Consider the following 108,679-nt stretch of genomic DNA (forward strand, 5'->3'; position numbering starts at 1 on the left):
ACAGGAGGGGACTAAGCACGCACCCCTGAGGGGCCCCCGTGTTGAGGATCAGCGTGGCAGATATGTTGTTGCCTACACCTACTACCTTGGGACGGCCCGTCAGGAAGTCCACGATCCAGTTGCAGAGGGAGCTGTTAGCTTAGTCAGGGTCCTTAGCTTAGTCATGAGATTTGAGGGCACTATGGTGTTGAACTCTGAGCTGTAGTCAATGAACAGCATTCTCATGTAGGTGTTCCTTTTTGTCCATGTGGGAAAGGACAGTGTTGAGTGCAATAGAGATTGCGTCATCTGTGGATCTGTTGGGGCGGTAGGCAAATTGGAGTGGGTCTAGGGTTTCTGGGATGATGGTGTTGATGTGAGCCATGCCTAGTCTTTCAAAGCACTTCATGGCTACAGACTTCATTTAGGCAGGTAACCTTTGTGTTCTTGAGCACAGGGACTGTAGTGGTCTGCTTGAAACATGTTGGTATTACAGCCTTGGCCAGGGACCGGTTGAAAATGTCAGTGAAGACACTTGCCAGTTGGTCAGCACATGCTCGGAGTACATGTCCTGGTACTTCGTTTGACCCGGTGGCCTTGTGAATGTTGACCTGTTTAAAGGTCTTGCTCACATCGACTACGGCGAGCATGATCACACAGTTGTCCGAAACAGCTGGTGCTCTCATGCATGCTTCAGTTGTATGCGTGCTTTGAGGCAAGCACAAATCATTTAGCTCATCTCGCTTCCCATTGTAGTCCGTAATAGTTTGCAATCCCTGCCACATCCGATGAGCGCCGGAGCCGGTGGAGTAGGATTCGATCTTAGTCCTGTATTTACTCTTTGCCTGTTTCATGGTTCGTCTGAGGGCATAGCAGGATTTATAATAAGTGTCCAGGTTAGAGTCCCACTCCTTGAAAGCAGCATCTCTACCCTTTAGCTCAGTGCGGATTTGCCTGTAATCTGTGGCTTCTGGTTGGGGTATGTACGTACGGTTACTAGGGACAACATCATCAATGCACTTATTGATGAAGCCGGTGACTGATGTGGTATACTCCTCAATGCCATCGAATGAGTCTCGGAACATATTCCAGCCTGTGCTAGCAAAATGGTCCTGTAGCTTAGCATCTATGTCATCTGACCACTTCCGTATTAAACAAGTCACTGGTACTTCCTGCTTTAGTTTTTCCTTGTAAACAGGAATCAGTAGGATAGAATTATGGTGAGATTGACCAAATGGAGGGTGAGGGAGAACTTTGTGCGTGTTTCTGTGTGTGGAGTAAAGGTGGTTGAGAGTTATACATGTAACATGCTGGTAGAAATGAGGTAAAACGGATTTAAGTTGATTCCCTACATTAAAGTCCCAGGCCACTAGGAGTGCCGCCTCTGGATGAGCAATTTATTGTTTGCTTATGGCTTTATACAGCTCATTGAGTGCGGTATTAGTGCCAGAATCGGTTTGTGGGGGTAAATAGACAGTTACGAAAAATATGGATAAAAACGCTCTTGGTAAATAGTGTGGTCTACAGCTTATCATGTGATACTCTACCTCAGGCAAGCAAAACCTTAAGACTTCCTTAATATTTGATTTTGCACACAAGCTATTATTGACAAATAGACCACAGACCGCCACCCCTTGTCTTTACCGGAGGTAGTTACTCTGTCTTGCCGATGCACGGAAAACCCAGCCAACTATATACAGTGCCTTGCAAAAGTATTCGGCCCCCTTGAACTTTGCCACATTTTGCCACATTTCAGGCTTCAAACATAAAGATATAAAACTGTATTTTTTTGCGAAGGATCAACAACAAGTGGGACACAATCATGAAGTGGAACGACATTTATTGGATATTTCAAACCTTTTTAACAAATCAAATACTGAAAAATTGGGCGTGCAAAATTATTCAGCCCCCTTAAGTTAATACTTTGTAGCGCCACCTTTTGCTGCGATTACAGCTGTAAGTCGCTTGGGGTATGTCTCTATCAGTTTTGCACATCGAGAGACTGACATTTTTTCCCATTCCTCCTTGCAAAACAGCTCGAGCTCAGTGAGGTTGGATGGAGAGCATTTGTGAACAGCAGTTTTGAGTTCTTTCCACAGATTCTCGATTGGATTCAGGTCTGGACTTTGACTTGGCCATTCTAACACCTGGATATGTTTATTTTTGAACCATTCCATTGTAGATTTTGCTTTATGTTTTGGATCATTGTCTTGTTGGAAGACAAATCTCCGTCCCAGTCTCAGGTCTTTTGCAGACTCCATCAGGTTTTCTTCCAGAATGGTCCTGTATTTGGCTCCATCCATCTTCCCATCAATTTTAACCATCTTCCCTGTCCCTGCTGAAGAAAAGCAGGCCCAAACCATGATGCTGCCACCACCATGTTTGACAGTGGGTATGGTGTGTTCAGGGTGATGCGCTGTGTTGCTTTTAAGCCAAACATAACGTTTTGCATTGTTGCCAAAAAGTTCCATTTTGGTTTCATCTGACCAGAGCACCTTCTTCCACATGTTTGGTGTGTCTCCCAGGTGGCTTGTAGCAAATTTTAAACAACACTTTTTATGGATATCTTTAAGAAATAGCTTTCTTCTTGCCACTCTTCCATAAAGGCCAGATTTGTGCAATATATGACTGATTGTTGTCCTATGGACAGAGTCTCCCACCTCAGCTGTAGATCTCTGCAGTTCATCCAGAGTGATCATGGGCCTCTTGGCTGCATCTCTGATCAGTCTTCTTGTATGAGCTGAAAGTTTAGAGGGACGGCCAGGTCTTGGTAGATTTGCAGTGGTCTGATACTCCTTCCATTTCAATATTATCGCTTGCACAGTGCTCCTTGGGATGTTTAAAGCTTGGGAAATCGTTTTGTATCCAAATCCGGCTTTAAACTTCTTCACAACAGTATCTCGGACCTGCCTGGTGTGTTCCTTGTTCTTCATGATGCTCTCTGCGCTTTTAACAGACCTAATCACTATCATTATTTGGGTCTGTTCGGGTATCTCTAAATCCTTTGCGTCTGACTCGTTAAAGAAATCATCTTTGTCCAATTAGATGGTGAGTAATCGCTGTTCTGACATCCAGAAGCTCTTTTTGGTAATAAGAGACGGTGGCTGAAACATGTACAAAATAAGTTACAAACAATGTGAAGAAACACGAAATAGCTCAATTGGTAAGGAGCCCGTAAAACGGCACCCATCTCCCTCCGGCACCATTCTATTCCATGAGATGTTTTAGATGTTTCTACAACTTGATTGGAGTCCACCTGTGGCAAATTAAATTGATTGGACATTATTTTGAAATGTACACATCTGTCTATATAAGGTCCCACAGTTGACAGTGCATGGTCAGAGCAAACGCCAAGCCATGAGGTCGAAGGAATTGTTTGTAGAGTTCAGAGACAGGATTTTGTCAAGGGACAGATGTGGGGAAGGGTACCGGTCCCCAAAAACACACTGGCCTCCACATTCTTAGATGGAAAAAGTTTGGTACAACCAAGACTCTTCCTAGAGCTGGGCGCCCAGCCAAACTGAGAAATTGGTGGGGAAGAGCTGTGGTCAGGGAGGTGAACAAGAACCCTATGGTCACTCTGACAGAGCTCCAGAGTTCCTCTGTGAAGATGGGATAACCTTCCAGAAGGACAACCATCTCTGCAGAACTCCAATCAGGCCTTTATGGTACAGAAGCCACCCCTCAGTAAAAGGTACGTGACAGCCTGCTCTGAGTTTTCCAAAAAGCACCTAAAGGACTCTCAGACCATTAGGAACAAGATTCTCTGGTCTGGTGAAACCAAGATTGAACTCTTTGGCCTGAATGCCAATCATCACGTCTGGAGGAAACCAGGCATCGCTCATCACCTAGCCATTATCAATCAAATGTATTCATAAAGCCCTTTTTACGTCAGCCAATGTCACAAAGGTCTATACAGAAACCCAGCCTAAAACCCCAAACTGCAAGCAATGCAGATGTATAAGCACGGTTGCTAGGAAAAACTCCTAGGGAGGAACCAGGCTCTGAGTGGTGGCCCAGTCCTCTTCTGGCTAAGCCAGGTGGATATTATAACAGTACATGGCCAAGATGTTCAAGCGTTCATAGATTACCAGCAGGGTCAAATAATAATAATCACAGTGGTTGTAGAGGGTGCAACAGGTGAGCACCTCAGGAGTAAATGTCAGTTGTCTTTTCATAGCCGATCATTCAGAGTTCGAGACGGCAGGTGCGGTAGAGAGAGAGAGAGTCTAAAACCTTGTCCGGGACAAGGTAGCACGTCCGGTGAACAGGTCAGGGTTTCATAGCCTCAGGCAGAACAGTTGAAACTGGAGCAGCAGCACGGCCAGGTGGACTGGGGACAGCAAGGAGTCATCAGGCCAGGTAGTCCTGAGGCATGGTCCTAGGGCTCTGGTCCTCCGAGAGAAGAGAGAGAGAGAATTAGAGGAAGCATACTTAAATTCACAAAGAACACCGGATATGACAGGAGAAATGTTCCAGATGTAACAGACTGACCCTAGCCCCCGACACTTAAATTACTGTAGCATAATTACTGGAGGCTGAAACAGGAGGGGTCGGGAGACACTGTGACCCCATCCGACTATACCTCCGGACAGGACCAACCAGGCAGGATATAACCCCACCCACTTTGCCAAAGCACAGCCCCCACACCAAAGTACACTAACATCCCTACGGGGAAGCATGGTGGTGGCAGCATCATGCTGTCGGATGTTTTTCAGCGGCAGGGACTGGGAGACTTGTCAGGATTGAGGGAGAGATGAACAGAGCAAAGTACCGTGAGATTATTAATGAAAACCTGCTCCAGAGCATTCAGGACCTCAGATTGAGGCGAAGGTTCATCTTCCAACAGGACAAAGACACTAAGCACACAGCTAAGACAATGTAAGAGTGGCTTTGGGACAAGTCTCTGAATGTTCTTGAGTGGCCCAGCCAGAGCCCGGACTTGAACCTGATCAAACATCTCTGAAGAGAACTGAAAAAGCTGTGCAGCGAAGCTCCCCATCCAACCTAACAGAGCTTGAGAGAATTAACAGAAAACAATGTGAGAAACTCCCCAAATACAGGTGTGCCAAGCTTGCAGCATCATACCCAAGAACGCTCGAGGCTGTAATCGCTGCCAAAGGTGCTTCATCAAATTACTGAGTAAAGGGTCTGAATACTTATGTAAATGTGATATTTCAGTTTTATTTGTAATACATTTGCTCAAATGTATCATGATGGGGTATTGTGTGTAGATTGATGAGCGGGAAAAAACGATTTAATCAATTTTAGAATAAGGCATAACATTAAAAAAATGTGGGAAAAGTCAAGGGGTCTGAATGCTTTCTGAACGCACTGAACACACTCAATCGGATTGAGTTGCAGCTGTCAGTGAAAAGCTTCTAAGATATGTCTTTAGATAATGTGTCTTGAGTATAATTTAAAATGTTAAGAGGAAGAGGGGTGTGTGGTGAAGATATGGTGCGTCTCTATCCAGAATGCACGCACATGTAGGAAAGTGCCCATTTGGCAATTACTGTTTTCTCTGTCATTTTTTTCTTCATCAAGGAAGTCTTTTTTTAACATCCATTGCGACTCATAGTTCCTCAGTATTTGAAAAATCTTTCCAACACTTCTGGCCTCGATATTCACCATGCCTCGGTATGAAAGTGCAAAATATCATGATCTGATGAACCCATATATCAAGTGTAAATGTCTTTAAAAAAACTGTCCCGAGGTCACTGGCACATAGGCTAGTTGATAAAATGTTCCAAGTTCACTAGCAACAGCTTCTGGACACCTAGTGATGATTTGATACAATGTTGCACTTTACTAGCAATAGCTCAAGCCAAGACGGATAGAAAAGGAGGCATACAGGGGGAAGTAGAGAGATTCATTTTCTTTAGGATATTTTGTACTGTTTTTATTTGTCGGCTTTAGGCCTATGTATTTTACTTAGTTGTCGATGGAAGTTATAGGCCTACTGCTGCATTGGCTATAGGCTATCTCTGAGTTCAGTGTGTCAATGTCTCCATATGGCAGAGGCCAGTGCTCTCCCCATACTTGAATTTTTACTTCAGATTTGTATGATTAACCACGTGACAATGATTTTGAGAAATGAAAACGTTACTATTGAAATGAAAATGTTAGACAAAAATATGCATATAAAAATAATCCGAACTGGCAAGCAGATCGGTAGCTTTGGTAGGATAAATTGTAAGCTTCCCCAAACTTGAAACTCATGAGCGGCCTATGTATGGTCTTTACTATTACACCCATTTAAACCTCTTAGGGATCCCTTACAGCTAGAATCCCGTTAACGGGATCAATTGGACAACATCCGGTAAATCGCAGAGCGCGAAATTCAAAAATACTAAATTGGTAATATTAAACATTTATGACAATACAAGTGTCTTACATCATTTAAAAGCTTAACTTCTTGTTAATCCAGCTGCTTTGTCAGATTTCAAAAAGGCATTATGCCGAATGCATACCATGCGATGATCTGAGGACAGCATACAAAAGCATGAAAAACATTTTCCAACCAAACAGATGCATCACGAAAGTCAGAAATAACAATAAAATAAATCACTTACCTTTGAAGATCTTCATCTTTTTGCAATCCCAAAGGTCTCAGTCACACAGTGAATGGTTGTTTTGTTCGATAAAGTCCTTCTTTATATCCCAAATGTGTCAGTTTATTTGGCGCATTTGATTCAGAAATACACCGGTTCCAACTCGCCCAACATGCCTACAAAGGATCTAATAAGTTACCTGTAAACTTGGTTCAAACATTTCAAACAACGTTTCTAATCCAACCTCAGGTACCCTAAAATGTAAATAATCTATAAAATTTCAGATGGAATAAACTGTTTCCAATACCGGAGAAAAACAAAGAGGAGCACGCTCTCATTCACGCGCACCAAAAGACTAGAGTCCACCTGAGTGACACTTAGAAAGAATACGACTACTTCTTCATTTTTTAACAAAAAAAACATTGAACAATTTCTAAAGACTGTTGACATCTAGTGGAAGCCATAGGAACTGCAATCTGGGTCCTAATAATTATGCTTTCCCATAGAAAAGCATCGGAAAATCCAATGACCTCAACATTTTTTCCTGGATGGATTGTCCTCGGGGTTTCGCCTGCCAAATCAGTTCTGTTATACTCACAGACATTATTTTAACAGTTTTAGAAACTTTAGAGTGTTTTATATCCAATACGACCATGCATATGCATATCCTAGCTTCTGGGCCTGAGTAACAGGCAGTTTACTTTGGGCACCTCAGTCATTCAAACTTTCGAATACTGCCCCCTAGCCTTAAGAAGTTTTAAAAAGACATATGAACTTGCAAGCGCGTGCACACATAAGGAGGTCCTGTGAAAAAAAATGTCTGCTTATGGAAATCAAAGGCCAGTTCAACTGATTCATTCTAGCGCTGGCCCTGGTTGGAAATGTGGCCGATTCGAATCCAGGGCCAGCGCTGGAAAAAAATGGGTGGAATTGATCTGACAACTGCAGGGCTGTTGGCTTCCCATCCTCAAAACATCCTCCTACTGTTGCGTCCTTGAGCATGGCCCTTAAACCCCACAACATGCGTTCCATCTAGGGGCACTGCACTGCAGATTGAACCTGTGCCCATCTCAACTGGTTGAGAATGGAGCAGAAGACCCATTTTTGTTGTTCGCTGTAACTAGTGGACAGCGTTTAATTGTATGGTAAAGAAGTCAACCAGAGTTGACATGAGCCATCATTCGAACAAAGAGATGCCTCCCTGGTCACCAGTGCATATTTCCAAACTATGTTTGCATATAATGACAATACATTATAAAAACTACGCAGATATTATTTTGTCCATTATTTAATTTTTATTAAATTATATTCTTAGCCTTAACCATTTTATAATAGTAGCCTTAATTCAGAAATTTAACCATTTTTGTTCAGTGAAGAAGAAACTCTAGGGTTCTGATCAAAGAAACCTATAAAAGGATTCTAAACGCAGCAAAAAAAGAAACGTCCCCTTTTCAGGACGCTGTCTTTCAAAGATAATTCGTAAAAATCCAAGTAACTTTGCAGATCTTCATTGTAAAGGGTTTAAACACTGTTTCCCATCCTTGTTCAATGAAACATAAACAATTCATTAACATGCACGTGTGGAAGTGTCGTTAAGACACTAGCGGTTAACAGACGGTTGGCAATTAAGGTAACAGTTATGAAAACTTAGGACACTAAACAGGCCTTTCTACTGACTCTGGAAAAACACCAAAAGAAAGATGTCCAGGGTTCCTGCTCATCTGTTTGAACGTGCCTGGGGTATGCTGCAAGGAGGCATGAGGTCTGCAGATGTGGCCAGGGCAATAAATTACAATGTCTGTACTGTGAGATGCCTAAGACAGCGCTAGAGGGAGACAGGACGGACAGCTGATCGTCCTCGCAGTGGCAGACCACATGTAACAACACCTGCACAGGTACAGGATGGCAACAACAACTGCCCGAGTTACACCAGGAACGCACAATCCCTCCATCAGTACTCACACTATCCGCAATAGGCTGAGAGAGGCTGGACTGAGGGCTTGTAGGCCTGTTGTAAGGCAGGTCCTCACCAGACAACAGCGGCAACAATGTCGCCTATGGGCACAAACCCACCTTCACTGGACCAGACAGGACTGGCAGTTTTGTCTCACCAGGGGGCGATGGTCAGATTCGCGTTTATCGTCGAAGGAATGAGAGTTACACCGAAGCCTGTACTCTGGATTGGGATTGATTTGGAGGTGGAGGGTCCGTCATGGTCTGGGGCGGTGTGCCACAGCATCATCGGACTGAGCTTGTTGTCACTGCAGGCAATCTCAATGCTGTGCGTTACAGGGAAGACATCCTCCTCCCTCATGTGGTACCCTTCCTGCAAGCTCATCTTAACATGCCAGCCATACAGCTCATTCTGTGTGGGATTTCCTGCAAGACAATAATGTCAGTATTCTGCCATGGCCAGCGAAGAGCACGGATCTCAATACCATTGAGCACGTCTGGGACCAGATGGATTGGAGTGTGAGGGCTAGGGCTATTCCCCCCAGAAATGTCCGGGACGATGCAGGTGGCGTTTTGGAAAAGTGGGGTAACATCTCACAGCAAGAACTGGCAAATTATGGTGCAGTCCATGAGGAGGAGATGCACTGCAGTACTCCATGCAGCTGGTGGCCACACCAGATACTGACTGTTACTTTTGATTTGAACCCCCCCCCCCTTGATCAGGGATACATTATTCAATTTCTGTTTGTCACATGTCTGTGGAACTTGTTCAGTTCATGTCTCAGTTGTTGAATCGTGTTATGTTCATACAAAAATTTACACATGTTAGGTTTGCTGAGGACTTTTTTTTGTTGCTGAGTTTGTATAGATCTAGGGTGAAAGCAAGCAATAGAACCCTTTTTGGTTCTATACTGAACAAAAATATAACATTAACATTGAAAGTGTTGGTCCGATGTTTCATGGGCTGAAATAAAAGATCCCAAACATTTTCTATAAGCAAAAAATGCTCATTTCTGTCAAATTTGTGCATAAATTTGTTTAAATCCCTGTTAGTGAGTGTTTCTCCTTTGCCAAGATAATCCATCCACCTGAAAGATGTGGCATATCAAGAAGCTGATTAAACAGCATTATCAGTACACAGGTGCACCTTGTGCTGGGTGCAATAAAAGATCACTCAAATGTGCAGTTTTGTCACACAATACAATGCCACAGATGTGAGGGAGTTTTGAGGGAGTGTGCAATTGGCATGCTGATAGCAGGAATGTCCACCAGAGCTGTTGCCAGATAATTTAATGTTAATTTCTCTACTATAAGCCACCTCAAACTTCATTTTACAGGATTTGGCAGTATGTCTAACTGTCCGAACAACCACAGACCACATGTAACCATGCCAGCCCAGGACCTCCACGTCCAAATTCTTCACCAGTGGGATTGTCTGAGACCAACCACCCCAACACTTGATGAAACTGGGTTTGCACAACCAAAGAATTTCTGTACAAATCAGGAAAGCTAGTCATCCTCACCAGGGTCTTGCCCTGACTGCAGTTCCGAGTCTTAACTGACTTCAATGGGCAACTGCTGGAGAAGTGTGCTCTTTACGGATGAATCCCGGTTTCACCTATACCGGGGAGACAGCGTGTATTGAGTCGTCAAGGTTGTGAGATTGACCCATGGTGGCGGTGGGGTCGTTGTATGGGCAGGCATAAGCTACGGACAACAAACACAATTGCATTTTATTGATGAATGCACAGATATACTGTCACCTCATTTTTCAGAATGATAATGCACGACCCCATGTCTCAAGGATCTGTACACACTACCTGGAAGCTGAAAATGTCCCCGTTTTTCCATGGCCAACAGATGCATATCTGTATTCCCAGTCGAGTGAAATGCATAGATTAGGGCCTAATGAATGTATTTAAATTGACTGATTTCCTTATATGAACTGTAACTTCTTGGAAATTGTTGCATGTTGCGTTTATATTTTTGTTCGTATAAGGAACCTTTTTTCTAGAATGTAGTGCTAATATAAGAAAGGTTATGGTTGTTGTGTCTAGCTAAATTTGGCCACTTTGATGTAGCTATAACCTAAATGGTATTTTAATATCAGGGAAAATTGGCCTTAATTTGATTGATTTTATGTTTTGTTAGTGTGGTTATGTCGTTCAAGTTGACCTAAAATGACTATGTAGCAATGCATAGGCTTCCGTTGACCACGCTTATTTAATAAATATGAGGACAGACATTTACATTGTTTTGTGTTAGCCAAAAAGTTTCTACTTCTGTCGTTTTATTAATATACCAATAGTTTCGTAACTTGTAATCTCTTGAATGGTTGTCAATTGTCAATCATCTAACTAATTAGTGTTGCAAAATAGGCTACTACTACATGTCAAATTACCAATGGTCTGTTTGGTATTTTGAAATTGTAATTTGTATTTCCTAAAGGCTGAAAATTCACTAATTCAAACTCTTGGCAGGCAATTTCAACCATAATTATGCTATTAAAAACCTACTTCTGATAAATACATCTCGAGCTGTGTGCCTTGCACTCCCTTCTTCAACCATTCGTTATTTCTTGTTACTCTATAGTGAAAATAAGAACCTACTAACTCAGCCACCTGTGATTACACTTAGGCCTATCCTTGCCTCGTGGGGATGCGCATCGATTTGTTTCATGTAGTAAAATGCTCTTTAAACCTTTCCTTGGTGCGCTTAATAATTCAATTTTAACTCTTCACAAATTTGAGCACATGTGCTTGGTCTCTAAACACTATTGTTTCTGTCGTATTCAGAAGTGTGCCACAAAATCTGGGTGTATAATTTAATTGAACAGGGAGCTTATTGTGCACTAATTTCTCGTGTGTCGCAGACACCATCCTTTATTCAGATGGAAACCTAAAGTGCATTTGATATGATAAACTCCAAAGCGGTTAGAACCAGAATGCATTATCCATTCACATTATCGCCATAATGAAGCGAAACGCGAGATTGGACAAGAGGCTTTCTTTTTGGATTATTAAGACTGTGCACATGTCTTCGCTTGGCTATGGATCAGTGTTGGATGAATTAGTATTTAGCATTATTGTATGCATACGGTAAATTACTATGTTTACATTATTGGTGATATTGTGTTGGTTGGATTGTGTTGGATATTAGGCGGGCCGTTGGAACCCAATTTGAGTGTGCCATTTGGGTACATTCCCATAACCACTTATGTGATGTCGCAACCTTTTACAAAACGTCTATTAATGCTTTCTGTTTGCTTTAGAGCCCTCTATTTCTTTCGTTCTTTTCAAATCCTCGTCTTCACATAGCCTGTAAGAAACCTACATTTTTGTATCCTATTCTTTCTCTCTCAAATAATCAGCCGTGTGCCAAAAGTGTCCCTCTTGTTTTTACGCGTGCCAGTCACCTGCTGTCTCCCTTAGCCGCCCTCATTCTCTACCCCCGTTTAAAGAAGCTTGCCTTTCTCTTACCAATTCTTTTGACTTTCAGTAGTCTGTTTCTCTAAATAGATTCAGATTGGGTACATATTGAGTTCCCATTGTCTCTCAAGGGCTGTACTAAGCTAATTAAAGTTTATCCTACCAAATAAAAAAGCATCTCCTGGCCTCGCTCCTGTTAAATTCGCCCATCGCTTTCCAGCCAAACTCCCCCATTTTTACCCCATGGAAAAATCCTCTGTTCATCGAGTCAAATCAATTGAAAAACATTTGCAAATCTCCATTATTCGTGGATTTTTGTCTTTCTCTTTTCACAAAAGCCACAGAAGCAGCTTGCTGCTTTGTGCAACTGAGCCGCGCAGGGAAGCTATGAATTCTAAATAAATTACGCATTGGGGTACCTCTCTTTTATCTTTCGGTGTAGCCTACAGCTTTTATTTATTTTCACTTTATTGTTTGCAATAAACTTTTACACAACACTAATAAGACATCGTTTTAAATGTGTCTGTTTCTGCCTGAGTTTAGTTGCCCCTAAATATGGACTAATTCGCTGGTAAATTAATTGTATGATATCCGCGCAATCACTTATTCTATAGCATATCCAGGTTATTTTCTCTTCACAATTAAGTACATTTTGTATTAATAGTTGTATGTAGCATAAAGTTGTTTGTTTCAGTAGGTTAACTGGGTCGTGATACTGCCGCTCGCATAATCTGTGCCCATGGGAGTTTTACAAAAACACTTGTTGAAATTCAAGCGTCCAAATTAGCAATATCAAACTGGAAATGGTCTGTTGTTGCCAAAGAGAATTTGATAAATCATTAGTAACTACTCCAATGTACTCTGATAACGTTGTGTGCGTGTGCGTTTGTGTGGCTAGCTATAGTTCTCCAAAACATGCAAAACTAGACACTCCATAACATGTTTAGTTTAGTTTCCTGCTGTATGCTAACTCAAATTCGCCAAGACAACTTCATTAAATGTTGTATGAAAATGTTGTGCCAGCATATTTTTCCCTATATCTATTTAGGGATTTCATGAATGTATCTTAACTGCAGGTCCTTTTATTTCATATGTCTATACCTTCCCTTTTACATCGATGATATTACAGACCAATAATAATTGTACGAACTAAGCTACTGTTTACTGGAAATATCAAATGTAATTCTTACTGCTTATTCATAAGGTCTATTTTTATATTTCTTCAATATCCTAGATATTGTCCATCCCTCCCGGCGTATTTCTTGTTCAACTGTCTAAAATCACATTTCTTCGAGTGCAATAAATGTTAAACTGCAATAAATATAAATCAATCTCAATGTGTGCAAATCCTATTCAAAAGCGTAGAAAAAAATCCCGAGAAGAAAAATCGAGGGGGGGCCTAAAAAGCAGGTGTTGAGCAGTAATCTCTTTTCGTGCCCTGTCACTCACCTTCGTTTTCCCTTGTCACTTTGTCGCATGCAGCCTTCTCACTTCGAGCGCCTTTCTTCATTTTCATCTAAAAAAAAAAAAATCTCGTCTTGCACTTGTAAGACCCCAACCTGGTCCAGATTTCCCAACCATCCCCTTGTATTTATCCAAATAAAAGATGAGTGCATCGATGTCAAATTGCTCTCAAAACACCATGAAAGATTGATTTGCAGCACTTTCCTTTCAGCTGACATTATTGCGAAGAGAGCAGAATAGGGAACCCGCGAGCTTGGATGGAATAAAGATGTTCTCTCTGCTGGAAAAGGGGGAAAACTACCCATTTACTCCCAGTCCATCAACCCTGAAAAACAGGAAAATAAAGAGCCATGTCTATTCAAAGAGAGTCCGGTACACCTCTTAACACTGTCACAATTCTTAAGGCTTTATATTAACATTCATTAATATTTAAGGCAGGGATGGATAGCTGAATCTGCCATCGCATAAATTGCTTCTCAAATTCAGTAATGTTATTAATTGGCTTAGGGCAGGGCTGTGAAGGGAACGGTTTTGTTAAGCCTGTTTCTATTGGTGTAGACTTTCTAAAGTTCTACTTCCATGAGTGTAAAAATGACTGCAATATTCCCATTTTCACTTGTGATGCATAAACCTATTGGCTATAGGCCTACATCACTTGACATAATCTAGATCATGTAGGCCTGTAGCCTAACCTACTCATTTAGCAAGTAAACAATTTGTGACCTTATTTGAGTCACTGTAAATTATGTGGTTAGATTTGCACTGTAATCCTACATGTAGATGATGCATAGATTATTTAACTTCTTACTTGTTCCGTTTATATTTGAAAGAAATACAGGCTAATTAGCCCAAATACATAATTTCGCATGTATGTTATGACTGCTATGTGATTGTGCGTCTGCGACGCAGGTTACACTTGCTATAGGCTATAAATTCGACTATTACTGTATAGGCTAATAACAACGTGCCATGCTGAAAATGTATGTAGTGTTGTATAACCTACTATTTAATGATTCTGAACAAAGTTATGGTCCTTTACAAAAAGTAATTGTTGCCTAAGTGTAATTGGTCATATTCACAGTCAATGAGGCAAAACGTTTATTTTCTCAATAGACTAATGCTCTGAAGTAAAATCATTTTAACTCAGAATTATTCCAGTTATTATCTTGTTTTTTATGCTAAACTAAGTTTGTCTTTATTTTGCTGCCTTGGGTTTTTCCCCTGCCCGGAGCATTTTGGGGCACGCTACTGCTGCTGCAGCGCAAGACGCCGGAGGTTGGTGAGAGACTGGTGGACTGAGCTTGTTATTCCTCGGGCAAGGTGGTTGTATTTCTCACCATTAGACACCGCAGTTAACAGTCCCGTTCCCTTGACACACACCTCCCTCCCCTGCCCCCCTGAGGATTGGCCACTCAATAAAGAGCTTGGCTTTTTTCTGGTAGAACAAGGCTCCAGAACATAAGGGGAGGGTCATTAATAACTAATTAGAGGGGGTCACACCAGCAGCATATAAAGACTACCAGGACTTTGAAAAGGCGAAACATTTTAAAACTTCAGGCAGCAAAGGAGGACGTGTATTTGGCAAATAGCCTAGTCTGAAATTGTTGTGCATATAAGTATTCGTTTATTTTTATATGTGTGTGTGTTCCATTTATTCTCCATACATTAAAAAAAGGCAGATGGACATCTGAAGTTGCGCACCGACTAGCCTACTTATATTTCGCATTTTTTAGATAAACCTCACAGATTTGTGGCACCATGGGTTCCGTGTTGCCCGCTGAAGCATTGGTGCTGAAGTCTGGATTTAAGCAACAGAGTTTGTCTCTGTCTGAAATTATCACCTCGGACATTCTCCATAGTTTTCTCTATGGTAGATGGAGGAACGTGCTTGGGGAACACCTTTTGGAGGAGAAGATAAACGTCAGTCCCAAAACAGCTTTCACCGCAGAGGTCCTTGCGCAATCATTCTCAGGGGGTGAGTCAATTGGATGTTTCATTTCGAATTATGCAGGCCTTTATTATTTGTATCCTTTCAACTGTTTCCATGTCTTTGTCCACGTATAGCCTGTTTATATATTAGTATGAAGTAAGACAAAGTTACACATATTTTTTTGATATTATTGAGTTCCGTTATTTTGAATTTCCGCGGCGACTCTAAAGTGTGTTGATAATGTTTTACGTAATTCAAGTGTTGAAATGCCGTCTGTCTAGAAACAGCATATAGTATAACTGTGAACTATAAGTGATCAAATTCACATAGCCTATGGGCTTACAGAATTTTCCAGAAAACCCTTTCTAAACTTTTGTTTTAGTCCACATGCACTTTTTCCTTGAATTCCATTGATTTCCATTCCATTAAGCGTATTAACCGTTTAACGACATGATCCCACGTAGCATATTTAGGGACTCGTTTAGGATCGCGTGTAACTAACTGATGGTGACTTAAACAGGGATATTAAATTAATTTGGTTAAAGTTGTGCTTGACCAAAGAAAGTCTCCACACAGACCACGGACTTTAGAGGGAAAGAAAAACCCTTTCTTTTAAATGTCCCAGGTTTTTATCTTGCATTCAACAATCTCAGAAAAGCCTCACTCCCCGGCTTTGGCAACTATTACACGGCCAGCACTTTTCTCTTTCAGTCGACTTTAATAAAGATGGGTGTTCCTCCGTTAATATGCGGCGAAGGCTAATTCTATTGCTATTCACACCATTTCAGCCGTTTAAATCGCCTTTCCATTTTTCCCCCAGAAATTCCAGGCCCTTTTAAAGAAGTCATCATTTCATTGTTCCTACATGTGTTGCTACAAAGTTTTTAAGTGGATCATGAATGTGGAATTATAAATTTCTTTCCACTTGCAAATGCAAGCCTATAATGTGTAAGGGCCCATCACATCAAAAGCATAACAATTTGCTGCTTTCAGGTTGGAAAATGAGCTTTTAACCCTTTTCTGCTTAGGCTCAAATTAAATTTCACTGGTTTTCATACCCTAAATGATTAGGCACCCAATGAACAGTGCTTGTATAAAATTGAGTTTATAAAAGACAAAGACATTCTGTGGTATTTGTAACAATACTAACAACATTTGTTGTCAACTGGGGAAAATTGATGGCCCACAATATTCAATATCACCTTTGTGAAAGCACTGATTTCTGCTGCAAGGAGCAATTTCATAGGAAAGCATTGAGACCAGTGATGGCAATTGCAGCATAGACAACTGAAATGTTGCATGATGTTGCTACAATACAGGTATATGTTATCATGCTAAATGTCCCTCTCTGTTCCCTAGAGGTTCACAAGCTCTCCAGTCTGGTGTTGCCAAGTGAAGTGATAATAGCCCAGAGCTCCATCCCTGGCGAGGGCCTAGGAATCTTCTCCAAGACCTGGATCAAAGCTGGGACAGAGATGGGGCCTTTTACTGGCCGAGTCATCTCTCCTGAGCATGTGGATCTCTTCAAGAACAACAACCTCATGTGGGAGGTAAGCAAAGGTGGAGTGTGCATGCATGTTGCAGAAAAGACACTGGTAGGTCATGTACAGGCTTACTACACCCCAATGCTAGTCATTTAATAATTGTTTGACACATACAACCAGATACACATGAAAATAATAAATAGGATAGGATCAGGTTATTGCTTGTATGGATATAGATAGACACTCCATTGTTTTTGTGTGTTCCCTTAGGTGTTCAATGAGGATGGTACTGTGCGCTACTTCATTGATGCTAGTCAGGAGGATCACCGCAGCTGGATGACCTATATCAAATGTGCCCGCAACGAGCAGGAGCAGAACCTGGAAGTTGTGCAGATTGGCAGCAGTATCTTCTACAAAGCTATGGAGGTGAGTTTGACCCACAGAACTAGAATGAGTAGAACGTGGATCCTCGTTCAAGTCAATGATTCCTCTCTATGAGATTCAATTTCTATGGCTAGACCCCCTAGAACAGCGTTATTTCATTACATTGTTATTATTATCATGGCTACTCACATTATTACATCAATATGCACTACATTCTACTTCTACATGATATTGTACTAATAATAAAACAAATGTTATACTAATACTATATTCACAAGAAGTTGTCTTACAGACTCAAATGAGCTGGGCTCTTTGTGTGTTTATGATTCTTAGTAAATTAGTCAGTCAGTCCATCAGTCAATCAATCAATTAGGCAGTTATTGCTTATGATGTATTGTTGTGTTGTTTCTGATGTTATTGTTATTCCATAAAATTCATGTATTTTGTATGTCAACCCTCCGCAGACCATTCCCCCCGACCAGGAGCTGCTAGTGTGGTATGGAAACTCACATAACACATTCCTGGGGATACCTGGAGTTCCAGGAATAGAGGATGACCAGCAGAAAAAGAGCAAAACCGGTGAGTCTTTAGTCGGAAACGACTTGGGCCAAAACATGCAGATTGGTCTTTCACTATCACTTTCTGAAATAGGCTGCCAAAGTTTAGATGTATTTATTTCATGTACAACATCGAGATGAGTCTGACTCTATTCTCTCTCTCTCTCTCCTAGATGAGTTTCATATTTGCGACGGCTCCACCTCCTCGTCCTCTGCCCTGCCTACCACCGCTAGCCGGATGCGCTGTGTCATCTGCCACCGGGGCTTCAACTCTCGCAGCAACCTGCGTTCCCACATGCGCATCCACACCCTGGACAAGCCCTTTGTATGTCGCTTTTGCAATCGGCGCTTCAGCCAGTCGTCCACCCTGCGCAACCACGTGCGCCTGCACACTGGCGAGCGGCCATACAAGTGCCACGTGTGCCAGAGTGCCTACTCTCAGTTGGCAGGACTGCGGGCACACCAGAAGAGCGCCAGACACCGGCCCGGTGGTGCTGGGGGAGTGGTGGTGGGCCTCCACCAGGCACACTCCCCCCCACCCCCCCAGATGACTACGGTGCCCCACCCAGCCTCTCTGGTGCACCACATCCCCACCATGGTCCTGTGAAGGAAAGCCTTGTACATTCATTCCAATAGGCACATCCCCTCGACAGTGATGATCGTACTGCAAAATGTGATGCTTTTCTACAAGTCTGCACTTCCTTGCACATATTTGATGTAAATTAACTGGCTGTAGTGGTGTCACTGTTAGAGCTACTGGCAAATGGACTTTCTGATCACATATAATAGTTTGGCCCTCACAATTTCTTTTTTACAATGCACTATGTAGGACGAAGGTGATCTGGGTACTGGAATTCTGTTAACTTACTGTCAAAAATGTAACTAGACCTGATGTTGTCACTGTGACCGTTCTTGTGAGATTAAGTTTAATCTCTGTGTATTAATCAACTGTGGATGTCCACAGTTGATTAATATATATATATATATATATATAGATATATATTTGGGTCCATAATATACAGTACTGTATGTAGTGTATTGATTGGTCATGCCAGGTACCGTCATACTGATAACATATAGAAATCCATTTATTTTATAGATATTTAAAAAATCTATAGGTCATGTTCTGAATGGTTTAACATTTTGAAGTTATTGGAAGTTATTTTTCACTCTTACCAGTGCATGGGACAATATTGGGATGTTCTTGTACATCTTTAGAGGTACTGTATCTGGGAGGCAAATGTAGTTCACTTTTGTTTGCATGCAGTTTTTTATTTATTTTTTTGAAAAAAAATGCTATTTGTTTATTTCCACCTGAATGATGTAGCCCAGGCTGACAGTCAAATTGATTTGTACAAACAAGATCTGGGTTTGGGAGTACATTCACATGTTCATAACATTGATTAACTCATATTTTTGACTATTGTAACAAGAATTGTATAATTTGCCACCGTAATGGATGAAAGATAATTTGAACTGGTCACTTAACAGGATTTTCCAGACTCTCCCAATAACCATTAGCTTTGTTGTGTCCCAGTCAGGGAATAGAATGATTCATGACATGTAAAAACACTATATAAGATGTAAATATAATCCTAAAATGTACTCTATTTCCAGAATTATTGAACAGTCACTTTATCTCTACATGTACAGTATGTATAACTTAAATTACAAAGCGGGGTGCAGTGTATTACCTATACTATGTTTGCATATATAAATTACTTTGTATTTTCACCTAGTACTCCAAATAAATCATTGTAACCTTCCTTGTCTTCTGGTAATTGTCCCATGATTATAACTGTTTATATCATACAATCTCTCAATATATAATTTAACTGTACCATATACTGTATGTCTAAATTCAGTTTCCCTTAGTGAGTTAATCCATTGATAAGCCAAATTGCGTGAAGTAAACGTGGTTTCCAGTAACCTCCTTATCGACTTGCATCACAGAGCCAACAGAATTGCTCTTGTGAAATAATGCTGTGAAAACAGAGCTTAAGCAAACTCACCTTTGTGACTAGAAATGGTTGGAAAATCTGAGCTTGGATGACCACAGTTGATGATTAACTGAAAACAAGCATACTGCAAAAACTCCTTAGTGGGCTGGATAAAAACATCAGCGGTTGGGTTTGCAGAGTCAGTCAGTCTCATCGGCAGTGGAAGATGAAACTCTTACTGCTTCTTTGTGTTTTTCATCGCTGCTGTTTGGCAGGTGCTCAGGAAAAGACGTAAGTGGTTGCATTTATGACAATCCTGGCAATTGTCCTTTATTTTTTAAATGTAGACTTGTTTGGATTAGTAAGTATAGTAACTAGCTTTGTCTGAGCCAGAATGGCCCATAGGGCAGGAGCGTATCTCCGTTTCTGTAACATGAGGCAGCTTAATGTACAAGTACATCCCCTGAACAGGACACTAGTGTGTCACAGTGACATTTTCTATAACCCTGTTTTTCCCATATAACTCCTAAGGTACCTGATCACTGCTCCTAAACTCCTCCGACTGGATGCTTCTGAGAAAGTGGTGATTCAGCTGTTTGGCTATACCCAAGAAGCCAATGTCCATGTTTACTTGAAAAGCTCTATGGACGCATCCCATATAACATACGCTGATCAGTTTGTGACCCTCAACACTCAGAATGGCTTCCTGGAGGCTGCCACATTGAGGGTCAGACTAAGCTCCAACGAGTGAAAGAGATAGTCATGTTTCCTTTTGAAGGACAGGGTAGTATTCACAAAGTCCCTCGGAGTAGGAGTGCTGATCTAAGAACAGTTTAGCCTTTTCTAATAAAAAAAAGAAGACATGAGGGACCTGGTCTTGGATCACCATTCCTTCTCTGAGATATTTTACAAATACAGGCCCAAGTGTCTATATCTGTGTAAAACAGGAAAAACGTAGTAATACAAAGATCATGGAGATTTGAAATGTTTGTTATGTTGGTTATGAAATGTATGTGGTTATGAATTTGCATGAGTTTTTTGTCTCACATCTTTCTTTGCAATAGGGCATACCAGGTTTGTATGAATTTTATTTGAGATATTTGTTCTTAGTAAGGATTTTTTAAATCAATATATTAACTCTCCACAGATTTTCCCTAGTACGTTCCTTAAGGATGCCACTCATGCATACCTTGAAGTTATAGTTCCAGAACAGTTTGCGCAGCACGTGAAGATACCAGTCTCTCGTAAAAATGGCTTCCTCTTCATTCAGACTGACAAAGGCATTTATACCCCAGAACAATCAGGTGAGGATGATAACAGCATTGTGCGCGTGTATTGGTGCGTATGTGCATGTGTGTTTGAACGTATCCATTGCTAGTTGTATGCCATTGTGAGAAGTGGATACACATACCCCTTCTAATGCTAAGCATGATCCAACAGTGAAAGTGCGAGCATTCTCTCTCAATGAAGATCTGCAGCCAGCCCTTCGACCTGTAACTCTAACTTTCAGGGTGAGTGTATCACAAATCAATGAGATTACAACCTTTATTTACCCACATAAAAAGACAGCCAAAAGTTAGTCATTATTATTTCAACCATCTAAAAGCACCATATTCCAATGGAAAAACATGTTTGATTTTTGGTTTAGGTGTCACCCACACTAAAAGCACAGCAAAGTTTAAATGGGAATAGTGTCAGATATTTAGTTTATTTATACAACAGATTGTGTTATCACTGTGCTTTATCTAATAGCGGAACCAAATGACCTGGATTGCAGTTGAGATTACATTAAATGTATATGTTGCAATTGATCAATGTCGTTCGACAATCTGCACAGATTATTAAAGAAACTGTGAAGATTTCCACGGAACTGCGACAACCTATGCATGCTATCTTGAACATGCATTCTTTACATCCGTGGTCCTCAACTGGTTTTGCCTCGGGACCCAAATTGAACCAGGTGGTCTCAGTCAAGACCCAATATTCGCAGTGCGAAAAATAATCGCCAAAATACAATCTGGAAAACTATTTTTAATGCTATATTGATAGTAAATGTTGCAACTATATGATATGAGAACAACATTCCCATTCATTGTCAATAATAACATTTTGCCCATATTCTTGATGAAACATTTGAATAAACTCACTAGTTTGAGACCACAAAATCAACCAAAATAGTGCTACTAACCAAAATAGCTCTAGATTGAAAATACTGTGACTGAAGAAAAACATTCCTTAGATTAAATTATTAAAAAATGTAAATTCATTATCATTTATACACATTCTCTACCTGGTTTATGTCGTCTAAATTCAGACTGGAGTATTTTGCATTAGTATACTTTTTTTTTACCCAGACACAAATATGTTTAGCTAAAGTAGCAAATATGTTTGTTTGGTTACCAAGGCAACTACTGTAGCTATCTAGCAAACGTGCCAGCCAAAATAATGCACACTGTGGAAAGACACATTCGTTCATTATTTTCTGTAGAATTTATAGCCCCTTGTTGATTATCCCTTACTTCTACAACCGGTGAGTTTTATCCTGAAAGCTGATTGGTTAAAACCGCATTCCAGCCGGTGTCTTTTCCAAAAGTTACCACCAGCTACATCTATGATGTTAAAATGCCTATTTACTCTGTTCCATCTGACTGGCAATCCACTGTCTCATCAACCCAGCCAGGCACTTTATACACTTGATCTCCACTATAAAAAGCATCTAGACATTATCTCACATTTAGTTTTTAACAGCGGAGATTTGAATAAACCTTGTCTGTCTCCGACATTCGCAACATTGTTTCAATATTCAAATTCGATCTGCTGTCCCATAGTAATGAATGTGTCGGGAGTCGGAACGAGACAGAATGGCAGGCAGCGTTTCTCAATCAGTCGAAATCATTAATCAATTGGCATCATTTTTATGGATATAGACAAAGAAATGTAAATAGAAAAAAGGTGAAATTAAGTGCAGCTAGTTTGCAGTCTTTCCAGCTTCAGTTTGAAATGATTGTGTTAGCTAGCTAGCTAGCTCCTCTGATCAAGTGACCTGACGAGAGAGGCACATTCTATATGCCAGGCGAAATCGCGCCTCGTTATCTCATTGTTATGGTTGTATCCAAATAAATGTCTCTAGAAAACAGTTAAAACAAATGCAAATGCAGCTACTTTGCTGTTATTCTGGCTAAATTTGGTGTAGTTGGCTGACTAGCTAGCAAGCAAGGGATAAGACTGTTGCCAGCCAGTATGGCAATGGAACATTTAGAACGAACGACTGGGTCGTGTCCATAGATACAGAACAAAAAGACTGTAAGACTGGGTCGCGTCTCTAGCAACCGAACCGATAGAACGAACGACCAGCCGGCTTGGGTAGCAACCTTAGATTTGTTTCGGGATTATATTTTGTGGAAGGATGAAATAGTATGAATAAATTCATCCAAATAACGTTCCACCACGTAGTTCATTTTTTCCATAGAACGCATAGTCCCTCATTGATTATCCCTTACATATGTTAAAGAATATGACTAAATGCAACTTTAAATGGAATTTAACCTGTTAAACTTTGAGTACTGGTTCCGTAGAGTTTGAGTGCTACCCACTCCCACTTTCCAAAGCTACAGTACTTGTCTTTTGGAGTTTTTTTGAATATATATTTTGTATTTATTTAACTAGGCAAGTCATTTATGAACAAATACTTATTTACAATGACGGCCTACACCGGCCAAACCCTGACGACGCTGGGCCAATTGTGCGCCGCCGTATGGGACTCCCAATCACGCCCGGTTGTGATACAGCCTGGATCGAGCTCAAATCTTACCGAATCCAACATATCAATTATGAATTTGTAGACATAATGGAATTAACTCCAGACTAAGTCAGTGGCACAGATGGAACTATCCAACCAGCCGATACTCTCCTTAAAATGTAGATAATTGGTGGCGTTGTTAAACTAAACAATTCAATATCACTAAATATCCTTACATTTGAAATCAACCAGAGCTTAACTCCCTAGGCCTATTCTATTGTCTATTTTTAGTTGAATTCTGGGTTGAATTGAAACAATAGCTGTTGATGACTTTGCAAATTCTATATAGACCTAAATAGCATAATTGAGGATATATGAGCGATAAAGTATGGTCACATTTAATTTGCTCAGTTAAACCTACTCTTTGGAATGACATGGCACTTTGTCATTTGGGTGAACGGTCCCTTTACGAAGCACCTTCAATACCAGTGATCCAGTTAAGCTAAGTTATTTCTGAGTCCTGGACGACAGTACTTCTAGGACTCAGGAAGGCAGTAGCGATGCACTTAGTCATACACTTAGCCATACACTACATTGATATGGGTCTTTTTTTTGTCTGGCAATGTATAGGACCCAGAGTTACAGAAGGTGGAAATTGTAGACATGACAGATGTCAATGGAATCCCATCAATGCAAAATCCTTTCAAAATCCCTCTAAAACCTAAGTAAGTGGTATCTACAACACAACATTTGACATCACACTGTTAGTCATGATTCAGCATGATAATATCAGTTGTATGTATCATTAATGACAGTACATACGGTGTGGTCCATGTCATAGGTTAGGTATCTGGATAATTGAAGCTTCTTACACAGATGAGTTCACCACAAAAAACAAAGCTGAATTTGAAGTCAAAGAATACGGTAACTCTACAAGAAACATTGATTGTGATTGATGATTGAATTGTACTTAAAACATTGTTTTATTATACCTCCCACAAAGTTACATTTATTTAGACACTTTTGAGTCTAACTTTTGAGTTTAACTGTGCTTTCTTTATTATTAGTATTACCCAGTCTATCCATCCACATGCAGCCACAGGCTAACTACATCAGTTTCGGTACTTTTGAAGCTTTTAAGATCAAGATATCCGCCAGGTGGGTTTAAGAACAGAAAAGTTATGTTTTTTTAAACTGAAACGTATCTCAATCCAACAATATTCAGTCTGGGGCCTCCTGGGTGGCGCAGTGGTTAAGGGCACTGTACTGCAGTGCCAGCTGTGCCACCAGAGACCCTGGGTTTGCACCCAGGCTCTGTCGCAACCGGCCGTGACCGGGAGGTCCGTGAGGCGATGCACAATTGGCCTAGCGTCGTCCAGGTTAGTGAGGGCTTGGCCGGTAGGGATATCCTTGTCTCATTGCGCACCAAGGACTCCTGTGGCGGGCTGGGTGCAGTGCACGCTAACCAAGGTTGCCAGGTGCACGGTGTTTCCTCTGACACATTGGTGCGGCTGGCTTCCGGGTTGGATGCATGCTGTGTTAAGAAGCAATGCGGCTTGGTTTGGTTGTGTATCGGAGGACGCACGACTTTCAACCTTCGTCTCTCCTGAGCCCGTACGAGAGTTGTAGCAATGAGACAAGATAGTAGCTACTAAACAATTGGTTACCACAAAAAAGGGGTACATTTAAAAAAGAAAAAAAATATTCAGTCTGCCTGATCATTTTGTCTAGTTAAATATAGATTTTTTTTTTTACCTTTATTTAACTAGGCAAAATGATCGGACAGACTGAATATTGTTGGATTGAGATACGTTATACATTTATATATATATATATATATATATATATATATATATATATATATATAAATCTCTCTCTCTCTATATATATATATATATATATATATATATATATATATATATATATATATACACTGTTCAAAATAATAAAGGGAACACTAAAATAACACATCCTAGATCTGAATGAATGGAATATTCTTATTAAATACTTTTTTCTTTACATAGTTGAATGTGCTGACAACAAAATCACACAAAAATGATCAATGGAAATCAAATGTATGAACCCATGGAGGTCTGGATTTGGAGTCACACTCAAAATTAAAGTGGAAAACCACACTACAGGCTGATCCAACTTTGATGTAATGTCCTTAAAACAAGTCAAAATGAGGCTCAGTAGTGTGTGTGGCCTCCACGTGCCTGTATGACCTCCCTTCCATGCCTGGGCATGCTCCTGATGAGATGGCGGATGGTCTCCTGAGGGATCTCCTCCCAGACCTGGACTAAAGCATCCGCCAACTCCTGGACAGTCTGTGGTGTAACGTGGCGTTGGTGGATGGATGTGCTCAATTGGATTCAGGTCTGGGGAACGGGCGGGCCAGTCCATAGCATCAATGCCTTCTTCTTGCATGAACTGCTGACACACATGAGGTCTAGCATTGTCTTGCATTAGGAGGAACCCAGGGCCAACCGCACCAGCATATGGTCTCACAAGGGGTCTGAGGATCTCATCTCGGTACCTAATGGCAGTCAGGCTACCTCTGGCGAGCACATGGAGGGCTGTGCGGCCCCCCAAAGAAATGCCACCCCACACCATGACTGACCCACCGCCAGACCGGTCATGCTGGAGGATGTTGCAGGCAGCAGAACATTCTCCACGGCGTCTCCAGACTGTCACGTCTGTCACATGTGCACAGTGTGAACCTGATTTCATCTGTGAAGATCACAGGGCGCCAGAATTTGCCAATCTTGGTGTTCTCTGGCAAATGAGAAACATCCTGCACGGTGTTGGGCTGTAAGCACAACCCCCACCTGTGGACATCGGGCCCTCATTCCACCCTCATGTAGTCTGTTTCTGACCGTTTGAGCAGATACATGCACATTTGTGGCCTGCTGGAGGTCATTTTGCAGGGCTCTGGCAGTGTTCCTCCTGCTCCTCCTTGCACAAAGGCGGAGGTAGCGGTCCTGCTGCTGGGTTGTTGCCCTCCTACGGCCTCCTCCATGTCTCCTGATGTACTGGCCTGTCTCCTGGTAGCGCCTCCATGCTCTGGACACTACGCTGACAGACACAGCAAACCTTCTTGTCACAGCTCGCATTGATGTGCCATCCTGGATGAGCTGCACTACCTGAGCCACTTGTTTGGGTTGTAGACTCCGTCTCATGCTACCACTAGAGTGAAAGCACCGCCAGCATTCAAAAGTGACCAAAACATCAGCCAGGAAGTATAGGAACTGAGAAGTGATCTGTGGTCCCCACCTGCAGAACCACTCCTTTATTGGGGGTGTCTTGCTAATTGCCTATAATTTCCACCTGTTGTCTATTTCATTTGCACAACAGCTTGTGAAATGTATTGTCAATCAGTGTTGCTTCCTAAGTGGACAGTTTGACTTCACAGAAGTGTGAGGCGCCGACAGAGCCTCGCTTCGCGTTCCTAGGAAACTATGCAGTTTTTTGTTTTTTTACGTGTTATTTCTTACATTAGTACCCCAGGTCATCTTAGGTTTCATTACATACAGTCGAGAAGAACTACTGTATATAAGATCAGCGTCAACTCACCATCAGTACGACCAAGAATATGTTTTTCGCGACGCGGATCCTGTGTTCTGCCTTACAAACAGGACAACGGAATGGATCGCATGCAGCGACCCAAAAAAAAAACGACTCCGAAAAAGAGGGAAACGAGGCGGTCTTCCGTTCAGACTACGGAGACGGGCACATCGTGCCCCACTTCCTAGCATTCTTCTTGCCAATGTCCAGTCTCTTGACAACAAGGTTGATGAAATCCGAGCAAGGGTAGCATTCCAGAGGGACATCAGAGACTGTAACGTTCTGTGCTTCACGGAAACATGGCTCACTGGAGAGACGCTATCCGAAGCGGTGCAGCCAACGGGTTTCTCCACGCATCGTGCCGACAGAAACAAACACCTTTCTGGTAAGAAGAGGGGTGGGGGTGTATGCCTTATGGCTAACGAGGCATGGTGCGATGAAAGAAACATACAGGAACTCAAATCCTTCTGTTCACGTGATTTAGAATTCCTCACAATCAAATGTAGACCGCATTATCTACCAAGAGAATTCTCTTCGATTATAATCACAGCCGTATATATCCCCCCCAAGCAGACACATCGATGGCTCTGAACGAACTTTATTTAACTCTTTGCAAACTGGAAACCATTTATCCGGAGGCTGCATTCATTGTTGCTGGGGATTTTAACAAGGCTAATCTGAAAACAAAACTCCCTAAATTTTATCAGCATATCGATTGCGCAACCAGGGGCGGAAAAACCTTGGATCACTGTTACTCTAACTTCCGCGACGCATATAAGGCCCTGCCCCGCCCCCTTTTCGGAAAAGCTGACCACGACTCCATTTTGTTGATACCTGCCTACAGACAAAAACTAAAAAAAGAAGCTCCCACGCTGAGGTCTGTCCAACGCTGGTCCGACCAAGCTGACTCCACACTCCAAGACTGCTTCCATCACGTGGACTGGGACATGTTTCGTATTGCGTCAGATAACAACATTGACGAATACGCTGATTCGGTGTGCGAGTTCATTAGAACGTGCGTTGAAGATGTCGTTCCCATAGCAACGATTAAAACATTCCCTAACCAGAAACCGTGGATTGATGGCAGCATTCGCGTGAAACTGAAAGCGCGAACCACTGCTTTCAATCAGGGCAAGGTGTCTGGTAACATGACTGAATACAAACAGTGCAGCTATTCCCTCCGTAAGGCTATCAAACAAGCTAAGCGTCAGTACAGAGACTAAGTAGAATCTCAATTCAACGGCTCAGACACAAGAGGCATGTGGCAGGGTCTACAGTCAATCACGGACTACAGGAAGAAATCCAGCCCAGTCACGGACCAAGATGTCTTGCTCCCAGGCAGACTAAATAACTTTTTTGCCCGCTTTGAGGACAATACAGTGCCACAGACACGGCCTGCAATGGAAACATGCGGTCTCTCCTTCACTGCAGCCGAGGTGAGTAAAACATTTACACGTGTTAACCCTCGCAAGGCTGCAGGCCCAGACGGCATCCCCAGCCGCGCCCTCAGAGCATGCGCAGACCAGCTGGCTGGTGTGTTTACGGACATATTCAATCAATCCCTATACCAGTCTGCTGTTCCCACATGCTTCAAGAGGGCCACCATTGTTCCTGTTCCCAAGAAAGCTAAGGTAACTGAGCTAAACGACTACCGCCCCGTAGCACTCACTTCCGTCATCATGAAGTGCTTTGAGAGACAAGTCAAGGACCATATCACCTCCACCCTACCTGACACCCTAGACCCACTCCAATTTCTTACCGCCCAAATAGGTCCACAGACGATTCAATCTCAACCACACTGCACACTGCCCTAACCCATCTGGACAAGAGGAATACCTATGTGAGAATGCTGTTCATCGACTGGGTCTCGACCCCGCCCTGTGCAACTGGGTACTGAACTTTCTGACGGGCCGCCCCCAGGTGGTGAGGGTAGGTAACAACATCTCCTCCCCGCTGATCCTCAACACTGGGGCCCCACAAGGGTGCGTTCTGAGCCCTCTCCTGTACTCCCTGTTCACCCACGACTGCGTGGCCATGCACGCCTCCAACTCAATCATCAAGTTTGCAGACGACACAACAGTGGTAGGCTTGATTACCAACAACGACGAGACGGCCTACAGGGAGGAGGTGAGGGCCCTCGGAGTGTGGTGTCAGGAAAATAACCTCACACTCAATGTCAGCAAAACTAAGGAGATGATTGTGGACTTCAGCAAACAGCAGAGGGAACACCCCCCTATCCACATCGATGGAACAGTAGTGGAGAGAGTAGCAAGTTTTAAGTTCCTCGGCATACACATCACAGACAAACTGAATTGGTCCACTCACACAGACAGCATCGTGAAGAAGGCGCAGCAGCGCCTCTTCAACCTCAGGAGGCTGAAGAAATTCGGCTTGTCACCAAAAGCACTCACAAACTTCTACAGATGCACAATCGAGAGCATCCTGGCGGGCTGTATCACCGCCTGGTACGGCAACTGCTCCGCCCTCAACCGTAAGGCTACGGTCCCTCCAGGACACCTACACCACCCGATGTTACAGGAAGGCCATAAAGATCATCAAGGTCATCAACCACCCGAGCCACTGCCTGTTCACCCCGCTATCATCCAGAAGGCGAGGTCAGTACAGGTGCATCAAAGCTGGGACCGAGAGACTGAAAAACAGCTTCTATCTCAAGGCCATCAGACTGTTAAACAGCCACCACTAACATTGAGTGGCTGCTGCCAACAGACTGACACTGACTCAACTCCAGCCACTTTAATAATGGGAATTGATGGGAAATGATGTAAATATATCACTAGCCACTTTAAACAATGCTACCTTATATAATGTTACTTACCCTACATTATTCATCTCATATGCATACGTATATACTGTACTCTATATCATCGACTGCATCCTTATGTAATACATGTATCACTAGCCACTTTAACTATGCCACTTTGTTTACATACTCATCTCATATGTATATACTGTACTCGATACCATCTACTGTATCTTGCCCATGCTGCTCTGTACCATCACTCATTCATATATCCTTATGTACATATTCTTTATCCCCTTACACTGTGTATAAGACAGTAGTTTAGGAATTGTTAGTTAGATTACTTGTTGGTTATTACTGCATTCGTAGGAACTAGAAGCACAAGCATTTCGCTACACTCGCATTAACATCTGCTAACCATGTGTATGTGACAAATAAAATTTGATTTGATTTGATTTGACTTGGAGTTACATTGTGTTGTTTAAGTGTTCCCTTTATTTTTTTGAGCAGTGTATATATATATATATATATATATAATAATAATATAATAACAATAATTCTAGCCTACACTGTTGCATTAATTCTTGATTAAGTTGTCTTGTCTCAATCCAACAATATTCAGTCTGTCTGATCATTTTGCGGTTCTACATTATCCTGGAAGATATTGAGTTCCTTTGTTATTTGTGCTGTGTATCAGGTATATTCATGGTGCTCCAGTTGCAAATGCAGACGTATTCCTACGGTTTGGATACATTGGGAAAACAACTGTCATCCTACACAAATCAGTGAGAAGAGAGCAAGTAAGAATTAGTTATGAGTAACAAGTTATGTTTGTGCGGTTGGGTGTGTGTGTCAGTGCACTGCACATGGAGAAAGAAGATAGTGGTTTCGAGTCCCGCTGATGCCACCCACAAGAAAAATGTATGCACATATGATTGTAAATCGCTTTGGATAAAAATGTCAGCTAAATATATCATATAATAAATATTATTATATGATATTATTGTTTCACATTGATCTTCTAGATCCACTGGGGTTTTTAAGCAAAATTGTGATCAAACCTTTCAGATGACAGAAAGTGGTGACGTGGAGGTGTGCATAAATATGAAGAAAGCTCTATCACTTGAAGATGGACCCAAAGAACTGGAAGGGATGGTGGAAAAGTTCCTGTATTTGGCTGTGATGGTACAAGAGCCAACTGGTGAGAGACGCACAGTGTAGGCCCCACTTGTTATACACATACCTACAGTATTGATGCCAAAATACATACTCTATAAAAAAAATCAGCTCCATTAGGCCTATCCATTTAAACAATAGTAATGCATGTAAGATTAGCTCACTTTGACCTAGAGTTTGATTGATCATTCAAAGAAGATCATTCCATTATTGCAAAATGATTGCATCATTTAGTTTAGCAGAAACATATTATTACTCTATTTTTGATCAGACAAGGTTATTTTTAATCTCTCTAGGTGGTATCTCCCAGGAAGCTGAGATGGCCAATGTGAAGTTCCTAAAGTCCCCGTACAGACTGAGTCTTGTCGCTACTCCTCCTTTCATCAAACCAGGACTGCCATACGCTATCAGGGTAGGGCACCTCTACAGCCTTGTTCACATTGGAAGTTTGCAGTGACTCAAATCCCATTTTGTTGCATACCTGATTAGAATCTGTTATTTTTCAAAAAGCACATGGAATCAGATATTTCAAGCCTAATTTCAAACCACCTAAATCTGATTTCTGGCCATGCGACTTGTGTCTGATTGGTCAAATCTGATTTATATGCCCTCAAATGATTTTTAGACTGTTATTTGACACATCTTGATGCTTGCTAGATACTCTTTTGACAGTTCCCAACTCCTATGGTCAATTGTTCTGCTAAACATGACAGATCTGGGACCAAGCTATCTTCTATGCACAAATTGAAATACATGCAATAATAAAATTGCAAATTAAGTCGACACCGAATATATCCTTACTGTAAGATCTACTGAACAGAAGTAAATACAGTCATGTGAAAAAGTAAGTACACTCCCTGGAAAGTAGTCTTTTTTTTGTACATATTTGGACAAGTGGATATGTAATCTTCACTTCAACACTATTGACAGATAAAGGTAACCTAATTTAACAAATGACACTAAAATATTATACTTTGCAATCATTTATTCATCAAAAATCTACAGAAATGCAATTCCATGGTGTGGAAAAAAACAAGTACACCCCTAACTTCAATAGCTGGTGTTGCCACCTTTGGTAGAGATAACTCCATGTAGCCATTTCTTGTAACTGTCTATCAGTCTTATATCAACTCAGTTTAATTTTTGCCCATTCTTTACAGTACTGCCTCAGCTGTCATGATTGAGGGCTTTCTTGCATGCAGGCCCCCCACAGGATTTCGACAAGATTGAGATCTAGGCTTTGACTCTGCCATTCTCATAACCCTCCATTTCTTATTTTTGAGCTATTCTGTTGTAGCTTTGCTTGTGTGTTTTGGATCATTGTCCTGTTGCAAGATCCAAGTTCGGTTTAGCTTTATCTTTTTGACAGATGGCCTCACCTTTTCCTCAAGAATTCCATGGTACAATATTGAATTCATGGTTGACTCAATGATGGCATGTTGGCCAGGCCCTGATGTAGCAAAGCAGCCCCAAACCATAATGCCACCGCCTCCATGCACCTGATTCTAATTTGAGCTATTTTATGCGATGGTAAAGGTAGCGGTCTACAAACTTCTTCCGCATTGGAAATTGCAACAAGTAAAACATGTTTTGTGTGATTTGTTAAATTTGGTAACCTTTATCAATGAATGTGGTTGGAATGTAGCTCAAATATCTATCTGTCCAAATATGCAAAAAATAAGACCAGTTTCTAGGGGGTGTACTTACTCTTCACATGACTACATAATTGTAATTATAAACTGTGTGGTTCGAGCCCTGAATGCTGATTGGTTGACAGTTGTGGGATATCAGACTGTATACCACAAATATGACAAAACAATTATTTTTACTGCTCTAATTACATTGGTAAGCAGTTTATAATAGCAATAACACACCTCTGGGGTTTGTGGTATATTGCCAATATACCACGGCTAAGGGCTGTATCCAGGCACTCCTCGTTGCATCATGTTAAGAACAGCCTTTAGCCATGGTATATTTGCCATATACCACAGCCCCTCGTGCCTTATTGCTTAATTCTACAATCTTAGAAACAAATGTGCTAAGTAGAACCATATAGGGTTCTTTAGTTTGTCCCCATAGGGTTAAACATTTTGCAGATGGTTTTACTTACTATAGAACCCTCTATGTAGGGTTCTTCATAGAATCCCTTTTAAATGGTTCTACCTAGAACCCTGTATGAAGGGTTCTGCCTCAAACCCTCTACGATGGTTCTACCGAGAAGCCTTTTATCCTCTACCGGTTCTTCCTAGAATCCTCTATGAATGGTTCCACCAGCCTTATTAGCATTTTAAATTAAAGTCTTTATGACAATACCTTACATATATCATATGGTCATTCTTTGAGTGCCTAGTTATACCCTAACACCGTGTTTTTTAGGAAACACCTGGCTTACAGACCACATTAGGCCAGCAAGTCATATTATGCTGACTTGCAAAGTGATGTGTAATTCCTATTGGAATCCAGACAGAGTGAGAATATCCAACAATTGGACCTATTAATCACCTGCATCCTACGTTAAAGATATTACCTGGTACTTTTTTATACCTTAGTAGTTCTGAAAGTAGCGCCCACGAGCCAAAAGTGGTCCCTGAAAATTGCATACTGACTCACGTGTGCATTTAAGTACTGCATATGCACAATTATTAAGGGACCACCAGATAAATATAAAAATCTTCCCATATACAGTCGGTACAGTTTAAATCATTCTCACACCAATCTTTTTAAACTGATCAGATTACTCAAACTCCTGATGTTAAAGTTTAACACTGAGGTAAACACTAGTATTATTTAAAAGAAAGAACAATTGTTATAATAAACAGTGCCTTCCAAAAGTATTCATACCACTTGACTTTTTCCACATTTTGTTGTGTTACAACCTGAATTAAAAATGAATGAAATTTTGATTTTTTTTTGGGACGCTGATCTACACACATACCCCATAATGTAGAAGTGGAATTATATATATTAAAATACATGTAATAAATGAAAAGCTGAAATGTCTTGAGTCAATAAGTATTCAACCCCTTTGTTATTGCAAGCCTAAATAAGTTCAGGAGTAAAAATGTGCTTAATAAGTCACATAATAAGTTGCATGGTCTCACTCTCTGTGCAATAATAGTGTTTAACCAGATATTTGAATGACTACCTCATCCCTGTACCCCACACCTACAACTAACTAACTGTAAGGTCCCTCAGTCAAGCAGTGAATTTCAAACACAGATTCAACCACAATGACCAGGTAGGTATTCCATTGCCTCGCAAAGAAGTGCACCTATTGGTAGATGGGTACAAATAAAAAAAGCAGATATTGAATATCCCTTTGAGCATGGTGAAGTTATTAATTACACTTTGTATGGTGGTATATATACACCCAGTCACTACAAAGATACAGGCGTCCTTCCTAACTCAGTTGCCGGAGAGGAAGGAAACCGCTCAGGGATTTAACCATGGCCAATGGTGACTTCAAAACAGTTACATAGTTTAATGCCTGTAAGGATGGAACAACAACATTGTAGTTACTCCATAATACTAGCCTAATTGACAGTGAGAAGAAGGAAGTCTGTACAGAATACAAATATTCCAAAACTGTTTGCAACAAGGCACTAAAGTAATACTGCAAAAACTGGCAAAGCAATTCACTTTTTATCTTGAATACAAAGTGTTATGTTTAGGGTAAATCAAATACAACACATTACTGAGCACCACTCTCCATATTGTCAAGCATAGTGGTTGCTGCGTCATGTTATGCGGATGCTTGTAATCATTAAGGACTGGGGAGTTCTTCCAGATAAAAAATAAAATGAATGGAGCAAAGCAGAGGCAAAATCCTAGAGGAAAACCTGGTTCAGTCTACTTTCCAGCAGACACTGGGAGATTAATTAATCTTTCAGCAGGACAATAACCCAAAAACATAAGGCCAAATCTACATTGGAGTTGCTTACCAAGAAGACAGTGCATGTTCCTCAGTGGCCGAGTTACAATTTTGACTTAAATCTGCTTGAAAATCTATGGCAAGACTTTAAAACGGTTGTCTAGCAATGATCAACAACCAAGCTTTGCACACCTGGATTGTACAATAATTTTCCATTATTCTTATCAAAATTCTTCAAGTTCTATCAAATATAAATTTTATTCAATTCATTTTTAATTCAGGCTGTATCACAACAAAATGTGGAACAAGTCAAGGAGTTTGAATACTTTCTGAAGGCACTGTACCTATGTGAAGGAATAGGCAGGTCCATCTTAATTCTGGTATTAGGCAATGGTCTGTTGCATGTTACATTTATATTTTTGTTCAGTGTCGTTAGTTGAAATGTTTTAGGGCATCTGTAGATGGACTATTCAAATGCGATGTAAAAAATTATATTTTAATTTATATCACCTATAGGGATATTGTATGGACATTTTTTGTCCATGTGGATAGTGAGTGGAATAAGGTACAGTGTAGTAGCAGCATATATTTACAATCGGAGGCCCCTTTCAGGTAACGACCTGAATCTGGATCCCCTCATCCGTGGCATCTCGGGTTGTAGGGTACTTCCTAATGGCTCCTATACACAAAGAAAGAACATTGAGATACATTTGAATTGCACATGGTCTTACAAGAGTTTAAGAACGTACTTAAAAGTACTAACTAATTTCATAATAATTAATTTTCTTTTACTAGGCAAGTCAGTTAAGAACAAATTCTTATTTTCAATGACAGCCTAGGAACAGTAGGTTAACTGCCTGTTCAGGGACAGAATGACAGATTTGTACCTTGTCAGCTCGGGGATTCAAATTTGCAACCTTTTGGGTACTAGTCCAACGCTCTAACCACTAGGCTACCCTGCCGCCCCAAAACTTACTGTGAAGAATGCTTTTCAGAAACAAGTCCCTGAAACAGGCCTTATCACCGGTTGTGGCGATGGCAAGACGATTTGACAAAATTTCAGTTGGCATCCAAAACACTGGCGACTTCAGGTCCTTGGCTCCCATTACAGCCAGAAACCGAAGCTACAAAATGCAAGAGAAGTATTATAAATGACAAGCTATGTTATAACATATTTCTTCCTCCATATGTTATGTTCATTTATTGTGATAGTGTGTGAAGACAGATGGCAGATATTTCCAATACGTATTTACATTCAAGTTGGTAACAGTTAGCTATGTTCTTCCCTTCATGTCTGTGGCCCAAACTTGGCAACGTTGACCCGTTGTAGTGTCTCACTTCTGGCCCTGTTTGAAACAATAATGTTACATTGAAATTAAGTAAATACTGTGTAAGAAAGAACAGATAAGCAAAGTCCCATCTGGGCTAAGTGAATGTAACCTTTACATACCTCAATGGCTATCACATCCACATGGAGCTGTGGTAAATACAGTGCATTCAGAAAGTAATCAGACCACTTAACTTTTTCCACATTTTGTTTTATTACAGCCTTATTGTAAAATGGATTAAATACATTATTCCTAATTTCTTCCTCATCATGACAAAGCATAAACATTTTTTTAATAAAAAAATAAAAACGTTTTATTTATGTAAATATTCAGACCCTTTGCTATGAGACTCGGAATTGAGCTCAGGTGCATTCTGTTTCCATTGATCATCCTTGAATGTTTCTACAACTTGATTGGAGTCCACCTGTGGTAAATTCAATTGAATGGACATGATTTGGAAAGGTGCACATCGGTCTATATAAGGTCCCACAGTTGACAGTGCATATCAGAGCAAAAACCAAGCCATGAGGTCGAAGGAATTGTCCGTAGAGCTCCAAGACAGGATTGTGTCGAGGCACAGATCTGTGGAAGGGTACCAAATATTGTCTGCAGCATTGAAGGTCCCCAAGAACACAGTGGCCTCCATCATTCTTAAATGGAACAAGTTTGATACCACCAAGACTCTTCCTAGAGCTGGCCGTCCGGCCAAACTGATTAATCAGTGGAGAAGGGCCTTGGTCAGGGAAGTGACCAAGAACCTGATTGTCACTCTGACAGAGCTCCACGGTTCCTCTGTCAAGATGTGAGAACCTTCCATATGGACAACCATCTCTGCGGCACTCCACCAATCAGGCCTTTATGGTAGAGTGGCCAGAAGGAAGCCACTTATCAGTAAAAGGCACATGACAGCCCAGAGTATACCAAACGACACCTAAAGGACTCTCAGACCATGAGAAACAAGTTTCTCTGGTCTGATGAAACTAATATTGAACTCTTTGGCCTGAATGCCAAGCATCACGTCTGGAGGAAACCTGGCACCATCCCTATGGTGAAGCATGGGTGGCAGCATCATGCTGTGGGGATGTTTTTCAGCTGCAAGAACTGGGAGACTAGTCAGGATCGATGGAAAGACGAACAGAACAAAGTACAGAGAGATCCTTGATGAAAACCTGTTCCAGAGCGCTCAGGACCTCAGAGTGGAGTGAAAGTTCACCTTCCAACAGGACAACGACCTTAAGCACACAGTCGAGACAACGCAGGAGTGGCTTTGGGACAGGTCTCTGAATATCCTTGAGTGGACCAGCCAGAGCCCAGACTTGAACCCGCTCCCCATCCAACCTGACAGAGCTTGAGAGGATCTGCAGTGAAAATGGGAGAAACTTGTAGCTTCATACCCAAGAATACTCGAGGCTGTCTACTGTTGATTTTGTTAGTCACTCTCAGTCAGATATCATATTAAAAACTGCAAACATTCCTCTCTTTGATCTACTCAAAGATCCATTTAATTACTCTTATACAAATGGTAGACTTTCAGGTACTCAACAAGAAGGTCTGATTTCATTACTACTAAAACAGGACACAGGTGGTAAGTATAAAGATCTAGTCCATTTAAAAAACTGGAGGCCTCTAACACTTCAATGTTGTGATGTGAAAATCCTGGCGAAATGCATAGCACATAGAATAAAACAGGTTTTGCAAGATATTGTTCACAATGATCAGACACGTTTTTTACATAGATGATATATTGGAGATAATATACTTGAAACAATTGAACATTATGAAACATCGAAGATACCAGGCCTGGTCTTCATAGCAGGTTTGAAAAGGTGTTTAATAAAGTATGACTAGAATTTATATATAAATGCCTGGATTACTTTAATTTTGGTGAATCCTTTAAAGTTATGTACAGCAACCCCAGATGTAAAATAGTAAATAATGGTTACTTCTCAGAAAGTGTTGAGCTTTTAAGAGGAGTTAAACAGGGCTGTCTGTTGTCTCCATATCTATTTATTATGGCCACGGAAATGCTCGCTATTAAAATTACATCCAACAAGAACATCAAGGGGTTAGAAATCCAGGGGATAAAAACAAAAGTGTCAATGTATGCCGATATCTGTAGTTTTTTCATAAGTCCACAATCTGGATCCCTGCACAGTCTCATTGAAGATCTTGATCACTTTTTTAGCCTCACTGGATTAAAACCTAATTATGACAATATTACGTATTGGATCGTTAAAAAATACAATGTTTACACTACCTTGTAGTTTACCAATACAATGGGTGGATAGTGAGGTAGACATACCTCACTATGGTATTCACATCTCAAAAAATATAAATGAACTTACCACAAGTAATTTCAATAGAAAGTTAGCAAAAATAGAAAAGATTCTGCAACCATGGAGAGATAAATACTTTAAAAATCACACTGATTAACTCTTTGGTCCTATCACAGTTTACTTATTTACTAATGGCAATGCCTACTCCAGATGTCTCATTTTTTAAATGCTAAGCCAGACAAAATTGAACATGCCTATTTACAGTTGAAGTCAGAAGTTTACATAGGTTTAGGGTTTAGCCAAATACATTTAAACTCAGTTTTCACAATTCCTGACATTTAATTCAAGTAAAAATTCCCTGTTTTAGGGCAGTTAGGATCACCACTTTATTTATCCACTCAATATATCCACATATTTTTTCTACCTCAAGATGCCATCTATTTTGTAAAGTGTAAAGTCCCTCCTGCAGAAAAGCACCCCCACAACATGATACTGCCACCCCTGTGCTTCACGGTTGGGATGATGTTCTTCGGCTTGCAAGCCTCCCCCTTTTTCCTCCAAACATAACGATGGTCATTATGGCCAAACAGTTATATTTTTGTTTCATCAGACCAGAGGCCATTTCTCCAAAAAGTACGATCTTTGTACCAATGTGCAGTTGCATACTGTAGTCTGGCTTTTTTATGGCGGTTTTGGAGCAGTGGCTTCTTCCTTGCTGAGCGGCCTTTCAGGTTATGTTGATATAGGACTCGTTTTACTGTGGATACAGATACTTTTGTACCCGTTTCCTCCAGCTTCTTCACAAGGTCCTTTGCTGTTGTTCTGGGATTGATTTGCACTTTTCGCACCAAAGTACATTAATCTCCAGGAGACAGAACACGTCTCCTTCCTGAGCAGTATGATGGCTGCGTGGTCCCATGGTGTTTATACTTGCGTACTATTGTTTGTAGAGATGAACGTGGTACCTTCAGGCATTTGGAAATTGCTCCCAAGGATGAACCAGACTTGTGGAGGTCTATAATTTTTGTTCTGAGGTCTTGGCTGATTTTTTTTGGTAAAGAGGTACTGAGCTTGAAGGTAGGCCTTGAAATACATCCACAGGTTCACCTCCAATTGACTCAAATGATGTCAATTAGCCTTTCAGAAACTTCTAAAGCCATGACATCATTTTCTGGAATTTTCCAAGCTGTTTAAAGGCATAGTCAACTTAGTGTATGTAAACTTCTGACCCACTGGAATTGTGATGCAGTGAATTATAAGTTAAATAATCTATCTGTAGACAATTGTTGGAAAAATGACTTGTGTCATGCACAAAGTAGATGTCCTAACCGACTTGCCAAAACTATGGTATGTTAACAAGAAATTTGTGGAGTGATTGAAAAACGAGTTTTAATGACTCCAACCTAAGTGTATGTAAACTTTCGACATCAACTGTATATAATGAACATGAGTTTGGGGGCTAAAATGATTAAATATTAAAGCTTTAAACTTCTCACTAAAAGCTTCACACATACATAAGTTTTACTTTAACCCAAAATGGTTCTCCAGTAGATTATTAACCTTTCTGGCGCAGGCATTCCGCTAGCGACCCACCTCGACATCATCCGGTGAAATTGCAGAACTCCAAATTCAAAATACAGAAATAGTCATAATAGTCATAAAAAATACAAGTGTTATACATTGGCTTAAATATTAACTTCTTGTTAAAACCTCTTAGAGCTACCCCCTACTTTTATCAATTTCCCGCCTGAAGACATACCCAAATCTAACTGACTGTAACTCAGGCACAGAACCAAGGATATGCATATTCTTGGTACCATTTGAAAGAAAACACTCTGAAGTTTGTGGAAATGTGAATTGAATTTTGGAGAATATAACACAATAGATCTGGTTTAAATAATACAATGAAAAAAACATGTTTTTTATTTTTATTGTTGTATCATTATCTTTAAAATGAACAAGATAAAACAAACATTCAGATAGGATGATGGGGACAATTTCAGTGAAAAACATAAGAGGGCAACAGTACTTGTGCAAAGTTTCAGAATGATAACTTCCAAAATGAGAGTGCTACATGACTTTTATCATGAAGTCACCCAGGTGTCCCACACAAGTAGCCCAAATGTACCCAAGTGGACAAATTGGTGAAGGTATACATTTTGAAACAAATAACTATATACAACATGCCAAAATGGTATTCTAACCCCCCCCCCCCCCCCAAAATGGAAAAAAAATATGAAGAAAAAAATATATACATTTACAAAATAACATGGGTAACTATTTATACACTTTCAATATTTGGAAGACCCTCAGTCCTCTATCAAATCAAATGTATTTATATAACCCTTCTTACATCAGCTAATATCTCAAAGTGCTGTACAGAAACCCAGCCTAAAACCCCAAACAGCAAGCAAAGCAGGTGTAGAAGCACGGTGGCTAGGAAAAACTCCCTAGAAAGGCCAAAACCTCGGAAGAAACCTAGAGAGGAACCAGGCTATGAGGGGTGGCCAGTCCTCTTCTGGCTGTGCCGGGTGGAGATTATAACAGAACATGGCCGAGATAGATGACCAGCAGGGTCAAACGTTCATAGATGACCAGCAGGGTCAAATAATAATAATCACAGTAGTTGGCTAGGATGCAACAGGACAGCACCTCAAGAGTAAATATGAACAGTTTAGGGTTTCATAGCCGCAGGCAGAACAGATGAAACTGGAACAGTAGCAATTTAGGTGGACTGGGGACAGCAAGGAGTCATCATGCCAGGTAGTCCTGATGCATGGTCCTAGGGCTCAGGTCCTCCTCCGAGAGAAAGAGAGAATTAGAGAGAGCATACTTAAATTCACACAGGACACCGGATAAGACAGGAGAAGTCCTCCAGATATAACAAACTGACCCTAGGCCCCCGACACATAAACTACTGCAGCATAAATACTGGAGGCTGAGACAGGAGGTGTCAGGAGACACTGTGGCCCCATCCGATGAGACCCCCGGACAGGGCCAAACAGGAAGGATATAACCCCACCCACTTGCCAAAGCGCTACACAATATTGTGCTGCTGATGCCAGGTGCCAAAGCAGTCTCTTTCTGCTGTAAAGTGAGTATCAACAGGTATAATAAACAGATATATACATACAGTGGGGCAAAAAAGTATTTAGTCAGCCACCAATTGTGCAAGTTCTCCCACTTAAAAAGATGAGAGAGGCCTTTAATTTTCATCATAGGTACACTTCAACTATGACAGACCAAATGAGATTTTTTTTCCAGAAAATCACATTGTAGGATTTTTAATGAATTTATTTGCAAATTATGGTGGAAAATAAGTATTTGGTCACCTACAAACAAGCAAGATTTCTGGCTCTCACAGACCTGTAACTTCTTCTTTAAGAGTCTCCTCTGTCCTCCACTCGTTACCTGTATTAATGGCACCTGTTTGAACTTGTTATCAGTATAAAAGACACCTGTCCACAACCTCAAACAGTCACACTCCAAACTCCACTATGGCCAAGACCAAAGAGCTGTCAAAGGACACCAGAAACACAATTGTAGACCTGCACCAGGCTGGGAAGACTGAATCTGCAATAGGTAAACAGCTTGGTTTGAAGAAATCAACTGTGGGAGCAATTATTAGGAAATGGAAGACATACAAGACCACTGATAATCTCCCTCGATCTGGGGCTCCACGCAAGATCTCACCCTGTGGGGTCAAAATGATCACAAGAACGGTGAGCAAAAATCCCAGAACCACACGGGGGGACCTAGTGAATGACCTGCAGAAAGCTGGGACCAAAGTAACAAAGCCTACCATCAGTAACACACTACGCCGCCAGGGACTCAAATCCTGCAGTGCCAGACCCCTGCTTAAGCCTGCTTAAGCCAGTACATGTCCAGGCCCGTCTGAAGTTTGCTAGAGAGCATTTGGATGATCCAGAAGAAGATTGGGAGAATGTCATATGGTCAGATGAAACCAAAATAGAACTTTTTTGGTAAAAACTCAACTTGTCGTGTTTTACGTCAAAGAATGCTGAGTTGCATCCAAAGAACACTAAACCTACTGTGAAGCATGGGGGTGGAAACATCATGCTTTGGGGCTGTTTTTCTGCAAAGGGACCAGGACGACTGATCCGTGTAAAGGAAAGAATGAATGGGGCATGTATTGTGAGATTTTGAGTGAAAACCTCCTTCCATCAGCAAGGGCATTGAAGATGAAACGTGGCTGGGTCTTTCAGCATGACAATGATCCCAAACACACAGCCCAGGCAACAAAGGAGTGGCTTCGTAAGAAGCATTTCAAGGTCCTGGAGTGGCCTAGCCAGTCTCCAGATCTCAACCCCATAGAAAATCTTTTGAAGGAGTTGAAAGTCCGTGTTGCCCAGCAACAGCCCCAAAACATCACTGCTCTAGAGGAGATCTGCATGGAGGAATGGGCCAAAATACCAGCAACAGTGTGTGAAGACTTACAGAACACATTTGACCTCTGTCATTGCCAACAAAGGGTATATAAGTATTGTATTGAGATAAACTTTTGTTAACTTCTTGAAACTCCCCATCCCGGATCCGGGATCGTGACTAAAGCCTCAGGCTCATTAGCATAACGCAACGTTAACGATTTCTGAAAATCGCACATAAAATGAAAATAATGCGCCAGCTCTCAAGCTTAGCCTTTTCTTAACAACACTGTCATCTCAGATTTTCAAAATATGCTTTTGAACCATAGCAATTGACTAATTTGTGTAAGAGTATGCTAAGCTAGCTTAGCATTTTGAGTAGCATTTAGCACGCAACATTTTCACAAAAACCAGATAACCAAATAAATAAAATCATTTACCTTTGAAGAGCTTCGGATGTTTTCAATGAGGAGACTCTCAGTTACATACCAAATGCGCAGTTTTTCCTGAAAGCGTCTGTGTGTAGGAGAAATCGCTCCGTTTTGTACATCACATTTGGCTACCGAAACGAACCGAAAATTCAGTCACCTACAACGTCAAACTTTTTCCGAATTAACTCCATAATATCGACCGAAACATGGCAAACGTTGTTTGGAATCAAGCCTCAAGGTGTTTTTTCACATATCTCTTCATTGATATATCGTTCGTGGAAGCCTGCATTCTTCTCTGAATTCTGAGGAAAAATACTTGCAGCTGACTTTTGCGCACCAATTTCGGCGCAGGACACCGGGCGGACACCTGGTAAATGTGGTCTCTTATGGTCAATCTTCCAATGATATGCCTACAAATACGTCACAATGCTGCAGACACCTTGGGGAAATGACAGAAAGGGCAGACTTACTCCTCTCGCATTCACAGCCATATAAGGAGACAATGGAAAACAGAGCCTCAAAAATCCTGCTCATTTCCTGGATGCCGTCTCATCTTGGTTTTACATGAAGCTCACGTTCTAGGGCACGCACAGAAAATATCTTTGCAGTTCTGGAAACGTCAGAGTGTTTTCTTTCCAAAGCTACCAATTATATGCATAGTCGAGCATCTTTTTGTGACAAAATATCTTGTTTAAAACGGGAACGTTTTTCATCCAAAAATGAAATTGCGCCCCTAGAGTTTCAACAGGTTAACGACCAAATACTTATTTTTACACTATAATTTGCAAATAAATTCATTAAAAATCCTACAATGTGATTTTCTGGATTTTTTTCTCTCATTTTGTCTGTCATAGTTGAAGTGTACCTATGATGAAAATTACAGGCCTCTCTCATCTTTTTAAGTGGGAGAACTTGCACAATTGGTGGCTGACTAAATACTTTTTTGCCCCAATGTATAGAGTACAGGGAACATAAGGTTGAATATATTATTATAGACCTGCTAGATCTACTGTCTCTTTTATATTATGACATTTCAGCTCGATCTACTGTCTCTATTATATTATGACAGACCAGCTAGATCTACTGTCTTTATTATATGACAACAGACCAGCTGTATCTACTGTCTCCATTTTACTTTGGCCGTTGTTGTGGGCCTGCCCTCCCTTCAACAGCCTCAAATAGGCTATTACATGTGGGTTGGGGTGGGGCGGCAGACACATGCATCTCACATTTCATTGCATTACATTTTTATATATTGCTTCTAAAATCACAAATAATATTTCATATTATTAATTTCAAACAAGGGCATTAGCATGAGAAGAACTTACCAGTCTAAAACATGTCCTCTCCGTTCAAAAAATATTCCTCCACTTGGGAATCGCTAAATGAATCGTCCTACAACAATCTCTGTCTCACTTTTCCGATCAATTTCCTCTAAAATTGTGTGTACACCTGCATATCTAGACTTCGATTTAGCTTTCCCTGACTTAGTCGCCATACTGATTGATATATAAACAGCTGAATCTGCGTGTTTACCAAACAATGCTGTGCGTAATATGCGTAGCTTTTTCGGTATAAAACTTCAATAGCGAATGACTCTCTTTACACAGGAGTTTACTACATGGGTTGGTCTTCCAACACATAACCATTGCATATTGCCGTTTACCTCAGCTCATTGGCTATCTACCCAGCTAGATATCAAGATGATCAGTGGTCATTGGGTTAAAATACAGTCAATCAATGAAACAGTGGTCATATCATTGGTGCACAGTGATGTCATTACTTGTTGTCTTCAAATCGGTTTCTTTCAGTCAATACGTCCTGCGAAATGGCCCATCAGGTTTGGTTGTGTTACAAACAAACCAGATGATTGCAATGAAACCAAACATGACTGGAAAAGTCACGTTTTGTGTGGGTATTTACCCTCGAATGTGTTGTCGAAAATAGAATGAGATGGAATTCACGACACAAGCGGTTCACAAAATGTTTCGTGTTAGGCTATAAAAACGGATTTTATCAAACAAAACATCATTCATTGTGTAACAATGAGCATTGGGATTGCAAACAGACGAAGATCGTCAAAGGTAAACAATTTATTTTAATGCAGTTTGTGATTGTGTTAGCCTGTGCTGGTTGAAATAGTTTTTTTTTATTGGGGCTCTATTCTCAGATAATCGCATCGTATACTTTCGCAGTAAATCCTTTTTTAAATCTGACAACGCAGTTGGATTATCAAGATTCTAGGCTTTCGATACATGTGAGACACTTGTATTTTCATGAATGTTTAATATGACTATTTATGTAGCGATCACCATATGTTGTGGAATTTCAGCCCGCTACCGGGTTCCGTGCTCAGAGAGGTTAATCCAGCCACTTTGTCAGATTTCAAAAAGGCTTTACGGCGAAAGCATACCATGCGATTATCTGAGGACAGTGCCCCGCATACAAAAGCATGAAAAACATTTTTCAACCATACAGATGCATCACGAAAGTCAGAAATAGCGATAAAATAAATCAGTTACCTTTGAAGATCTTCATCTTTTTGCAATCCCAAAGGTCTCAGTTACACAATGAATGGTTGTTTTGTTTGATAAAGTCCTTCTTTGTATCCCCAAAATGTCTATTTATTTGGCGCGTTTTATTCAGAAATACACCGGTTCCAACTCGCCCAACATGCCTACAAAGGATCTAATAAGTTACCTGTAAACTTGGTTCAAACATTTCAAACAACGTTTCTAATCCAACCTCAGGTACCATGAAATGTAAATAATCGATACAATTTTAGACGGAATAAACTGTTTCCAATACCGGAGAAAAACAACACAGAGCGCACTCTCATTCATGCTCACCAAAAGTCTAGAGTCCACCTGAGTGATTCTTAGAAAGAATTCGATTACTTTTTCATTAAAAAAACAACAACATCGAACAATTTCTAAAGACTGTTGACATCTAGTGGAAGCCATACGAACTGCAATCTGGGTCCTAATAATTCGGCTTCGCCATAGAAAAGCATTGGATAATCCAATTACCTCAAAATACATTTTCCTGGATGGATTGTCCTCGGGGTTTCGCCTGCCAAATCAGTTCTGTTGTACTCACAGACATTATTTTAACAGTTTTAGAAACTTTAGAGTGTTTTTATCCAATACTCCCATGCATATGCATATCCTAGCTTCTGGATATGCATATGGAAGTTTACTGTGGGCACCTCAGTCATCCAAACTTCCGAATACTGCCCCTTATCCCTAAGAAGATTTAAGAAAGGCTCATCCTTTGTTCAAAAATGGCCTTTTTGCCTTTATACAGATTTCTAATTTCCGACTAATTGAACTTTTTTTTTAAGTATCACCCTTTCTTAAACAAGCCATACAAACTGGTTGCAATTTCAGTTTTATTCTCCAGAAAAGATAGAACATATATTACAACAAATGTTATGGATAAATTCAAATTTACTGATTAATTATTAAAAAAAAACATTCTTTATGGAATTAAAAAAAAATATATATATATTATATTTGTTTATGATATTATGAATAGAAACGGAGGAGTTATGTCACATATGCAGTTATCGAAAATATCTGCACAATCCAAATTTACAACCGACTGATTGCAGCAACACCACCAAAAACTTGTTTGTCTGCCATATATTAAATATACAAATTGGCTTAAAGGAACTGGCATGAATAAAAAAATATACCAGTTTAATTTGAGGAAACAAATGTTGACAGCTGCGCCATACAGGTTTCAAAATAAATGGGAAAAGATTTTCAGTGTAACAATTCTATGGAATATGGTTTATGAACTGGTACAAAAAACTACACTTGATTCAAGACTTCGAGTTTTCAATTTAGATTGTTATATAAAATTCTTGCCACCAACAGAATGCTATGGGGCGGCAGGTAGCCTAGTTGTTAGAGCGTTGGACTTGCAACCGAAAGGTTGCAAGATCATGTCCCCAAGCTGACAAGGTTCAAATCTGTCGTTCTGCCCCTGAACAAGGCAGTTGTATTGTTATGTGAACTGTATTGAGGTGAGGTGTACTAATGACATGTGGCCGAGAAGACTGTGGACATTTTTTAAGGCCTTTGTTGTGTCAATGAACACCCCCCACATTCATACCCTCTGCACTCATCCACTAGAAAATAATACAGATTATTGCAAATCCTCTGTTGATGACTGTGTTCGTTCTTGTATGAAGTTGCTGTTTAATTGCTCTGCCATTATTAGTATTAGTATTATTGTATGAGGTATTCTTGTTGGGGTTACCCCTGTGCTGTGATGTGGGTTTTATATGGTGTGTATTCTCTTTTCTTTCCACTGGCTATCTGGTAAACAGGCTACACTCTAGGCAGTCTCTTCTCCTGATGTGTGTGGGTCTGGTAGTGGTACTCTCTCTATTCTACTCTTTTCCTTTCGGCATGGTTAATACCTGCCTGGCGCCCGAACAAAATCTTTCTTTACCCCTCTCTAATAAATACCGCTACAAGGTGTTGCCCCTATGTAGCTTGTTTATGATCACAGGTTCAGAAATGTTAATAAAATCACAACATGCTCTTAAAATGAATCTTACAAATAAGTATTGTTGGGCGGTTTGGAAAGCCATAGTCAATAAATAATATAACAATATTTCTGTAAAGGTTTTCATCTTTAGCTTACAATCTGTGGAATCTATACGATTTGAAAGGTAAAAAATTATGTAAAACATCACAGCACAATTGAAAAATATATGGCACATTGAAACCAAACGAGGGTGGTCTATGGTGATAGGTGGGATGGGTTGAGAGTGGCTGAGGGTTGGGATTAAATAGTTTATGTTTGGTAATGTATTATTGTTATGTGACTGCTTTATATATAAGTACATATATAAGTACCATGTATGTAAAAATGTTATGCTAAATGTGTATGTAAAATGTATGTAGCAAAAAAGCTGTAAAAAAAAACTAAAAGATATTTGTCCTCCGAAGAGGGGGAGTGGTGGAGGGGTTAATAAAAAAGAAAAAAATATGAATAAACATTCCTCTCCACCCTATGACAAATTGTGTAGTTATAAAATTGCAAATCTTCTCCTTGCCCCATGTTAAAATATGTAGCAAACCTGCATTATAACATTCAAATCTTTTGTGACCCTCACCCCATCAAAGTTACCCTTCCCTTTGGCATAATCAATATATCATTAATTTACTTCAACTAAATTATTAGGTTTATCACATTTTTTGTAATCCTTGATGCTTTTAAATCCAGATGTGTGGTTGTAATTGTTTTTAATTGACTAATAAATGTAATTAATATCACAAATGAAAGGTATTTATAGAAACAACAAAAACAGCTTGCAGCCTCTGGCTGGCTGTGGTTAGCTGGAAAGTGGCAGGCTGAATTTGAGATTAGAGAAATTCCTTGCTGTTGTCTTTCAAATTTTCTCAAAGCTAGATGGCTTGCCTAGGGCTTATGGCTGTCCTCTGAGTGCAGGCTAAACGGCATAGGTGCAAAAGCGGCAGGCCAAGGGCTTATAGCGGTCCTATGAGTAAGGGCTACTTGCCAGAGATGCAAATCACACTGAACTGCAAACTCTGCTCGCCCCTGCTGGCGGAAAGTATGTATAGCCTTGGGCGTATGTAAAGAGGAAAATAGCAAGAGGGAGGAAATTGTTTTGCGTACTGGGATGCTGTAGTTGATCGAATGGTTCCCAAGTGATGTCAAAGTCCATTGTTTCAGAACGACAAACGTCCGTAATGTTCAAAGGTACTATGCAAACTGTTGGTTTAAAATTCATATTGTTTAATTTTTGGGGATCAAGTGTTAGCAAATAGAATGAAAAATAATACTATGGTGCCTGCAGAATGGTTTCCTTCTCCACCATCCCTTGTTTCATTTACACCCTTTAAAGCTTCTAGGTAGAACCCTTTGTCTTATAAAGAAGCCTTGTCTTCCAAAAAGGGTTCTTCAGATGAAAACGGGTCTTGGTAGAAACCTATTCCACTGAACCCTTGGAACCCTTTTTAATAAGACTGTATGGGGGTTTTGCCACCAGGTGTCAGTCAAGGACCACCTGGGGGACCCTGTGGCATTGGTACCAGTGAAGTTGGTGAATTCCTTAATCAAAAACAAACTTGGTGTAGACGAAAAACTTAATTGTCCTACACTGACAGTGGATAACAGTAAGAGGACCAAGGACGATGGGATTGCTCTTTTTATTTGCAACCTTCATTCTGAAGCTGAGAGCGCAACATTTATTGTAAGTACCAATGTGGATTGAGTCTCATTAAATGTTTGATTAAGTGAAGACACTACCGTTCAAAAGTTTGTGGTCACTTAGAAATGTCCTTGTTTTTGAAAGAAAAACACATTTTGTCCATTAAAATAACATCAAATTGATCAGAAATACAGTGTAGATATTGTTAATGTTTGTAAATGACTATTGTAGCTGGAAACGGCTGATTTTTATTGGAATCTACATGGGCGTACATAGGCCCATTATCAGCAACCTTCACTCCTGTGTTCCAATGGCACATTGTCTTAGCTAATCCAAGTTTCTCATTTTAAAAGGCTAATTGATCATTAGAAAACCCTTTTGCAATTATGTTAGCACAGCTGAAAACTGTTGTGCTGATTTAAAGAAGCAATAAAACGGGCCTTATTTAGACTAGTTGATCATCTGGAACATCAGCATTTGTGGGTTAGATTACAGGCTCAAAATGGCCAGAAACAAATAACTTTCTTTTGAAACTCGTCAGTCTATTCTTGTTTTGAGAAATTAAGGCTCGTACACTGTTGGTTTAAAATTCAAATTACATCAAATTCAAACAGACACCTCACAAGTCCTCAACTGGCAGCTTCATTAAATAGTACCCGCAAAAAAAACTGTCTCAACGTCAACAGTGAAGAGGCAAGTCCGGGATGCTGGCCTTCTAGCCAGGGTTGCAAATAAAAAAACATATCTCAGACTGGCCAATAAAAATAAAAGATTAAGATGGGCAAAAGAACACAGGCACTGGACAGAGTAACTCTGCCTAGAAGGCCAGCATCCCGGAGTCGCATATTTACTGTTGACATTGAGACTGGTGTTTTGTGCGTGCTATTTAATGAAGCTGCCAGTTGAGGACTTGTGAGGTGTCTGTTTCTCAAACTAGACACTCTAATGTACTTGTCCTCTTTCTCAGTTGTGCACTGGGGCCTCCCACTCCTCTTTCTATTCTGGTTAGAGCAAGTTTGAGCTGTTCTTTAAAGGGAGTAGTACACAGCGTTGTACAAGATCTTCAGTATCTTGGCAATTTCTCGCATAGAATAGCCTTAATTTAGAACAAGAATAGACGGACGAGTTTCAGAAGGAAGTTCTTTGTTTCTGGCCATTTTGAACCTGTAATCGAACCCACAAATGCTGATGCTCCAGATACTCAACTAGTCTAAAGGCCAGTATTATTGCTTCTTTAATCAGAACAACAGTTTTCAGCTGTGCTAAAATAATTGCAAAAGGATTTTCTAATGATCAATTAGCCTTTAAAATGGTAAACTTGTATTAGCTTAGACAACGTGCCATTGGAACACAGGAGTGATGGTTGCTGATAATGGGCCTCTGTATGCCTATATAGATATTCCATAAAAAACTACTGTTTCCAGCTACAATAGTCATTTACAACATTAACAATGTCTACACTCTCTTTCTGATCAATTTGATGTTATTTTAATTGACAAAAAATGAGCTTTACTTTTTTTTTTTTTAAACAAGGACATTTCTAAGTGACCCCAAACTTTTGAACTGTAGTGTACATCTATTTTTTATATATATTTCTGGAGGTATTTTGACACTGTTTAGACAGGGAGGTGGGAGAAACAGATTGAAAGGTTGGAGCTGGGATTGAATCCCAGTCTCCAGTGGGGAGAGGGAGTTTAAATGTGTCTAAGCCAGGCATGTTATCGTTAGACCACAGGCTCTGCACATGCCACACATCCATTGCTTGCTCTCTTTTCTGTTGTTTTTGTGAGGGTTGGGATAGAGTGTATGTAATGCTGTAATGTTGTTTCAGTTCAAGACTGCTGATGAGAGGTTACCCTTCGGTAGTCAAGCGGAATATACACTTGAAGCCAAGGCATACTCGTCCCCCAATGAACGCTACTTGTACATTGATTTGCCGTCCGATTACTCCGGCCTTCAAGTTGGACAACATGTCAGCATTCAAATCTACTTCCATGCTCGCAGCTACCTCCGAATTGAGACTTTCAGCTACCAGGTAAGTGATGTTAGTTTTCTAGTCATACTGTGCCTATAATAAGTATTCACCCCTCTTGGGCTTTTTCACATTTTGTTTTTTTACCAAGTGGAATTTAAAATGATTTAATTGGGATTTGTTGTCACTGATCTACACACAATACCCCATTAGGTCAAAGTAAAAAAGAAAATTATTTCTGTAAAAAAAAGGTAATATAACAAAACAAAAAAAATAATTAAAAATGTTATGTAATTCTAACAATTTACCTCTTCCTGACCTACCGATCTGACTTCTATGCCAGATCATCTCAAGGGGTAAGATAGTGAAGTTTGCTTCTGAAAAGCGTCTCCAAGGTACAGGTTCCCAAGCCATTAGTTTCACAGTGACCTCAGACATGGTGCCATCGATACGCCTGCTAGTCTACTACATACTGCATGGGGAGAAGACACCTGAGCTGGTTGCCGACTCAGTGTGGATAGATGTCAAGGACAAATGTGTCAATGCACTTAAGGTACTGTAGCTCCGCCTCCTCCACAACCCATTCAAAACTCTTAATTCCTGATCGTGTTGTCACATTTAACTGTGAATAAGCTAAGAATGCACAGAATATTTGTCATTTCACAATGAGCATACCCCATCTTTATTCACCAGAACATTTTCTGTTTGTTTATCTCTTAGACAGAGCTCTCATTTCGTAAGAAGGGTTACAAGCCTAAGGATGAACTGATATTTGATGTGAAAACTGGGCAGGATTCCCTGGTGGCCTTATCTGCTATTGACACTGCTGTCTACTCACTTAGAGCCCCACTCCAGGACCCAGTGACAAGAGTGAGACCATTCAAGACTCAGAAAACACACAACAGCCATGCTTAACTTGTTAGAAAAGAAAACATTATTGTCCATTACATTTAAAAAATAATTACATCTGTGTTTGGCACTCAGAGTTAAAAGATGCATTCAGCATTACACACAGTGTACATTTTACAGGTTATTCCAGCAAAATCTTATTGAGCATGGTTGGTGCTGAGAGGATGAATGGCATTTTCTCTGGTGAATGGAACCTTAGTAATGGGGATTTATTGATAAAATTAATATTCTGCCGACTACGCCAAATGTAATACTGAAGACTTGAACTGGGCACATTTCATAGAAAGCAAAAAGCCGACATGTAGAATGTGAGGTAACAATCATTGTTATTTCTTTCTTTAGGTGCTCCGACACATTGAGCAAAGTGACCAAGGGTGTGGAGGAGGAGGTGGCAAAGATAATGCTGATGTCTTCCGTCTCACCGGACTTACTTTTATAACCAATGCAAATGCTCAGGCTTCCCAATCTGAAGGTAATGTACAGTATCTGTCAAAGTCTGCATCCGAAATGGCACCCTATTCCCTTTGGTCTAAAGTAGTGCACTATAAAGGGAATAGGGTGCCATTTCAGACACAGATAAAGTCGCGGAGGACTGGAGAGCATGTAAGCGTCATTGAGAATAAGCCTCCTTACACACACTTTTATCCATGTATGTTCTCTCCATCAGATGACACATGCACTGCTTCTGTGAGACCAAAGCGTGCCCTCTCTTATGACCAACAGAAAGAGAAAGGCAAGTAAATAGTGAGCTAACTCCACATCACAACAAATGTTATTTTTATTCTAAATGTTACGATGAAAAAGCTGTACTTTGTATAGATAAATCAGGGCCCTAACTGTGTCTCTGTCCCACAGCCAAACAATATGGCAGGGACTTTTACTGCTGCTGGCAGGGATTGCATCAAATCCCAACCCTGGATACCTGTGCTCACCGTGCCAATAGACTTAAGGTTAAACTACCCAGTGATGTGAAGAAGTGTCGTGCGGTGTTCACTGAGTGCTGTGATTACAGCCTACAGCTTCTCCAAACCAGTAGTGATCATGTCTTGGCACGTGTTGGTGAGTGCATATTTTGGATGGCAATCACAGCCCCTATGTTGACACACAACTTCTTCTTGTTATGTGATATTCCTTGAATCCCAGTAATCTATCCTTTCCCCCAAAGTGTGCACTTGTTTACTTCCTTTCATGGATTGGTATAAGAAATATGATGCAAATGCTTTTAAATATGTGTGAAGGTGACATAAGTGCACACTTTATGAGAAATAATAGATTTTTGGCACACACTGGTTGACTCAATGTTGTTTCAATGTAATTTGTGAACTTATTGTGATGTGAAATCAACATAGAAAATACATTGGATTCGAAAAAAGTAATTAACCAGAACTGTTTTCATCTCATTTCAACCAGCGTTGTAAATATATAAATTAGGTTCAAACTTAAACTTTAATACATTGACTTAACCTGACTAACAGGTTGTTACATCAACCTAATTTCAACATAATCATCAGAACTACACACAGTATCAGTCAAAAGTTTGGACACACCTACTCATTCAAGGGTTTTTCTTTATTTTTACCTTTTTCTACATTGTATAATAATAGTGAAGACATCAAACCCATGAAATAACACATGGAATCATGTAATAATCCAAAAAGTGTTAAACAAATCAAAATATATTTTAGATTTTAGATTCTTCCAAGTATATTTTAGATTATTTAAATTAACAGGTGTGCCTTGTTAAAAGTTAATTTGTGGAATTTCTTTCCTTTTTAATGCATTTGAGCCAATCAGTTGTGTTGTGACAAGGTAGGTAGTGGTATACAGCCCTATTTGGTAAAATACCAATTCCATATTATGGCAAGACAAACTCAAATAAGTAAAGAGAAACGCCAGTCCATCATTACTTTAAGACATGAAGGTCAGTCAATGCGGAAAATGTCAAGAACTTTGAACGTTTCTTCAAGTGCAATCGCAAAAACCATCAAGCGCTATGATGAAAATGGCTCACGTGAGGACCGCCACAGGAAAGGAAGACCCACAGTTGCAGAGGATAAGTTCATTCGAGTTAACTACACCTCAGATTGCAGCCCAAATAAATGCTTCGCCGAGTTCAAGTTACAGACAGATCACATCAACTGTTCAGAGGAGACTGTGTGAATCAGGCCTTCATGGTTGAATTGCTGCAAATAAACCACAACTAAAGGTCACCAAGAAACGGTCTTGGGCCAAGAAACACGAGCAATGAACATTAGACCGGTGGAAATCTGTCCTTTGTCCTGGTGAGTCCAAATTTGAGATTTTGGTTCCAACCGCCGTGTATTTGTGAGACGCAGAGTAGGTGAACGGATGATCTCTGCATGTGTGGTTCTCACCATGAAGCTTGGAGGAGGAGGTGTGATGGTGTGGTGGTGCTTTGCTGGTGACACTGTCAGTGATTTATTTAGAATTCAAGGCACACTTAACCAGCATGGCTACCATAGCATTCTACAGCGATACGCCATCCCATATGGGTTGCGCTTAGTGTACTATCATTTGTTTTTCAACAGGACAATGACCAAAAAACATACCTCCAGGCTGTGTGAGGGCTATTTGACCAAGGAGAGTGATGGAGTGCTGCATCAGATGACCTGGCCTCCACAATCACCCGACCTCAACCCAATTGAGATGGTTTGGGATGAGTTGGACTGCAGAGTGAAGGAAAAGCAGCCTACAAGTGCTCAGGATATGTGGGAACTGCTTCAAGACTGTTGGAAAAGCATTCTTCATGAAGCTGGTTGAGAGAATGCCAAGAGTGTGCAAAGCTGTCATCAAGGCAAAGGGTGGCTACTTTGAATAATCTCAAATATTAAATATATTTATATATATTAGTTTAACACTTATTTGGTTACTACATGATTCCATATGTGCCATTTCATAGTTGTTTTTTTTAGTTTAAAAAAAATATATTTAATTTTTGCATTTTCCAATTAAGAACATTCAAAACAAAAGTGAAAAGATATTAGACAACGATAGGACAAAGTGACAGTAACAGACGAACGTAACAAAAATAAATTATAATTATATAAACAAACATAAAATAATAAAAAAATAAAAAATAACGGGACATTGGATCACCTGCCGTAGGCTACATATTATACATTACGTGTGAAACATTATGTGAGGATTATATATAGATTCAATCAATGAGATGTGGGGGGAGATTCTCCATATAGTCAATAAAAGGTTGCCAAATTCTGTAAAATGTCTTTAACTTATTCCTTCAAGCAGTAAGTGATTTTCTCCAAAGGGATACAACTATTAACTTCCAAAAGCCACATTACAACTGGCAAGGAGGAATCCAATTTCCATTTCAAGGCAATACATTTCTTGGCAATCGCTAGCAATATTTCTGTTAGCTTTATAGTATGGCTTTGCCTAAGATTGGTGTTAGTAAAGTTACCCAGTAGACAGACCTCCGGGTCTAAAGGGAATGCAACCCCGTGAATTGAGGATATGGTATCGCATACCCGCTGCCAGAAACCGTGTAGTTTTGAACACTGCCAAGTGGAATGGAGGAATGTTCCTTCATCTGAGGAATGTTCCTTCATCTAAAACATAGGGAGGAGATATCTGGGTTGAACTTGTGCAGTCTAGATGGGGTGATATAGGCCATTTCATAGTTTTGACGTCTTCACCATTATTCGACAATGTAGAAATTAGTAAAAATAAAGAAAAACCCTTTAATGAGTAGGTGTGTCCAAACCTTTGACTGGTAATGTATGTGACCCACCACCTGTGTTTGGTCCTATTTAGCAACATTTTTTATTTTTACATTGGATCAAAGTAGACTCTGAGCTAGAAAATGGTATAGCATACACTGCAGTTGAGGAACAATGAAAAAGTAATTGAAAGCTTTGAAAGTTGATAAACTTTTAACCCCACTTTTGAGAAAATGGCCTGTGTATATTTTGATAGACCTACTGGAGAGCTCCTCCTTTTCTTCACCCATTCAGCATCGTTCACAACCAACGATTTCAAGACTAAAAGTGGTTAAAGTAGTAACAAAAAGTTGTATTAAAAATAAACTTTATCTAGTTCTTGGCGTATGTATTGTTCACCTAATATCATTTTTTCACAATTGGTTAGAGCCTTTCACTGTAAGGTCTACACCTGTAGTATTCGGTGCACGTGACAAATAAACTTTGATTTGATATATCCTAATCTGACTTTGGTGCATGTCTTGTTGTTCTTCACATTACCGTCTCTGGTAATCACACTAAATCAAATAAAATCTATGTTTATTTGTCACATGCACAGGATACAGAAGGTGTAAACGGTACAGTTAAATGGTTACTTGCATAGTGGAGTATTTTGTTTTGAAATTTAGCTAGCAAGCTGAACAATTATCCATAATCACGTGAAAAACAAACTCTGACTGGGAAAAAATCAATTTGAACTGTCATCCAACTCGGAATTCCAACTCGGGAACTCGGGCTTCTTTCTAGAGCTCCTACACAGATCATTAGCTAGCGAGCCAGCTAGCTAACATTAGCTAGTTAGCTAACAGTACGCTTTAACTTGCAATGAAAACAACTTTCTGACAAAATTTGAAATGTATTATATCTGAAAATGTAGCTGGCCATTTACCCCTCCCTATACATGGATGAATGCTTCTCCCTCTGTCATGGATGCCAAGGTTTCACTTAGTTTGAAGATGTATAAAACACCTGTCTATGGATTACAACAGCCTCCTTTCTATGTTCTCTTTTTGGACACTCTGTATTTGGCAATCATCTCTCTGCTTGCACTGATTTCAAAATTCGGTCAACTCTTCCGTGAGAACAATTACCGTTTCTTCCCCACCATTGGGGCGGCAGGGTAGCCTAGTGGTTAGTGTTGGACTAGTAACCGAAAGGTTGCAAGTTCAAATCCCCGAGCTGACAAGGTACAAATCTGTCGTTCTGCCCCTGAACAGGCAGGAACCCACTGTTCCTAGGCCATCATTGAAAATAAGAATTTGTTCTTAACTGACTTGCCTAGTAAAATAAAGGTTAAATAAAAATTGTCACCAGAAGACTACAATGTCTGGTTCAATTAAAATGTTTTTACCTAAATCAGGGATTTCCTCATTGTCTGATTCATTTTCAGTCAGAAAGAGTCAGCATGGCACGATCAACCTCCAGAAAGTAGTCCATCACAACATTTTCCCACTGAGCTTTGTCGATAGCGCTATTAACTTCAGGGCAGCAATGTTGAGAGCAGTAGCAAAACTTTTTCAGTTGTTCATGACATCTTAAAAAAAAAGCTGAGGTAGACCGGATTATCCACACACACTTAGCAGTTCACGTTACAGACAGAAGCATTCTCCAAACTCATCTCTCGGCATGTCCAGCCAATCCATTATCTCAGCCAATCATGGCTAGTGGGAAGGTTCCTGTATTTTTCCCTGGCTAAACCAATTATTTACAGATGCATACAAATTAAGGCATATGTAAATTCATATGTTCCAGAGGGCATTTCTGCCCAAAAATGTATTTCGATAAAAATAAACATTCAAATGCCTCTCCTGGAAAGTACTGATGTGCGACATACACATAGTTTCTTGAAACGCGGCACACATTTGATTTTTCCCTTGTTTCAATGTTGATAATAAAATTGTATTCTTTAATCAATGTCATTGATTCAATGTCAAGCTATCAACCTTGAAATAAAATCTGAAGCCACAGTCCAACGATTTCTGCCTGGACATTGACTGCTGTATGAGAGGTATTGCACATCAGTGAGAACAAGTCCACCATCCAGATGCCTACCTCTATGTACTCTGCTTAACTTTGGAAACAAACTGTGTACAATTCAGCTGAGCTATCATGTCAACACATTTTGACATTGATCAGCTTCCATACTAATTTGCGTAGACTACATAAATAACATTGAACAGTAACTCCTCAAACTTTTCTTGTACAAGCTGTATGTGAAAGTAAATTCGGAGTGATTCCATGTCACAATACATTGACAAATTAAGTTGCAACAACATTGAATCAACCAGTGTGTGCCCAGTGGGTAGTCCCTGTTGTGGTCCTGTGGATTTTTTGTGGTCCTGTTCTGGTTCACAAAGGTCCTGGATAGCAGGGAGCTCCATTGTATCATCAGCAAAAGTAATGATGGTGTTGGAGTCATGCAGTCGCAGGTGAACAGGGAGTACAGGAGGGGACTTAGCAGGCACCCCTGAGGGTCCCCGTGTTGAGGGTCAGCATAGTTGTTTTAACTGACAATCCCTGCCTTTTCTATGCAGAGATGGCTATTCTCTTTGACCTGATGCCCACTCAGATACGCAGCTACTTCCCAGAGAGCTGGCTATGGGAAGTACAACCAGTCAGGTGAGAAAAACAAAGGTTCTTGGCATAGCATAAAAAATATAAACTAACTATAAATGCAACATATCTTCTTACCTGGAAGAGATATTAAATATGGAACATTAAGGTTGACAATTAATGCAAAGTAAGTTACGTGAGACAATACTGAAAGACAGATTTAACAATTGTATTCCCTATGTTAATTGAATGTACCGTTATCTAACAGTATCTAAAAGGGGAGTGTGCTAGCCCAGTGGCCCTTGTGTCTTGGTTGACCTGAGGCCAAGTAAGTGTGTTGCTGTTGTCATCAACTAGGTCAGGGCAGATTACCTTGAACAGAAATCTCCCAGACTCTCTGACCACTTGGGAGATAAAAGCTGTTGGCGTGTTCAAGAAGGAGGGTAAGTTGGTGAACAAACACTGAGACGCCTAGCACCACCTACAGGAGAAATTAGGTACATTTACCACAGTCATTCAACACACCAAGCAATCTTATTTTTTCATCCATCTTTGCTGGAGTCCTTAGCCACTGTTCTACACAGGCAGTTGTACCCCTTTCACACATTGTGCCAACCCGAACCGTACCATGCAGGCTCTAGTATTTTCTCTACACATTGTCCTTTCCAGCACAGTTCCAGCAACTATGGTAGTTGTCATAGCCAAGGGAAGTAGGGTTGATGTGGGTCATTCAGCATTCCCTGATAAATCACAATATATATTTTTTAAATTGGTCACTAGGCCTTAATCATTCCTGTAGCACTCCTGTATGAGCTACATGGCTCCCCGCTGACATTTTAGTTGTGTAGCCAGGCCAGCAAAGCCTGGCTCAAAACAGAAGAGTGAATCAACCCTTGGTCACCCCGGTTTTGTTGTTAATGTTTTTCTTATTCTTCCCAGGGAGCTCAGGGATCTGTGTGGCGGACCCCATCAAGGTCTCAGTTACTCAGGCAGTGAGTGTAGATGTGCCCCTGCCCTATTCCATGGTGCGTGGAGAGCAGATTGAGCTGCGAGGCTCCGTCTATAACCAGGCAGAATACAATATTAAGGTGAAGCCAGTAAATGAGGTTCTATTGAAATGCATTGAAAATAATAAAAAACATTTACCTGGTATTATTCATGTCATTAGGATTGAAAACATTTATCATATAATGCATATTTTGATGAATTTATGATGTGCTTGAAGTGGAATGAAATAAGGGCCAGTATTACTGTTTTTTGTGAAGACAATATTCTATAGGATGTGCCGGTACTCAAGCAGTCAAAAATCACGTTACTGGTATTCAGTACCGGTGTATACCTGCCCATTTTAAGTACTGATTTACTTGCATCTTATTGCTTCCATTCTTCTTTCTGTCTGTATCATCCGTGGCTAGTATTGTGTAACTCTGACCGCTGGGGTAGGGGTGTGCCTGTTCCAAGGAAAACCAACGAAAGATGACGGCATAAAGACTACCAACTGTGACAAGACCACTCTGTTGGAAAGCGGCTCAGTTGGTCTTGTCACCTTCACTCTCATGGCCTTGGAAGTGGGGAGTCACACTCTCACATTCACCTTACGCACTGACAAGCCAAGGTTCAACGACCAAATTGTGAAGACGATCCGTGTAGTGGTAAGCCTAAAGGTGGCTAGTTCAACTGCTGCTACTTCTGCACTTAACTGTACTAGAATGAGCGTCATCCGCACCATTATACAGTTGCGAACCCTCTGGTATTATTGAGGATATGACAAAACAAAAGGGGGGGATGATGATGATGATGCAAAATGGAACTGACACAAAATGCATCATCATCACACTTTTAGATTTTTACTAAGTGCTCTATCTTGAAAACTGACGACATGCAAAAAAAATGGCTGCATCAAGAAAAAAAACGATAATATATTATTTCAGTAAAATATCTCTAACATCTTTGCAACTACCTAACGAATATTGTGATTACATACACAGAACGTTCAGTATACTATGTACAGTATAAGACAGTATGATGTTTTAAAAGCTGTGTATTATCTGTCTTTTCATCAGCCTGAAGGCATCAGGACTGAGGACCTCAGCGGAGGAAAACTGGACCCACAGGGTCTTTATGGTATGGGCTCAATGCTATTTCACATTAGTGCTGGGTCACAACATCGGCAGTCTGTGTATTGGACCTGAGTTGTGCATCGTTCTGGTGTGTGGTGAAGGAAAATAACCTTACCACAATATATCCTGCTTCACCAAAAATACTTTTCCTGTCAACAGAAGCCAACAAAGGCATATGTATAAGCTGTAGGAATTCTACTTACCAGACGTAAATTGAAATGTATCCCTCGCTATCAAATCAACAACTGAATCCAACTTTTGTCCGAACCTCCATATGATAGATTTTGTGGTAGGAAGTTTCACATGAAGTGCCTGGTGTAATGTCAGCCCACTGTTTAACTTAGCAGGAATATGATGTGGTTCGGACAAAAGTTGGACACAATTCACTTTAGTCTGTAAGTAGAGTTTCTAGAGATTATACATATACCTTTGTAGACAGGATTTTTTGGGTTGTTAAGCCGGCTATATTGTGGTTGGGTTATTTTCCATTGCCACCCACCAGACAGATGCACAACTCAGGAAGTTCAACCAATACACAGACTCCCGATGTTGTGTCCTAAAGCTATTGAAGATATACAGTACATTTACTATAATATCTTTCTTAGTATACTCTCCAAACCTCTGTGTCATGGTTCTGCCTGCTTAATTTCTATCTCTATCACGGGTGGCTAGTGGCACCTTAATTGGGGAGGACAGGCTCATAGTATTGGCTGGAACGGAATAAATGTAATAGTATGGAACACTTCACACACATGGTTTCCATTCCATTTACTCCATTCCAGCCATTATTGTGAGCCGTCCTCCCCTCACCAGCCTCCTGTGGATCATCACTCCTAAACAATAAATATTCTGTAATGCTGGGCTGTCTTTTCTTGGAAAAACAAAACAAATTGATGAACAAAGCATTCCATTGGATGCACATGCTCCACACATAGACATTCGACTTGATATAATTTCTCCTAACTGCTGATGTATGTTCTGTGTTGTGTATCAGGCGCCGCCAGCAGGAAGGTAGAACTCAGTAATACCATTCCTTCACAACTGGTGCCTAAGACCTCTGTGGAACGTCTCCTTACTATTAATGGTATTTTATTCTATTCTATTGTAATGATGTGGTATGCTATAGAGGTTGCACTGTGATATCTATTTGTTTCCTCAAATGTGGCAGAACTTCAACAGCAGAAATGATACAAATGTGTATAATTTCTGAAACTCTACATTATCAAGTTATTCATCATGTCTTTAAGTTCATATCAATAAGTTGTGCCGTATGATTTGTGAATTGCACCCAGTTGCTCTTTTTTTAGCCTAAAATAATTGTAGAAATCGTAATATCATAGCCTAACCTTACCTCATTATCGTAATCTTTGTTATTGTGTCTAATTGTTATCACTCCTTCCTTTTCCTCACTCTCCATCTTGCATTTAAATGAGCCTGTATCCTCCTCACCACATCTTTTAGGTGAGATTTTGGGAGAGGTGCTGGCTATCTTGAACAACCCTGATGGCCTGCGCCAGCTTGTCAACCTACCCAGTGGCTCCGCTGAGGGCGAGATCATGAGAGTCCTCCCCATCTACTTTGTCTACCACTACCTGGAGACCACGGGCCGTTGGGACATCATGGGCCTAGGGGAACACAACAGTCCCCTGGAGCTTAAGAGGAAGATCAGAGAGGGTGGGAGATTCACTCTTTTTTTTTACACTTATTGTTTCTCTAAAATACAAATGTGAACACAACATTACATTATTATCCTGTTCTACAGGAACATGTTTAGAATCCCTTGCTCCTTTGTTTGCTAAGTCCTCCTTGCAAAAAAGTTTCCTAACTTCAACATTTGGTAAAACAAAGTTTAAATAAAATTGTAATCTTTTTGTTTCATGAGCTTTGAATTGGTGTTGCTCAATTGTGTTTTTTGTTGTTCTGTGTCGTTAAGGCATCACAAGCATCCTATCTTTTAAGAGGCCTCGTGAATTTAGTTACAGCATGTGGAAAGACAAGGAGGCTAGTACATGGTGAGTCTGCTGCTTGGTATAGGGTTGAACAGACAGAGCCTGGTCCCATACTGTGTGCTGTAGCCAACTTCCCTATCATTGTCATGCCACAGGCAGCCAGCCCAATTTGGATAGTTTTTTCACTAATTGGTCGTGTGACCAGATCCGCTCTGAAAAATATCTAATGTGATTGGTCAAAGTCCAATTAGTGGGAAACATTTAAGAATTGGGCTGCCTGTGTAAATGTAGCCAAACAATGATGTTTTGTCATCTTTCTGTTGTCCTTCTTGCTGCCAGTCAGCATATATATATACAGTACATACAGTATGGGTCAGCAACTAGCCTAGAAGAAACTCAGGGCGCTGTCTCATGCACCTCACCTTGTTGTGTTGTTGTGACCGACTCTCCTGTAGGTTAACAGCTCTTGTGGTGAAGACTTTGGGACAGGTGGACAAATACGTCAAAGTAGACAGTGACATGTTGTCTAACTCCATCTTCTGGCTGATCAACAAGGCTCAAAATGAGGATGGTTCCTTCCGTGAATTCTCCTTCTGTCCCAGAGTACAGGGTGCAAGTGTAGATTCCGTGGATCAATCAGTCTTCTTCACATCCTTCGTCATGATTGGGATCAAGACTGCCATGGCGGTGGATAATTGTGGCTTACTGGTGAGGCTATAGCAAATGTGGAAGTAGGCTATCAAATATAGGCTCTAATATTTCCAGTACCACGTGGTAACCTAGACTTGTGTGATTATCCTCAGGAGTTTAGTTTGGCTCTGAAGCGTGCTGCTGGCTACATCTCTGATCATGCTCCCCGGGTGAAAAGCCTGTATGCGAAAGCTGTGGCTGCCTATGCTCTCACACTGGACGACAGGGACAGCATGCAATCCGTGATCCTGTATGATGGCCTTGAGAAGCAAGCCAGGGAAAAAGGTACGAAGTGGTGTGGAATCTGAGGCGAAAGTTACTGGATACAATTTAGAATTCAATGTAGAACATACTGTAGCTCCAAATTATCAGTATAATCTTGTGATGTCTGTACTCTTGTGTCTTCTTGTGAAGGAAACCCAGTTGAATACCGTTACTGGCATGAGATAGATGCCCGTCTGAACCCGCTAAAGCCTGACAAGGCATCGGCCCAGACCGTGGAGACCACCTCCTACGTCCTACTCACAGGCTTGATCAAAGCCAAACACAATTACGCCCTGCCCATCATCAACTGGCTGACCCAGGACCAGCGCTATGGAGGGGGCTTTCACTCAACTCAGGTTCCATAGCAATACTAACACTGGTATCAGATAGTATTTACTTTCATATTCTTTGAGCATTTGATTGAGCCTGCCTGAACGAAATGCAAAATGGGCAGGGTTTGCACTATTCCATTGGTTACAGTACGCCAGACCGGCTCAATCAAGCGCAGTTAAAGTATTTGAAAGAAAACAAAATAGGCCTACTATTTGAACCCAGGTCTCAATATACATAACAAGTATTTTTTCATTTGTCATTTAGGACATTTTGTACATAGTCCCCCCATTTTAGGGGACCAAAACTGTTGGGACTTAACTTATATGTTTATTAAAGTAGTCCAAAGTTTAGTATTTGCCCCATATTCCTAGCACGCAATGATTACATCAAGCTTGTGAGTCTTCAAACTTTTTAGATGCATTTGCTGTTTGTTTTGATTGTGTTTCAGATTATTATGTTCCCAATATAAATTAATGGTAAATAATGTATTGTGTCATTTTGGGAGTCACTTTTATTGTAAATAAGAATATAATATGTTTCTAACATGAATGTGGATGGTACCATGATTACAGATAATTCTGACTGAATAATGATGGCGAAAGTTAGAGGCATAAGTATCATACCCCCCCCCCCCCCAAGAAACCTCCCCTGTTTCTGTAATGGTGAGAGGTTAGCATGTCTTGGGTGTATACCATTTGTGCGTCTGTAACTTCTCACTCATCATTACAAGTTTGTAGAGTCAGAAGCTTGATGTAATCATTGAGTGCTAGGAATATGGGACCAAATACTAAACTTTTGACTACTTTAAAAACATATAAGTTAATTAGTCCCTACTTTAGTCAAATCCAAAGTGCTGGAGTACAGAGCCAAAACAAAAAAAGGTGTCACTGTCCCAATACTTTCGGAGCTCACTGTATATAATATTTCATGGATAATCAATGAATTATATGGAAAATAATGCATGAAGTGGAAGGTGTGTGCCACTTATCTTCCACCGAGTTGCATTATTTTGCAGGGAACGCTTAGAGCCTCAAGTTAATTATCCTGCTTATACTAAGGCTATTATTTGCTGCTAGAAATGTTTTCATTTGCTGATAGAAATGTGTTCAACATCCACTGAGGTAGCTAGCAAGTTTACTTGACAGCAACAGTAGTTGCCTTGTTAACCAAGCAAGCTAGCTTAGCGAGCCAAACCATCAGTCTTCCTATTATGAAAATCGACATAGAACATGTAAGAATAAACTTCATAGCCATTGAATTATACTGTACATTATAGGAAAATAATGCACTCTCTAGCCAATCAAAAATGAGTATTCAACAATGTTGGCATTGTTGAATAGTTGTCCTGATTGGCTTAAAGGGCATTCTAGAGTGTCCATTATTTCCCTACAATGCACAGTATAATTCAATGGCTATGAAGTTCATTCTTACATGTTCTATGTATGAGCTGCTTTTGAAAGTCGAATTAAAAACTTTATTGGCATTACAGGGACGTAGTGCTGCCGTAGCACGGGGTTGGTAAAAATGTTTATAGAAAATATATTCTGATAAATTCTAAATAAAAATTCCATGAAAATGATAGAATGACAATCTAAATAAATATGTAGGCTATACAGCCTATAGGTCCAGGTCCAGTGCCTTCAGAAAGTATTCATACCCCTTGACTTTTTTCACATTTTATTGTGTTACAGCCTGAATTCAAAATGCTGAATTCTCATCTACACAAAATACCCCATAATGAAAAAGTGAAATATTTTGAGATTTTTTTCAAATGTATTGAAAATTAAATACAAAAATATTTAATTTACATAAGTATTCACACTCCTGAGTCAGTACATTTTAGAATCACCTTTGCAATTACAGCTGTGAGTCTTTCTGGGTAAGAAACTGATGATCCCGTGAGCTTTGCACACATGAATTGTACAGTAGTTGCACCTTATTCTTTTCAAAACTCTTCAAGCTCTGTCCAATTTTCAAGTCTTGCCATAGATTTTCAAGCAGATTTTAAGTCAAAATTGTAACTCGGCCATGCAGGAACATTCACTGTCTTCTTGGTAAGCAACTCCAGTGTAGATTTGGCCTTGTGTTTTAGGGTTATTGTCCTGCTGAAACGTGAATTAATCTCTCATTGTCTGGTGGAAAGCAAACTGAACCAGGCTTTCCTCTGCGCATTGCTCCATTCTTTTGACTTTTTATCCTGAATAACTCTCCAGTCCTTAGCAATTACAAGCAGGGCCGGCCTGCTCATTAGTGAAATCAAATCAAATCAAATTTGATTGGTCACATACACATACATTACCGTTCAAAAGTTTGGAGTCACTTAGAAATGTCCTTGTTTTTGAAAGAAAATATAACATCAACTTGATCAGAAATAGTGTAGACATTGTTAATGTTGTAAATGACTATTGTAGCTGGAAACGGCTGAATTTTTATGGAATATCTACATGGGTGTACAGAGGCCCATTATCAGCAACCATCACTCCTGTGTTCTAATGGCACTTTGTGTGAGCTAATCCAAGTTTATAATTTTAAAAGGCTAATTGATCATTACAAAATCCTTTTGCAATTATGTTAGCACATTTGAAAACTGTTGTTCTGATTAAAGAAGCTGGCCGTCTTTAGACCAGTTGAGTATCTGGAGCATCAGCATTTGTGGGTTCGATTACAGGCTCAAAATGGCTAAAAACAAATAGCTTTCTTCTGAAACTCATCAGTCTATTCTTTTTTTACCCCTTTTTTCTCCCCAATTGGTAGTAGTTACAGTCTTGTCTCATTGCTGCAACTCACGTACAGACTCATGAGAGGTTAAGGTTGAGAGCCATGCATCCTCTGAAGCACAACCCAACCTAGCCACACTGCACATCCAACCCAGAAGCCAACCACACCAATGTGTTGGAGGGGACACTGTACACCTAGTGACCTGGCCCACCACAGGAGTCACTAGTGCGTGATGAGGCAAGGATGTTGAACCTGGGCTTGAACCCAGGGTCTCTGGTGGCACAGCTAGCACTGTGATGCAGTGCCTTAGACCACCTCGCCACCCGGGGGCCCCTGTAAGTCTATTCTTGTTCTGAGAAATGAAGACTATATTCCATGCGAGAAATTGCCAAGAAACTGACGATCCCGTACAACGCTGTGTACTACTCCCTTCACAGAACAGTGCAAACTGGCTCTAACCAGAATAGGAAGAGGAGTGGGAGGCCCCGTTGCACAACTGAGCAAGAGGACAAGTACATTAGAGTGTATAGTTTGTGAAGCAGACGCCTCACAAGTCCTCATCTGGCAGCTTCATTAAATAGTACCTGCAAAACACCAGTCTCAACTTCAATAGTGAAGAGGTGACTCCGGGATGCTGGCTTTCTAGAATGGGTTGCAAAAAAAAAGCCATATCTCAGACTGGCAAATAAAAAGAAAAGGTTAAGATGGACAAAAGAACACAGGCACTGGACAGAAGAACTTTACCTAGAAGGCCAGCATCCCGGAGTCGCCTCTTTACTGTTGACGTTGAGAAGGTGTTTAAGCTTTTCACCTTCTCCACGTTGATGTGGATGGGGCCGTGCTCCCTCTGCTGTCTCCTGAAGTCCACGATCAACTCCCTTGTTTTGTTGACATTGAAGGACAGGTTATTTTCCTGGCACCACTTCGTCAGGGCCCTCACCTCCAGGCCTACCACTGTTGTGTCGTCTGCAAACTTGATGATTGAGTTGGAGGCGTGCGTGGCCTCGAGTACAGGAGGGGGCTGAGCATGCACCCTTGTGGGGCCCCTGTGTTGAGGATCATCGTGTTTCCTGCCTTCACCACCTGGGGGCGGCACGTCAGGAAGTCCAGGACCAAGTTGCACAGGGCGGGGTTCAGACCCAGGGCCCCGAGTTTAATAATGAGCTTGCTGGGTACTATGGTGTTAATGGCTGAGCTTCTCCTGTGGATTAGGCGGCCGTGTATGGTGGCAGATTGACGAGAAGACGTGTCGCTGCGGCGCTCCACCAACATTCCGTCAAAGAAATGATCTAACCTAAATCATGTAGCAGATGGTAGAAAGAGTATGCAGCCTTTTCTGTAGCCTACAGGCTGGAAATAAAATGTATGAACATGCAATGAAATGGAAACGTTTTTTTCTCGATCAAATAGCCTAATCTGCCCCCCCCCAAAAAATGCACTGACATTTTAACAAGCAACATATCCTAATAGCAGGACAGGCCAAAGTAAAATGAACAATATTGAATGTTAATCAGGCTACTCACAACTGCTGTCCAGGAGTTTCATCCCTTTCTCTAAATTGTCATGATCAGTGGTTTCAAGTTTATATCCTTCCATTTTTCACGAGCTGATCATAGCTAAAATGAAAAACTTCTGTGTTTCCCGCAGTGTAAACACATTGCAAATCGGCCTAGGATAACTCCTCCTGATAAAGTTGGGTAGCTCCACACTCGCAGACACTGGAGAACCAACAGACTAAGTCAGGGCTGTGGCTGCGTTAAATGCATACTTCGTGCCACATGTAAAAACAGCATTTCCGAGTGTCACATTCTGACCTTAGTTCCTTTGTTCTGTCTTTGTGTTACGTGTGTATGTCACCAGACAGGACTGTTTCGTTTTGTTCGTTCATTTTGTTATTTTTGTATTGATTCAGTGTTCAGTGCTTCCTTGAATTAAAATTATTAACACTTACCACGCTGCGCTTTGGTCCTCCTCTCTTTCTCCCGAAGACGACCGTTACAGAAACACCCACCACAAAAGGACCAAGCAGCGTGATAACGGGCAGCAGTAGCAGAAGCAGCGATCGCAGGACTCCTGTACTTGGGAGGAGATTCTGGACGGCAAGGGACCAGGGGCACAGGCTGGAGAATATCGCCGCCCCAAGGCTGAGCTGGAGGCAGCGAAAGCCGAGAGGCGGTGGTATGAGGAGGCAGCACGGCGGCGCGGCTGGAAGCCTGAGTGGCAGCCCCAAAAATGTATTGGGGGGGCACACGGGGAGTGTGGCGAAGGCAGGTAGGAGACCTGCGCCAACTTTCCGTGCTTACCGGAGAGGGAGAGGGACCGGGCAGGCACCGTGTTACACGGTGGAGCGCACGGTGTCTCCGGTGCGTGTGCATAGCCCGGTGCAGTACATTCCAGCTCCTCGTATCAGCTGGGCTAGAGTGGGCATCGAGCCAGGTGCCATGAAGCCGGCTCTACTCATCTGGTCTCCAGTGCGTCTCCTCGGGCCGGTGTACATGGCACCAGCCTTACGCATGGTGTCCCCGGTTCGCCAGCACAGCCCAGTGCGGGTTATTCCACCTCGCCGCACTGGCCTGGCTACGGGGAGAATTCAACCAGGTAAGGTTGGGTAAGCTCGGTGCTCAAGAGCTCCAGCGCGTCTTTACGTTCCGGTCTGTCCAGTGCCACCTCCACGTACCAGCCCTGGCAGCCCCCCACACCAGGCTGTCTCTCCGTCTTCTCCCTACAGGTGCTCCCGCCTGTCCAGTGCTGTCAGAGCCTTCCTCCGACTCCAGCGCTGCCAGACTCTCCCGTCTATCCTGAGCTGCCAGAGCCGCCAGTCTGTCCTGAGCTGCCAGAGCCGCCAGTCTGTCCTGAGCTGCCAGAGCCGCCAGTCTGTCCTGAGCTGCCAGAGCCGCCAGTCTGTCCTGAGCTGCCAGAGCCGCCAGTCTGTCCTGAGCTGCCAGTCAGCCAGGAGCTGCCAGAGCCGTCAGTCAGCCAGGAGCTGCCAGAGCTGCCTGTCACGCCGGCGATGCCGGAGTCTCCCGCCTGTCCGGCGCTGCCAGAATCTCCCGTCCATTTGGGACCCGTGGTGAGGGTCCCCAGTCCGAGGTCCGTGGTGAGGGTTGCCACTCATAAGAGGCCACGGGGGCGGTTGAGGAGGCGGATAAAAACTATGGTGAAGTGGGGTCCACGTCCCGCGCCAGAGCCGCCACCGCAGAAAGACGCCCACCCAGACCCTCCCCTATAGGTTCAGGTTTTGCGGCCGGAGTCCGCACCTTTGGGGGGTACTGTCACGTTCTGACCTTAGTTCCTTTGTTCTGTCTTTGTGTCACGTGTGTGTCACCAGACAGGACTGTTTCGTTTCGTTCGTTCATTTTGTTATTTTTGTATCGATTCAGTGTTCAGTGCTTCCTTTAATTAAAATTATGAACACTTACCACGCTGCGCTTTGGTCCTCCTCTCTTTCTCCTGAAGACGATCGTTACACCGAGACAGACATTTTAACAACTGATGAGACAGTGGGTGTTATGAGACATGCCAGGCATATTCACTTATAGCAAATTAACTGTGTGTAATCAGACAATTAGTCCTAAGGGGAACACATTGTTTTTGCCACATGCACTTAATGCAAGGGTTCTAGCCGTAGCTCACAAGGGACATTTGGGCATTGTAGGCACAAAACACCATCTCAGGAGTAAAGTTTGGTGGCTGGGCAAGAACAAGTCTGCAGAGAGCCACGTCAAGTCATGCCATGGTTGTCTGATTGAAGCACAACCAGATGTGCCAGAACCACTGAGACCCACAGCTTTGCCTGATGGGCCGTGGCATGACGTCACCACTGACCTATTGGGTTCACTACCTACAGGACACTCAATACTTGTAGTTGTATTACAGCAGATATTATGAAAATGATATAATGCAATCTGCTACTGCAGAAAAGGTGATTGATAGTCTGGAGACTATTTTCAGTCATCATGGTCTACCATTAACAATCTGATCTGATTTTGGACCACAGTACACGTTATCCCAGTTCCAGAACTTCTGCCAGGAAAATAGGTTACAGCATGAAAAACTATGCCAAAATGGGCACAGGTAAATGGTGAAGTGGAGTGGAAAAATGCCTCCTTCATGAAACGGATTCGCATTGCACAAGCTGAGGGGCTGGACTGGAAGCAGGAGCTATGCAAGTATGTCAGTCTACAGGTCCATTGATCACTATACCATGGGCAGGAGCCCAGCTGAGCTCATTTTCTAAAGGAAAATGAGGTGAAAGCTTCCGGATATAGCTACACCACAGTGACCTGGAGAGACAGGTATATGATGCTCAGCAGAAAGGGAAATCCAAGATCTATGCAGATAACCGTCGCAGAGCCAAACACTCTGACGTGGACATCGGAGACCAGGTTCTCCTAAAACAGGACAAAACACACAAGTTCACAACAACCTTCAAAAGATACCACACACTGTAATCAGTGAAGAGGGAAACAATGTGGTTGTTCAATCTCCAACCAGGACCAGGTATTCAAGGAATACAACATTCGTAAAGAGGTATACAATTGAGGAGCCAGATCCACAACCAAAGGACACCACACAACTGAAAGAGACTGTGGAACAGAGTCCTACTCTGAGTCTGGTTGGACTCTATGTAATGTCTATCTGTGAGGGATCACCACAAAGACCACGGACACCCAAGCCAGTCAAGCCTCACAGACAAATTAAACTGCCACAGACGTTAACAGACTTTGTCATAAACTAATTATCCTGTACTGCAAGGGGTAAAGAAAACGAGAATAAACTGGAAAATGACAAGTACAAAGGACTAATGTGAAGACTTTGAATGTTTTATGTTGTGAAAAAGGTGCAGAATGTTTTGTTACATTAAGAAATAATAATAATAATACTGTTTTGTTTTGCTTAGAAGTGAGCTTTAAAAGGAAAGTCCATTAGGAGAACAGAAATAATAAGACACTGAACATATTTCAGTTGTTTATTGGTAAAAACAAAGGTTTCTATATAGGTAAAGAACTAGTGTTGTTGTGTATGTCAGGTTGACGTTGAAGTTCATATCCAAGTAAAGGAGGGATGTCATGTATTGATGTGACGTACTGATATATGACGTCACCACATCAGTAAAGGAATGTGGGACTTGTTACATGGACAGTGATGGAGTAAAGACATGTTGAAGTTTAGCGCCTGAGTCTGGTTGATTTAACTCAATATACTATTTTAATTTAGCACAAGTTGGAAGTATACGATTAAACATATACATAGTTTGATTACGGATAAACTAAACTACAGGACTGTTTTGTCAGCACAGACTGGAATATGTTCCGGGGTTCCGATGGCATTCAGTACACCACATCAGTCACGGGCTTCATCAGTAAGTGCATTGATGACGTTGTACCCACAGTGACTGTACGTACATACCCCAACCAGAAGCCATGGATAACAGGCAACATCCACATTGAGCTAAAGGGTGGATACCTAGTCAGTCACACAACTGAAATGTGTCTTGCCGCATTCAACCCAACCCCTCTGGATCAGAGAGGTGCGGGGGCTGCCTTAATTGACATCTACAGTGCCCTGGGAACAGTGGATCAACTGCCTTGCTCAGGGGCAGAACAACAGATTTTTACCATGTCAGCTAAGGGATTTGATATAGCAACCTTTCGGTTACTGGCCCAACGCTCTAACCACTAGGCTACCATAGAGCTGCTTTCAAGGAGCGGGACTTTAACCCCGAAGCTTATAAGAAATCCTGCTATGCCCTCCGACAAACCATCAAACAGGCGAAGCGTCAATACAGGACTTAGATCGAATCATACTACACTGGCTCCGATGATCGTCAGATGTGACAGGGCTTGCAAACTATTACAGACTGCAAAGGGAAGCAGAGCCGAGAGCTGCCCAGTGACACGTGCCTACCAGACGAGCTAAATAACTTCTATGTTCGCTTTGAGGCAAGTAACACTGAAACATGCATGAGAGCATCAGCTGTCCCAGACAACTGTGTGAACACGCTCTCCGCCGCCAATGTGAGTTAGACCTTTAAACAGGTCAACCTCTCCCTGTCCAAGTCTGTAATACCAACATGTTTTAAGCAGACAACCATAGTGCCTGTGCCCAAGAACACTAAGGTAACCTGCCTAAATGACTACCGACCCGTAGCACTCACGTCTGTAGCCCTGAAGTGCTTTGAAAGGCTGGTCATGGCTCAGATCAACACCACTATCCCAGAAACCCAAGATCCACTCCAATTTGCCTAAGCCCCAACAGATCCACAGATGATGCAATCTCGATTGCACTCCACACTGCCCTTTCCCACGTGGACAAAAGAAACACCTATGTGAGAATTCTATTCATTGACTACAGCTCAGCGTTCAACACCATAGTGCCTTCAAAGCTCATCACTAAGCTAAGGACCCTGGGACTAAACATCTCCCTCTGCAACTGGATCCTGGACTTCCTGATGTGCCGCCCCCAGGTGGTAAGGGTAGGTAACAACACATCCGCCACGCTGATCCTCAACACGGTGGCCCCTCAGGGGTGCGTGCTCAGTCCCCTCGTGTACTCCCTGTTCATGACTGCATGGCTAGGCACGACTCCAACACCATCATTAAGTTTGCCGATGACACAACAGTGGTAGACCTGATCACCGACAATGATGAGATAGCCTATAGGGAGGAGGTCAGAGACCTGACCGTGTAGTGCAAGGATAACAACCTCTCCCTCAACGTGGTCAAGACAAATATGATGATTATGGACTACAGGAAAAAGAGGACCGAGCACGCCCCCATTCTCATTGACGGAGCTGTAGTGGAGCAGGTTGAGAGCTTCAGGTTCCTTTGCGTCCACATCACCAACAAACTAACATGGTCCAAGCACACCAAGACAGTTGTGAAGAGGGCACGACAAAACCTACTCCCCCTCAGAAGACTGAAAAGATTTGTCATGGGTCCTCAGATCCTCAAAAGGTTCTACAGCTGCACCATCGAGAGCATCCTGGTTGCATCGCTGCCTGGTATGGCATCTGGTCGGCCTCTGACCATAAGACACTACAGAGAGTAGTGCGTATGGCCCAGTACATCACTGGGGCCAAGCTTCCTGCCATCCAGGACCTCTATACCAGGTGGTGTCAGAGGAAAGCCCTAAAAATTGTCAGACTGCAGCCACCCTAGTCATACACTGTTTTCTCTGCTACCGCATGGCAAGTGGTACCAGAGCACCAAGTCTAGGTCAAAGAGGCTTCTAAACAGCATCTACCCCCAAGCCATAAGTGTCCTGAACATCTAATCAAATGGCTACCCAGACTATTTGCATTGCTCCTCCCCCCATCTACGCTGCTGCTACTCTCTGTTATATATGCATAGTCATTTTAATAACTCTACCTACAAGTACATATTTCCTCAATTACCGCAACTAGCCGATCCCCCCGCACATTGACTCTGTACCGGTACACCCTGTATATAGCCTCGCCATTGTTATTTTACTGCTGCTGTTTAATTATTTGTTACGTTTATTTTTGTATTTTTCTACTTATCTATTTTTTACTTAACACGTTTTTCTTCTTAACTTCTTAAAGCACTGTTGGTTAAGGGCTTGTAAGTAAGCATTTCACTGTAAGTTTCTACACCAGTTGTATTCGGCGCATGTGACAAATAACATTTTATTTGTTTTGGATGCACGGTTCTGACTGACGGCCTGGTGATCGGCATGCCTGGCTGTGCCCCTCCCCTCTCTCCCTCCCTGGCTAGCTGCTTCTTTCTTTGCTGTAAAAGTTGTGAGATGGCGTTCTCCGAAGTAGCCTATGGCAACTAGCTAGTTTTCTCCATTGCAAAATACTGACTCTTAGGACTCGGTCCCTAGCAGAATAGAGGCTCGACACACAGAAATGGGAGTTGAGGAATGGACTCCTCACCACTAGTCATGGCACATGCCTTCCACTTTGTTCAATAATTTCCATAACACATAGCACCTTGTTGATTATCCCCTACATAATATATGCCATTTAGGAGATGCTTTTATCCAAAGCGACTTACAGTCATGCATATATTTTAACGTAAGTCCCAGGAATTGAACAGACTATTCTGGTGTTGCAAGTGCCATGCTCTACCAGCTGAGCTACAGAAGACCACTTACAGAGGACCACCTACACCTTCTTCATCACACTACTGTATGTCATCTCTACACAGGACACTATTCTCACCCTGGAGGCTCTGACTGAGTACAGCAAAGTGGTCAAATATACCAAGCTGGATCTGTTGATCGAGGCGTTCTACATAAAGACGAGGGAACAACTGGGGAAAGTTGTGCTCACCCAGAAGAAACCTGTGGGCAAACCAATAGAGGTAAGGGCTTACCTCCACCCTCACACGCTGTGTGTGACCCCAAATTTACACACTGCCTGCAAAAAGACCACTTCTTCTCAATGATACCATCTTTTCCTTGGGTTTTCCTGTGACTATGATGTATCGGGTCAATGATATTTGCAGTATAACCTGATCATCATCTCAATCATTTATGTCCTGATGTAATTTCTTTCTTTCATACTGATCTTTGCTAAATGAACCCTGAAGTTGCAGTACAGACTATATATTATATCTCTCATGTGCTGTGTTTGTATGTTTCCTCGCAATTTTCTGTCTCCCATCTAATTCATGATTATACAGTCATACTGTGTCTCATTTTAACAGGTGACTGAGGATAAAGATGTCAGAGTGTCCACAGGCTTTGGTACAGGAGTCTCCATTGTCCAGGTAAGTTCCATCAATCCTCTGTTGCGTTACTCATTGTCCTTCTAAACAGAAGTTGATTATGGGCTCCCGAGTGGCGCAGCAGTTTAAGGCACTGCATTTCAGTGCAAGAGGCATCACTACAGTCCCTGGTTTGATTCCAGGTTGTATCACATCTGGCTATGATTGGGAGTCCCATAGGGCGGCGCACAATTGGCCCAGCATCGGCCGGGTTAAGCTGTCATTGTAAATAAGAATATGTTCCTAACTGACTTGCCTAGTTAAATGAAGGTATAATTTTAAAATATCTCTTAAAGTCTTTTTTCATGCTCACATTAAAGATGCAATTCTGTGATTGAAACATAAAAAGTGTCAAGAAAAGGTATGTGAACCCTTTGGAAATACCTGGATTTCTGCATAAATTGGCCAGAAAATTTGATCTGATCTTCATCTAGGTCACAACAATAGACAAACAGTCTGCTTAAACTAATTACGCACGACAAAATTATACGTTTTCATGTCTTTATTGAACACACCGTGCAAACATTCACAGTGCAGGGTGGGAAAAGTATGTGAACCGTTAGATTTAATTACTGGTTGACCTTTCTGGTAGCAATAACCTCAACCAAACGTTTTCTGTAGTTGCGGATCACACCTGCACAACGGTCAGAAGGAATTTTGGACCATTCCTCTTTACAAAACTGTTTCAGTTCAGCAATATTCTTGGGATGTCTGATGTGAACTGCTCTCTTGAGGTCATGCCACAGCATCTCAATCGGGTTGAGGTCAGGACTCTGACTGGGCCACTCCAGATGGCGTATTTTCTTCTGTTGAAGCCATTCTATTGTTGATTTACTTCTGTGTTTTGGGTCGTTGTCCTGTTGCATCACCCAACTTCTGAGCTTCAATTGGCGGACAGATAGCCTAACAAAATGTCTTGATAAACTTGGGAATTCTGTTTTCCGTCGATGATAGCAACCTATCCAGGCCCTGAGGCAGCAAAGCAGCCCCAAACCATGATGCTACCTCCACCATACTTTACAGTTGGGATGAGGTTTTGATGTTTGGAAGGCACAGCACACCAACAACTCAACTGTAGTTTCATCTGTCCACAGAATATTTTGCCAGTAGCGCTGTGGAACATCCAGGTGCACTTCTGCAAACCTCAGACGAGCAGCAATGGGGTTTTTTGGACAGCAGTGGCTTCTTCCGTGGTGTCCTCCCATGAACACCATTCTTGTTTAGTGTTTTACGCATCGTAGATTCGTCAACAGAGATGTTAGCATGTTCCAGAGACTTCTGTAAGTCTTTAGCTGACAGACTAGGATTCTTCTTAACCTCATTGAGCATTTTGAGCTGTGCTTTTGCAGTTATCTTTGCAGGATGGCCACTCCTAGGGAGAGTAGCAACAGTGCTGAACTTTCTCAATTTATAGACAATTTGTCTTACCCTGGACTGATGAACATCAAGGCTTTTAGAGATACTTTTGTAACCCTTTACAGCGTTATGCAAGTCAACAATTCTTAATATTAGGTCTTCTGAGATCTCTTTGGTTCAGGGCATGGTTCACATCAGGAAATGCTTCTTGTGAATAGCAAACTCAAATTGTGAGTTTTTTATAAGGCAAGGCAGCTCTAACAAACATCTCCAATCTTGTCTCATTGATTGGACTCCAGGTTAGCTTTTGGAGAAGTCATTAGCCCAGGGGTTCACATACTTTTTCCAACCTACACTGTGAATGCTCAAATAATGTATTCAATATAGACAAGAAAAATACATAATTTGTGTTATTAGTTTAAGCCCACTATGTTTGTCTATTGTTGTGATTTAGATGAAGATCAGATCAAATGTTATGACCAATTAATGCAATAATCCAGGTAATTCCAAAGGGTTCACATACTTTCTTGCCACTGTACATTTAAGTAATGATTTACATATACCCATTCATTCTTGAAGAATTTATTTTATGCCTCATGAGCTTAGTTCAACTGTCATACCCAATTGTTGTTTCAACTCTAGATTTCCCCATTAAACAGTATGCTTAATTCTTATCTGACAACAGATGAAAACCGTTTATTATAAAACAACAGAGACCAACAAAAACTGCAAATTTGACATTTCCATTGAAGTGCATCATCCTAACAAAAAGTCAAAAGGTATGACAGTGAATCAATGTCTGTAAACTTACTACAACCATTTCTCTCACAATAAACATGGAAACAAATATACAGTACCAGTCAACAGTTTGGACACACCTTCTCATTCAAGGATTTTCTTTATTTGAACTAGTTTGATTTGTTGAACACCTTTTTTGTTACTACATGATTCCATATGTGTTATTTCATAGTTTTGATGTCTTCATTATTATTCTACAATGTAGAAAATAGTAAAAATAAAGAAAAGCACTGGAATGAGTAGGTGTGTCCAAACGTTTGACTGGTACTGTAGCTTTAATTTCTACTTCACCAGATACTATGCTGCATTCGTCTCGAATTGTCGCATGTGCAAAGTGAGTAAAATATTTGGTGTTTTTTAAAATGAATCGAATAAAAAACATGAGCTGGCGCATGCCCAGAGGAAATGATTTTATGTAGAGGTGCTGACTGACGGAGAATAAACTATAAGCTATGAAAATAAATAGTCACACACTCTATATATTAGTTCACAGTAATTTATTGAGTAAATCACCATCATTTTATTTGTATTTGAATTCATTATGGATCCCCATTAGCTGCTGCCAAAGCAGCAGCTACTCTTCCAGGGTCCAGCAAAATTAAGGCAGTTTATACAATTTTAAAACATTACAATACATTCACAGATTTCACAACACACTGTGTGCTTTCATGCCCCTACTCCACCACTACCACATATCTACATTACTAAATCCATGTGTATGTATTGCGCGCGCATGTGTATGTGAATGCATGTGTATGCGTGTGTCTGTGTCAATGTTTGTGTTGCTTCACAGTCCCCGCTGTTCCATAAGGTGTTTTTTGTATCTGTTTTAATGTAATTAAAATACAAAGAAAACCTAACGCTATCTCCACCACTGTAAAGATAATGCGCATTTCTGTAAAGTAAAATATAGAACAGTGCTTAAATTGTCTCATATGTTTTAAAGATACAATCCCCCTCCAAACGAGGTATTCACTGACTCCAGCCACACAGTCATGGAAATCCAACTACCCACTGGGGTGCAACCCTTCCAAGAAGATCTGAATATGGTAATTAACATATTCATGTTTTCCACTTTCTCCTAAATCTACACTGAACAAGTATTGGTCCCATGTTTCATGAGCTGAAATAAAAGATCCCATAAATGTTCCATATGCACAAAAAAATGTTTCTCTCCTATTTTGTGCACAACTTTGTTTACATCCCTGTTAGTGAGCATTTTTCCTTTGCCAAGATAATCCATTCACCTGACAGGTGTGGCATATCAAGAAGCTGATTAAACAGCATAATCATTACACAGGTGCACCAATAAAAGGCCACTTTAAAATGTGCCACAGATGTCTCAAGTTTTGAGGAAGCGTGCAATTAGCATGCTGATTGCAGGATTGTCCACCAGAGCGGTTGCCAGAAAATGTAATGTTCATTTCTTTACCATAAGCCGCCTCCATTGTCGTTTTAGAGAATTTGGCAGTACGTCCAACCAGCCTAGGACCTCCACATCCGGCTTCTTCACCTGCGGAATCATCTGAGACCAGCCAGCTGATGAAACTGTGGGTTTTGACAACCAAATAATTTCTGCACAAATTGTCAGAAATTGTTTCAGGGAAGCTCATCTGCATTCTCGTCGTCCTCACCAGGGTCTTGACCTGACTGCAGTTTTCTATGGACAACAAACATAATTGCATTTTATCGATCTCAATTTGAATTCACAGAGATACCGTGACGAGATCCGAGGCCTATTGTTGTGCTATTCATTCGCCGCCATCCCCTCATGTTTCAACATGATACAATAATGCATGGCCCCATGTCACAAGGATCTGTACACAATTCCTGTAAGCTGAAAATGTCCCAGTTCTTCCATCGCCTGCATATTCACCAGACATGTCACCAATTGAGCATGTTTGGGATGCTCTGGATCTACGTGTACGACAGTGCGTTCCAGTTCCCGCCAATATCGAGCAACTTTGCACAGCCATTAAAGAGGTGTTGGACAACACAATCAACAGCCTGATCAACTCTATGGAGATGTAACGAGATGTAGCGCTGCATGAGGCAAATGGTGGTCACACCTAGATACTGACTGGTTTTCTGATCCACGCCACAACCTTTTTTTAAAGATATCTCTGACCAACAGATGCATATCTGTATTCCCAGTCATCTGAAATCCATACATTAGGGCCTAATTAATTTATTTCAATTGAGATTTCCTTATATGAACTGTAACTCAGTAAAATACATATTTTTGTTCAGTGTGTTTGTACACTGTTCCACATGAATGAAATGGCCTGTTTTTGGTTGTGTGATCAACTCCCTCACAGTTTCGGGATGGACTGGAATCTGTGATATCTGACTACAAGATCACAGGAGACAAGGTTGTGCTTCAGCTGGACTCAGTAAGTTCCACTTATCTTCTCCTCTGCTATTGGAACATGTTGGTTTTGGTGTGGACATTCAAATAAATCATATAATGTAGTCCTGTGCTGTAGTTTAAATTTGTCCTAATACTTTAGTCCTATACTTTTGTTCAAGTGTGTCATATAATGTTAACACTGTCATTGCCTTTCACACTACAGGTCCCCTTTGACCAATTCGTCTGTGTGGGATTCCGTATAAAAGAACTCTTTCGAGTTGGCATGGTCAGTGCTTCCTTGTTTAAAATCTACGAGTACAATGATCAAGGTACAGTATGGCGGAAAACAAAACCCATAGAAACTAATATACCACAGGAAGTTTGAGCAACTTAAAAATAATCCTTCTCTATTGCTCCACAGAGAGCCAATGTTCCAAGCTCTACTCCCCGCCGATAGAAACCAAGCTTCTACGGCTTTGTGTAGGGGAACAGTGCCACTGCATGGCAGGTAAGTCATATGGGCTCAGAGGACAGTGGTGTTTGCGTGTAAATTATAAGCATCGAAGATGTATGGAGGGTGGAACATGAGTGGGTTTGGATAAAAATGGTTGGTCATTTGTTCAAGTTAATGTAAATTATGGGTGATTACTTTGTTTATTTTTGTGACTGCAATCCGTTGCTGTGATGATAGCGGAATGCTGCAACTTCAAATCAGAGATGGATCCCAGCATCACTGCTGAGGAAAGAAGACAAACTACCTGCCGTGACAATATAAAATATGGTAAGATGATACTTTGTTAGAACTTTTACCACCTCATCAGTAAAAATTGTCTCCAATGCCCAATTGATTTATTGAAGAAATTTCACATTTGTAGGCAGTGTTTTTGGTATGATGAGCTTATTCTATTTGTTTTGTTTAGGAGAACTTGCATATGATATGTTTGTGTCTTTTCTCACAGCTTTCAAGGTAAAAATCAAATCCATTGTGGAAGAAGGTGATTTTATTACTTATGTGGCAAATGTGGAGGATCCCTTCAAAAGGGGTAAGTCTATCTCCTATAAAACTTTTTAAAGTGAAGTAAGAAATATGTGTGTGTGTATATATATACAGTATATCACAAAAGTTAGTACACCCCTCACATTTTTGTAAATATGAGTATCTTTTCATGTGACAACACCAAAGAAATGACACTTTGCTACAATGTAAAGTAGTGAGTGTACAGCTTGTATAACAGTGTAAATTTGCTGTCCCCTCAAAATAACTCAACACACAGCCATTAATGTCTAAACCGCTGGCAACAAAAGTGAATACACCCCTAAGTGAAAATGTCCAAATTGGGCCCAAAGTGTCAATATTTTGAGTGGCCACCCTCATTTTCCAGCACTGCCTTAACCCTCTTGGGCATGGAGTTCACCAGAGCTTCACAGGTTATCACTGGAGTCCTCTTCCACTCCTCCATGACGACATCACGGAGCTGGTGGATGTTAGAGACCTTGCACTCCTCCACCTTCCGTTTGAGGATGCCCCACAGAGGCTCAATAGGGTTTAGGTCTGGAGACATGCTTGGCCAGTCCATCACCTTTACCCTCAGCTTCTTTAGCAAGGCAGTGGTCGTCTTGGAGGTGTGCTTGGGGTCGTTATCATGTTGGAATACTGCTCTGCGGCCCAGTCACCGAAGGGAGGGGATCATGCTCTGCTTCAGTATGTCACAGTACATGTTGGCATTCATGGTTACCTCAATGAACTGTGGCTCCCCAGTGCCGGCAGCACTCATGCAGCCCCAGACCATGACACTCCCACCGCCATGCTTGACTGTAGGCAAGACACTTGTCTTTGTACTCCTCACCTGGTTGCCGCCACACACGCTTGACACCATCTGAACCAAATAAGTTTCTTGGTCTCATCAGACCACAGGATATGGTTTCAGTAATCCATGTCCTTAGTCTGCTTGTCTTCAGCAAACTGTTTGCGGGCTTTCTTGTGCATCATCTTTAGGAGAAGCTTCCTTCTGGGACGACAGCCATGCAGACCAATTTGATGCAGTGTAAGGCGTATGGTCTGAGCACTGACAGGCTGACCCCCCCACCCCTTCAACCTCTGCAGCAATGCTGGCAGCACTCATACGTCTATTTCCCAAAGACAACCTCTGGATATGACGCTGAGCACATGCACTCAACTTCTTTGGTCGACCATGGCGAGGCCTGTTCTGAGTGGAACCTGTCCAGTTAAACCGCTGTACGGCTTTGGCCACCGTGCTACAGCTCAGTTTCAGGGTCTTTGCAATCTTCTTATAGCCCAGGCCATCTTTATGGAGAGCAACAATTTATTTTCAGATCCTCAGAGAGTTCTTTGACATGAGGTGCCATGTTGAACTTCCAGTGACCAGTCAGTATGAGGGAGTGTGAGAGCGATGACACCAAATTGAACACACCTGCTCCCCATTCACACCTGAGACCGTGTAACACTAATGAGTCACATGACACCGGGGAGGGAAAATGGCTAATTGGGCCCAATTTGGCTGTGTGAGTTATTTTGAGGGGACAGCAAATTTACACTGTTATACAAGCTGTACACTCACTACTTTACATTGTAGCAAAGTGTAATTTCTTTGGTGTTGTCACATGAAAAGATATACTCAAATATTTACAAAAATGTGAGGGGTGTACTCACTTTTGTGATATACTGTATATGTGTTTAACTTTATTCCTGTTTTGTGTAAATGACAGGGTTGGACAATGTCAATATCAACACAGAGGTGGAATTTGTCAAAAAGGCCAGTTGCAGTTCTGTGGACATGAAGATTGGTGGGCAGTACCTGATCATGGGTGCAGACAGCATGCAGATACGAGTTGGCAGAAGTTATAAGTGAGTGTGCATTGGTCTTTATTTTGGATTACAAAAATATTATAAAACTTGGCTACTGACAACATACTGTTGCACTATAACCACGTCTTTTTTGATTCAGGTCTGACCCTAACCCTATGTTTCAGGTATAGATACCCTTTGGATTCCCAGGCTACAGTTGAGATGTGGCCAACTGAATGTGAGGGAAGTCCCGCCTGCACTAAATATGTAGACATTCTGAATGACTATGCAGAACGTGTTCTATTTGAAGGCTGTTAAAGGGGCACTTCACCCTTTTTCAACACCAAATTCATAATCTCCAGCACCAAGACAAAAAACGGCAGGTTTAAGTTCAGGAGACACTGATGACATCATCTGGTGTGCATCACATGACAACTATGAGCAGGCAAAGGTTGCTTTAGACACATTTAGGCATTTTCTGTTTATAGCAGCTAAATATAAAAGGAAACAGCAAGATACTAACTCAGAAAGACACAACATAATTTTATGATATGGTGTTTTTAGGATTATTTAGAATACATAACCGTGCCATAGGTCTCATTAATTTTGTACAAATAAACAGATGATATGGATTTTGTGTGTGTGTCAGTAGCTGTGTGTGTGTGTGTAACATCATCTGGGATGCCAAGCCAGGGAAAAAAAATGATATTACAACCTATGTGTTGTGATAATTGCATTGTTTGCTCTATAACCTGTTAGTTCATAAACTGTACCTTGACACCGAGATATAGGCCTAAGGCTGACACAATAAGAAGACACATTAGCTACATGATGACCTTTCTATCCTTTCAGGCCAGGGGAATAATATATTAATTTATAGTTGGATCAGAATCGACTTTATAATCATTGGCCAGTACGGAGAATTAAGTAAAACCACATGTCCAAATCCCTATCTCCATCTGTGGCTAATTTAGGAAAGGGACCATTTTCGTTAGCTATTTAGCCACCGGAGGATAACAACACAACGAGATGCAACAATTCAAGTTTTCTGTCAATGACGTTTGGCTTCTGATGTGATGTGACTGCTGTGAAGCCAAAACCAAACTGGTTTCCCTTGACACTTTTTTTTGGTGTGCCAGGACCATTCACAGCTGAGCTCACTCAGTTTAGCTCAACGCTAACTGGCTATAAAATATATCAAGGGAGGCCAAATGCTCGATGGTGTCCCTTGCATTCAGTGCTACGGACAGCATCAGTTAGATGGGCTACACATAACTGAAGGGCGCTGTTTCGTTCACTCTGATGCTTTCTCCAGTAATATACATTCAGCCTCTTGCGCAAGGAAATGTATGAAACACATAGACGAAAGATAAATTCTTCAGTATGTTTTTTTTGGAAGGGGGGGGGGGGGTTGGGGGTGGAGATCCTGACTTCCCTTGGCATCCATGAGTACAATACCATGCTATCCAATGCAATACACTACAAATGCTGTCTACCTTTCAACCAATTCATTGGTCACAATCAATATTAGGCATGACATTTAATACATACTACTTTAATACGTTGACTTACATGGGGAATTGATCCCAAAATTTTGCTAGTTTGCAGTGTGTAAAATCACTGAACTTTCCCCTGTTACATCTATGGGGGCGCTATTTCATTTTTGGATAAAAAGACGTGCCCGTTTTAAGCACAATATTTTGTCACAAAAAGATGCTTGACTATGCATATAATTGATAGCTTTGGAAAGAAAACACTGACGTTTCCAGAACTGCAAAGATATTGTCTGTGAGTGCCCCAGAACAGATGCTACAGGCAAAACCAAGATGAAACTTCAACCCGGAAATGAGTAGGATTTTTGAGGCTCTGTTTTTCATTGTCTCCTTATATGGCTGTGAATGCGCAAGGACTGCCCGATCTATTGTTTCCCCAAGGTGTCTGCAGCATTGTGACGTATTTGTAGGCATATCATTGGAAGATTGACCATAAGATACTACATTTGCCAGGTGTCCGCCCGGTGTCCTCCGTCAATTGGTGCGTCATCTTCAACTGCACGTCTTTTTCCAAGCGATTCACCGGAGAAAGGAGACTACCACGAACATATATCAATGAAGAGATATGTGAAAAACACATTGAGGATTGATTCTAAACAGCGTTTGCCGTGTTTCAGTCAATATTATGGAGTTAATTTGGAAAACAGTTCGCCGTTTTGATGACTGAATTTTCTGGGTTTTTTGATACCCAAACGTGATGTACAAAACGGAGCGATTTCTCCTACACAAAGAATCTTTCAGGAAAAACTGAACATTTGCTATGTAACTGAGTCTCCTCATTGAAAACATCCGAAGTTCTTCAAAGGTAAATTATTTTATTTGAATCCTTTTCTGGTTTTTGTGAAAATGTTGCCCGCTAAATGCTACGCTAAATGCTACGCTAGCTAATAAATGCTTGTTTTGCTACGGTTCAAAAGCATATTTTGAAAATCTGAGATGACAGTGTTGTTAAGAAAAGGCTAAGCTTGAGAGCTAGCACATTCATTTCATTTCATTTGCGATTTTCATAAATAGTTAACATTACGTTATGCTAATGAGCTTGAGACTATAACTGGATACAGGTTTTTTTCATAGCCAAACGTGAACAAAACGGAGCGATTTGTCCTACACAAATAATATTTTTTTGAAAAACTGAACATTTGCTATCTAACTGAGAGTCTCCTCATTGAAAACATCTGAAGTTCTTCAAAGGTAAATTATTTTATTTGAATGATTTTCTTGTTTTTGTGAAAATGTTGCTGGCTGAATTCTAGGCTGATAGCTAGCATAGCTATCAACACTCTTACACAAATGCTTGTTTAGCTATGGTTGAAAAGCATATTTTGAAAATCTGAGATGACAGTGTTGTTAACAAAAGTCTCAGCTTGAGAGCAAATATATTTATTTCATTTCATTTGCAATTTTCATGAATAGTTAACGTTGCGTTATGCTAATGAGCTTGAGGCTATAAATAGAATTCCGGATCCGGGATTGCTTGACGCAAGAAGTTAAGTGTATCACAGAATAAGAAATGCTATGCAATAGGTTTTGTTAGGGCTGATGAGTAGATTAACCTGTCTAGGACTGGAACACTCCGCCACAGCCAGTGAAAGTGCAGGGCGCCAAATTCAAAACAACAAAAATCTCATAATTAAGATTCCTCAAGCATACAAGTATTTTACACCATTTTAAAGATAAAATTCTCGTTAATCCAGCCACAGTGTATGATTTCAAAAAGGATTTACAGCAAAAGCACCACAAACAATTGTTAGGTCACCACCAAGCCAAAGAAAAACACAGCCATTTTTCAAGCCAAAGAGAGGAGTCACAAAAAGCAGAAAGAGATAAAAATTAATCACTAACCTTTGATCATCATCAGATGACACTCATAGGACTTCATGTTACACAATACATGTATGTTTTGTTTGATAAAGTTCATATAAAAAAATCTGAGTTTACATTGGCGCGTTACGTTCAGTAGTTCAGTAGTAAGACTCATCTCTTCAGTGGGTCATATGATTGAGTGTAGCCTGGCCCAGGAGTGGGAAGGTGAACGGAAAGGCTCTGGAGCAACGAACCACCCTTGCTGTCTCTGCCTGGCCGGTTCCCCTCTTTCCACTGGGATTCTCTGCCTCTAACCCTATTACAGGGGCTGAGTCACTGGCTTACTGGGGCTCTCTCATGCCGTCCCTGGAAGGGGTGCGTCACCTGAGTGGGTTGATTCACTGATGTGGTCATCCTGTCTGGGTTGGCACCCCCCCTTGGGTTGTGCCATGGCGGAGATCTTTGCGGGCTATACTCAGCTTTGTCTCAGGATGTTAAGTTGGTGGTTGAAGATATCCCTCTAGTGGTGTGGGGGCTGTGCTTTGGCAAAGTGGGTGGGGTTATATCCTTCCTGTTTGGCCCTGTCCGGGGGTGTCCTCGGATGGGGCCACAGTGTCTCCTGACCCCTCCTGTCTCAGCCTCCAGTATTTATGCTGCAGTAGTTTGTGTCGGGGGGCTGGGGTCAGTTTGTTATATCTGGAGTACTTCTCCTGTCCAATTTGGTGTCCTGTGTGAATCTAAGTGTGTGTTCTCTAATTCTCTTCTTCTCTCTCTCGGAGGACCTGAGCCCTAGGACCATGCCCCAGGACTACCTGACATGACTCCTTGCTGTCCCCAGTCCACCTGGCCGTGCTGCTGCTCCAGTTTCAACTGTTCTGCCTTATTATTATTCGACCATGCTGGTCATTTATGAACATCTTGGCCATGTTCTGTTATAATCTCTACCTGAGCCCTAGGACACAGCCAGAAGAGGACTGGCCACCCCACATAGCCTGGTTCCTCTCTAGGTTTCTTCCTAGGTTTTGGCCTTTCTAGGGAGTTTTTCCTAACCACCGTGCTTCTACACCTGCATTGCTTGCTGTTTGGGGTTTTAGGCTGGGTTTCTGTACAGCACTTTGAGATATAAGCTGATGTACGAAGGGCTATATAAATAAATTTGATTTGAGTAGTTCTAAAACATGCGGTGATTGTGCAGAGAGCCACATCAAATTACAGAAATACTCATAATAAACATGGATAAAGATACGACTATTATACATGGAACTTTATAGATACACTTCTCCTTAATGCAACCGCTGTGTCAGATTAAAAAAACAACTTTACGGAGAAAGCAAACCATTCAATAATCTGAGTACAGCCTTTAGACAACAAAGCAGCCAAAAAGATACACGCCATATTGGGTAGTCAACATTACTCAGAAATAGCATTGTAAATATTCACTTACCTTTGATGATCTTCATCAGAATGCACTCCCAGGAATCACAGTTCCACCATAAATGTTTGATTTGTTCGATAATGTCCATCAGTTATGTCCAAATATCTTCTTTTGTTAGGGCTTTTGGTAAACAAATCCAAAAGCGCGCTCAGGTGGCGCCGAACGTCGGACGAAAAGTACAAAAAGTTATGTTACAGCCCATAGAAACATGCCAAACTAAGTATGGAATCAATCTTTTGGATGTTTTTAACATGGTGAGTAAATATCAAATGTAGGTTAGTTATACCTTAAAAGCTCAAGTAAAACCTCTTCTGAGTTCCAAAATTACATATGAAATTTAATATAAAAAAATGTACATGGACTTTTGTAAATTCATTGTTATACTCCAAAGTGACTTGCAATAAGTATATAAAAAAACAATATCCTCAATATATTTGTATTTTATTTATTTAACTAGGCAAGTCAGTTAAAAAAAAACATTTTTATTTACAATGGCGGCTTACCAAAAGGCAAAAGGCCTCCTGCGGGGACCGGGGCTGGGATTAAAAATGTAAATATAGAACAAAACACACATCACGACAAGAGAGACACCACAACACTACATAAAGAGAGACCTAAGACAACAACATAAAATGGCAGCAACATATGACAACACATGAAAACACAGCATGGTAGCAAAACCACATGACAACTACATGGTAGCAACGCAACATGGCAGCAGCACAACATGGTACACACATTATTGGGCACAGACAACAGCACAAAGGCAATAAGGTACAGACAACAATACATCACACGAAGCAGCCCCAACTGTCAGTGAGTGTCCATGATTGAGTTTTTGAATGAAGAGATGGAGAAGAAAACTGCCCAGTTTGAGTGTTTGTTGCAGCTTGTTCAAATTGCAAGCTGCAGCGAATTGAAAAGACGAGTGACCCAGGGATGAGTGTGCTTTGGGGGCCTTTAACAGAATGTGACTGGTAGAACAGGTGTTGTTTGTGGAGGATGAGGGCTGCAGTAGGTATCTCAGATAAGGGGGAGTGAGGCTTAAGAGGGTTTTATAAATAAGCATCAACCAGTGGGTCTTGCGACGGGTATACAGAGATGACTGGTTTACAGAGGAGTATAGAGTGCAGTGGTGTCCCAAAGGAGTATTGGTGGCAAATGTGATGGCCGAATGGTAAAGAACATCTATCCGCTTGAGAGCACCCTTACCTGCCGATCTATAAATTGCGTCTCTCCGTAATCTAGCATGTATAGGATGGTCATCTGAATTAGCTTGATCTCCCTCTTTAAGTGAAGGATGCACCGGGACTGCCTTCCAAGCAATGGGAACCTCCCCAGAGAGGAGAGACAGGTTAAAAAGAACAAAGTATTCCCACCAGATAAAGTATTTCCACCTCAGTGGTCAAAAGTAAATAAAGACGAAAGAAAATGATAGAACCTAATTAGAGTCTGGGACAAACTGAACATATGCATAGGTCATAACATTAATAGTGTGAGAAGCAAAACAAAAAAAACACAGTTTACATAACTTATGTTAGCCTAACACCAATATCACACTATCACCAATAGCAACAAGTGTCACATCAAAAGTGACAGGCTCGTGGTGCTGAAAGGACAGCGACCGTAAAAGCCAATTTATGCTTGATCCACGCATCTGTCACGCATTGCTGTGCACCTCTGAAATTTTGTAACAATGCAGAGGCCTCCGTTTAGCTCGGTATAGCTCTGCATTGACATGATTGGTTGAGAATAGGTGGAGGCGGTACATCCTGTATTAACACAAACTCATTTCCTTCAGAACAAACATGGAGAAATTTGACGAAAGGCTATCAGAAGAAGGTTGCAAATATAAACATCTTTATGATGCCACGTGTAGGGATTTCAAAGACAATAGTTTAGTTTCAACACCTGAAAAGAGATCAGGGAGGTAATGGGGATGGAAGGGGAAGCTTGTTACAAGAAGTGGAGGCAGTTGGTTAAGATTTGTTTTAAATTAAGGGTCGAAGTGGAGATGCAGGTGGGATAACGGTGCCGCCTTTTTACTCCATGCTATCATGGCTGAGCTCCTATGTCAATCACCGGGGAACCGACTCCAACATATCAGAAGAGGTAAGGTCTTTTTGTTTAGCAAGCCACTCGTAATTAGCTGGCTAACTATAGAGATTAGCCCTGAATGTCACGCCCTGACCTTAGTTATCTTGTTATGGCTGCATCCCTTGTTCTCAATTTCCACCTGAAGACATACCCTAATCTAACTGCCTGTAGCTCAGCCCCAGAGGCAATGATATGCATATTCTTGGTATCATTTGAATGGAAACATTCTGAAGTTTGTGGAAATGTTAATTGAATGTAAGAGAATATAACACAGTAGATCTGGTGGAAGAAAAGAGAAAGAAAGAGCATACGTTTTCAGTTTATTGTTGTAGCATCATCTTTCACATGTACTAGAATATCCACACAGTCAGATAGGATGCTGGAGTTAATTGTGATGGATAACACAAGAGGGCAACTGTAGGTGTGCAAAGTTTCAGACTGATAACTTCAGGAGTGGGTGAGCTACATGACATTTAGCATGAAGTCACCCAGGTGTCCCACACAAGTTGCCCAAATGTACCCAAGTGGCCAAATTGGTGAAATGACCTATAACTATATACAACAGTGTAAATAACTATATACAACATATCAAAAACTAATTCTAACACACAAAAAAATATATACAAATATTAGAAAAAAATATTTACCCTTTGGTAGTCCTCTACACAATATTTTGCTGCCTGTGCCATGTCCCATAGCAGTCTCTTTCTGAAGTAAAGCAGAGGCAAACTGCAGGTGATGGGGGACTTCATGCGACACAGCACACAACGACGCCTCCATGCTGTAATGAACTGTGGCATATGAACACCACTGGAGGCAGGAGTAGAGGGGGCAGAGGTAGAGCGGGCAGCTTGGCACCGGGGGTTCCCAGTCGGAGTCGCTATCACTGTGAAAGAAAACATTAAAAAAATGTTTGTATTGTATGAGCCTTTTATCATCCCATAAAATAAACAGATATGTATTGTATAGAGCAGAGGGAACAGTCACTAAGGTGAAGTGCTGTTCCAATCAACTTCGGACATTGTTGTGGGCCTGCCCTCCCCCCAACAGCACCCAATGGCTATTTCATATGGAAATGGAGAGGAGTAGCAGGCACAGTGGCCATGTGTGTGTTTGCTGTTCTACTCCATTCCATTTGAATAATTTTTTTTTGAATATATATATATATATATATATTTATAGTGCCTTGCGAAAGTATTCGGCCCCCTTGAACTTTGCGACCTTTTGCCACATTTCAGGCTTCAAACATAAAGATATAAAACTGTATTTTTTTGTGAAGAATCAACAACAAGTGGGACACAATCATGAAGTGGAATGACATTTATTGGATATTTCAAACTTTTTTAACAAATTCAAAAACTGAAAAATTGGGCGTGCAAAATTATTCAGCCCCCTTAAGTTAATACTTTGTAGCGTCACTTTTTGCTGCGATTACAGCTGTAAGTCGCTTGGGGTATGTCTCTATCAGTTTTGCACATCGAGAGACTGACATTTTTTCCCATTCCTCCTTGCAAAACAGCTCAAGCTCAGTGAGGTTGGATGGAGAGCATTTGTGAACAGCAGTTTTCAGTTTTTTCCACAGATTCTCGATTGGATTCAGGTCTGGACTTTGACTTGGCCATTCTAACACCTGGATATATTTATTTTTGAACCATTCCATTGTAGATTTTGCTTTATGTTTTGGAAGACAAATCTCCGTCATGTCTTGTTATGTCTTGTTGGAAGACAAATCTCCGTCCCAGTCTCAGGTCTTTTGCAGACTACATCAGGTTTTCTTTCAGAATGGTCCTGTATTTGGCTCCATCCATCTTCCCATCAATTTTAACCATCTTCCCTGTCCCTGCTGAAGAAAAGCAGGCCCAAACCATGATGCTGCCACCACCATGTTTGACAGTGGGTATGGTGTGTTCAGGGTGATGAGCTGTGTTGCTTTTACGCCAAACATAACGTTTTGCATTGTTGCTAAAAAGTTCAATTTTGGTTTCATCTGACCAGAGCACCTTCTTCCACATGTTTGGTGTGTCTCCCAGGTGGCTTGTGGCAAACTTTAAACAACACTTTTTATGGATATCTTTAAGAAATTGCTTTCTTCTTGCCACTCTTCCACAAAGGCCAGATTTGTGCAATATACGACTGATTGTTGTCCTATGGACAAAGTCTCCCACCTCAGCTGTAGATTTCTGCAGTTCATCCAGAGTGATCATGGGCCTCTTGGCTGCATCTCTGATCAGTCTTCTCCTTGTATGAGCTGAAAGTTTAGAGGGACGGCCAGGTCTTGGTAGATTTGCAGTGGTCTGATACTCCTTCCATTTCAATATTATCACTTGCACAGTGCTCCTTGGGATGTTTAAAGCTTGGGAAATCTTTTTGTATCCAAATCCGGCTTTAAACTTCTTCACAACAGTATCTCGGACCTGCCTGGTGTGTTCCTTGTTCTTCATGATGCTCTCTGCACTTTTAACGGAGCTCTGAGACTATCACAGTGCAGGTGCATTTATACGGAGACTTGATTACACACAGGTGGATTGTATTTATCATCATTAGTCATTTAGGTCAACATTGGATCATTCAGAGATCCTCACTGAACTTCTGGAGAGAGTTTGCTGCACTGAAAGTAAAGGGGCTGAATAATTTTGCACGCCCAATTTTTCAGTTTTTGATTTGTTAAAAAAGTTTGAAATATCCAATAAATGTCGTTCCACTTCATGATTGTGTCCCACTTGTTGTTGATTCTTCACAAAAAAATACAGTTTTATACCTTTATGTTTGAAGCCTGAAATGTGGCAAAGGTTCGCAAAGTTCAAGGGGGCCGAATACTTTCGCAAGGCACTGTATATATATATACACACAGTGGGGAGAACAAGTATTTGATACACTGCAGATTTGGCAGGTTTTCCTACTTACAAAGCATGTAGAGGTCTGTAATATTTATCATATGTACACTTCAACTGTGAGAGACGGAAACTAAAACAAAAATCCAGAAAATCACATTGTATGATTATTAAGTAATTCATTTCTATTTTATTACAAATAAGTACTTCTTTGCCAGGCATTCCCTTGGCAGCATGAGCCTCTCGGTGGATGCTGCAGTGTACCCAAGTGGCCTCGGGAGAAACCGCTTGCACACGCGTTACCACTCTACTATGCCTCCCTGTCATGGCTTTTGCGCCATCAGTACAGATATCAACATGAACAGCAGCTACGTTTGGATACATACAGACTGTTAGTGGAATTCTCGCGAGAGAGTAATGGTTAATGTGATTAATTATTTGACAAGGCTACCTGTATTTGACCTTGTGTTGTTATTTTGCTGAACACTAGATGGTTTAGTTTTATTTTTGGATGTGAAAAGAGGCTACTCAGGCGCGTACCCCTGTTTGGGAATACCTGCTGTAAACAAACAGTGTCCTTTCAGTGGAACGGGCGATTCCCTGATCCACCTCTACGCAGACGACACCATTCTATATACTTCCGGCCCGTCCTTGGACACTGTGCTATCTAACCTCCAAACGAGCTTCAATGCCATACAACACTCCATCCGTGGCCTCCAACTGCTCTTAAACGCTAGTAAATGCATGCTTTTCAACCGATTGCTGCCTGCACCCGCATGCCCGACTAGCATCACCACCCTGGATGGTTCCGACCTTGAATATGTGGACATCTATAAGTACCTAGGTGTCTGGCTAGACTGTAAACTCTCCTTCCAGACTCATATCAAACATCTCCAATCTAAAATCAAATCAAGAGTCGGCTTTCTATTCCGCAACAAAGCCTCCTTCACTCACGCCGCCAAACTTACCCTAGTAAAACTGACTATCCTACCGATCCTCGACTTCGGCGATGTCATCTACAAAATTGCTTCCAACACTCTACTCAGCAAACTGGATGCAGTTTATCACAGTGCCATCCGTTTTGTCACTAAAGCACCTTATACCACCCACCACAGCGACTTGTATGCTCTAGTCGGCTGGCCCTCGCTACATATTCGTCGCCAGACCCACTGGCTCCAGGTCATCTACAAGTCCATGCTAGGTAAAGCTCCGCCTTATCTCAGTTCACTGGTCACGATGGCAACACCCATCCGTAGCACGCGCTCCAGCAGGGGTATCTCACTGATCATCCCTAAAGCCAACACCTCATTTGGCCGCCTTTCGTTCCAGTACTCTGCTGCCTGTGACTGGAACGAATTGCAAAAATCCCTGAAGTTGGAGACTTTTATCTCCCTCACCAACTTCAAACATCTGCTATCTGAGCAGCTAACCGATCGTTGCAGCTGTACATAGTCTATTGGTAAACAGCCCACCCATTTTCACCTACCTCATCCCCATACTGTTTTTATTTATTTACTTTTCCGCTCTTTTGCACACCAATATCTCTACCTGTACATGACCATCTGATCATTTATCACTCTAGTGTTAATCTGCAAAATTGTAATTATTCGCCTACCTCCTCATGCCTTTTGCACACAATGTATATAGACTCCCCTTTTTTTTCTACTGTGTTATTGACTTGTTAATTGTTTACTCCATGTGTAACTCTGTGTTGTCTGTTCACACTGCTATGCTTTATCTTGGCCAGGTCGCAGTTGCAAATGAGAACTTGTTCTCAACTAGCCTACCTGGTTAAATAAAGGTGAAAAAAAAAAAAAAAAACGTACTAGCGCTTCGCCTGTCTTCCGGACAGTTGCTAGCTTGTTAGCATAACAAATGACTAGCTAGACATTTTACGACTTCGGTGTGTTCGTAAATTCAATCTGGAGTGCCGGAGAGTGCTCAGAGTGCGCTCTGAGTGTTCATAAATTCAGAGCGTTGTCAGATTGTGTATTTATGAACAGACAGTGTTCAGAGCGCACACTGGATGCTTTGGCCAAGGAGTAGGGTTGATCCAAATGTTCTGACTTCACAAAGGCAGTCAAGCACCCAAGCTAACTGGCTAACATGGGCTTGCTAGCAACTTTGACACAAATGAAAGAACACCTCACTCTGACCATTTTACTCACCCTAGCAGAGCTGGTTAGGCTGTTTTCATGTTTTCTAGAGCGTTGATGACTAACTGTGCTGCTGGTAACAATTTATTTACGCTTTTTTGCCAAAGGTTTACTGACACAAGCCATATTCAACTGGTGTTGATCATTTGTAAATTCATCAGTTATTCTACGCTCTGGCACACACAGATGAGAGTGCTCTGAAATTGGAGTAGATAGCCAAAGCGAATAAATGAACACACCCTAACAATGTCCATTGAGAACCACAACGACTATACCACTTAGCGATGCTAAGAATGATGTGAATAATCAAGTCAATAAACATTGGGTAGTTAAGTTAGATAGCATATTGTTAATATACTTGCAAGTTCGATGTACATTATGTCCCTATCTCAAGCTCCCATGCATAGCGTGAAGTGATCTGATGTTCATATAACCTTTGTCAGAAGTTAGTCACTAAATGCTCCTACCAATATCTCTTGTGTGTTAGGTTGGAACCAGTGTGCAGCAGCATCTGGATACCATCACCCAAATCAGCCAGCCCTACCTTCTTGCCTTGGGATCCACAAAGAGCAGCATTCACTCCTACTTGTTGTGATCTGCAAGCATACGGTTCCATGCAAGGCTACGGGCCCCACTGGGAACCTTTTACGAACTCTTTCAGCCTCACTTCGTTTTTGGTACGTCATACAGTACTTGCTTGAGTAACTTCTTCACTTTTGTGCAAACAACCATCTATAACATTGATATGGGGGAAACAAATGAGACTGCCTGAGTTAAGAGCAAGAATGTTGCGTTAGTGAAAATCTGCTAAGGAGAAATTATTAAGTGTTTTCTATGCAAGACTGAGCATACAAGTTCAAGCACCTTAACTTCTTGGAACTCCCCATCCCGGATCCGGGATCGTGACTAAAGCCTCAGGCTCATTAGCATAACGCAACGTTAACGATTTCTGAAAATCGCAAATAAAATGAAAATAATGCGTCTGCTCTCAAGCTTAGCCTTTTCTTAACAACACTGTCATCTCAGATTTTCAAAATATGCTTTTGAACCATAGAAATTGACTAATTTGTGTAAGAGTATGCAAAGCTAGCATAGCATTTTGAGTAGCATTTAGCACGCAACATTTTCACAAAAACCAGATAACCAAATAAATAAAATCATTTACCTTTGAAGAGCTTCTGATGTTTTCAATGAGGAGACTCTCAGTTACATACCAAATGCGCAGTTTTTCCTGAAAGCGTCTGTGTGTAGGAGAAATCGTTCCGTTTTCTACATTGCGTCTGGCTACCGAAACGAACCGAAAATTCAGTCACCTACAACGTAAAACCTTTTCTGGATTAACTACATAATATCGACCGAAACATGGCAAACGTTGTTTGGAATCAATCCTCAAGGTGTTTTTTCACATATCTCTTCATTGATATGCAGTTCGTGGAAGCTTGCTTTCCTCTCTGTATCCCATGGAAAAATACTGGCAGCTGTCTTTTGCGCACCAATTTCTGCGCAGGACACCGGGCGGACACCTGGTAAATGTGGTCTCTTATGGTCAATCTTCCAATGATCTGCCTACAAATACGTCACAATGCTGCAGACACCTTGGGGAAACGACAGAAAGGGCAGGCTCATTCCTCTCGCATTCACAGCCATATAAGGAGACAATGGAAAACAGAGCCTCAAAAATCCTGCTCATTTCCTGGATGCCGTCTCATCTTGGTTTTGCCTGAAGCTCACGTTCTAGGGCACGCACAGAAAATATCTTGGTAGTTCTGGACACGTCAGAGTGTTTTCTTTCGAAAGCTATCAATTATATGCATAGTCGAGCATCTTTTTGTGACAAAATATCTTGTTTAAAACGGGAACGTTTTTCATCCAAAAATGAAATAGCGCCCCCAGAGCATCAACAGGTTAAAGTAATTAACGGACTATGTCCAGGGAGAACGCTTCATCTAAAATGTAGTCAGGTGGGATGTTCACATTCCTTTGGTAGCTTTTCTGGTTTTAGAAAGCATTTAAATAATTGCCACATTAGCAGTTCATTTGGTTCAGTCGGTGATGTCAATTTTTTTCAAACCCTCAAAGCACCTTTAACACTTTTAAGGGTAATGCTGTTGGAGAAGTGTTGACTGAAAATGTAGAGTGAGACAGCGATGTCTTCCCCAGACATTATAAATAGGTGTGCGTCTGTAATTTCTGATCTAAAGGCAGCAGGTGTAGGTCAAAGTACAGTTAATTCTGATGTGAATTCCATGGAAGAGTTCATGATATCCAACAGCAAGCTGAAGAAACTGTAATTAAGCATGTTCTGTGTGATGAAGGACAAACTGAAATGTCCAAGAAAGTCGAGGAATGTTTTGAAGGGTTAGAGAATCCTTTCACTGTGCTAAATTCTGAATACAAGAGGTCCACATTCTTTCACAGAGAAGTGGGAAACTGTAGAACCAGTTGAACATGTCATTGGCTCAAGATTTGACACAAGACGAAAAAGACTGGAACATATGACTAGATTGCAGTTCAAGACAAATTTATGTATGTTCCAATATTGTCTACCTTGCAGTCAATATTAAAAAGTCAACATGTTTCAGAGATGTTGCAAAGACGCGATACCAGTGACACAAGACTGTGATATTTGTGATGGATCTTTTATTAAGAGTCACCCTCTGTTCTCAATAGAAAGGCACGCATACAGATTAAATTGTCCTATAATGATTTTGAGGTTGCAAACCCTTTTGGTTCCAAGCGTGGAATTCATAAATTGGGTGCTATATATTTTACTTTTTAAGGAACTTCTCTCATAAATGGAATTCTTGTTTGACTAACATACACCTGTGAGAACTTGTTAGAGGGTGTGGCCCAGTGCAAGTTGAAGTTATTATTTCTTTAGCTGATGGAAAAACATGTAACATCAGCAGAATTAGAGATTTAAGAATACAACGTTTTGATTATGGATTCATGAAAAGAAACAAACCAGTGGCTGTGAATTTATCAGAAGGATCAAATGATTTGGGACTTAATGCAATTTTGTCATGGTGCTTACTGAGAAATATTCTTATTTTGGGGGGATTTGGTACCTTCTACTGACCAGCACTGAGGCCTACTCCTTTTATGACTTCAAATAGTTAACATAATATTTTCTCCTATGTTTATTTAAAACATTTGATTGTGGAGCACCGCAAACTATTTAAACAGTTTCCCCAGAAAACTTTTACCAAAGCACCATTTTCTAATTCATTATCCCCACTGCATCCAGAAAATTTGACCTGTAATTCATAGTTGGGGTATGAAGGTAAGCATAATTAAAAATATATATATATAACTTTTCAAGAACATTTCCATGCATACAAAGTAACCAAGTCAAAACATGGTTTTGTTTTCTTTCATGTCGACAACCTGCATTATCATAGATGATTTGATATACAAATGTTGTATAGAATGAATAACACATTTGTTGTCCCATATTGCTTTTCTGGTGAGCATGTCACTTGTGATGTTGACATTGATGTGTAAATGGTTACATTGATTAAAAGGAAAGGTGAGGGCGGGCTGATGTGCATTAACATTGAAATTGATGACATTTACAATAAATGTTGGACATTTATCATGTGGAGTTGTGTTTATTCACATATATTGACACCAAGTTAAGTAATTTGGTAACAGTAACTTTCTGGATAACGCTAGAGAAAAAAGTGTCAATTTTAACACAACTTTGAGTATACTTGACTCTGAAAAGAGTGATTAAATAACACTGGAGAGTATAACTAAACCAGTGTTAAATATTATTACACATTTGTGTGAATTTTAACACCATTTTGAGTCAAATTAACTCTGAAAATGTGACACTACCTGAAGATTAACTTTAACAGTATATAGACTGGGACCAAATGTTATCTGAAACAGAGTTGAATTACTAGTTGAACTACAGGAGTTAAATTAACACAGTATTTTTACTGTGGTAGGAGCAGCGTAAAAGAGGGTAGCCCTATGGCTTGGGGGTAGAAGCTGTTAAGAATCCTTTTGGACCTAGACTTGGTGCTCCGGTACCGCTTTCCATGCGGTAGCAGAGAAAACTAGCTGGAGTCTTTGACATTTTTTTTTTAGGGGGGGGGACAAAGCCTGGTATAAAGCAGGAAGCTTGGCCCCAGTGATGTACTGGGCCAGACGCTCTGTAGTGCCTAGCGGTCGGAGGCCGAGCAGTTGCCATACCAGGCAGTGATGCAACCAGTGGATGCTCTCGATGGTGCAGCTGTAGAACCTTTTGAGGATCTGAGGACCCATGCCAAATCTTTTCAGTCTCCTGAGGGGCAATAGGTTTTGTCGTGCCCACTTCACGACTCTTAGTGTGTTTGGACCATGATAGTTTGTTTTGATGTGGACACCAAGGAACTTGAAGCTCTCAACCTGCTCCACTGCAGCCCCGTCGATGAGAATGGGGGCATGCACGGTCCTCCCTTTCCTGTAGTCCACAATTATCTCCTTTGTCTTGATCACGTTGTGGGAGAAGTTGTTGTCCTGGCACCACACGGCCAGGTCTCTGACCACCTCCATATAGGCTGTCTCGCTGTTGGTGATCAGGCCTACCACTGTTGTGTAATCTGCAAACTTGATGATGGTGTTGGGAGTCGTGCTTGGCCATGCAGTCATGAGTGAACAGGGAGTACAGGATGGGACTGAGCACGCACCCCTGAGGGGCCCCCGTGTTGAGGATCAGCATGGCATTTGTGTTATGTTCATTACCACCTGGGGGTGTCCTGTCAGGAAGTCCAGGATCCAGTTGCACAGGGAGGTGTTTATTGATGAGCTTTGAGGGCACTATGGTGTTGAACGCTGAGCTGTACTCAGTGAATAGCATTCTCACATAGGTGTTTATTTTGTTCAGGTGGGAAAGGGCAGTGTTGACTGCAATAGAGATTGCATCATCTGTGGATCTGTTGGGGCGGTATGCAAATTGGAGTGGGTCTAGGGATTCTTGGATAATGGTGTTGACGTGAGCCATGACCAGCCTTCCAAAGCACTTCATGGCTACAGACGTGAGTGCTACGGTTCGGTAGTCATTTAGGCAGGTTACTTTAGAGTTCTTGGGCACGGGGACTATTGTGGTCTGCTTTAAAACATGTTATTACAGACTCAGTCAGGGACAGGTTGAAAATGTCACTGAAGACACTTGCCAGTTGGTCAGCGCATGCTCGGAGTACACGTCCTGGTAAATCTGACCATAATTCTATCCTGATTCATACTTACAAGCAAAAACTAAAGCAGGAAGCACCAGTGACTCGGTCAGTTAGAAAGTGGTCAGATGAAGCAGATGCTAAGCTACAGAACTGTTTTGCTAGCACAGACTGCAATATGTTCTGGGAATCAGAAGATTGCATTGAGGAGTATTCCACAGTCACTGGCTTCATCAACAAGTGCCTCGATGACGTCGTCCCCACAGTAACTGTATGTACATACCCCAACCAGAAGCTATGGACTACAGGCAACATCCGCACTAAGCTAAAGAGTAGAGCTGCTGCTTTCAAGGAACGGGACTCCAACCCGGAAGCTTATAAAAAATCCTTATAATAAATCAATGTTTTAACACTTCAAGCATTGTTGTTATGGGCTTGTAAGTAAGCATTTCACTGTACGGTTTACACCTGTTGTATTCGGCACATGTGACAAATAAAATTTGATTTGTGCCCCCCTCCTGCCAGGCATTATCCTGCATGTTTTGAGGTTAGGGTGTGTGTCCCAATATCTATAAATGTCATCCCTTTTGCAGTCAAATATTTTTCACAGCAATCCATTTCATAAATGAGAGACAGAGATTTTTTTTTAAAGATGGTTGTGTTTTGTTCTACATTTGGTAGGGGTATCTCAAAAACTGAAGCCATTTTTGAGGATTGGCCACTAGCCTAGGTTAACTTCTTTCAGAGTGAAGTAACTGGTAGCTTTTTAAACGGTCTTTTCAGAGTAGCTTCCCCAACAGTGCCATTTATACACATCATCTCATAATTTACACATCATTGGAAAAACCCCATGGGAAAAAAATGATCACTTCCATATCGGTGCAGCATTAGCTGAGTGTACTCCTGTCCAGTAGGTTGCGGTATACAGCTGAACTTGGTTGCGCTAGCTGTTATTGATGAAGAATTGTGAAAGCCTCTTAAAAGGACCGATTTATCAGATCGCCGGGTTAGACTGCTAGATAAGTATTCAAATACAAGGTAAAACAAAGACATGTATCATGTTTATCTGAAATTGGGGAATTCAAGTTTGGTACCGCTCAACGTTACTTTAAATTAGCTAAATGCGTAACGTTAGCTAGCTAATGCTAACTTGAGCTAACTAGCTAGCAACTGAATGGGAGTTCCCTTTGGCCAACGTTACAATTGCCAAAGTAGAAAGCTAGGTTTTCCCAATTACATTACAGTTTCGTCCTTTTCCTCTGATCTAGCTAGCACCACATTTTCAAAAATCGAATAGGCTTAACTTAGGGTGTGTTCGTAAATTGACTTTTGAGTACCAGAGTGCGCTCTGGGCGTTTTTAAATTCAGAGTGTTGTCAGATTGTCCGTTTGTAAATGAGCGTTCAGAGCGCACACTGGACGCTCTGGCGGAAGAATAGGGTCCGAGTGTTCTAACCTCACAACGGCAGTCAAGCACCCAAACTATCTGAGATAATAGCTCACTCTGACCATTTTACTCACCCTAGCAGTTGGTGGCTGTTGCTGTGCTGTTGGCAACACGTTAATTACGTTTTTATTCAACCGGTGTTGAGCGTTCATAAATTAATCAGGTTTTCTGTGCTCTGGCACACTGACGAGAGTGCTCTGAAATCGGAGTAGATAGCCAAAGTGAATTTGCAATATGTTTATTATGGCATAGGCTAGATGACGAGAAAATGTATTGGTTTGCTAACTAGCTAGCTAACGTTATAGCTAGTTTATGGTTTTCAATTCGAGCTTGACTGTTGTAATGGGCCTCAGGCTGTAGCATGGTTGTTTATAGTTTACATTCTGGTTGGTGTTATTGCTAGCTAGAACGTTTCATTAAAATTGACGTTCCTTTCTTTATTCAAGAGCCGAAATGACTACTGCTCCATACAACTACTCCTACATCTTCAAATACATTATTATTGGTAAGTGGATTCCCATATTTTACATAGCTCACTGAAATGAATCTGAATGTTAGTTGATGTCTCATGAGAATGAGAATACTGCTTAAGTGTACATACTTATCCTCTTTTATAAATGAGCCCAACACAACACTCTTCCCATAAATCTTCAACATCACTGTTTCATATAAGCCTTTGAATAATTGTAAGCGTTGCCTATATTGCTTTGTTTTCTCCCACTACAGGGGATATGGGTGTAGGGAAATCATGCCTGCTTCACCAGTTCACAGAAAAGAAATGTGAGTATGGTCTAAAAAGCAGTGGTGTCTCCTTTATGGAAGATTGTACACAATCATGTTACTGTACCACTGCATGTTTACATAGTTTACTTTCCATTCAAGGTTACATAATCCAGGGATCTATTCATTAATGCACACGAGCAAAACATTTTGCAACAGAATCAAGTGTTTCTTCAGTATCATAATGACCTTTATTTGTCAAGTACATTTACATTAATATACAAAAAGAATACAGGCAAGTCAACATAGTCACCATGAAGAATAGGATTTATTGGACAAGTTGGGATTAGACCCTCCTGTTTACTTTAGTTTGGTTCCTAGTGAATACACCTCTGTTAACAAACCAAGAAATGTGCACTGCACTCAAGATACTCTCTTCAATAGATACTTTTAGTAAGCTAATGGGGCCTATCTGTTTTCCCAACAGTCATGGCAGACTGCCCCCACACTATTGGAGTCGAGTTTGGCACAAGGATAATCGAGGTGAGCGGCCAGAAGATCAAACTGCAGATCTGGGACACTGCGGGACAGGAGCGCTTCAGGGCCGTCACACGCAGCTACTACAGGGGAGCAGCAGGGGCACTCATGGTCTATGACATCACCAGGTAGGCCAGGATCTCAGCTGGGCTTTACTTGAAGTGACTATCAAGGCCAGCACCAGAACTAAGCAGTTGGATGGGCGTTGGATTTCCATAAGGGGACAAAAATGTTTTACGCTAGAACTGCTTTGCTTTGAGGGACCCCCCCCCCCTTCAAGCTAATGAGCAGTCATTCTGATTGCAACATTCTAACAGTGTTATTAATACATTTCATATATGCTATCGCAAATATAATAATTTGGTTGTGTTTATGAAGGTCTTAGGTAACATTAGAATACGATTACATTTTTCCCCCAAATAACACACAACCATATTCATTAGTTTGTTACTGTTGGATATGCATTACATTACCAAAAGTATGTGGACACCTGCTTGTCGAACATCTCATTACAAAATCATGGGCATTAATATGGAGTTGGTCCCTTCCTTTTGCTGCTATAACAGCCTCCATTCAGCCATGAGCATTAGTGAGGTTGGGCGATTAGGCTTGGCTCGCCGTCGTCCTTCCAATTTCTGCCGAAAGGTGTTCGATGGAGTTCAGGTCAGGCCTCTGTGCAGGCCAGTCAAGTTCTTCCACACCAATCTTGACAAACCATTTCTGTATTATCCTCGCTTTGTGTACAGGGGCATTGTCGTTCTGAAACAGGAAAGGGCCTTCCCCAAACTGTTTCCACAAAGTTGGAAACACAGAATTGTCTAGAAAAGGGGTAGACACCCCTGGTCCTGGAGTGAGGCAGGCACTTCATGGTTTTGATTGAACTGACCTGGAAGACCAGGTGTGTTGAATTTAGGCAATCATTGAACTGATCAATTAGCTCAGTTGGTCAAGTGTGGTGCCTAGCTGGAACAAAATCTTGCTGTACCTGCGGCACTTCTGGAACAGGGTTGCCAACCCCTGGTCTAGAATGTCATTGTATGCTGTAGTGTTAAGATTTCTGTTAACTGAAACTAAAGGGCCTAGTACAAACCATGAAAAACAGCCCCAGACCATTAGTCCTCCACCAAACTTTACAGTTGGCACTATGCATTTGGGCAGGTAGCGTTCTCCTGGCATCCACCAATCCCAGATTCGTCTATTGGACTGCCAGATGGTGAAGCGTAATTCATCACTCCAGAGAATGCATTTCCACTGCTCCAGAGTCCAATGGCGGTGAGCTTTGCACCACTCCAGACCACACTTGGCATTGCGCATGGTGATCTTAGGCTTGTGTGCGGCTGCTCGGCCATGGAAACCCATTTCATGAAGCTCCCGACAAACAGTTATTGTGCTGACATTGCTTTGAAAGGCAGTTTGGAACTCTGTAGTGGGTGATGCAACTGAAGACAGACAATTTTTACGTGCTTCAGTCCCGTTCTGTGAGCTTGTGTGGCCTACCACTTCACGGATTAGCCGTTGTTGCTCCTAGATGTTTCCACTTCAAAATAAGAGCACTTACAGTTAACCGGGGCAGCTCTAGCATGGCAGAAATTTGAAGAACTGATTTGTTGGAAAGGTGGCATCCTATGACTGTCCCACATTGAAAGTCTCTGAGCTTTTCAGTAAGGCCATTCTACTGCCAATGTTTGTCTATGGAGATTGCATGGATGTGTGCTCAATTTTATACACCTGTTAGCAACGGGGGTGGGTGAAATAGCCAAATCCATTAATTTGAAGGGGTGTCTACATACTTGTGTGTGTGTATATATATATATATCTATAGTGTATCTGGTGCTGTCTGGACAAAAAGAGTATGACATGCCATAGTATTTTTGTCCAGACAGCATCACATACACGGGCCACACACACTGATAGAGGAATGCTGGTTCGGTTGACTTATGAGATTGATGCGTCTTTCTGTCGGCTCGCGTCCCATTTAAATAAATTATCAATATTTGATTTGGACGGGCAAGGGGATACGGTAGAGCGGACCAGGCGCCTTAAGGCCCGCCCATAACGCTGGCTCTGGCGACTATTACATTGATTATTTATCTAGCCTCACAGATTAAGCCCTGGACTAAAAAGCATGTTTAATGGAGAATGTCAATTTAAAGTGCTTTTTAAATCCAGGCCTATGCAAAATCTGGGTTTCGGCAAACCAGCCCATAAGGTGCCCAGCATTTGAGTGTTGAGAATTAGCATGGATTCAGTAACCCCATTTATCCTTTTGTTCAATTTCCATTGTCTTGTATTCACAATGACTTATCTGGTATTATGTCTTTGTACATTTGAACTGAAATTCTATTATTGTTATGGTTCCAAATGTTCTCTTGTCCTTTCCTGTAGGAGAAGCACATACAACCACCTTAGCAGCTGGCTGACTGATGCTAGAAACCTCACCAACCCTAATACTGTGAGTCAGCCAGCTGGAAATCTGAACTCCTGATCAGACTGTGTCTTTACAAGACAGATGTATATTTCCATGCTGCCATGACAACCCTGGCCCGTGTGCTATCTCCCCAGGTGATCATTCTTATTGGTAACAAGGCAGACTTGGAGGCCCAGCGAGATGTAACCTATGAGGAGGCTAAGCAGTTTGCTGAGGAGAACGGTAAGATTTATCACTGCAGATCTCCATGTACTGTAGATCATGGGAAATCAAAGTTGGAACAATCACTTTCTATTTCCAAAACCTTTCTTATGAACCTAATTCAGTCTTTTGTTTTTGTAGGTCTATTGTTCCTAGAGGCTAGTGCAAAGACGTAAGTTAACACACCCAAATGTGTTCACTTGCATAAAAGAGTGCATTGAAGTTACTAGGGGACTAGTCAGTCTATTGTGCCTGAGTCTGTTGTTTTCCTGTAACCCAGGGGTGAGAATGTGGAGGACGCGTTCCTGGAGGCAGCCAAGAAGATCTACCAGAACATTCAGGACGGAAGCCTGGACCTGAACGCCGCCGAGTCTGGTGTCCAGCACAAGCCTTCCGCCCCGCAGGGCGGACGGCTGACCAGTGAACCGCAGCCTCAGAAGGAAAGCTGCAGCTGCTAATGACCCCACCCACTGACCCTCCAGCTGACCTTTGCCCCCTGTGCCACAGCCTCCCTCTACCACCCAGGAGCCCACATGCCTCCACCAAGGCACTGACATGACAGTCTGGGCCCCAGTAGGCTCTGAGCCAGGGATGGGCATTATACCATTCTCAGCCATCTCCCTCTCATCTCTCTCTTTCTCTCTCTTTCTCTCTGTCTCCCCGTACCTATCTCACACGGCTATGCTGTATGTCCCCATAGCCTACATAACCCAGTGCACCCAGCACCTATGATGAGATGAGCAAGCTTCATGGGTCACACATTGTGATTAGAACACAGCAACAGAGAAATAGGCCTTTGTGGCTGGCTGGCTGCTCTACTGAAGAAAATGCCTTTTTCTATCCACAGAAGAAACCATGATGTGCATAACTATAAATGGAATGATTCATCACTCTTGTGGTGTTTTGAATGTAGTACTGTTTTAATTCAAATTAAATTATTAAGAGTGGTTGCAAAATACTCAGCAAACAGGCACAGATACCAAAGATAATGGATGCATGATTCACTCAACGTGTATGACCATTTACCAAATTGTTCATTCTTTTTAAACGTTTCCGGAGGTTTTATCAGTCTTGGAATACGTTGAATTGACTTTTTGTTCGATATAATTAATATAAAATATTTGTTATTTTTGTACCCATTTATTTTAATGAACATTAGTGGGAAATGATGGGTACAGTATCATGTAGAATATGAGCGTGTGAAAGACCAAATTGTCAAAATTCTTAGGTGCCGCAATGAGAGAGGTCTGACCTGTAGCATGTACTATTGGAAAGTTAGACAGAACACTGGGCGTTGGAGTCCAAGAGAAATCTTTGCACTTTTTGTGACGTGGTCTGGAGGCCGTTTCGGTGGAGATGGAGCTCCAGCAGGGGGGTTTTCACTAGAAACTATACAGGAGCAAACAGGGAGGGACTAATCTAATTGTCCAATGAATACACCCCATCAGTAGAGATTCTGATCAGTGAGACATCTTGGATGCCCACTCCAGCTGTGACTCAAATGGGAGTATTGTATGTGGATCTATGGTGGCTGTGAAAATTGGTCATCCTGCTCAGCCCGTGGCTTTGTATTAGAGGGATATCTCTCCTATGTCCCCTGGGGCACTTTAGTAGGTGAACTGAGGTTGTGAGGTGGTTCAGCAATGCACCTCTCCCTTTGATTGATGTAATCTCAGGGACTTCATCTCACTGCTTGCATCCCAAATTGTACCCATAGGACTCTGGTCAGAAGTCGTGCACTGCATAGGTAATATTGCGGCATTTGGGATGCGACCCTTGATCACACCCCCCATATCATTCTCTCTGTGATTGTTTTTGCCTAATTTAGTGTTAACTTGTTACGCAGACTAATGTAGAACACCGTTCTGTAAATTCAATAGGCTACTATATTAGATTCATAACTCTATTTTGATATATTTTACTGCCTCTCTTCAGATCATATGCACAGATTGTACAAAACATTAGGGACACATTAATATTGAGTTGCACCCGCTTTTGCCCCAGAACAGCCTCACTTTGTTGGGGCATGGACTCTACAATGTGTCAAGCTTTCCACAAGGATGCTAGCCCATGTTGGCTCGATGCTTCCCACAGTTTTGTCAAGTTGGCTGGATGTCCTTTGGTTTTGCACTAATGAATACACCCCAGAGGATAGGAAAGCTCATTCCTCAACCATTTCACAACAATAATCTCCACATTGGGATGACCACACGTGGTGCATTCTGTAGAGAGCTTAAGTTTCTCATGTTTTGTGAAATATATTTTTCTTACTAATCTTTCATTGAAGTCATTCCATATTTACTTTTCCATTTACCTTGACATCACTGATGTACTTGATTTCTTAGTTGTAGAGATGTCGAGCTATGATTCTGAAGTTTTTTTTTTCCCCCAGCAGAGGTGTTAGTGTGTTATGTTCAATCTGTATTTCATGGCCCAGTATCACAACGCAGCAGTGGTGTTCTATTGAAAATGGGCTTAGAAGATACAACTGTAATGCAATTTCTCAAAGCTCGATGCACTGTAAAAAGACTGGTCCAGTCCGCCTTTCACTCAAGTTTTTTGGTGGCATGAAGAGACTGGCTAATATTAGTTGTGGTGCTTTTCCCATGTGGTCTCCTTGGAAGTGTTGAGAAGGATTTAAATTGGTCTCATTAAATGTAGCTCCATCACGTAAGCCTAGTCTCATATTCACAAAGCAGCTGAGTGGGAGAGAATCTAGGATCAGGTCCCAACCTGTCCATGTAGTCTTATTCATTATGATCTAAAAGGCTAAACTAATCCTGGATCCACACTCTTACTCTGATATGCTTGATACATATGGTCCCTGGTCAAAAATCTTACGTGTTGGAATTGGTTCACTGATGGCTAGCCATTTCTGTTTGTAATGATTTTCTTTGATTAATGTAACATTTTTGTCTTGAGCAAATGTACAATTGAGTTTGCATAATGTACTTTCATTATTGAATGACTTTATTTAGATAACCATTATTGTGCATTCTTTATACTCTTGTGAATCTAAGCACAGATGCTCTTGACAAGACCAGATTATAAAAAGTTTCTGTGTAATAATAACTGGCTTTGAAGGACCAGCTCTTTAACCATGGTAAAATATTTATGGATAAACAACTCTTAGTCTCAGTTGAGCTTTCTGTAATTAGATTTTGTTCTGGATTAAGGTCAATCTTGTGTGTGGTAACTAGGGATGTGCATCTTTCCCTTTAAAGATGACTCGGTACGTATCTATACTGAACAAAAAAATAAATGCAACAAGTAAAATGTTGATCCCATGTGCTGAAATAAAAGATCCCAGTAATATTCCATATTCCATTCCATCTCTCAAATTGTGTGCACAAATTTGTTTACATCCCCGTTAGTGAGCTTTTCTCCTTTGCAATGACAGTGACCTGACAGGTGTGGCATATTAAGAAGCTGATAAAACAGCATGATCATTACGTGCACCTTGTCCTGGGGACAATAAAGGCCACTACGATGCCAAAGATGTCTTAAGTTTTGAGGAAGTGTGCAGACATGCTGACTGCAGGAATGTCCACCAGAGCTGTTGTCAGAGAATTGAATGTTAATTTCTCCACTATAAATCGCCTCCAATGTCATTTTAGAGAATT

At 41.3% G+C, this 108,679-nt stretch overlaps 3 protein-coding genes across 5 annotated transcripts; all 3 read left to right on the top strand.

Annotated features, from left to right (window-relative positions):
- Nucleotides 1–15,136: 15,136 nt before the first annotated feature.
- Nucleotides 15,137–19,499, top strand: prdm12b (PR domain containing 12b). The gene is made up of 5 exons (XM_064988173.1): nt 15,137–15,353; nt 16,668–16,858; nt 17,063–17,218; nt 17,641–17,755; nt 17,907–19,499. Exons 1-5 carry the CDS (start codon nt 15,137–15,139, stop codon nt 18,338–18,340), a joined length of 1,113 nt encoding a protein of 370 aa, XP_064844245.1. The 3' UTR covers nt 18,341–19,499.
- Nucleotides 19,500–19,843: 344 nt separating this feature from the next.
- c5 (complement component 5) lies at nt 19,844–83,319 on the top strand. 2 transcript variants are annotated; one of them, XM_064973978.1, is made up of 40 exons: nt 19,844–19,964; nt 20,205–20,400; nt 20,821–20,977; nt 21,114–21,184; nt 24,043–24,137; nt 24,254–24,336; nt 24,480–24,570; nt 30,435–30,537; nt 30,806–30,938; nt 31,210–31,325; nt 49,233–49,436; nt 51,226–51,429; nt 51,710–51,919; nt 52,087–52,236; nt 52,618–52,747; nt 52,943–53,008; nt 53,131–53,334; nt 58,550–58,634; nt 58,926–59,011; nt 59,508–59,656; nt 59,984–60,220; nt 60,632–60,692; nt 61,683–61,772; nt 62,150–62,362; nt 62,622–62,700; nt 63,093–63,345; nt 63,441–63,612; nt 63,742–63,947; nt 74,817–74,972; nt 75,318–75,380; nt 77,419–77,512; nt 77,826–77,865; nt 78,478–78,580; nt 79,850–79,924; nt 80,105–80,210; nt 80,303–80,389; nt 80,573–80,662; nt 80,841–80,924; nt 82,609–82,747; nt 82,873–83,319. In XM_064973978.1, exons 1-40 carry the CDS (start codon nt 19,900–19,902, stop codon nt 83,003–83,005), a joined length of 5,079 nt encoding a protein of 1,692 aa, XP_064830050.1. In that variant the 5' UTR covers nt 19,844–19,899; the 3' UTR covers nt 83,006–83,319. The 2 variants fall into 2 exon arrangements, with proteins under 2 accessions (XP_064830050.1, XP_064830059.1); XM_064973987.1 differs by lacking the exon at nt 49,233–49,436.
- Nucleotides 83,320–100,630: 17,311 nt separating this feature from the next.
- rab14 (RAB14, member RAS oncogene family) lies at nt 100,631–108,378 on the top strand. Of its 2 annotated transcripts, XM_064973999.1 has the most exons (8): nt 100,631–100,762; nt 101,617–101,675; nt 101,897–101,950; nt 102,378–102,555; nt 104,813–104,879; nt 104,990–105,077; nt 105,198–105,228; nt 105,337–108,378. In XM_064973999.1, the coding sequence occupies exons 2-8, from the start codon at nt 101,624–101,626 to the stop codon at nt 105,512–105,514; spliced, it is 648 nt and encodes a 215-aa protein (XP_064830071.1). In that variant the 5' UTR covers nt 100,631–100,762; nt 101,617–101,623; the 3' UTR covers nt 105,515–108,378. The 2 variants fall into 2 exon arrangements, with proteins under 2 accessions (XP_064830071.1, XP_064830080.1); XM_064974008.1 differs by lacking the exon at nt 101,617–101,675 and having other exon boundaries at nt 101,935–101,950.
- The last annotated feature ends 301 nt before the right edge of the window (nt 108,379–108,679 follow it).

The sequence above is a fragment of the Oncorhynchus masou genome, chromosome 1 (assembly GCF_036934945.1).
Source record: "Oncorhynchus masou masou isolate Uvic2021 chromosome 1, UVic_Omas_1.1, whole genome shotgun sequence".
Taxonomy (NCBI): domain Eukaryota; kingdom Metazoa; phylum Chordata; class Actinopteri; order Salmoniformes; family Salmonidae; genus Oncorhynchus; species Oncorhynchus masou.

Excerpts from the sequence above, each read along its gene's own strand:
- prdm12b (XM_064988173.1), top strand. The coding sequence starts at position 15,137 with ATGGGTTCCGTGTTGCCCGCTGAAGCATTGGTGCTGAAGTCTGGATTT. Across the intron at positions 15,354-16,667 it reads TGCGCAATCATTCTCAGGGG|AGGTTCACAAGCTCTCCAGT; the intron begins GTGAGTCAATTG and ends TCTGTTCCCTAG. Across the intron at positions 17,219-17,640 it reads TCTTCTACAAAGCTATGGAG|ACCATTCCCCCCGACCAGGA; the intron begins GTGAGTTTGACC and ends AACCCTCCGCAG.
- c5 (XM_064973978.1), top strand. The coding sequence starts at position 19,900 with ATGAAACTCTTACTGCTTCTTTGTGTTTTTCATCGCTGCTGTTTGGCA. Across the intron at positions 20,401-20,820 it reads TGGAGGCTGCCACATTGAGG|ATTTTCCCTAGTACGTTCCT; the intron begins GTCAGACTAAGC and ends AACTCTCCACAG. Across the intron at positions 79,925-80,104 it reads TTGTGCTTCAGCTGGACTCA|GTCCCCTTTGACCAATTCGT; the intron begins GTAAGTTCCACT and ends TTCACACTACAG.
- rab14 (XM_064973999.1), top strand. The coding sequence starts at position 101,624 with ATGACTACTGCTCCATACAACTACTCCTACATCTTCAAATACATTATT. Across the intron at positions 102,556-104,812 it reads ATGGTCTATGACATCACCAG|GAGAAGCACATACAACCACC; the intron begins GTAGGCCAGGAT and ends CCTTTCCTGTAG. Across the intron at positions 105,078-105,197 it reads GCAGTTTGCTGAGGAGAACG|GTCTATTGTTCCTAGAGGCT; the intron begins GTAAGATTTATC and ends TTGTTTTTGTAG.